This window comes from Triticum aestivum, chromosome 5B, assembly GCF_018294505.1.
Source record: "Triticum aestivum cultivar Chinese Spring chromosome 5B, IWGSC CS RefSeq v2.1, whole genome shotgun sequence".
Taxonomy (NCBI): Eukaryota; Viridiplantae; Streptophyta; class Magnoliopsida; order Poales; family Poaceae; genus Triticum; species Triticum aestivum.
Genome location: NC_057807.1, coordinates 589,231,171 through 589,375,349, shown reverse-complemented (window position 1 = coordinate 589,375,349; position 144,179 = coordinate 589,231,171). Strand labels below are relative to the sequence as shown.

Here is a 144,179-nt window from a genome sequence, read left to right as displayed (position 1 = left end):
CCATTGAGAATATAGAAGACCAATGTCTTCATTGCACCTTCAAGCTTTGCTGAGGAGGAATGTCCTTTGATAGGCCATAGAGTTCGCCTAATGATGTGATAGATGGTGCGGGCCAGATACTATAGGTATTCAATGAAGAATTCTTTGGTATATTCGGCATCCCGAGGTAGTGGCTTCATCATGCTCAGCATTTGGCTCATGTTGGGCTCTGGCTTCTGAAAGATGCCCTCCAATGCATCGCGGTGAAGCTGACAACCAGGTTCATAGAGTTCACCTGGAGTGGACAGACCGGTAAGCTCAATGTCGGTGTCAAAACCGGCGGATCTCGGATAGGGGGTCCCGAACTGTGTGTCTAGGCGGATGGTAACAAGAGACAAGGGACACAATGTTTTTACCCAGGTTCGGGCCCTCTCGATGGAGGTAAAACCCTACTCCTGCTTGATTAATATTGATGATATGGGTAGTACAAGAGTAGATCTACCACGAGATTAGAGAGGCTAAACCCTAGAAGCTAGCCTATGGTATGATTTTTGTTCGTCCTATGGACTAAAACCCTCTGGTTTATATAGACACCGGAGAGGGCTAGGGTTACACAGAGTCGGTTACAATGGGAGGAGATCTACATATCCGTATCGCCAAGCTTGCCTTCCACGCCAAGGAAAGTCCCATCCGGGCACGGGACAAAGTCTTCAATCTTGTATCTTCATAGTCCAGGAGTCCGGCCAAAGGTTATAGTCCGGTCATCCAGACACCCCCTAATCCAAGACTCCCTCAGTAGCCCCCGAACCAGGCTTCAATGACGATGAGTCCGGCGCGCAGATTTTGTCTTCGGCATTGCAAGGCGGGTTCTTCTATGAATCCCACATACCTGTTGAATAGTGTCCGGCTTCTGGTGAATGTTGCGCTCCTTGGCTTCTGCGCCCAATAATGGCCATCTTCCACATGTCAAACGAATGTGAAAAGACAGGGTGTTTTTTCATTTACCCCCTAGCTGCGCAAATGGGCCGCCTATAAAAGAGATGGGGATTTATATCCGAATCACACCATCTTCCCTCCGCGAGCATTCATCAGAGCGCATTCGACAAAGATCCATTCCATCATGGCCGGTCGACGCAGCTCCTCCTCTCGCCCCCCCCCCCCCAGCCCTCAGCCTGTAGATTGGGAGAGGTGTACCGTCCTGCACAGCGAGCTAGTGGCGCTCCAAGCCAAGGGGCTTCTCCCCCCAGCTTACAAGGTCCCGGTTCGAGCCGGGCTTGCCACCTATAATGGCGGAGAGCAAGCGGAGAGCGTCCCCAATCCCTCCAAAGGAGAGCGGGTATGCCTTGTCCCATATTTGATAGGAGGGCTCGGATTTCCAATTCATCTGTTTCTCCGGGGGCTCCTGGAGTCCTATGGCCTCCAGTTGCACCACCTTACGCCTGCCTCCATATTGCATATTGCGGGCTTCGTAGCCCTTTGCGAGCTGTTTTTGGTCATCGAGGCCCATTTTGCGCTGTGGAAGAAGCTGTTCTGCCTCGTGCCCCGTTTTCAGGAGGGGTCGATATATCAAGTGGGCGGAGCCGAACTGTGGCGCATCACCGGGACCGGATATCTATTCGGAACCCCAAAGAAGGCGTCCGAAGACTGGCCTTCAGAATGGTTTTATATAAAAGACGTCCCCCTGCCGGACCCTGTACGGATCGGCCTCCCTGAGTTCGATAATGCTCCTTTGAAGAAGCGCCTAAGCTGGCATCCACGGAGCCCTCAGAAGGAAAATGACAGGGACGCCCTTTACCTGATGAGCCGGATAAGGTTGTTAGCTCATTCCGGACTGACCATGATCGAGGTCATGGCCACATGCATTATGCGGTGGGTCAGCCGCTTCAGTCTAGGGGCCACCCCATGTGGGATTTCAATGGGGAGGACGACGCCACCCGGTGCGGCCATAAGGCGCCGGAATCAGCTGCCGCTCTAATAAAGATCTTGTCTGCTTTGTACAAGGGAGAAGAGGTGGAATTCCTCTGCGTCAACCCACGGGGCGGATTTTCTATGTACAATCCTCCAAGCTGGTTAAGAGAATACCTTCACTTTCCCATCCGTTTCATATTCCTGCAGTTAAGTATTTAGTCTAGCAATTTCAACGCAGGAGCTACGCCAGGCTATAAAGGAGATAAACAACCCTCCTCCACAAACTGAGGACCCAGAATGGTCCTTCAATCCGGACTCCCAAGAGGACCCGAACTTATGTGTGGAGCTGATCGATGGGGTGTTTCATCAATTGAGCAAGGACAACACCTTAGTGGCCATTACGGATGACTATCCCGGACTACTTCCAGCCTCACAAGTAACCGAGACCGAAGTCCCAGTACTTTTACGATGATCCACCCGTGCTTATTTTTGATCACCGTATACCAATGGCGTTTTTGCAGGGGAAGTCCTTGAGGCAGAGGGCCGAGCCTGCGGCGGCTAGCCAACAAGGGGCATCAAGGCCCAGCAAGCTGAAAAGAAGTGCGGTCCGGATTGAGACACCAGTGCAGCGGTATGGCGTGCCATTTTATTCCCTGGGTTTGTTCCCTCAAGGCGTAATAATGCTCGCGCTCTCTTCGGGAAAAAGAGCGCTCGCCGGACTATATCCGGAGAGGTTGCCAATCGCGCCTCCACCGGCCAGGCTCCAAGGCCGGGTCCGGGAGTGGAGGGGGACACAAGGCGCGCATCGGACGCTCCTCCGACAGAGGATGCGGACGGGCTGTCTGCCACCAATTCTGAGGTGGAGAGTTCCATGAACCACAGGCATTGCCGGATGGTTCTTCGTGACGCTTGTTTCTCCCAAGAGGCATTGGATGCCTTCAATATGGGAGATGCGTATCTCCGTGCCGCTCAAAATGGTCTAGCCAGAGCCACAGAGCAGTATGTAAAAGACATACGGATGAGAAAATTTGATGGTTATATATGTCAGTAGCCCCCGAGACTTGAAACAGTTAGAATAACTCATTTAAGGATCATTTTTTATGCAGGATCTTACAGAAAAGAATACCCAACTGTCCCAGGAGCTGGAAGAGTGCAAAGCCCAACTTGAGGCCACACTAGCCGCGGAGGGGGGGCCAAGGAGACCCCATCTGGTAATATATGCTTCGAAAGATAAGTATGTTGAAAAGTGCGGCATGTGTGAAAATCTGACAATAACATTGCAGATGGCGCCGGAGTGTATCCGGAAAAGCAACAACTCTTGCACCGGTTAAAGGCCGGTGAGAGCGTGCTTACAAGGGTGAGGCAAGACAAAAATAAGCTCCAAGATGCCAACACCCAGCTGGACGAGGAACTAAAGGATGTTTGTGCTCAGCTGTCGGACTCCGTGAAGGATAATCGCCGGCTTCGACGCGGCATTTTTAGTAAGTGCTTGAACGAACTTCGAAAAAAGAGTTCGGTGAGGAAGTCGATTGACAGAGTTATGTCTGTAGGTATGCTGACAGGTCGACCTGCGGACGAAATGCCCGGATCTATAGGTGACCTTCTTCCCGAGCTCTCACAACTGCACGAACGAGTTCGGTAGGTGATGCAAGGTGTCGGTGTCAAAACCGGCGGATCTCGGGTAGGGGGTCCCGAACTGTGCGTCTAGGCGGATGGTAACAGGAGACAAGGGACACGATGTTTTTACCCAGGTTCGGGCCCTCTCGATGGAGGTAAAACCCTACTCCTGCTGGATTAATATTGATGATATGGGTAGTACAAGAGTTGATCTACCACAAGATCAGAGAGGCTAAACCCTAGAAGCTAGCCTATGGTATGATTGTTGTTCGTCCTACGGACTAAAACTCTCCGGTTTATATAGACACTGGAGAGGGCTAGGGTTACACAGAATGGTTACAATGGGAGGAGATCTTCATATCACATCGCCAAGCTTGCCTTCCATGCCAAGGAAAGTCCTATCCGGACACGGGACGAAGTCTTCAATCATGTATCTTCATAGTCCGGGAGTCCGGCCAAAGGTCATAGTCCGGCCATCCGGACACACCCTAATCCAGGACTCCCTCAGTAGCCCCTGAACTAGGCTTCAATGTACCTATCCGGTGCGCAAGTTTGTCTTCGGCATTGCAAGGCGGGTTCTTCTCCAAATTCCATGTACCTATCGGATAGTGTCCGGCTTCTAGTGCGTGTTGCTCTCCTCAGCTTCTGTGCCCAATAATGACCATCTTCCACATGTCAAACGAATGCGAAAAGCCAGGTTTTTTTTATTTACCCCCCCCCCCAGCTGCGTAAATGAGCCGCCCATAAAAGAGACAGGGATTTAGATCCAATTCACACCACCTTCCCTCCGCGAGTATTCATCAGAGCACTTTCGACAGATATCCATTCCACCATGGTCAGTCGAAGCAGCTCGTCCTCTCGCGTCTCCAGCCCTTGGCCTGGAGATTGGGAGCGGTGTTCCGTCCCGCATAGCAAGCTAGTAGTGCTTCAATCCAAGGGGCTCCTCCCCCCGGCATATATGGTCCCAGTTCGAGCCGGGATCACCACCTATAGCGGCGGAGAGCAGACGGAGAGCGTCCCCAATCCCTCTCAAGGAGAGCAGGTATGCCTCGTCCCTTATTTAATAAGAGGACTTAGATTTCCAATTCATCCGTTTCTCCAAGGGCTACTGGAGTTCTACGACCTCTAGCTACACAACCTCACGCCTGCCTCCATTCTGCATGTTGCGGGCTTCATGGCCCTCTGCGATCTGTTTTTGGGCATCGAGGCCCATTTCGCGCTGTGGAAGAGGTTGTTCTGCCTTGTGTCCCGCTCTCAGGAGGGGTCAATTTATCAAGTGGGCGGAGCCGAACTATGGCGCATCGCCGGGACCGGATATCTGTCCGGTACCCCAAAGAAGGTGTCCGAGGAATGGCCTTCGGAATTGTTTTATATGGATGACGTCCCCCTTCCGGACCCTGTACGGATCGGCCTCCGTGAGTTAACAATGCTCCGTTGAAGAAACGCCTGAGTTGGCACCCACGAAACCCTCAGAGGGAAACTGACAGGGACATCCTTTACCTGATGAGCCGGATAAGATTGTTGGCTCATTCCGGATTGACCATGATCGAGGTCATGGACACATGCATTACGCGGGGGGTGCAACCGCTTCAGTACAGAGGCCACCCCATGTGGGATTTCAATAGGGAGGACGACGCCACCCGGTGCAGTCGCAAGGGGCCGGATTCGGCCGCCACTCTAACGAAGATCTTACCCGCTTTGTACAAGGGAGAAGAAGAGGAATTCCTCCGTGTCAACCCACAGGGCGGATTCTCCATGTACAGTCCTCCAAGATGGGTGAGCAAACACTTTCAGTTGTCTACCATCTTTCGAAATTCCCAAAATTGAGTACTTAGTCTAGCGACGTTAACGCAGGAGCTGCGCCAGACTGTGAAGGAGATAAACAGCCCTCCTCCGCAACCCGAGGACCCAGAACGGTCCCTTGATACGGACTCCCAAGAGGACCCGGACTTATGTGTGGAGTTAATTGATGTGGTGTTTCATCAATTGAGTAAGGACAACACCTTAGTGGCCATTACGGCCGACTATCCCGGACTACTTCCGGCCTCAAAGGCAACCGAGACCGAAGTCCCAGTACTTTCAAGAGGATTCATCCATGCTTTATTTTGATTGCCGTAAACCAATAGTGTTTTGCTTTGCAAGGGAAATTCTTGAGGCGGAGGGCCGAGCCCGCGGTAGGTAGCCAACAAGGGCCATTGAAGCCAGGCGGGCTAAAAAGAAGTGCGGAACGGATCGAGATTCCGGTGCAACGGTACGGTGTGCAATTTTAACGCCTAGGTTTATGCCCTCAAGTCACGCTAACGCCCATGCTCTCCTTAGGAGGAAGAGCGCCCGCCGGACTATATTCACCGGCCAGGCTTCAAGGCCGGGTCCGGAAGCGGAGGCGAACACGGGGGGCGCACCGGACTCTCCTCCGACAGAGGACGCGGACGGGCTATCTGCCACCAATTCAGAGGTGGAGAGTGCCATGAACCATAGGCGTCGCCGGGCTGTTCTTCGTGACGCATGTTTTTCCCAAGAGGCGTTGGACGACTTTAATACGGGAGATGCGTATCTCCGTGCCGCTCAAAATTGTCTAGCCAGAGCCACAGAGCAGTATGTGAAAGACATATGGGTGAGAAAATCTGATGGTTATATATGTCAGTAGCCCCCGATACTTGAAACAGTTAAGATAACTGATTTAAGGATCATATGTTATGCAGGATCTTTCAAAGAAGAACACGCAACTGTCCCAGGAGCTGCAAGAGTGCAAGGCCCAACGTGAGGCCGCCCTGGCCGCTTCAGAGAATGCCAAGGGGACCCCCTCAGGTAATATATGCTTCGAAAGATAGTTCTGCTGTGGAGTGCGGCATATGTGCAATTCTGACAATAACAGTGCAGATGGGGCCGGAGTGAATCCGGACAAGCAGCAACTCCTGCGCCAGTTAAAGGCCGGCGAGAGCGTGCTGACGAGGGTGAGGCAAGAAAAGAACAAGCTTAAAGACGCCAATACCCAACTGGGCGAGGAACTAAAGGATGTTCGTGCTCAGCTGTCTGATTCCGTAAAGGAGAATCGGCGACTTCGACGCGACATTTTTAGTAAGTGCTTAAACGAATCTTCGAAAAAAGAGTTCGGCGAGGAAGTTGATTGACAGAACTATGTCTACAGGTGTGCTGACAGGTCGTCCTGCGGAGGAGATGCCCGGTTCAGCGGGGGACCTTCTTCCCGAGCTATTGCAACTGCATGAACGAGTTCGGTAGGCGATGCAAGGCGTCGTCCAGGCTATGTGGCCATCCCTCTCCGTGCCCGAAGGCCTTCGAGAGCTTTCAGGGAAGCTGGAGGGAGTGCGGCAGCGCTTCTGGTTGTGGAAGATATCGGTCTGCCATCAAGGTGCCAGGGAGGCCTGGGCCATGGTGAAGACTCGGTACACGAAGGCTGACCCGAACCACATGGCCGAGGTCGGCCTTGTGGGGCCTGGCGGAAAGGAGATCCCTGTCAGTTTAGTGTATGGCCAGGTAGAGCTGGACGCCAAGTATTCTCAATAGGACTATAAATTAGACAGCCTGTTGGATGGTATTGAAGAAGAATATACCGATTCAAATTGACTATGTAATTTAAAATGACATGTAAAATGCCTTCTAGCTGGATTGTAGATCGTTTGTCATTGCGGACCTTTTAGCTTCGACCTCTAGACCCGATAGTCCGGAGTGTGTCTGAATACCCTCTCGGTTATGTAAGAATCGGGGCATGCATGGAGACCAGGCGTAGGGGTCATAAGTGCTTTAGCAGACAAGTGCCCAACTAGTTATGTTATATTACATGGTTAGTAAGAAACATCTTCCAGGGAGAATAGTTCCGTTAGGGGTTCCTTTCCCTGGGAGGCATGCCCTAAAGTGCATGTCCGGACTGCGAGAAAAAAGCAGAAGAGCATCTGGGGGCAGATAAATAAACAAGAAAAATCATCTTTTAGTTCACCGACCGAATATTCCCTTAAGAACACTAGCTTTTGGCTTCACCAGTCTGAGGTACACATCCGGCTGACCCGGCAGTAAGAATCGCAGAGGTGCTCCCTTTACCACCTAGCGGAACAAACGGGAACTTAGGGGTAAGCACAGGAGCCAGGCAACCCAGCTTGGCCAAAACTTAAGTCACATCGATGCATATAATGGTGTATAAAAGGTTCATGCGGAAGTGTCACACATGTTTTGGGCATGAGGCCCGTTTATATAAACTTCTGATAAAGAAGCCCCCAGGTATAATGAGCGCGGGTGGCGCATCAAGTATGTGCGAGCAACGCGCAGGCAAGCCCCTAAGAGCTTGGGAGAAAAAGGTAGAGAGAAGGAGAGAAATACCAGGTAGCTAATTTGAAAATAAAAATAAAAAAAGGGATAGAGGAAGGAGACGAACACGGAGTCCGGCGCTAGGCGTAGAATCTTCGTAGGCGTGCTGCGTTCCATGGGTTCAGCTCGAGTCGGTTGTCCGATGCGTTTCGCAGACGGTACACTCCGCCAGTAGGGACTTGGTCGATTATGAAGGGACCCTCCCATTTGGGATTTAGTTTGTCCTTTTTCTTGTCCGGCAGGCATAGAACTAGTTCGCCAACATTATAAGTTTTGGCCCGTACTTCTCTGCTTTGATATCTTCGAGCCTGCTGTTGATAGAATGTGGAACTGGCTTTTGCGACGTCGCGCTCCTCCTCCAATACGTCCAAGCTGTCTTGCCGAGTGAGCTCGACTTCTCGTTCTTCGTACATGCGCACGCGAGGTGAGTCATGAATTATGTCGCAGGGCAGGACTGCCTCCGCGCCATATACCATAAAAAATGGTGTGAATCCGGTAGTGCGATTCGGCGTGGTCTGCAGCCCCTAGACTACGGAGTCAAGCGCCTCTACCCAGTGCGTGTTAGATTCCTTGAGAGATTGCACTAGTCTGGGTTTGATGCCGCTCATGATGAGACCATTGGCTCGCTCGACTTGACCGTTAGTTTGTGGGTGATAGACTGAAGCGTAGTCGAGCTTGATGCCCATGTTTTTCCACCAGACTTTAACTTCGTCGGCCGTGAAGTTTGTGCTGTTGTCAGTGATGATGCTATGGGGGACGCCGTAACGGTGTACAACCCTGGATATGAAGTCTATCACCAGTCCGGATTCGGCCGTCTTTACAGGCTTGGCCTCTATCCATTTGGTGAATTTGTCCACCATGACCTGTAGATATTTTTGCTTGTGGGCTCCTCCTTTAAGGGGTCCAACCATGTCAAGCCCCTAGACCGCAAAAGGCCAGGTAATGGGTATGGTTTGTAGGGCGGTAGGCGGCATGTGGCTTTGGTTAGCGAATAATTGGCAACCGACGCATCGCAGCACTAAGTCCTGAGCGTCTGCCCAGGCTGTCGGCCAATAAAATCCGGTACGGAAGGCCTTGCTTACAAGGGCCCAGGCTGCGGCATGGTTCCCGCCGAGTCCGGCATGAATTTCAGCCAGAAGATTTCGCCCTTCCTCTTTGGAGATACACCTTTGAAGGACTCCGGTTGTGCTTTTCTTATAAAGCTCTCCCTCGTGGACTTTATAGGCTTTAGATCGCCGCACTATGCAGCAGCCCTCATTTTGGTCCTTGGGAAGTTCCTGCCTAGTTAGGTAGGCTAGGAATGGTTCTGTCCACGGGGCAATGACTGCCATTATTGTGTGGGCTGACGGTGTTGTTTCGTTGGTGGAGCCACCAACTGTGTCAGAATGTTCGGTGAGGGGTAGTGTGGTTGTGTCCGGGCTGTTGTTTCCGGACTCTCCCTCCCATGATACGGATGGCTTGAAAAGCCTCTCTAGGAAGATGTTGGGAGGGACGGCATCGCGCTTTGCGCCAATGCGTGCCAACACGTCTGTTGCCTGGTTGTTCTCCCGGGCTATGTGGTGAAATTCGAGCCCCTCAAACCGAGCTGACATCTTTAAGACGGCGTTGTGATAAGCTGTCATTTTCGGATCCTTGGCATCAAAGTCTCCATTTATTTGGGATATCGCGAGGTTTGAATCCCCGCGGACCTCTAGGCGCTGAATGCCCTTGGAGACTGCCATCCGGAGACCGTGTAGAAGGGCCTCATATTCGACCGCGTTGTTGGAGTCTGTGTACATTATCTGAAGTACGTATTGGACTGTATCTCCGGTTGGGTACGTCAGAACGACGCCAGCCCCCAGGCCAGCCAACATTTTGGAGTCGTCGAAGTGCATGATCCAGTTGGAATATGCGCCGTACTCTTTAGGGAGCTCGGCTTTAGTCCATTCGGCGATGAAGTCGGCCAAAACCTGCTACTTAATAGCTCACCGTGGCTTGTAAGTTTATAATGTCATTAAGAGGTACTTCGAAGGCTACTGTTATTGAACACTCTTGGAAATAGTGTGGCAACTTCCGGGATGCCATGAACACCGTGTATGCTATATTTTGATAATGCGGGTACCGTGACTTGCATGGAGTTAGGACAGTGGACACGTAGTAAACTGGTTTCTGGAGAGGGAACTTGTGTCCGTCCGTTTCTCGTTCGACAACGAGCACCGCACTTACAACTTGATGGGTTGCCGTGATGTATAATAGCATTGGTTCGCCCGGGTTGGGCGCGGCCAGGACCGGATTTGTTGCCAATATGGCTTTGATTTTGTCGAGTCCGGCCGTGGCGGCATCCGTCCACTCGAAGTGTCTGGTGCGTCGCAGGAGGCGATAAAGGGGTAATGCCTTTTCTCCTAAGCGGGAGATAAAGCGGCTTAGAGCCGCCATGCATCCAGTCAATTTTTGTATTTGCTTGAGGTCTTTTGGGATATCCAATTGTGACAGAGTTCAGATCTTGGCTGGGTTTTGTCACATCCTAGCTAGTCCATGCATTAGAGTGTTGCATCATGCCTACTTTCCATCAGAAACTTGAATTGGGGAAGCCAGAACCCCCAGAACCCCTCTAAATTCAACTAAGGCTTACTAAAAATATTTTCAATGAACCTGCAATGCCCTTCTAAAAAGTTCACCCTCTTTGTCTTGGGTTAGAACCTCTGGCAAAATTGGTGCACATTTTTCTAGGTCAACAGAAGGTCATTGAATTAAATCATATGTAAATTGCATTTGGGCATTTAAATGCTAGTAAATATTTTGAATGCTCAAATAATTCTAAAAATAAGTATGTGCTGTTGGAGATATTCTAAACAGAGCCCCTGATTATTTTCAGGATTTTTAGAAGTGCCTAGCTATTTTTAATAAAGCCACAAACTTACAGAAAAATAGAAAAAGAAAAACAAAGCAAAGCAGAGGCTTACCTGGCGCCCACCTGGCACGCCCACCAGCCGGCCCAGCCCAGCCACCGCTCCAGCGAGCTGCTTGGCTTGGCCAGGCAGGCAGCCAGGTGCTCGATGTCGGCACCAGCGTGTGCCACGCAGCTGCCCGCTGCCCTGCTTCCTCCCCTCGCCGTTCTGCCGCCCTGGGTCGGTCACCCACTCCTTCCCCGAGCCCACAGACACGCCCTTTCCTCCCCAGCTCCTCTCCCTCGCTCTCCCGCACCATGGCCGACGCCACCGCAGCCGCACCATCGCCGTTGTCGCGCTCTCGTCGTCTTTGCACCGTGCCACCGTGTCCAGAAGCTCCGCCACCCTCCTCTCCTTCGAGCAAGCCGAGCCCCGAGCGCTCGCTTGCCCCGAAGCGTCTGCACCGACCTCGCCCGACTCCGTCACCACCGAAGATCCCCTTTGCCGTCACCGCCGCAACAGCTCGTCCCCGGCCACGCCGTCAGCTTCTATGTGACCTCCGTGAGCCCAGTTACCTCCTCCCCCTTCTCGTTCTTGCTCTCGAGCCCTGCATCGACTGCATGAAGCTTCACCGCACGCACCACCGCCGAGTTCGTCGCGGATGTGTCTTTGGGCAACCACCGGCCACACCACCGTGTCCAACACACTCACTGCATCCCTAGGAGCCCAACGCACCTCCCCACGTGCCTCGCCGTGTCCCGTAGCCTCGGGTTCATCTTCACCCGACTCCGGCGACCGTCAAGGTCGTCGCCGGCGACATTTCCGGCCACCCGAGCTCAACCACCACCACCAAGCATTGCGGCTTGCTCCCAGCTATGCGTAGATGCCCTCCGCCGCTCATTTGGTCGGCGGAACGCACTAATGCACTCTCACCGCTGCGTCTGATCTCGCCGGCGGCTGAACGCCGGTGGCTTTGACCTTTGACTTTGACTGGGTGGGCCCAGTTTGACTCCCCTGAGTCTATGACAAGTGGGGTCCCCCTCTGCTAATTAACTTAGATTAGAACTAACTAAATTTAGTTAGTTTAAATAACTACTGACATGCGGGACCCACTGGTCAGGTTGACCTGGACGTCCCCTTTGACCACTGACGTCACCCTGACGCACTGCTGACGCAATAACTCATTTTCTGGATTTATTCCTTTACAGGAAATTCCACAAAATAACCAAAACTTCTGAAAATCATAGAAAATCAACCGTAGCTCCAAATCAAACAAATTATATATGAAAAATGATCAGAAAAAATCCAATCTATCCGTCTGTACTGGTTTCATGCATGTTAGAACAATTTAACTTTGCTGTTTAGATGAAAATAGTTAATGCACTAATATAACCTCTTAAAATGGGTTTGCATTTGAATCTTTGGTTCAAGTGGACTCATCTCAATCCGTTCTAGCTTGCATTAGCCCAAAACACATTCATATTGCCATGTCATAGCATGCATCATATTGTGCATTGCATTGATCGTGTTTCTTCTTTGTTTCCCGGTGTTGTTCCCCCTCGGTAGATGTTATACCGACGTTGTGATCGTTGACACTAATGAAGACTCAATGCTATCTTCAGAAGTGCCAGGCAAGCAAAACCCCCTTGTTCATTTCGATACAATCCTACTCTCTCGCTCCTGCTCTCTTTTACTGCATTAGGACAACAACGATTCATCTATTACTTGCTGCGGTAGCTGAACCCCTTTATCATCTGCATGACCTTTCATTGCCACAGTAAATAGATGAAACCCACTAGCATGAGTAGGAGTTGTTTGAGCCCTGTTGTGCCTACTCATTCATGCTTGTTTGTCATGCCTGCTACTACTTAGAGTTGAGTCAGGTCTGATTCATCGGGGATGAATCAGAGATGTGTGAACATGTCCTACTGTGCGTGAGCTAAGTGTGTGAACACGATTTGGTAAAGGTAGCGGTGAGAGGCCATGTAGGAGTACATGGTGGGTTGTCTCACTAAAGCCGTCCTCAGGAACTGAGTTCTGTGTTTGTGATCCATGAAACAGCTACTACTACGCATTGGGCCCGAAACCAATGGACCCTCTCGGCTTCTTAATCACCCTTGTCCTCTGTCCAGGAGTTGCAAGTAGTTTCTGGTGTTTGTAGTATGCTGGAGGCCGTGGGCAGCACTGACCCGAGGGGTGGGCTGTGATGCGGTAGGCACGTGGCACGGTGTACCGGTCGCCCATTTGGTGTCTCCGGAACCCTGCACACATCGTTCGGGGCCGTATGTGGAAACCTCGGCTGGACTCCTTGCGTATGGAACCTGAATAGGCGATAAACCTGGATAGAGACTTGAGTGTTTAGGTAGGTCGTGGCCGACACCCTCGCTGGGCTTCCGCTTGAAGGTTGCCGAGTACATGTCGTGTAAACGGTGGTAAGTGGTGAGAGCGTGTGTGAAGAAGTACACCCCTGCAGGGTTAACATCATCTATTCGAATAGCCGTGTCCGCGGTAAAGAACTTCTGGGTTGCCTATAATAGTTCATAGACAAGTGAAAGTGGATACTTTAAAATGCGCAAGATAAGCGTGAGTGCTATGGATGGCGTTCTCGTAGGGAGACGGGAGCGGATCCATAGTGGTGTATTGGTTGGTGAATATGTGGACTCGTGTGCGCCACCTCAAAAGAGTTACTTGCAGTCGTAGTTCAGGATAGCCACCGAGTCAAAGATGGCTTGCTGCAGTTAAACCCCACCATCCCCTTTGTTGATAATGATGCATATGTAGTTAGTTCTGATGTAAGTCCTGTTGGGTACATTTGTACTCACGTTTGCCTATTTTATGTTTTTGCAGAGAGACTTCAGTCTCACTAGTAGTTCCACGTGGACTTCGACGTTTAGCTTGTTCCCTCATCTACGATCTTGTGCCCTCGGCAGGATCTGGTAGATAGTCAGGCTTCTCAGCCTTTTTCATTTATAGATGTCTGTACCTAGACATGTTAAGCTTCCGCTTGTGCTTTGTCTTGTATGCTCTGAATGTTGGGTCGTGAGACCCATGTTTGTAATATCTCGCTCCTTGGAGCCTATTGAATAAATACTTGAGTTGTAGAGTCATGTTGTGATGCCATGTTGTATTTGCACATATTGGGCATATTGTGTGTATGTTATTGAAATGCTTGGTATGTGTGGGATCTGACTATCTAGTTGTTTACCCTTAGTAGCCTCTCCTACCTGGAAATGTCTCCTAGTGCTTCCACTAAGCCATGGTAGCTTGCTACTGCTCCGGAACACTTAGGCTGGCCGGCATGTGTCCTTCTTTGTTCCTGTGTCTGTCCCCTCGGGGGAATGTCACGCGATGAATACCGGAGTCCTGTTAGCCTGCTACAGCCCGGTTCACCGGAGTCCTCCTAGCCCAGTGCTACAGCCTGGATTCACTCGCTGATGACCGACACGTTCGATGTTGGGTCATGGATGCCTGTCCCTGTAAGTTTGTGCCACTTTGGGTTTACGACTAGCCATGTCAGCCCGGGCTCCTTATTATATGGATGCTAGCGACACTATCATATACGTGTGCCAAAAGGCGCAAACGGTCCCGGGCAAAGGTAAGGCGACACCCGTGGGAATACCGTGTGTGAGGCCGCAAAGTGATATGAGGTGTTACATGCTAGGTCAATGTGGCATTGAGTCGGGGTCCTGACAGCTTTGGTATCAGAGCCTGACTGCCTGTAGGATTACCAAGCCAAACTGGTCGAAGTTGAGTCTAGAAATTCTTTAGTTATATAAGGGAATTGATTGTGGGATGGAATGTAAGGCCCTTTTTACTCCTTATACCTTGTTCCCTTCTGATCTGAGTCATCTTATCTTTCCTACGGGGTTAAGAAACTAGGCTTTCTCTTCTTCTATCAGGATCACGTGTTACTAATTCGTAGACTTATAAGATTGTTGGATTTAAGCCTCAGTTCAGTTTCTACTACTTCTGTATGTTAACTGTTGATCTCGAAACCTTGATATTATGATGATCGAGTGGTTATGCCACCATTTTTGTAGCATGTCCCAAATCTTTTCGAGCATTTACAGCCGTTATGCTGTCCGAGTCTACCCAGGTTTCTAAAATAGTCTGAAGCATTTGCAAAATCCCTTCCTCCCGTTTCGATATTCCTTTGGTCCAGATTAACCACACTAACCGGTGAGTTGAGGTACTTTGTTGCCTTGGCATTTATGTTGGAGCTATTATTATGACCCTAGGTGTCTAGAGTATCACCTAGTACCCTAGCCATACATGTGTTCCCAGTGTGATGATTCTGTCCTTTATTCTCGAAAGCATCCCGTGATGCTACTTAGTAGTAGGTATTCTACTCCTTGGGTTTTGAACCCGAGATTCACCCCACCTACTTCATGTTGATGGTGTTTGCTCGTTCCTTTAGGTTATTAGTAACCTTTGCGATAGTCCTTGAGATTCGTGGTGTATCCTTCTTCCAAATACCATGAACTGCTTATGGCAGAAGATCTTGACCAAAAGATCACAATAAGAGTGCTCTTGACGAGTTCTCGATTCCATGCTGTGACTCTGCCAATCCTACCTCTCCGCATGGATTATCCGGAAGAAATTTGTTGAGCTTGGTTCGACATACTAATCTATGCATCCACAACTCAGAAAATCATAAGTTTCTTTGAGTTGTCCCCCTTTAGTTGTATTCTGACCTTTGTCTATCAGTTGATAGTCAAGAGTATGCGTGCATTCATTCATCGATGCCTATTACTCTTGTGGTCTGTCAAGCCATTCTATCCTGGAATGACTAGGAGAAACAAAATCCAGTACCTCGTCCACATCCAGGATTGGGTCAAAGTAGTTGTACCTCGCAGATCAAAATGCAATCAAGCTTTTGATTCTGTTCTAACCTGGAGTACTACCCACTTTATGTCAGGAATGTCATGGGAATTGCACACCATTCTATGAACTCTTGATGCAGTGATACTTCTCGCCATCATTATTCATTCCTCGGTCCCCATGTTATTGTAACCGGAATGCCGACAAGTGACTCGTGGTGTGTGAAATCAATACTCCTAGCAACTCCGTTGCTTGGTAGTTAAATGGACAATAACCTCATCCTTAGCGAGTGGATTATTGAATCGTCACCCTAAGGTTGTTCGTGCTACCTAGTCCACATTCCCGATGCACTTTTCGATCAATGAGTTAGGATAGTGTCAATCCTTGCTTATTTGATCATATCGTCTTGCCCTGAAAAGCAAGATTGTTCTCGAGCTTAGTAACATATAGGTGGTTCGTGATTTTCCGAATATCTTCTCGGAAGTGTTACCAGGTTGTCACCTGACCGCTATGTTGAGTTCGTGATCAAGTTGGTTTCTTGTAAACCACCCCTTCTCCAAGAGTCTGTGTTGTATACCCCCGAGCTAGTTGGTTAAGCTGAACATCAACTTGGAGAGCTGGAAGATAAAAGCTTGTCCGGCTTAGTTCATTTTAAGGGATATCTTTTTGTGTGTGTGAGTTGAAGAAAGATGATATCTTCATCGATTGATCCTCGACACCAGTTGTTGGAGCTATTGTCTTGCCAAAACTTTGATTTGAGTATGGGCTATCCTCAAATCAAATCAAAACCAACGATGTTCATAATGTTGTCTTACTCATGGATTTTCCTCGAGCATACACCATTATGTCTTTTGGGTCTGACCAATACTATCACCTTGTTCACATAGTTATGGAATTCCACCTCCATGGGAATCTGGATGAATTGTTGTTGAGCCCATCGACAATATCCTTATCTCCTCCATGATTTTGTTGAATATTAAGGTAGTATTGGAAACTTTTATAAGCATTCTTCATGACCCACTCATGAAGCATATGCTCGGATGTAAGAAGTGACTTCCTCCAGTTCAAGTGCATTTGATGCAAGTTGCCGCCGTGGATTCGAGAAAGACAATGTTGCTTCCTTTGGAATCATCCCAAATCGGTCATGCATACATGCGAAGTATTCTGTGGTTCAGAGACTTGCAACCTTCATTCTATATGTATCCCTAGCACACCAAGCCACTGATTGATTTGTTCAAGGAGAAGAAATTCCTTCTTAAGAGTATACCTTATGCAAGGTCTTTGATATCCTCGATGATGGTTCCCCTCCTGAACTCGGTAGTGTTTTATTATAAGACTACTATGTGGTCATGCTTGTCTCAGACAACGTGTTCACATGTTTGTAGCAAGACTAGCTCATATTTTGGAGCTTACTACCATAGTTCATTTCCCGAGAATCTCGCAACGTCGCCTCGTCGATTTGTGTTGCAAACTATCATTTTTATTTCTAGATTCAATGAGTCTGGAATATCCTGACACCAACCAGATCTGAATCTCAGGCAGATATGATGGTTGGAGCATTTTCCAAGAACTATAATATTGGTCCCTCGATAACCGGTAAAGTGGATGTCGTGGCCAACACACCCAGCCGGAAGACCCATTATTGTAGTATCTTGATGGAGGAAGTTGGCCACCTCCCCATAAGGATTTCATAGGATTTACTCCCTAGTTGTCCTTTATGGATTTTTGGTGTTCCCGAAGTCCGACCTTTTACCTGATGTTCTAGATGTCAAACCATATCTATGAATGGATTATGTTATCACATCAAGGAGAACATTAGAAGCGGAGTGCTAAAGGCCTCTCGGTTAATCATCCAGATTTTGTTCCCTTGGCCCCGCCAAGGTGAAATCTGAGAAGGTGTTATCTTCCTTTGCATCTGCATCTTCCACCGGTATTCATCATGGTAGTACGTTGTGTTGCCAGGATCCTTGACACGGATATTGGTAAAACCTTGATGAATATGGAAATGCTCAAGTTCTTGAGAGCACGCATAAGCAAAATCATCCCATGCGTTGTCTTCAACAAGGTAATCCACATCATCCATTCTAGTCTGGGTATGCCATTCCTTCGCACTCCGCCAAACGATCGTTTGAAATTGCCATAGCCTGGTATGGAGAGATTCAATGGTCCTTTCCGATAGAGTTTCCTTCTGACTTCATTGAGTTGGATGAAGATCTCAAAAGCAAAGACGTCAAGATCAATATGAAGCAATGAATCAACATCTTTGAGAAGGACAGTTGGATCGTGAATAACTTGTTAGCTTTATGTCCCCTTTGTCTTCTTACCTCACGTCTTGAATCTCGGGATGAGACTCTTGCTTAGTGGGGGTGAGTTGTCACATCCTAGCTAGTCCATGAACTAGAGTGTTGCATCATGCCTACTTTCCATCAGAAACTTGAATTGGGGAAGCCAGAACCCCCAGAACCCCTCTGAATTCAACTAAGGCTTACTAAAAATATTTTCAATGAACCTGGAATGCCCTTCTAAAAAGTTCACCCTCTTTGTCTTGGGTTAGAACCTCTGGCAAAATTGGTGCACATTTTTCTAGGTCAACAGAAGGTCATTGAATTAAATCATATGTAAATTGCATTTGGGCATTTAAATGCTAGTAAATATTTTGAATGCCCAAATAATTCTGAAAATAAGTATGTGCTGTTGGAGATATTCTAAACAGAGCCCCTGATTATTTTCAGGATTTTTAGAAGTGCCTAGCTATTTTTAATAAAGCCACAAACTTACAGAAAAACAGAAAAAGAAAAACAAAGCAAAGCAGAGGCTTACCTGGCGCCCACCTGGCAAGCCCACCTGCCGGCCCAGCCCAGCCACCGCTCCAGCGAGCTGCTTGGCTTGGCCAGGCAGGCAGCCAGGTGCTCGACGTCGGCACCAGCGCGTGCCACGCAGCTGCCCGCCGCCCTGCTTCCTCCCCTCGCTGTTCTGCCGCCTTGGGTCGGTCACCCACTCCTTCCTCGAGCCCACAGACATACCCTTTCCTCCCCAGCTCCTCTCCCTCGCTCTCCCGCACCATGGTCGACCCCACTGCAGCCGCACCATCGCCGTAGTCGCGCTCTCCGTCGTCCCTGCGCCGTGCCACCATGTCCAGAAGCTCCGCCGCCCTCCTCTCCTTCGAGCAAGCCGAGCCCCGAGCGCTCGCTTGCCCCGAAGCGTCTGCACCGACCTCGCCCGACTCCGTCACCGCCGAAGATCCCCTTTGTCGTCACCGCCGCAACAGCTCATCCCCGGTCGCGCCGTTAGCTTCTACGTGACCGCCGTGAGCCCAGCTACCTCCTCCCCCTTCTCGTTCTCGCTCTCAAGCCCTGCATCGACTGCATGAAGCTTCACCGCACGCGCCACTGCCGAGCTCGTCGCCGACGTGTCTCCGGCTAACCACCGGCCACACCACCGTGTCCAACACACTCACTGCATCCCCAGGAGCCCAACGCACCTCACCACGTGCCTCACCGTGTCCCGTAGCCTCGGGTTCGTCTTCACCCGACTCCGGCGACCGCCAAGGTCGTCGCCGGCGATGTTTCCGGCCACCCCAAGCTCAACCACCACCACCAAGCACTGCAGCTTGCTCCCAGCTATGCGTAGATGCCCTCCGCCGCTCATTTGGTCGCCGAAACGCACTAATGCACTCTCACTGCCGCGTCTGGTCTCGCCGGCGGCTGAACGCTGAAGGGTTTGACCTTTGACTTTGACTGGGTGGGCCCAGTTTGACTCCCCTGAGTCTATGACAAGTGGGGCACCCCCTCTGCTAATTAACTTAGATTAGAACTAACTAAATTTAGTTAATTTAAATAACTGCTGACACGAGGGACCCACTGGTCAGGTTGACCTGGACGTCCCCTTTGACCACTAACGTCACCCTGACGCACTGCTGACGCAATAACTCATTTTCTGGATTTATTCTTTTACAGGAAATTCCAGAAAATAACCAAAACTTCTGAAAATCATAGAAAATCAACCGTAGCTCCAAATCAAACAAATTATATATGAAAAATGATCAGAAAAATCCAATCTATCCATCTGTACTGGTTTAGTGCATGTTTGGACAATTTAACCTTGCTGTTTAGATGAAAATAGTTAATGCACTAATATAACCTCTTAAAATGGGTTTGCATTTGAATCTTTGGTTCAAGTGGACTCATCTCAATCTGTTCTAGCTTGCATTAGCCCAAAACACATTCATATTGCCATGTCATAGCATGCATCATATTGTGCATTGCATTGATCGTGTTTCTTCTCTGTTTGCCGGTGTTGTTCCCCCTCGGTAGATGTTATACCGATGTTGTGATCGTTGACACTGATGAAAACTCAATGCTATCTTCAGAAGTGCCAGGCAAGCAAAACCCCCTTGTTCATTTCGATACAATCCTACTCTCCCGCTCCTGCTCTCTTTTACTGCATTAGGACAACAATGATTCATCTGTTACTTGCTGCGGTAGCTGAACCCCTTTATCCTCTGCATGACCTGTCATTGCCACAGTAAATAGATGAAACCCACTAGCATGAGTAGGAGTTGTTTGTGCCCTGTTGTGCCTACTCATTCATGCTTGTTTGTCATGCCTGCTACTGCTTAGAGTTGAGTCAGGTCTGATTCATCGCGGATGAATCAGAGATGTGTGAACATGTCCTACTGTGTGTGAGCTAAGTGTGTGAACACGATTTGGTAAAGGTTGCGGTGAAAGGCCATGCGGTGAAAGGCTAAGTTTCTGCTGTTTGTAGTATGCTGGAGGCCGTGGGCAGCGCTGACCCGAGGGGTGGGCTGTGATGCGGTAGGCATGTGGCACAGTGTACAGGTCGCCCATTTGGTGTCTCGGGAACCCTGCACACATCGTTCGGGGCCGTATGTGGAAACCTCGGCCGGACTCCCTGCGGATGGAACCTGAATAGGCGATAAACCTGGATAGAGACTTGAGTGTTTAGGTAGGTCGTGGCTGACACCCTCGCTGGGCTTCCGCTTGAAGGTTGCCGAGTACATGTCGTGTAAACGGCGGTAAGTGGTGAGAGCGTGTGTGAAGAAGTACACCCCTGCAGGGTTAACATCATCTATTCGAATAGCCGTGTCCGTGGTAAAGGACTTCTGGGTTGCCTATAACAGTTCATAGACAAGTGAAAGTGGATACTTTAAAATGCGCAAGATAAGCGTGAGTGCTATGGATGGCGTTCTCGTAGGGAGATGGGAGCGGATCCATAGTGGTGTATTGGTTGGTGAATATGTGGACTCGTGTGCGCCACCTCAAAAGAGTTACTTGCAGTCGTAGTTCAGGATAGCCACCGAGTCAAAGCTGGCTTGCTGCAGTTAAACCCCACCATCCCCTTTGTTGATAATGATGCATATGTAGTTAGTTCTGATGTAAGTCTTGCTGGGTACATTTGTACTCACGTTTGGCTATTTTATGTTTTTGTAGAGAGACTTCAGTCTCACTAGTAGTTCCACGTGGACTTTGATGTTTAGCTTGTTCCCTCATCTACGATCTTGTGCCCTCGGCAGGATATGGTAGATAGTCAGGCTTCTCAGCCTTTTTCATTTATAGATGTCTGCACCCAGACATGTTAAGCTTTCGCTTGTGCTTTGACTTGTATGCTCTGAATGTTGGGTCGTGAGACCCATGTTTGTAATATCTCGCTCCTTGGATCCTATTGAATAAATACTTGAGTTGTAGAGTCATGTTGTGATGCCATGTTGTATTTGCACATATTGGGCATATTGTGTGTATGTTATTGAAATTCTTGGTATGTGTGGGATCTGACTGTCTAGTTGTTTACCCTTAGTAGCCTCTCTTACCGGGAAATGTCTCCTAGTGCTTCCACTGAGCCATGGTAGCTTGCTACTACTCCGGAACACTTAGGCTGGCCGGCATGTGTCCTTCTTCGTTCTTGTGTCTGTCCCCTCGGGGAAATGTCACGCGATGAATACCGGAGTCCTGTTAGCCCGCTACAGCCCGGTTCACCGGAGTCCTGCTAGCCCAGTGCTACAGTCTGGATTCACTCATTGATGACCGACACGTTCGATGTTGGGTCATGGATGCCTATCCCTGTAAGTTTGTGCCACTTTGGGTTTACGACTAGCCATGTCAGCCCGGGCTCCTTATCATATGGATGCTAGCAACACTATCATATACGTGTGCCAAAAGGCGCAAACGGTCCCGGGCAAAGGTAAGGCGACACCCATGGGAATACCGTGCGTGAGGACGCAAAGTGATATGAGGTGTTACATGCTAGGTCGATGTGGCATTGAGTCGGGGTCCTGACAGGTTTGCTTCAATTCCTCTAACGGATAGGATGAAGCCCAAGAGCTTTCCTGTTGGTACGCCGAAAACGCATTTTTCCGGGTTGAGCTTAATGTCATATGCTCGGAGATTGTCGAATGTGAGCCTCAAGTCATCTACTAGAGTTTCGACATGCTTGGATTTGATGACCACATCATCTACGTATGCCTCCACTGTTTTGCCGATCTGGTTTGCCAGACATGTCTGAATCATGCGCTGATATGTTGCACCGGCATTTTTGAGCCCGAAGGGCATTGTGTTGAAGCAGAATGGGCTGTATGGAGTAATGAATGCCGTTGCGGCTTGGTCTGGCTCTACCATCTTAATTTGGTAGTAGCCGGAGTATGCGTCGAGGAAGCACAATGAATCGTTTCCTGCGGTGGCGTCGATAATTTGATCGATGCGGGGGAGGGGGAAGGGATCCTTTGGGCAAGCCTTGTTAAGGTCCTTGAAATCGACACATAGGCGCCATGATTTGTCCTTCTTTGGTACCATTACCAGGTTTGCTAGCCACTCCGGATGTTTTATATCTCTGATGAATCCGGCCTCCAATAGTTTGGCTAGTTCCTCTCCCATGGCCTGTCTCTTGGGTTCGGAGAAGCGCTGAAGAGTTTGTTTGACTGGCTTCAATCCTTTTAGGATATTTAGGCTGTGCTCGACCAGCCGGCGTGGGATTCCTGGCATGTCTGAAGGGTGCCAGGCAAAGATGTCCCAATTTTCCCGTAGGAATTCTCGTAGTGCGGCGTCTACATCGGGGTTTAATTGTGCCCCGATGGAGGCCGTTTTTGTAGGGTCCGTTGGATGGACTTGGAATTTGACTATTTCGTCCGCTGGTTTAAAAGAGGTGGACTTGGATCTCTTACCTAGTATCACATCGTCCCTGTCCACCATGGAGCGCAATGCAGTTAGTTCCTCAGCCGCTAGGGCTTCGGATAATGCCTCGAGGGCCAGTGCAGCTGTCTTGTTTTCGGCGCGGAGCGCTGTGTCCGGATCACTAGCAAGAGTGATGATTCCGTTGGGTCCGGGCATTTTGAGCTTCATATACCCGTAATGGGGTATAGCTTGAAAAATTGTGAATGCTTCTCGCCCTAACAGAGCATGGTATCCGCTGCTGAACGAGGCCACTTGACATGTGACCTCCTCGGATCTGTAATTAGCCGGCGTGCCGAACACCACATCCAGTGTGATTTTCCCTGAACAGCACGCTTCCCGGCTTGGTATTATTCCTCTAAAGGTTGTGTTGCTTCGTTCAATGCGGCTCCAGTCTATTTCCATTTTTCGCAGGGTTTCCTTGTAGATGAGGTTCAGTCTGCTGCCACCGTCCATGAGTACCTTTGTAAGCCAGAAGTCGTCCACTATCGGACTGAGGACCAATGCGGCTGGTGCTCGGGCTGTCCGGAATTTAGGTTCGTCACTGGCATTAAAGGTAATAGCCGTGTCAGTCCATGGGTTTATTGTTGCTACTTGGTAGACTTCGGTAAGGCTGCGGAGCGTTAGTTTCCTCGCATTGTTTGATGCGAAAGTCTCGAAGACTGTTGACACTGTACTGGCGTTTATGGGGTGCTGTTCTGTGGATTCTGGAGTTAGAAGCTCCTCGCCACTTCTGGCCACCTGCCGGAGTATCCAACATGCTCTAAGGCTATGACTTGGTGTGTGAGGGAGTCCTGGATTAGGGGGTGTCCGGATGGCCAGACTATGACCTTTGGCTGGACTCCCGGACTATGAAGATACAAGATTGAAGACTTCGTCCCGTGTCCAGATAAGACTTTCCTTGGCGTGGAAGGCAAGCTTGGCGATATGATATGAAGATCTCCTCCCATTGTAACCGACTCTGTGTAACCCTAGCCCTCTCCGGTGTCTATATAAACCGGAGAGTTTTAGTCCGTAGGACGAACAACAATCATACCATAGGCTAGCTTCTAGGGTTTGGCCTCTCTAATCTCGTGGTAGATCAACTCTTGTACTACCCATATCATCAATATTAATCAAGCAGGAGTAGGGTTTTACCTGCATCGAGAGGGCCCGAACCTGGGTAAAAACATCGTGTCCCTTGTCTCCTGTTACCATCCGCCTAGACGCACAGTTTGGGACCCCCTACCTGAGATCCGCCGATTTTGACACCGACATTGGTGCTTTCATTGAGAGTTCCTCTGTGTCGTCACCCTTAGGCCCGATGGCTTCTTTGATCGTCAACCACAACGCGGTCCAGGGTGAGACTTTTCTCCCTGGACAGATCTTCGCATTCGGCGCCTTCGCACTGCGGGCCAATTTGCTTGGCCATTTCGAGCAGATTGAAAGCTACGCCCCTGGCCATCAGGTCAGATTTGGAAGCTTAAACTACAGAGCCGACATCCGCGGGGACTTGATCTTCGACGGATTCGAGCCACAGCCGAGCGCGCCACACTATCACGATGGGCATGATCTAGCTCTGCCGCCGGACAGCGCCTAGAGCGCCGCTCAGGTGTCCGCTCCGACCATTAGCTCGGAGCCGACTGCTCCAATCGGGGACGGTCGGTTGGACGCCGCCCCAGGAGCTGCAATCTCTACGGCGATAGAGCCGAATACCAGTCTAATCCTTCGCGAGGCCTGTGACTCCAAGGTGCTGGACTCCTTTCCGGACTCCGAATCTTCCGCACCCCTTCCGATCGAACCCAATTGGGATCCGATCATGAATTTCACCGCCGCAGACGTCTTTCAGCACTCGCCCTTCGGCGATATCCTGAATTCACTAAAGTCTCTCTTTTTGTCGGGAGAGCCCTGGCCGGACTATGGTCAGCAGGGTTGGGATGCGTACGACGAAGAAATTCGAAACCCACCCACCACCCCCTTTGTAGCCACTGTCAACGATCTAACCGACATGCTCGACTTTGACTCCGAAGACATCGACGGTATGGACGCCAATGAATGAGACGACCAAGAACCCGCACCTATAGGGCACTGGAAAGCCACCACATCATACAATGTATACATGGTGGACACACCTAAAAGAAACGACGACGAGGATCAAAAGGGCGCAACCAGGGATCGCTCCCTCGAAAAACAATCAAAGCGGCGGCGTAAGCGCCGCGCCAAGCCCCACCTCGACAAAGACCCAGCCATAGAGCAAGGCGAATCAACGTAAGACAAACATACCATCGAGCAACCGTCCAAACAGGGCGGACAAACCGATCAAGCCGTCCCCGGGAAAGATAATAGTCCGAACGACCTCACGCCGGACAAGTTGCTGGAACATCAGAACCTCCACCGAAGGCTCGTTGCCACTGCACGTAGCCTGAAAAAGCAGAAGCGGAATCTCAAAACAGCGGAAGATGCACTCAGAATCAGATGGGGCAAAGTACTCAATACTGCACACAAGTACGGCAATAGTCATCACACAAAGAGCTATCCGAAGCGGAAATTACTACCGGAATTTGATGAAGATGCCTTAGAGCCCCCACAGTCAAAAAACAAGGAAGCCACCAGGTCGGATAGACGACCCCACGATTGACCTCAAGCGACAAAGGGCGCCACACTCAATACGGCACGCGATCCGCCCAAGGATTCGCATCAAACAACCGGTCCAACCAGATCCATCTATGGGCCAAGAAAGCAAGCTCCAGTGAGCAATGCAACGCAAAAAATATCCGAACATCGCTGCACACCTACATACAGGGGCGCCGCACATCCCCTATGTTTTACCGATGAGGTACTGGATCATGAATTTCCATTGGGATTCAAGCCCGTAAACATAGAAGCATACCACAGAACAACAGACCCTGGAGTCTGGATCGAGGATTATATCCTCCACATACACATGGCCAGAGGAGATGACCTTCACGCCATAAAATACTTACCCCTTAAGCTCAAAGGGCCAGCCCGACATTGGCTTAAAAGCCTTCCCGAAAACACCATGGGAAGTTGGGAAGCGCTCCAGGATGCTTTCCGGGCAAATTTTCAAGGAACCTATGTCCGCCCTCCGGATGCAAATGATCTGAGTCATATAACTCAGCAGCCCGGTGAGTTAGCCCGGAAACTCTGGAACAGATTTCTAATCAGATAGTCGATTGTCCGGACGCCGAGGCCCTAGCAGCTTTCAAACATAGCGTCCGAGATGAATGGCTCACCAGACACCTCAGCCAAGAAAAGCCAAGAACGATGGCTGCATTAACAAGCCTCATGACCTGCTTTTGCGCAGGAGAGGATAGCTGGTTGGCAAGAAGTAGCACCAGCGACCCGAGTACATCCGAACTCATAGATGGAAATGGGAAATCATGCCGTAACAAAGAACAGCGCCGGACCAAGGATAATAGCCCGATGAGCACGACAGTCAACGCCGGATTCAAAAGCTCTCGGCAAAATCAGAAAAAGCTGCCCCCCAAAGATGACAGGGACGAGCTATCTAACCTCAACAAAATCCTGGACAAAATATGTCAAATCCACAGTACCCCCGGGAGACCTGCAAACCACACCCACAGAGATTGTTGGGTCTTCAAGCAGTCCGGTAAACTCAACGCCGAACACAAGGGGCTCGACACACTAAGCGAGGATGACGACGCGCCCTACAAGCAGAACTCCGGAGAACAAAAGAAGTTCCCACAAGAAGTCAAAACAATAAATTCACTTCAGATAACAAAAGGGAAAAACAGAACGGAGGTTACAAAGATACGCACCATATCGGCCGCCCCAGAGGAGCACCGCCACTGGTTGTTACAACCAATCACCTTCGATCATCAGGATTACTCCAGAGGGGTCCGAAACGCAGGCTGGACTGCCTTGGTCTAGGATCCGATTATTGACGGACTCCAATTTACACAAGTCCTTATGGACGGCGCCAGTGACCTAAACCTGTTATATCAGGACACAATCCACAAACTGGGGGTCAACCTAGCAATAATTTGCCATGGCAACACTTCCTTTCAAGGAGTCACACCGGGCCCAGATACCCAGAGTATGGGTTCCCTTTCATTAGAAGTCACGTTCGGCTCACCCGACAACTTCCGAAGCAAAAAAGCTAACCTTCCACATCACCCCATTCATAAGTCGCTATCAAGTGCTACTGGGACGTGAAGCTTTCGCCCGCTTTAACGCAATACCGCATTATGCATCCCTTACACTCAAAATGCCCGGTCCACGAGGCATCATCTCATTAAAGGGAAATATCAATTGATCCCCAAAGTACGGGTAATGATGCGGCCGCCTAGACAGCCACACACTAATCTAGCCCTACTATCCCGGAGACGGCTCGACGAGTCTGGCGTAAACATACAACGGCTTAATAGCCGCATAACCCTGTACAAGGGGCTCCGCGTGTTTACACCAGGAGACAATATGGCTCAATTTTTCTCATATCTCTGTACTATATTTTGTTTATTTTAATAATAGATTTCTCGCACGATTATTTTTTACTAAGTTCCTCTCTTTCGCAGACAAACACCGTGCTACGCCCGTCCAGGATACGGCACAATGGAGACACAGGCGCCGACATGCAGTAGGGACCCGTTTTAAGGATTCTTTTCAGATTAAGACCCTGCGTAAACCTTTCTTACTGTCTCTTGTTGATAAACATCCCCCTGTTTTCGCCATAACCAAGGAGGAGGTCGGCGTCTTGGCATGTGGCCACGCCAGAATCTTTCGCATACCTGGACACCAGGGGCTTTTTTACTAAGGGCTTTGGTTCGGCCCGTCTTCATAAAGACCGAATACCTTAGGGAGTGTTCGGCGTCGCGAGTTTGGCCTTATATGCATTAGCTCCGAATCATGTCTTTGGTCAAATGTTGGGTTTGTCCGGCTCCGGTGTTTTGATGCCTTACGTTCCGCTATATCGGCTAAGGCGGCACCAGGAGAACTACTGCGATTGTGCCTTGGTTCGGCCAGGCTAGCACCTCAGTAGAGAAAGCCGAAAATTGACTGTCATGATATAGCGAGAGACTGGTCAACCATTCGATGACTCTTGGAATCTTTTGGATTCTTCCGCATTAATGAAGGGCCGCTTCCCGGTCAGGCACACACGCGCCCCGAATTCGGGCGAGCGCGGTGCCCTTAGGGGCTATTAAGTAGCCCCACTATCAAACTCCTATGGCTAAGTGAAAGTGATAAAGCATTATAGTCCGGTTGCCTAGTTCACTGCGCTATCACCTCCTTTGTAGGACCAAGACGCTGGATTAAGTGTGAAAAGGCGCCTTTTTTTGCGAACACCCCCGCATTTTATGCGTGGGGGCTGAAGCCAACGACTGCAATCTTTCAGGTTATATACACATATACATTAATGGCTGCACAGGAAGTATTATAATTCTTGCAAGCACAAGTATAAAAAGCTTTTCTATTCTATCAAAATATTCCTTTTATGATAGCACATGCTATTCGAACACAACATCCTTCGAGCACTGCGCCGCTATTAAACGAGCGCCCGGAAGAACTTCCTCAAAGTAGTGCTTGGCAGGTACTCGGCTTTCGTCCGAATCCCGGGATGCAACAACACTGGCCTTCATATCCGCCTAGTATGTTTTGACACGGGCAGAGCCATTTGGGCACCCTCTATGCACGCCGACCTCTTCACTGCATCAACATGCGCCACCGAACCAAGGAACTACTGCACCAAGCTAAAATAACTCTTCTGCTCTGGCCCTTCCGGCCACAAATGACTCGCAACATACCTCATGGCGAGTCCGGATAACCTGTTCAGCTCCTCCCAGGCGGCCAAACGATCGGATACCGAAAGTGGGCGTTCTGGATTGTGGAACTGCGACCAAAAAAGTTCTTCCAATTCATGGTCACCTCGACCTCGGAAGTGTTCGGTTGCGTCTGCCGCACTCGCCGCCAAATCCAGATAAGTGTTTTCCGCACTCCACTGCCGGTCTAACGGAGCATACTTAGGATCCCCGAACTTCATCCGCAGCATATAGGGCTTTCCAGCCGTGATATCTCCGGCCTGACGTAGCTCCTCCTTCGTAGCTCTCATCGCAGAGCGAGTATCCTTGGCCTCGGCAGTGATCTTCTCAAGGTCCTTCTGAGCCGCCCTGTCTTCTTGTTCGAGAAATTTACAGCAGTCGGCAGCATCCTTCTATTTTATAGCCATCTCGGCTACTACTTTCTTGCTCTGGTAGTGAGCAACTTGTTCAGCTTTTAGCTCTTCAGCCACCTTAACGGCAGCCGCATCACTTTTCCTTGCTTGCTCCTTGGCTCGGGCAAGTTCCGCCCGAAGGTTCTCCACGGCAGCAGCACCATCTACATTAAGCACATATCTTATAAGGCACGAGCATCGAACTCCTCTTATCAGATATCTGTAGAGCATACCTTGTGCCTCGTCTAGTCGCTTATTTACAAGCGCGATGTCGGCATCCGCCATGTCAAGTTGCTGCTTTAGCTCGGCAGATTCTTCAGTCCGGCTAGCCACCGAACGCCTCGCCACCTTCATAAAGAGGTGACTTATTACACCTGGGGTTATGATCCTTTGTGCGCCATCACTTTTGACGACACACAGATTCTCAGGGGCTACTATTTATACATGGCGCATTTTATATATGCGGCTCTACCAAAAGGTACACCTTTTCATGTACCTCAAAGCCTGCCAGTAAACTCCTGGCGGCCTCGTACAATCCGCTTTCCGTGGATGAAATCCTTCCTATCACCGTGTTCATCAACATGCGGTGTTCTTCTGAGATGGATGCTCACCCGAGCAGATCCCTCAGCCCCTCCGATCGCGCACCAGAGGGTGCCGGACTAGCCTGACGACCTTTTTCAAGGTTCGGACTTGGAAAAGCCCTCCGGGACGACACCTTAGGGTCGCCTGCCTCGTAAGACGGTGCAGCTAGGGGAGGCATTTCGCTCTCCATCATCTCCGGACGAAGATCCCCTGAAGATGAGCTCTGCTGAGAAGGGTTGAGATACGAACTGCAAGGTAATATTTCGGTTATCTTCCTCAGAAATAAAACAGGGATGCCACTCATTTTGGAACCCCTCTCTTTACTTACGGCTCGGAGGAAAGCTGATCCGCTTGAGGGTGCAATGCGGCCGGAGCATTCTCCGGCGCCGGATCCTCTGGCAAAGATTTCTTCCCCCGTTTCGAGGCCATCCCCTCCGGGTCTTCAGAGGCAGTCCTTTTCTTTCCCAGGTTGGGGGAACCCTCGATTCCGCCCTTCCTGACAGCCTCCTTCGCGGAGGCAGTAGCTCCTTGGTTCCCCTCTTCGCCCTCTGCCGGAAGCATCTCCAGCATCCTGGTTAACACGGGATCCGGCACGGTCTCGGGCAGGGGGGCTGGACACCTGATAAGCTTTGCCTTCGCTATCCACTCCTGTTCAAAGGATAGCTCTATTAAAGGGCAATTCTATGATGAAAATACGGATGGCGTGTCCACATACGGGGCTACTTACTTGAGCATCCGGGCGATTGCAGCTCAGACCTGCGTCCTCGGACAAGTCCGGACACCTTGCTTGTGATTCAAAGAACAATTTGTACATCTCCACGGGCGTCACGCCCATAAAATGTTGGAGGACTCGCGGTCCCTCCGGATTAAATTCCCATAGACGAAGAGGGCGACATTTGCAGGGTAGCATGCGGCGAATCAGCATAACTTGCGCCACTACGGTCAAGTTAATATCTCTTTCCAGGAGATCTCGAATGCGGTCCTGCAGTAGGGGCACGTCTTTGGACGGCCCCCAGATAAGCCCTTCATTAACCCATGATGCTAGCCGTGGTGGGGCATCCGAGCGAAAAGCAGGTGGTGCCACCCATGTGGTGCCCCTGGGGGTGGTGATGTAAAACCAGTCTCGTTGCCATAAGCCGAACTCCTCTTGGAAAGAGCCCTCGGGCCATGGAGCATCGGCCATCTTGCTTCTGATAGCTCCTCCGCACTCAGCATGCTGCCCCTCGATCATCTTCGATTCCACCTTGAAGGTTCTAAGCCATAATCCAAAGTGAGGAGTAATATGGAGGAAGGCCTCACACACGACAATGAATGACGAGATTTGGAGGATGGACTCCGGAGCTAAGTCGTGAAATTCCATCCTATAATAAAACATAAGCCCCCTCATGAAGGGATCAATCGGGAAGCCTAGCCCCCGAAGGAAGTGAGATGTGAACACCACGCTCTCACCGGGCTAGGGAGTGGGAATGGCCTGCCCTTGAGCAGGAAGCCTATGCGAGATTTCGCCGGTTAGATACCTGGCATCTCTCAGCTTTCGCACGTCTTCTTCCGTAACAGAGGAGGGCATCCACCGGCCTTGAAGGTCGGAGCCGGACATCGTCGAAGGTCTGAAGCGCCTAAAACTAGAGCTTTGGGTGTTGGCACTCGAGGCGAGGGGCGGATTTGATTGGATTGAAAAGAAAGGAGTCGAGCCTTGGTATCTTTATAAAGGGGTTGAATACCAAGAGCCCTCCCTTTAACCGTTTGGGACTCGCTTTTAATTAGGGTGTCATACCAAAGGCGCGGTTGGGTTACCCACGCCCGTATTGATGAGAATCCCGGAATAAGGGGACACGAGCTCTGCTTTGACAAGACGTGCCAAGGAAACCACCTCACTAAACGCGCTGAGGTGGAATAGTAAAATGATTCGAATAAAGGCTTGGCCGTGGCGTGATGTCACGCTGCGGAATACGTCAGCAGATTAGATTTGTGCAAATATTATTCTCTCTACGGTGGTATGTGGAACTTATTTTGTAGAGCCGGACACTATCCTTCTGTTTAACATCTTCTATGAAGTATTCGGAGGAGGAACCCTCCTTGCAATGTCGAAGACAATTTGCGCGCCCGACTCATCGTCATTGAAGCCTGGTTCACGGGCTACTGAGGGAGTCCTAGAATAGGGGGTGTCCGGATGGCCGGACTATGACCTTTGGCTGGACTACCGGATTATGAAGATACAAGATTGAAGACTTCGTCCCGTGTCTGGATAGGACTTTGCTTGGCGTGGAAGGCAAGCTTGGCGATATGATATGAAGATCTCCTCCCATTGTAACTGACTTTGTGTAACCCTAGCCCTCTCCGGTGTCTATATAAACTGGAGAGTTTTAGTCTGTAGGACGAACAACAATGATACCATAGGCTAGCTTCTAGGGTTTAGCCTCTGTGATCTCGTGGTAGATCAACTCTTGTACTACCCATATCATCAATATTAATCAAGCAGGAGTAGGGTTTTACCTCCATCGAGAGGGCCTGAACCTGGGTAAAAACATCGTGTCCCTTGTCTCCTGTTACCATCCGCCTAGACGCACAGTTCGGGACCCCCTACCCGAGATCCGCCGATTTTGACACTGACAGTCGGTGTCGTCGATGGTGTGTGCACCGAGTCGGCTGGCGACCGGGCCACGAGGGGCCGGGTTGGTTGGGGCCGGACGACTTATGGCATTGAGGATTCCAAAACCGGCGGATCTCGGGTAGGGGGTCCCGAACTGTGCGTCTAGGCGGATGGTAACAGGAGACAAGGGACACGATGTTTTTACCCAGGTTCGGGCCCTCTCGATGGAGGTAAAACCCTACTCCTACTTGATTAATATTAATGATATGGGTAGAACAAGAGTTGATCTACCACGAGATCAGAGAGGCTAAACCCTAGAAGCTAGCCTATGGTATGATTGTTGTTCGTCCTACGGACTAAAACATTCCGGTTTATATAGACTCCGGAGAGGGCTAGGGTTACACAGAGTCGGTTACAATGGGAGGAGATCTTCATATCATATCGCCAAGCTTGCCTTCCACGCTAAGGAAAGTCCTATCCGGACACGGGACGAAGTCTTCAATCTTGTATCTTCATAGTCCGGGAGTCCGGCCAAAGGTCATAGTCCGGCCATCTGGACACCCCCTAATCCAGGACTCCCTCACAAGGCGTCGCCCAGGCCTTGTGGCCATCCGTCTCCATGCCCGAAGGCCTTGGAGAGCTTGCAGAGAAGCTGAAGGGAGCACGGTGGCGCTTCCGATTATGGAAGATATCGGCCTGCCGTCAAGGCGCCAGGGAGGCCTGGGCCATGGTGAAGACACGGTACACGAAGGCTGACCCAAACCACATGGTGGAGGTCGGACCGGTAGGGCCCGATGGGAAGGAGATCCATGTGAGCTTAGTGTACAACCGGGTAGAGCTGGCCGCCAAATATTCCCAACAGGACTATAAACTAGCAGCCTGTTGGATGGTATTGAAGAGGAATATACCCAGTCAAATTGACTATGTAATTTAAGATGACATGTAAAATGCCTTCTAGCCAGATTGTAGATCGTTTGTCATGGCGGACCTTTTCGCTTCAACCTCGGGACCCGATAGTCCGGAGTGTGTCCGAATACCCTCTCAGTTATGTAAGAACCGGGGCATGCATGGAGACCAGGCTTAGGCGTCATTAGTGCTTGAACAGACAAGTGCCCAACTAGTTATGTTATATTACATGGTTAGTAAGAAACATCTTCCAGGGAGAATAGTTCCGTTAGGGGTTCCTTTCCCTAGGAGGCATGCCCTAAAGTGCATGTCCGGACTGCGAAAAAGCAGAGAAACATCTGGGGGCGGATAAATAGACGAGTGAGAAATCATCTTTTAGTTCACCGACCGAATATTCCCTTAGGAACGCTAGCTTTCGGCTTCACCCAGTCTGAGGTACACATCCGGCTGACCCGGCAGTAACAATCGCAGAGGTGCTCCCTTTACCGCCTAGCCGAACAATCGGGAACATAGGGGTAAGCACAGGACCAGGCAACCCAGCTTGGCCAAAACTTAAGTCATATCGATGCATATAATGGTGAATAAAAGGTACATGCGAAAGTGTGACACATGTCTTGGGCATGAGACCCGTATAAACAGGCTTCTGTTAAAGAAGCCCCCAGGTATAATGAGCGCGGGTAGCGCGTCAATTGTTTGTGAACAAGGCGCAAACGAGCCCTCAAAGGCTGTAAAAGAAAAGGAGGGAGAAGGAGAGAAATATAAGACAGCTAATATGTAAAAAATAGATAGAGGAAGCAGATGAACACAAAGTCTGGCGCTAGGCGTAGAATCTTCGTAGACGGGCTGCGTTCCATGGATTCGGCTCTAGTCGGTTATCCGACGCATCTCGCAGCCAGTACGCTCCACCAGTCAGGACTTGGTCAATTATGAAGGGATCTTCCCATTTGGGCTTGATTTTTCCTTTTTCTTGTCGGCAGGCGTAGAACTAATTTGCCAACATTGTAAGTTTTGGCCCGCACTTCTCTGCTTTGATATCTTCGAGCCTGCTGTTGATAGAATGCGGAACGGGCTTTTGCAACGTCGCGCTCCTCCTCCAAGGTGTCCAAACTGTCCTGCCGGCCGAGTTCGGCTTCTCTTTCTTCATACATGCGCACGCGAGGTGAGTCATGAATTATGTCGCGGGGTGGAACTGCCTCAGCGCCGTATACCATAAAGAATGGGGTGAATCCGGTAGTGCGATTCGGCGTGGTCTGCAGCCCCCAGAGTACGGAGTCGAGCTCCTCTACCTAGTGCGTATTAGATTCCTTGAGGGATCGCACTAACCTGGGTTTGATGCCGCTCATGATCAGACCATTTGCTTGCTCGACTTGACCGTTAGTTTGTCGGTGATAGACTGAAGCGTAGTCGAGCTTGATGCCTATGTTTTTGCACCAGAGTTTGACCTTGTCGGCCGTAAAGTTCGTGCCGTTATCAGTGATGATGCTGTGGGGGACGCTGTAACAGTGTACAACCCCTGATATGAAGTCTATCACTGGTCCGGATTCGGCCGTCTTAACAGGCTTGGGCTCTATCCATTTGGTGAATTTGTCCACCATGACCAGTAAGTATTTTTTGCTTGTGGGTTCCTCCTTTAAGGGGTCCAACCATGTCAAGCCCCCAGACCGCGAAGGGCCAGGTGATGGGTATAGTTTGGAGGGCGGTGGGTGGCATATGACTTTGGTTAGCAAAGAGTTGGCAACCGACGTGTCGTTGGACTAAGTCCTGAGCATCTGCCCGGGCCGTCGGCCAATAAAATCATGTACGGTAGGCCTTGCTTACAAGGGCCTGGGCTGCGGCATGGTGCCCGCCGAGTCTGGCATGAATTTCAGCCAGGGGATTTCGCCCTTCCTCTTTGGAGATACACCTTTGAAGGACTCCGGTGATGCTTTTCTTATAAAGCTCTCCCTCGTGGACTTTATAGGCTTTAGATTGCCGCACTATGCAGCGTGCCTCGTTTTGGTCCTCTAGAAGTTCCTGCCTGGTCAGGTAGGCTAGGAATGGTTTTGTCCACGAGGCAATGACTGCCATTATTTCATGGGCTGAGGATGTTACTTCGTTGGCCGAGCCTCCCGCTGTGTCAGAATGTTCGGTGTCGGGCAGTGCGGTTGGATCCGGGCTGTTATTTCCGGATTCCCCTTCCCATGATATGGATGGCTTGAATAGCCTTTCCAAGAAAATGTTGGGGGGACTGCATCACGCTTTGCACCGATGCGTGCCAAGACGTCTGCTGCCTGATTGTTTTCCCGGGCTATATGGTGAAATTCGAGCCCTTCGAACCGAGCTGAGATTTTTAGGACAGCGTTGCGATAAGCTGCCATTTTTGGATCCTTGGCATCAAAGTCTCCATTTATTTGGGATATCGCGAGGTTCGAATCCCCACGCACCTCTAGGCATTGAATGCCCATGGAGACTGCCATCCGGAGACCGTGTATAAGGGCCTCGTATTCGGCTTCGTTATTGGAGTGTGTATACATTATCTGGAGTATGTATTGAATTGTATCTCCTATTGGGGACGTCAAAATGACGCCAGCCCCCAGACCAGCTAACATTTTGGAGCCGTTGAAGTGCATGACCCAATTGGAATATGTGCCGTACTCTTTAGGGAGTTCGGCTTCAGTCCATTCGGCGATGAAGTCGGCCAAAACTTGCGAATTGATGGCTCATCGCGGCTTGTAGATTATGTCGAACGGCAGGAGCTCAATGGCCCATTTGGCAATCCGGCCCATCGTGTCGCGGTTGTTTATAATGTCGTTAAGAGGTACTTTGGAGGCTACTGTTATTGAACACTCTTGAAAGTAGTGTCGCAGCTTCCGGGATGCCATAAACACTGCGTACGCTTTCTTTTGATAATGCGGGTACCGTGACTTGCATGGAGTGAGGACAGTGGTCACGTAGTAAACTGGTTTTTGAAGGGGGAATTTGTGTCCATCCGTTTCTTGTTCGACGACGAGCACTGCACTTACAACTTGATGAGTTGCCGCAATGTATAATAGCATTGGTTCGCCGATGTTAGGCGCGGCCAGGACCGGGTTTGTTGCCAATATGGCTTTTATTTCTTCAAGTCTGGCCGTGGCGGCATCCATCCGCTCGAAGTGTTCGGTGCGCCGGAGGAGGCGATAAAGGGGTAATGCCTTTTCTCCCAAGCGGGAGATAAAGCGGCTTAGAGCCGCCACGCATCCCGTCAATTTTTGTATTTGTTTGAGGTCTTTTGGAATATCCAATTGTGACAGAGCTCAGATCTTGGCTGGGTTTGCTTCAATTCCTCTACCGGATACAATGAAGCTCAAGAGCTTTCCGGCTGGTACGCCGAAAACGCATTTTTCCGGGTTAAGCTTGATGTCATATGCACGGAGGTTATCAAATGTGAGCCTCAAGTCATCTACTAGAGTTTCGACAAGCTTGGTTTTGACGACAACGTCAACCACGTATGCTTCAACTGTTTTGTTGATCTGGTTTGCCAGACATGTCTGAATCATGCGTTGATATGTTGCGCCGGTGTTTTTGAGCCCGAAGGGCATTGTGTTGAAGCAGAATGAGCCGTATGGGGTGATGAATGCCGTTGCGGCTTGGTCTGGCTCTGCCATCTTAATTTGATGGTAGCCAAAGTATGCATCGAGGAAACACAATGAATCGTGTCCTGCGGTAGCGTCGATAATTTGACCGTTGCAGGGGAGGGGGAAGGGATCCTTTTGGCAAGCCTTGTTGAGGTCCTTGAAATCGACGCATAGGCGCCATGATTTGTCCTTCTTTGGTACCATCACCAGGTTTGCTAGCCAGTCTGGATGTTTTATATCTCTGATGAATCCGGCCTCTAGTAGTTTGGCTAGCTCCTCTCCCATGGCTTGTCTCTTAGGTTCAGAGAAACGCCGAAGAGCCTTCTTGACAGGCTTGAATCCTTTTAGGATGTTTAGGCTGTGCTCGGCCAGCCTGCGTGGGATTCCTGGCATGTCTGAAGGGTGCCAGGCAAAAATGTCCCAATTTTCGCGTAGGAATTCTCGTAGTGCGGCGTCTACATTAGGGTTTAATTGTGCCCCGATGGAGGCCGCTTTTGTAGGGTACGTTGGATGGACTTGGAATTTGACTATTTCATCCGCAGGTTTAAAGGAGTTGGACTTGGATCTTTTATCGAGTATCACGCCGTTCCTGTTCACCATGGAGCGCAGCGTAGTCAGTTCTTCGGCCGCTAGGGCTTCGGATAGTGCCTCAAGGGCCAGTGCGACTGTCTTGTTTTTGGCGCGGAGGGCTATGTCCGGGTCACTAGCAAGAGTGATGATTCCGTTGGGTCCGGGCATTTTGAGCTTCATGTACCCGTAATGGGGTATAGCTTGAAAAATTGTGAATGCCTCTCGCCCTAATAGAGCGTGGTATCCACTGCTGAACGGGGCCACTTGAAACGTGACCTCCTCGGATCTGTAATTATCCGGCGTGCCGAACACCACGTCCAGTGTGATTTTTCCTGTACAGCACGCTTCCCGACTGGGGATTATTCCTCTAAAGGTTGTGTTGCTTCGCTCCATGCGGCTCCAGTCTATTTCCATTTTTCGAAGGGTTTCCTCATAAATGAGGTTCAATCCGCTGCCACCGTCCATGAGTACCTTGGTAAGTCGAAAGCTGCCCACTATTGGACTGAGGACCAATGCGGCTGGTGCTCGGGCTGTTCGGAATTTAGGTTCATCACTAGCATTAAAGGTAATAGCCGTGTCACTCCATGGGTTTATTGTTTCTACTTCATAGACTTCGGTAAGGCTGCGGAGTGTTCGTTTCCGCATATTATTTGATGCGAAAGTCTCGAAGACTGTTGATACCGTACTGGTATCCCTGGGCTGGTGCTCTGCGGATTCTGGAGTTAGAAGCTCCTCGCCACTTCTGGCCACCTGCCGGAGTATCCAACATGCTTTAAGGCTATGAGTTGGTGTGGCGCCCTCTACACTATGAATTTTACAGGGTCCATTGAGCCATCCCTCCAGTACGGTTCCATACCCTATAGAGGGTTTTTGCTTTTTGTTGTTTAACCCAGGTGCCTGGCGATAATGCACCTTTTTATTTTGGACTGGGGTTGTATTCAGGGCCGGATCGTCCTAGAATTTTATTTCGGTTTTCCGGACGCTTTCCATCGCACAGTACTTTCGTACTATGGGTGCCAAGTCAGCGAAGCATGTAATTTCACGGCGACTTATGGTGTTGAGGATTCCCTTGTCCGTGCAATTATTGCAGAAGAATGAAATTGCATCCTCCTCGCGGCAGTCCTCTATCCTATTCATAACCAGGAGGAATCTGGCCCAGTAATGGTGTACTGTATCTGTGGGCTCTTGCCGAATTTGGGATAGATCCCTTATATTTGGGTGGGCGGGTGGAATTAAATCCGGAACCTCGCCCAATCTGAGACTCAGGGGCCAAGGATTTTCCGAACTCGGAAGCTTGGGTTCTTGGACGTCGTCCAATGAATCTAGCCCGCTCCCTGACTTTAGGTTCAGGGCTTGAGTGACGTCCTCCCCTCCACGGGTATCCGGCTCGGGGGGATCAGGAATCCAGACATAACTAGTCCTTAGGATAGATGAAGGTTGGTCGCATTGTTCCTCCACCACTGCAACATGGTGGGTGACCTGGGGAGAGTTAATCTCTCTCAGATCGGGTTTAAGCCCAATCTGATCGTAGTCTGAAGCGATTCCCAGGGCGGCGATGCGATCCAAGAGCTCGTTTAAGGAAGAGAGCTACATCGGATCTAGCTGCTCGGCGAGTTCCGAGTTGACGTGGAGATTGCTTTTGATGACCCGAGAAGTCATCGTCGGCGCGGCGGTCGAACAGGCGGTCATAAGAAAACCGCCTAGCCGGAGAGTTTGTCCGATAGCCAAAGCTCCTTTAGCAATAGTGTTGTATTTAAAGACGGGATGAGGCATCCATCCTGATGGCGACGGCACAGCGGAACTCTCAATGAAAGCACCAATGTCGATGTCAAAACCGGCGGATCTCGGGTAGGGGGTCCCGAACTGTGCGTCTAGGCGGATGGTAACAGGAGACAAGGGACACGATGTTTTTACCCAGGTTTGGGCCCTCTCGATGGAGGTAAAACCCTACTCCTTCTTGATTAATATTGATGATATGGGTAGTACAAGAGTAGATCTACCACGAGATTAGAGAGGTTAAACCCTAGAAGCTAGCCTATGGTATGATTGTTGTTCGTCCTACGGACTAAAACCCTCCGGTTTATATAGACACCGGAGAGGGCTAGGGTTACACAGAGTCGGTTACAATGGGAGGAGATCTACATATCCGTATCGCCAAGATTACCTTCCACGCCAAGGAAAGTCCCATCCGGACACGGGACGAAGTCTTAAATCTTGTATCTTCATAGTCCAGGAGTCCGGCCAAAGGTTATAGTCCGGTCATCCGGACACCCCCTAATCCGGGACTCCCTCACTCAATGAGGTCAAATGCTTTGGCTTCATGATGGACATTGCCTGTCATCCACTCGAGGACCCATGTATTCGGATCCCTGTTGTAGCCGCGAATGTGAAGGGTTGCATAAAATTGTAGCAGAAGCTCTTCGTTCCAATGCTCCTTATCAGTAACAAACTGGAGCAGGCCTGCATCTCGAAAACAGTCAAGTGCTTCTTCTAAGTAGGGCAGGCCAGCAATGGCTTCGGAATCCAGACGCATATGAGGAAATATGCGCTCTTGATTGTACAGGACACATGAGTAGTAGCTGCGCTGCTGATAGCTCCAGAACCGATCAGAAGATATTCTTGGCTTGGAGTATGGGTTCTTGGCGCTATCAAAGAAGGTGTTGTGTGCAGTGAATCCATTTACATTGAATGATCATGGTGCTGATGTAGTACCTGGAAACCGTGGCAACCTTTGCTTTGGCTTCTGAACCTGAGGCCTATGAGGGAGTCCTGGATAAGGGGGTATCCGGACAGCCGGACTATATCCATCGTCCGGACTATAGAAGCGTCAAGATACAAGACTCTAGACTTTGGATCGTGTCCGGATGAGACTCTCCTTTGCGTGGACGACAAGCTTGGCGATCCAAATATTATAGTTCCTTCCTTGTAACCAACTCCATGTAAACCCTAGCTCTCCGGTGTCTATATAAACCGGAGAGCATGGTCCTTAGAAGGCCGATCACAATTACAATCATACCATCATAGGCTAGCTCTTAGGGTTTAGCCTCCACAATCTTGTGGTAGATCTACTCTTGTATTCCACATATCTTCAATATTAATCAAGCAGGAAGTAGGGTTTTACCTCCATCGAGAGGGCCCGAACCTGGGTAAACATTGTGTCTCTTGCTTCCTGTTACCATCAACCTAAGACGCACAGATCGGGACCCCCTACTCGAGATCCGCCGGTTTTTACACCAACATTGGTGCTTTCATTGAGAGTTCCTCTGTGTCGTCGCTTCGAGGCTTGATGGCGTCTTCAATCGTCAACAACACGGTCCATGGTGAGACTTTTCTCCCCGGACAGATCTTTGTGTTTGGAGGCTTCGCACTGCGGGCCAATTCGCTTGGCCAGTTGGAGCAGATCGATAACCTCGCCCCTGGCCACTAGATCAGGTTCGGAAACTTGAACTACATGGCGGATATCCGCGGAGACTTGATCTTCGACGGATTCGAGCCTGCGCCAGGAGCGCCGCACAGCCAGGACGAGCACGGCCTAGACCTGCTGTCGGATAGTGCCCGGGACATCATCCCCGAAGCAACCTTGGATCTAAATCTAGGGAAGGTTGCGTAGCCTATGGACGAAGGGCTGGACCTCGCTCCGCAGGCCGCACACTTATCGGCGGTAGACCCGAACACCGGTCCCACTTCTGTGGAGGCCTGTAATCCCGGATCCCCGGACTCATATCCGGCTGGTGGTCCTGGTCCGCTCACTCTCGAGCCAGTCGAGCCAGGTTGGTCTCCGGTGATGGAGTTTACCGCTGCGGACATCTTTCAGCACTCACCCTTTGGCCACATGCTGAACTCATTGAGGTCTGTCTCTTTGTCAGGAGACTCTGGGCCGAACTATTTCCGGCAGGGGTGGGAAGCAGGCGACGAAGGAATTCCCTGCCCACCCACCACCCACTTTGTCGCCATGATCGATGATTTAACCAACATGCTCGACTTTGACTTCGAAGACATCGACGGTATGGACGACGATGCAGGAGACATACAGGAGCCACCGCTCGCAGCGCGGTGGACAGCCACCTCTTCATACAATATATACATGGTGGACACTCCGAAGGAAACCAACGGCGATGAGGCAACGGAGGATAACCCCTCCAAGTAGAAAGCAAAGCATTGGCGTCGTCAGCGCCGCTCTAAGCCCGCCAAGGCAATACCGGTACCGGAGACGATAATAATCCGAACGATGCCGACGATGAATATAACCCCGAACAACCCGCCTACGAGCATGCCGAATAGGAATACGGGCACGACAGCCCAGATGATCAGGCGATGGATGGGTATCCGGAGGAGCACAACTACATGCCCCTCTCCAAAGACGAGATTAGCCTCGGCGATGACGAGTTCGGCGTACCCGAAGACCCCGCAGAGCAGGAGCGCTTCAAGCGCAGGCTTATTGCCACTGCGAGAAGCCTGAAAAAGAAGCAGCAGCAGCTTCAAGCTGATCAAGATCTACTCATAGATAGATGGACAGAAGTCCTCGCAGCCGAGGAATACGGACTTGAGCGCCCCACGGCTGACCAACCGCCTCGAGGTCGGGACAAAACGGCATATCAGCCGAAATACCAGCCCGTACCCCCGCGCCGATTTACTATGGCCCGGGGCAATACTCAGGACCTACGCGATAAACTGGATAACATCGCAGGACAACCAAGATCGATCTATGGATCACGGGGGCGCGTCGAAGCACATGACGATGATCGTCATACTGGATACACTAACAGCAAATTCGGCCGGGCCGAATACAACCAGTCAGACGCAGCCGGACTGCCGCGACATAGCCCGGCATAGAGGCGCCGCACACCCCCTATGCTTCACTGATGAAGTGTTGGATCATGAATTCGCAGAATGGTTTAAACCCGTAAACATCGAATCATACGATGGCACCACAGACCCCGCGGTATGGATCGAGGATTTCCTTCTCCACATTCACATGGCCCGCGGAGATGATCTACATGCCATCAAATATCTTCCCCTTAAGCTCAAAGGACTTGCCCGGCACTGGCTAAACGGCCTGCCCGCAAATTCCATTGGCAGTTGGGAAAATCTGGAAGACGCATTCCTCGACAACTTCCAGGGCACATATGTGCGACCCCCGATGCCGATGACTTGAGCCACATTACTCAACAGCCCAGACAATCAGCCAAGAAATTCTGGACTCGGTTCCTAACTAGAAAGAACCAAGTAGTCGACTGTCCGGACGCCGAAGCACTGGCGGCTTTCAAGCATAATATCCGTGACGAGTGGCTCGCCAGACACCTCGGCCAGGAGAAACTCAAGTCCATGGCAGCTCTTATGACACTAATGACCTGCTTTTGTGCGGGTGAGGACAGCTGGTTGGCTCGCAGTAGCACTACGCCACATTCTGGAACTTCAGATGTCCGGGACAATAATGGCAAGCCAAGGCACAATAGACACAAGCGACAAAACAACGGCGACAACACCGAGGATACAGCGGTCAATGCTGGATTCAGCGGATCCAAATCCGATTAGTGGAAGAAGCCATTCAAGCGTAACAATCAAGGACCGTCCAGTCTGGACCGTATACTAGAGCGCTCGTGCCAAATTCATGGCACCCCGGACAAGCCAGCCAACCACACCAACAAAGACTGCTGGGTATTTAAACAAGCCGGCAAAATAAACGCTAAAAACAAGGACAAGGGGCTGCATAGCGACGATGATGATGAGCCCCGGCGTCCGAACACGGGGGGGGGGGCAGAAGAAATTTCCCCCAGGTGAAAACGGTCAACATGATCTACGCCACCCACATCCCCAAGCGGGAACGGAAGCGAGCACTACGGGACGTATATGCGATGGAGACAGTCGTCCCCAAATTCAACCCATGGTCTGCTTGTCCGATCACCTTTGATCGTAGGGATCATCCTACTAGCATCTGTCATGGCGGTTCAGCTGCATTGGTTTTAGACCCAATTATAGACGGATTTCACCTCACAAGAGTCCTTATGGACGGAGGCAGCAGCCTGAACCTGCTTTCTCAGGACACAGTGCGGAAGATGGGCATTGATCCTTCAAGGATAAAGCCCACCAAAACCACCTTTAAAGGTGTCATTCCTGGAGTAGAGGCCCGCTGCACGGGCTCTATAACATTGCAAGTGGTCTTCGGATCTCCGGATAACTTCCGAAGCGAAGAGCTAATCTTCGATATCGTCCCTTTCCGCAGTGGTTACCACACACTGCTCGAACGAACCACATTCACTAGATTCAATGCGGTACCACACTATGCATACCTCAAGCTCAAGATGCCAGACCCGCGTGGGGTCATAATAGCTAACGAGAATATGGACCGCTCTCTTTGTACGGCAGAACATACTGCGCCCCTTGCGACAGAAGTGCAATGCGTCCTCCTCCGACAAACCACCAATCCGGCGACCACATTTTCAAGCTCCGTCAAGCGAGGTCTGAACACCCCGCAGCAAGATCAGCATGCACGACAAGAGCAGGACTAGCAGTCCAGCCTCCGCTCAAATCCCAGCACAGCAGCATTCGTGCCACGCGTACAAAATTATGCACTCAAAATACCATGGGCACAGGCGGAGGCGTATCAGGGGCTCAGTCAACAGTACGGTATTTCTTTGTAACTTTTCCTTTTTACTCTTAAGAACATTGCTTTAGTGCAGCTTCTCCAGAATAGCCGGATTGTCGGACTTACATAGGAGACGAAACCCAGGAGGCAACAGGCTTTGGGCACAGCAAGAAACACCCAGGTGGAATCTATTCATGATCGTTGTTTCTGCTTTATCTATTTGTACGTAGCCTGCCCCTTGAGAGGATATGTCAAATAATCCTATTTGTCTCCGCCTAGTGCATACATTGTAAACATACGCTTAAACGTATTATTTATCAATGGGAGACCACGTATAGCGTCAGCTTACTTATTTTTATTTGCGCATTTTTTATAAAAAATGTCTATTTTTGCATCCGTACACTTTGGTACGTGTAGTTTGCCAGGGGCTTTTTTTATGTTACCCCATAATACGGCAAGTCAAGTCCGAACACTTTCAACAGTGCGGCACCCCGAACTTATAGCATTATATGCATCAGCTCCGAATCATGTCTTGGGTTACGGTTGGGTTAGCCCGGCTCCCTTGCTTTGGTGCCTTACATTCCGTTAATTCCGCTAAGGTACCGCAGGGAGAACTACTCCGATTGTGCCCTGGTTCTGCCGGACGAGCACCTCAGTAGAGAAAGCACAAAACTGTCTGACATGATGTGGCGAGAGACTAGTCGCTGTTCGAGAGGTCTTAAAATCCTTCAAGATTTTTCCGCTTTAGGCGTTAATTCGGCTTTGCCGATATAGGCGTGTATAGCGCCCCAATTCGGCCTTCCAGATTCTAGGGGCTTCGCCGAAATTTAAAATCATAGACTTCTATGGCTAAGTGAAGGTTATAAAGCTGTATAGTCTGATTGCCTAGTTCGCTGCGCTGGACACCTCCTTAAGGGACCAAACATTTGGATAAAGAGTGTCCAGGTTTTCCACGAACATCCCAGTACTAGTTACACAGGGGCGGAAGCCGACGACTGGCCTACTTTCAGAATTTGATAAACAGCCGCACAGAAGGTAATATTTTAAATTACAAAAGCACTACATAGCGCAAGTAACTTTGTCTTTATATTAGAATCATGACAGAAGTGAATTCATTCAAAAATTATGTCTTTGCTACATTCATCGGCCACGAGGCAAGCACCCTTCATAACGCCATCATAATACTTCTCGAGGATGCGATGCGGCTTGCCCTCCGGCGGCCCCTTCACCAGCTTCTCCGCATCCAGCTTGCCCCAATGCACCTTGGCGCGGGCAAGGGCCCGCGGGCACCCTCAATGCAAACGGATCGCTTGATGACTTCCAGTCGCGGACAGGAATCCACCATCCGCTTGATCAAGCTGGAGTAGCTGGTGGGCAGAAGCTCGCCAGGCCATATCCGGACTATGACATCTTTCATAGCCACTTCGGCCGCCTTGTGGAGTTCAACCAACTGCTTCAGTTGGTCACTCAGAGGCGTTGCATGTACGGTCCCAGCATACTGGGACCAGAACAACTTCTCCATTGAGCTCCCCTCCTGGGCATGGTAGAACTCTGTGGCCTCGGATACGCTGCGTGGCAGGTCTGCGAATGCCCCTGGAGAGCTCCGGATTCGAGTAAGTAAAAGAACGCCTCCTCCACATGTTTGCTTTGCATAAAAAATTTCTTACCCGCCGGTATTTTCTTGGCCTCCTGGATCTCTTGCTGAGCCCTCTCGGCTCCGGCCTTGGCGTCTTTTGGGTTTGTAAGGGCCTTCGCAAGCTCGGCCTCCTTTGCTTTAAGCTCCCGCTCTGCAGACTCGAGCTTCTTGCCGAGCTCCTGGTGCTCTTCTTGTACCTCACCCACTCGGGCCTCTTGCTTTTTGCGCTCCTTGAGTTCCAAAGCCGCTTTGTGTTCGGCCTCGGACATCGCCTTCTTGAGAGACGCCACTTTGGTGGCGGCCTCTGTTACCACATCGCGACATCTCGTCGTTAGCATAATCAAACTTTATTTCCTATTAATTATATGAGAGAGGGAAATCATTTACCTTTGTTCTCTCCGAGCTGCCTCCTCGCGAGGCCAAGCTCTCCCTGTGCCCGCACTAAATCCTGCGTCAGGTCGGCGATTTCGGCCGTGCGAGCAGCAGCGGCCAACAGCATAGCCTGTTTATTTACATTCAAAATTTATTGTTAGTTTCTTGCGGATTATAATTGACCCTCCGTTTGGTTTTTCTTTTCGAACACCAAATAGAGTATCAGGGGCTACTACCTATCGTGTGGTGATTTTACACATTCTTACTGCTTACCTCAAAGCCTGTTAGGAGGCTGGCGCAGGCTTCGGTCAATCCGCTCTTGGTGGACGAAACCTTCTGAATCACCGCACTCATGAGAGTACGGTGCTCTTCATCCAGGGAAGCGCCTCGAAGCGCTCCCAGCAGACAATCTGGCGCCTGGGGCGCAACGGAAGTCCTTGACATAGACGGCCCTCCCTCCATAATGAGGGGCTGCCCGCCTAAGTCTGGAACCATTGAAGGCTCCGGAACAGTGTTCGGCTGAGAGCCCGGCTTGCCGTCGCTCACATCGACACGATCCGCGGGGACCTTGAACCCTGCAAGTCCGACGCCTGGGACGCCGCCTTGAGGTGCCTCCAGGGCCACCTCCGCCATCGTCGGGAGCCTTTGGGACAACACCTCCGTGTCTTCCATGGGACGAGGAGACGTGGCCATCGGGAGCGAGTTCATTGCTGACTCACTCAAGGACCCATCCGAAGACGATACTCCCGGATGGGCCCTGGCCGGACTGTATAAAAGTTCGGCATTGTAAACAAAATTATGAAGTGAAAATTACGATTAAGTGTGGATACTTACGACCACACCAGGGGCTTCCTCCTGGGCAGCCACCCTTCCTCGCTATCAGCAGCGGTGGCGGAGTAGTCCGGAAGGGGTCCTTTTCCCTTCTTGGACGTCCCAGTCTCCCCCACCGGGGCGGCCTTCCTCTTCTTCCCTCCCCCTACACGGGGAGGTGGTGTTTCTCCTTGTTCCTCCTCGCCTCCATGGGAGGAATCCGCCTCGTCATCATCAGACGACAAGGGTATGACGGCCTTACGCCAGGGGCCTCTCCTGGCCCCCTGATTCACCATCTCAGGCTCCCCATCCTTTCCGGACGGGGCAACCTCTTCTTCTTCTTATTCACCTTCGGGGGAGGAGTGTGCCTCATCATCTTCGGACGAGGCTTGCGCGACCTTACTTCGGAGACCCTTTTGGGTCTTCGGGGCCTTCTTGTCGGCCTTCTTCTCCGGCCCCTCATAGGGCAACGGGACCAGCATCTTCGTCAGAAGATCAATGGCTGGGCTTTTCGGCAGCGGAGCCGGACTATCGATCCGCTCCGCCGTATCCACATACTCCTAAAACAAATATGAACAATTACTTGACGTTCCCCCGCAATTATACTGGGAAGGACTCGATTCGGTGATGGCCTTAGAACTCACCTGAGTAGGTTGCCATGCGGCGTGGAGCCCGCGGTCCTCGGTTATGGGAGGAGGTACCTCGGTGGCCTTGAACAACGCCTTCCACGCGTTCTTGTGCTTCATGCCATAGAGCCTCTGGAGCGTCCGGTGTTCGGCCGGGGCGAATTCCCATAGATTGAATGCCCGCTTTTGGCACGGCAGTATCAGGCGAATGAGCATGACTTGGATCACGTTGACGAGCTTGATGTTCTTTTCCTTCATGCCCTTGATGCAGTTGATGAGTCCGGTCAGCTCTGCAGATTCGCCCCCTAACAGGCCCTTCTGTTCCCAGGAGGTCAGCCGCATAGGGGTTCCAGATCGGAACTCGGGGGCCGGCGCCCAGTTGGGCTCGCGTGGCTCGGTGATGTAGAACGACCCCTATTGCCACCCCTTCACGGTCTCCGCAAAGGAGCCTTCAGGCCAGGTGACATTAGGCATTTTGCCCACCATGGCTCCTCCGCACTCCGCTTGCTGGCCGCTCACAATCTTCGGCTTGACGCAGAAGGTTTGAAGCCACAAGTCAAAATGAGGCTTGATGCAGAGGAAATCCTCGCACACGACGATGAACTCTAAGATGTTGAGGATGAAGTTCGGAGCTAGATCATGACAGTCTAGCCCATAGTAGAACATAAGCCCGCGGACGAAGGGGTGGAGTGGAAACCCCAGTCCATGGACGAAGTGGGCAAGTAACAAGACCCTCTCGTGGGATCCTGGAGTTGGAATGACCTGCCCCGCATTTGGTAACTGGTGTGGTATGTTTGCGGCCAAGTATCCGGCCTCCCGAAGATTCGCGATCTTCTTCTCCGTCATGGTGGAAGCCAATCACTTGCCTCCTGCTCCGGACATGACTAACTATGCGAAGAAGACCTGGACTAGGTGTAACACCCGCGATGCGGCTATATCTCCTACGTGTCGAAGCACGACTTAGAGGCATAACCGCATAGTGGTTTTGTCGCAAGAAGGGTCATCTTCACACAATCCCATGTAATGAACAAGAATGGGATAAAGAGAGTTGGCTTACAATCGCCACTTCACACAATACATAAATTAAGATCATACATCATTCAAAATACACTCATAGACCGGCTACGGTCAATTCAAATGAAAAGAAGACAACCCCAAATGCTAGATCCCCGATTGTCCCGACTAGGCTCCGCTACTGATCATCTAGAAACGATACATAGTAACGACCAAGGGCCTCATCAAATTCCCACTTCAGCTCAATTGCGCCATCTGCGCTGGTATCCTCGGCACCAACATCTGTTTTGGTAGAATCTGTGAGTCACGAGGACTCGGCAATCTCACACCCGCGAGATCAAGATTATTTAAGCTCATAGGTAGGAAAAGGGGTAATATGGTGGAGCTGCGGCAAGCACTAAGCATATATGGTGGCTACATACTCAAGTGAGAGTGAGAAGAGAAGCAACGCATCGGTCGAGAAGCTAGAAGCGATCAAGAAGTGATCGTGAAACTACCTATGGTCATACATAACTCAAACCGTGTTCACTTCCCGGACTCCGCCGAGAAGAGACCATCACGGCTACACACACGGTTGATGCATTTTAATGAAGTCAAGTGTCAAGTTATCTACAACCGGACATTAACAAATTCCCATCTGCCTCATAACTGCGGGCATGGCTTTCGAAAGATAATATACCCTGCAGGGGTGTCCCAACTTAGCCCATCATAAGCTCTCACGGTCAACGAAGGATAAACCTTCTCCCGGGAAGACCCGGTCAGTCTTGGAATCCCGGTTCGCAAGACATTTTGACAATGGTAAAACAATACCAGCAAAGCCACCCGACTGTGCCGACAAATCCCGATAGGAGCTGCACATATCTCGTTCTCAGGGCACACCAGATTGTCCAAACTTCCGGTAGGCCAACCCAGAGTTGCCCCTGGTGGCCACTGGCGGTTGACAGGTTGGACCAACACTCACGGCGAGCACTGGCCCGGGGGGGTAAATAAAGATGACCCTCGGGCTCACGAGAACCCAAGGGAAAAAGGCTTAGGTGGCAAATGGTAAAACCAAGTTTGGGCCTTGCTGGAGGAGTTTTGTTCAAAGCGAACTGTCAAGGGGGTCCCATAAATCACCCAACCATGTAAGGAACACAAAATCAAGGAACATAACACCGGTATGACGGAAACTAGGGCGGCAAGAGTGGAACAAGTCACCAGGCATAAGGCCGAGCCTTCCACCCTTTACCAAGTATATAAGGTGCATTAATTAAACAGGAGATAATGTGATATCCCAAAATATCCGTGTTCTGACCAGGAACAAACTTCATCTTCACCTGCAACTAGCAACGCTATAAGAGGGGCTGAGCAAAAGCGGAGACATAGCCAAACAACGGTTTGCTAGGACAGGATGGTTAGAGGTTTGACATGGCAATAGGGAGGCATGGTAAACAGTGGCATGTAGATCTAACATAGCGATAGAGCGAGTACTAGCAAGCAAAGATAGAAGTGATATCGAAGGTATGGTCATCTTGCCTGCAAGGTTCTCAGAGTTGTCGAAGGCTTGATCCTCGTTAGCGTACTCAACAGGTTCCTCGTGCATGTACTCGTCTCCTGGCTCTACCCAAAGCAAGAACACAAGCAAAGGAACCACAATAAATCACGGTACAATGCACAAGCAACATGATGCAATACATGGCATGATATGCGAGATGTGATATGCAATGCATATGCGTGCTTTGGGAGGAAAAAGGATAAACAAGGCATCAACTTGGCAAACCAAGTATGCCGCTGGAAAGATGAGATGATTTCGGTTGAAATTGATATAAGGATCACCGGAAACGGATGCACGGTTTGTAAATGGCAAGCAAAACAAGAATGGCACAAAGCTGCGATTAACAGCACGATGCTACTTAGCATGCAACAAGAAACTATGCTACAGCACCCCAACATAAAAACAAAACATATGGCAGTGATCTACAGGAGATGCTTAACAAAAGAGGAACACTAAGCTACGGCTAAAACACATCATAACAGGTTCAAACAAGCATGGTGAAAGTGCAAAAAATATCAGGTTGGACATGGCATAAACAGCATCACGAAGCAATGTTCAGAGCAAGTTGTCAACATGCTACAGGAACTTATAATAGAAAAACAAGGCATGACATGAATCTACTAAAAGCATAGATCAAAAGTCCTTTACTGACCATAAGCCAAAAAGGACCAGAGAATATGATGGCACCCATGTAAACATAGCAAGTTTCGTTAACAGATTCAGCAAACAGAGCATGGCATTGACAGAATTACGAAGGCACCTTCGCGAGCTCGATGCACTCACTACAGAGCATTTCATGATAAACTAAGCATACATACATCAAGAAGGCATGGCATAGAAGCTATACATGGCAAGAACAACATCATAGCATACACGGATCAACTACAACAACCTTGGCAAAATTGAATAACATGTAACCAATCTGCCAGGAAACATTTTGAAGCAAAAGTAGAGCACGAAAATGACATTCTAGACTACTCCATAATTGCAACCAGGACCATGGATGGGTAGAGCATAACAACATGTTCAAAACACCCTTACTGAAGTGACTCAAAATATGCATGGATCTCTCTATAGCATCATTTTTACATGGCAACAAAATATCAGCAGAACAGGGACTAAAATCAGCAATATCTCGAAGCCTAGTTTGCATGCTTGTGCTAGTCACCACATTGATCACAAAAATACATTGTAAGCATGTAACGCCCCGGATACAACTTTCCATATTCGTAACTCCGACTCTTGCCTTATCTGGAGATGCTATATGATATTTCCTTCGTGGTTGGGTTTTTGTCTGTTGTTTTGCATTTTGTTCTTGTTATGCTTCTCATCTCATGTCATCATGCGCATTGCATCTCCATGTTTTCATAAAACTCATAGTCATTCACAGTTGCCCTTTCTCTCTTTGCCTCTGTTGTCATTTTGTCAGGCCCTTGTCCTCGTTGACCTCTCTTGACCCCTCGTGTGCGTGTCCAAAACTGCTCCGAACCCGACCCGCTCTGTCATTACCGATGGATCCGGATTATCCCCAAACATCTATAAAACATCTCCGGTTCTTTGTTGGACTCCCCTAAGCCATTTATTCACAACCGCTCGATTTCGATCGAAGGATCCAGATTAGCCCCTAGCCAAACACCCACATGCTATATATATATATATGTCCAACCCTAGGATCTAGGATCTTGTCCCATCCTTCCCATTCCATCGCGCCGCCACCCCACCTTGTCCTCTCCACATCGGGATCCCCTCCCGATCCATCCGACCACCTACCTCCATCGTTTTCCCCAATGGCCCGACCAGCGCCCCGCCTGTTTGATCCGGAGGAGAGGAGCTCCTCCATGCCCAACCTCACCTCAATCCAGCAGCACGACAGCTCCCCAGCGCCCGCAACCCTCCTCCTCGCCCGATCCCGAGCGGGAGAGTACCCCGACGGCTCGTCCCCGCGCAGCCCGTGAGGCACCGGCCTCAGCTCCTCGGCCCTGCAACAACCTCGTCAGCCCTTCTGCAGTTCGTCGCCGCCGGCGCACTCAGCCACCTGGACTACGCCCCGTCTTCCCCGTCGACCAGGGCCAGCCTCGACCCTCTCCCTCCCTTCGTTCTCCTCCTCCTGTCATTTTTCTCTCTCGGTCTCTCAGCTCCCCCTCTGTCTCTTACAGGAATCCGGCGACATGGCATCGCGAAGCCCCAAGGCCCGAGCGCCCACGGGACCACATCGAGCAGATGGCCGCTGCCCCGCCTTGCAGATGCTTCGCCGCCTTGACTCCAGGTCCGGTCACCATCTTCGACCGACCCTCCCTCTCTTGCCTCTGGTCCTCTGTTTTTCTGAAGCTCACATCTCTCTCTGATCTCCCTGCCCTTCGAGCAGGACACCATGGCCGTCCTCTTCAGATCAAGCTCGCCGCCGCCGGATCCACGTTTCCATCTTGCCCATGCTCGTGCACGCTCGCCTCCACCGGCCGTCTGCAAGCAGTAGCGCCGTCGCGGACAAGGTGAGGCAGGCAGTTGCCTCGCGCGTCACTGCTTTTCCTCTCTGTTCTTCTCTCATCTCGCCATGTCTCTCTATGTTGCCGCAGACCAAAGCCGCTCGAGAGCCGCCATGGCTGCATCCCCTTCGACCCTGCGCGCGTATGCCTCGCTGCTGTTCGCGTTGACCCCGCATCGATCGAGCAGCCACGGTTACAGAGCAAGCTATAGCTGTGTCAGTTTTCAGTTTCGTCAGACTTGCACCAGGGTATGACTCATGTCGCGTATACAGGCTTTGTTTATCAACTTCCATCGTAGCCCACTGGTCACTCGTGAATGCATCCATCCAGGAGATCCTGGGTTCGAGTCCCAGGCATCCCTATTTTTGCTTCTTATTTACCTTTATTTTGCACACAACACAGCCAGCCGCTTGGGCTTGGCCCGATTCTGCTGCTGCTGTTGCCTTGCGCACAGAGCGCTCTTTATCTATCTACCGCTGGCCTGTGTAGCCCGTGCAGCTCCAGATTCAGCCCGTTTAGATTTTTTTTTCTGTTCTGTTTTTTTTCCCTAAATTTCCAGTGCATGCATATTTACAGTAAATGCCATCATTTTAAAATGCTCATAACTAAATGTCCATGCATCCAAATAAAACATGTTATATATGTAAAATGCTCAGAATTTTATCTACTTTCATAATATGCAACTTTCATGCATGTTTAAAATGTTTAAATTGTTGCTTGCATTATTTTTTGCATAATGTCATGTTAAAATGATTTATTTCATAATATAATAACCGTAGCTCGGAATTAAATGTTCTTTATATGTAAATGGGGTGGAAAAGTGCCTAGTTTAACATGGTCCACTTTATGTTGCTGGTTAACAACCTTAAAATATGGTTTAGGGCAGAACAGTACCGAATTCATAAATATGCATATGGGGGATTTCCGGAGTTGTTGTTTGTTGTTCCGGCCTCACTTAAACTTGCCTAGATAGGTAGTTTCATTTTGTTTCACCCCCTTGCCATGCTAATAACATTTAATATTGTTGGGTACATAACCAAGATCAAACTAAATAGTTTTTTTTGACTGGTGTTTCGTCAATATGCAACTCGTTGCATATTGATCTCCACTTAACTTGTAGTATTGTTTGTTGCACTTTGCCATGCCATGCCTCATTAAACCGGACATGCATCATGCTTGGTTGTGCATCATGCCATGTTTATGCTCGTGCATTTACCATGTTGTTTGTTTCTTTCCGGTGTTGCTTCTTAGTTCCGGTAATGTTGCGATTGTGAGGATTCGTTCAACTACTCCCGTTCGTCTACTTCATGGAATCGTTCTTCTTCCTTGCGGGATTTCAGGCAAGATGATCGCTACCCTGGATCTCACTACTATCATTGCTATGCTAGTTGCTTCGTTCTATCGCTATGCTGCGCTACCTATCACCTGTTTATCAAGCCATCCCAAATTGTCATGAACCTCTAACCTTTGACACCTTTCCTATGCAAACCGTTGCTTGGCTATGTTACCGCTTTGCTCAGCCCCTCTTATAGCGTTGCTAGTTGCAGGTGAAGTTGAAGATTTCTCCATGGTGGACAGGATTTTGGTTGGGATATCACAATATCTCTTATATTATTAATGCATCTATATACTTGGTAAAGGGTGGAAGGCTTGGCCCTTTGCCTAGTGTTTTGTTCCACTCTTGCCGCCCTAGTTTCCGTCATACCAGTGTTATGTTCCCGGATTTTGCGTTCCTTACACGGTCGGGTGATTTATGGGACCCCCTTGACAGGTCGCTTTGAATAAAACTCCTCCAGCAAGGCCCAACCTTGGTTTTACCATTTGCCTCACCACCACCTACCCCTTTCCCTTGGGTCGGCCAACCCGAGGGTCATCTTTATTTTAGCCCCCCCCCCCCGGGCCAGTGCTTGTCTAAGTGTTGGTCCAAACCGAGCGATGTCCGGCGCCCCCTGGGCAACCAGGGTCTATGCCAACCCGACGTCTTGCTCATCCGGTGTGCCCTGAGAACGAGATATGTGCAGCTCATATCGGGATTTGTCGATGCATCGGGCGGCTTTGCTGGTCTTGTTTTACCATTGTCGAAATGTCTTGTAAACCGGGATTCCGAGTCTGATCGGGTCTTCCTGGGAGAAGGTCTATTCCTTCGTTGATCGCGAGAGCTTGTCATGGGCTAAGTTGGGACACCCCTGCAGGGTATAATCTTTCGAAAGCCGTGCCTGCGGTTATAGGCAGATGGGAATTTGTTAATGTCCGGTTGTAGATAACTTGACACCAGATCCGAATTACAACGCATCAACCGCGTGTGTAGTCGTGATGGTCTCTTCTCGGTGGAGTCCGGGAAGTGAACACGGTTTCTGTGTTATGTTTGACGTAACTAGGAGTTCAGGATCACTTCTTGATCATTACTAGTTGATGACCGTTCTGCTTGCTCTCTTCTCACTCTTATTTGCGTATGATAGCCACCATATATGCTTAGTCGCTGCTGCAGCCTCACCACTTTACCCCTTCCTTTCCCTTTAAGCTTTGCTAGTCTTGATACCCATGGTAATGGGATTGCTGAGTCCTCGTGGCTCACAGATTACTACAACAACAGTTGCAGGTACAGGATATGCGATGATCATGACGCGAGAGCGATGCTTGCTTGCATTGAGTTCTTCTTCTGCTCCTTCGATCAGGGGATAGGTTCCAGGTTGGCAGCCTGGGCTAGCAGGGTGGATGTCGTTTGAGTTTCTGTTTGTGATTCATCCGTAGTCGGATGATGCTCTTATGTATTGTGATGTTGTATTCATGTGGCATTGTGTGCCTTATGTATGTATCCCCATCTATTATGTAATGTTGATGTAATGATATCCATCTTGCAAAAGCGTTTCAATATGCGGGTCTATCCTTGGTGGGACCTTCGAGTTCCTTTTGGATAGGGTCACATATTGGGCGTGACAAGTTGGTATCAGAGCCTCGACCGACCATAGGAGCCCCCTTGATTGTTGGCCGTTGTTGAGTCTAGAAGAAAACTATTTTGAGTCTTAGGATTATATATATCAGAGAGTAGGATTCTTTTTACTCCTCAGTCCCTTCGTCACTCTAGTGAGGTCTCCTGACGTAGATGTTTTGTCTTTCCTCTCCTCAAATTTCACTAAAAAAATTTAGGATCACGCGGGTATCTTGGAATCATTCCGATGGTTTTGTGACGAGAACATTGTTCTTGGTGCCTCCTGTCTATTTATGTGGCTTTGACCCGGGGAGTTGAGCTCCGAGGTGTTGTCGTCACAATTTTATCATTGCAGTTCTGGAATACCTGAGATTTGCCGACATAGAAAATCTCTTTTATGCAGTTGTTGGTGAGATAACCCCGATAACCCAGTACTAGGGCGAGCTCGGGAGTATTTCCATAACTCGTGTAACAGATGCTTTTCGAAGGTTGAGGTACACGATTTCCGAAGGTTTCTTGGTTATGTGTTGACGGATGGATACAGCTTGGATGTAGGTATTGTTAGTTTGGGTGAGATATATTGCTTCCCCTGTATCCCCAACACCAGATTGCATAACCAGAAAGTTTCGGGAGTTTTATAGGTGGGAATTCAAGTAGCTCCTAGAATATATTTTTGACAGATGCATGATATGAGATTGGGGTTCGACGTCTAGTGGTCCGCCTTTCCACGGTCGTTTTTACAGTGGTCTCGTTGTGTCTTAAAGAACCCTTGGCTATGCTGGTTCGGGGACACTTCGTATGTCATGTGCACTGCCTTGTACATGATGGTGATGTACACTCGAGCCCGTGTGGGCCCCACCACGAAAACTTCGGACGGAATCTCTATCATATGTTTGTTCCGGCTTATTTCTGCAAGCCAATCCTTTGTTTTGTTTTATTTGTGGTATTCGAGTTGCTGCGAGTCAAATGTTGAATCCATACCTTTCTAAAATGGTGTTCTCATATTTCTATGGGAGTACTAATCCTTTTGATCATTGAGGTTGTCATGTTAATTCTTTTCCAACCGACGTGCTTCTCTTCAAGTGGATCCAGTCATTTCAGTATTTACGAGATCAATTCTAAGTTTTCTCAACGGTGTTTGTTTCATCTGTCCCAAGTTGTCTTTATTTTCCCGCCCTCCCACCCTTTTCTTCAAGGACTCATTTATTTTAATCAAGTATCCATTTATTCATGTGAAGTTTGTCCATTCTTTTACTGTCAATGTTCTCATTCGGTGATTTCCCATGAAGATGCTCAACAGTTTTAAGTTCATCATCCTTCATTGTTGTTTCTTCTGCGGTGGATCCAATTCAAGCTTTCAATGTTGATCATATTCCTTTCCTCGTGTGAAATGCTATCCCATGCCGGTGCACCTCTCAATCACTCACCTCTTGCTATTCATTTGTTCCAGAGTGTTGAAGATATCTCAGAAGATTCGTGTTTCCATTCTTAATCCGTTCAAGCCATTTGGAGATTGTTATCTCATTCAAGCTATTTAATTCAACCGGTGCAACCTCTCTTTAAAATTGTTTCAACGGTGTTTCTCTTGAGTGGGCCCTAACCCACAGGTCTTTTCCCAGGATCTTACCTGACTCTTCTAATTATACCGGAGCTATTCCAAATTCTTTTCAGAGTTTGATGCAAGAATGAATTTCATCAGTCATATCTTTTCCAAGATCGCTTTCAAATCATTTTCATCTTTGGCTCAACCTTTCCTCTTTTAATCCTTCCAGAGTGCCTCAACAATTTGGTGGTGTTTTTCCTTGTCATTCTCGGATTTTGAAGACCGAAGAAGAGTTCCTTTTAAATCCTTACCCATTCTTCCAATGATGCATGGTTCTAGCTTGATGCCATCCTCTCATAATTGTTTTTGATTGTGAGAATTCTTTTCACCCATCCGGAGCATTCCATGAGTTGTTTCCATTTCTTTCCTCTGAAGGCCATCATGTCATAATTCTTCATTCTCAGCATGTAGCTATCGTTCTCCAAATGTTACCGGTGCATCGCTCAAGTATTCTCTAATCAGTTCATGATCTCTTCGTTCTCATGTATCTAAATCCCCTCGAGCATATTGGTTCTTCTAATTCTTCCCGGTGATTCATTCTCTTTAATCAGTCATTTCCGAATTCTTATGGTGGTTCGAACAAGATTTCTCCTCATTCGTCATCGTATCAATTCATTCATTCATTCGTTGTTTCCAAATCCCATTGGTGGTTCCATCTATACCTTCTCAAGTTTACGCTATATCCCTCTTAATCCTTTCCACGAGAATAAGTAGTATGCCAAATCCGTTGCTTGTCATCAATTAAATTTGATGAAGGATAAGCATACAATAAATCTTATTCTTATTTCCTCGAGGTGATTCAATTCTTTTCTTCTGGAGATTGGTCATGATGAAGTAATTCTCGTTTCTAGTGTTTCATCTTTTCTTTCCGGAGTTCCAAGTTCTCTCGGTTATATAATCGCGAAGCTCCATCTAAATCATTGCAAGGCTTCATCTTGTGTTTTCAACTTCTCTTTCTTTTCATCATCCTACTATTACCGGAGTTCTTCATGGAGGCTCTATATGATGGTTCGTCAAGGATTCTTTTCATTCTGCAATTGTTCTTCAAGATTTCTCTCGAAGTTATGATCCGCCAAGCTATACTCTAAAATAAACATGGTGTTCAACACATGTTTTGTTTTGAGGAGTTCAAGTATTCTTCTTCTTGCATTTCGAAGTGCAATTCATTCTACCTTATCATTTGAGGTGGTGTTATGTCATTCTTGACAATTTGAGTTCATGTTTCATGATTCATATTGTTGTCAAGAATGAGGTATTTTAAATCCATCAATCCCTTTGTTGGAGTTATCTTGGGTCATATTTCACCTAAAGCCTTCCCTAAGGAATGTTGCTATTTGTGGTGCGTATCTATGATCCAATTTTCTCCTTCTCATCTCGGTGAAGAAGTTTTTCAACTTTTGGTGCTCTCAATCAAATCAATGGTTTCCATTAGTGGCCGGTTGTCACCTCATAGTCTCGAGATGTTTTCCATAAGCCCACAACAAGCTTGTGCTTCTCGTTGTTGATTTTCCAACAACTCCGTTTGATTCTTCTTTGCAAGGATGCTTTCCAAGTTCACTTGTGGCAAAAGTTATCATTTTCTTCTCCGTCCCTTTATCCCAACGATCTAACTTCTATTCTTCCGTTACGAAGGCATTATGATGTTGTGCTCTTCACCCATCACCTCGTTTTTTTGAAGATCATGTTCTTTTATTGCTTATCCATGTAACCGGAGTGTTGTGTCTATCATTCCTCTTTTAACTGGAGTCTCATCCAAGTGCTTTCACTTTGCCAAGTCCATATTCTATCCCTTCCATTTACAACCGGAGTGTTGTCGTAATTGTTCTTAATCGTTCCTTGTACATCTTGTTTCAATCGGAGTGCTTGCATGTACTTCTTGTCCATCGTAACCATTTTTGTTTGTCTTTCAACCTACAAGGTTCTTGCAATGTTCCTTGTTCCTCTTTTCTATCGGAGTGTTCTCAACTTCGTTCAACTCCGTTGTGTTCTCTCTTTAAACTTTTCAACCTCTCAAGGTTCATGGTTTCACTCGTTTGTCGAAGAAGCAACTTAGTTTACCTCTTATCTTCCTCTTCCTTTTCCCTCCGGTGCCATCCTAGATCTCGGGACGAGATCCTCTCATAGTGGTGGAGTGTTGTAACGCCCCGGATACAACTGTCCATATTCGTAGCTCCGACTCTTGCCTTTTTCGGAGATGCTATATGATATTTCCTTCGTGGTTGGGTTTTTTTCTGTTGTTTTGCATTTTGTTCTTGTTATGCTTCTCATCTCATGTCATCATGCGCATTGCATCTCCATGTTTTCATAAAACTCATAGTCATTCGCAGTTGCCCTTTCTCTCTTTGCCTCTGTTGTCATTTTGTCAGGCCCTTGTCCTCGTTGACCTCTCTTGACCCCTCGTGTGCGTGTCCAAAACTGCTCCGAACCCGACCCGCTCTGTCGTTACCGATGGATCCGGATTATCCCCAAACATCTATAAAACATCTCCGGCTCTTTGTTGGACTCCCCTAAGCCATTTATTCACAACCGCTCGATTTCGATCGAAGGATCCAGATTAGCCCCTAGCCAAACACCCACATGCTATATATATATATATATATATATATATATATATATATATATATATATATATATATATATATATATATATATATATGTCCAACCCTAGGATCTAGGATCATGTCCCATCCTTCCCATTCCATCGCGCCGCCACCCCCCCCCCCCCTTGTCCTCTCCACATCGGGATCCCCTCCCGATCCATTCGACCACCTACCTCCATCGTTTTCCCCAATGGCCCAACCAGCACCCCGCCTGTTCGATCCGGAGGAGAGGAGCTCCTCCATGCCCAACCTCACCTCAATCCAGCAGCACAACAGCTCCCCAGCGCCCGCAACCCTCCTCCTCGCTCGATCCCGAGCGGGAGAGTACCCCGACGGCTCGTCCCCGCGCAGCCCGTGAGGCACCGGCCTCAGCTCCTCGACCCTGCAACAACCTCGCCGGCCCTTCTGCAGTTCGTCGCCGCCGGCGCACTCAGCCACCTGGACTATGCCCCGTCTTCCCCGTCGACCAGGGCCAGCCTCGACCCTCTCCCTCCCTTCGTTCTCCTCCTCCTGTCATTTTTCTCTCTCGGTCTCTCAGCTCCCCCTCTGTCTCTTACAGGAACCCGGCGACATGGCATCGCGAAGCCCCAAGGCCCGAGCGCCCACGGGACCACGTCGAGCAGATGGCCGCTGCCCCGCCTTGCAGATGCTTCGCCGCCTTGACTCCAGGTCCGGTCACCATCTTTGACCGACCCTCCCTCTCTTGCCTCTGGTCCTCTATTTTTCTGAAGCTCACATCTCTCTCTGATCTCCCTGCCCTTCGAGCAGGACACCATGGTCGTCCTCTTCAGATCAAGCTTGCCGCCGCCGGATCCACGTTTCCATCTTGCTCGTGTTCGTGCACGCTCGCCTCCACCGGCCGTCTGCAAGCAGCAGCGCCGTCGCGGACAAGGTGAGGCAGGCAGTTGCCTCGCGCGTCACTGCTTTTCCTCTCTGTTCTTCTCTCATCTCGCCATGTCTCTCTATGTTGCCGCAGACCGAAGCCGCTCGAGAGCCGCCATGGCTGCATCCCCTTCGACCCTGCGCGCGTATGCCTCGCTGCTGTTCGCGTTGACCCCGCATCGATCGAGCAGCCATGGTTACAGAGCAAGCTATAGCTGTGTCAGTTTTCAGTTTCGTCAGACTTGTACCAGGGTATGACTCATGTCGCGTATACAGGCTTTGTTTATCAACTTCCATCGTAGCCCACTGGTCACTCGTGAATGCATCCATCCAGGAGATCCTGGGTTCGAGTCCCAGGCATCCCTATTTTTGCTTCTTATTTACCTTTATTTTGCACACAACACAGCTAGCCGCTTGGGCTTGGCCCGATTCTGCTGCTGCTGTTGCCTTGCGCACAGAGCGCTCTTTATCTATCTACCGCTGGCCTGTGTAGCCCGTGCAGCTCCAGATTCAGCCCGTTTAGATTTTTTTTCCTCTTCTATTTTTTTTCCTAAATTTCCAGTGCATGCATATTTATAGTAAATGCCATCATATTAAAATGCTCATAACTAAATGTCCATGCATCCAAATAAAACATGTTATATATGTAAAATGCTCAGAGTTTTATCCACTTTCATAATATGCAACTTTCATGCATGTTTAAAATGTTTAAATTGTTGTTTGCATTATTTTTTGCATAATGCCATGTTAAAATGATTTATTTCATAACTAAATAACCGTAGCTCGGAATTAAATGTTCTTTATATGTAAATGGGGTGGAAAAATGCCTAGTTTAACATGGTCCACTTTATGTTGCTGGTTAACAACCTTAAAATATGATTTAGGGCAGAACAGTACCGAATTCATAAGTATGCATATGGGGGATTTCCGGAGTTGTTGTTTGTTGTTCCGGCCTCACTTAAACTTGCCTAGGAGGGTAGTTTCATTTTGTTTCACCCCCTTGCCATGCTAATAACATTTAATATTGTTGCGTACATAACCAAGATCAAACTAAATAGTTGATGTGGTGTTTCGTCAATATGCAACTCGTTGCATATTGATCTCCACTTAACTTGTAGTATTGTTAGTTGCACTTTGCCATGCCATGCCTCATTAAACCGGAGATGCATCATGCTTGGTTGTGCATCATGCCATGTTTATGCTCGTGCATTTACCATGTTGTTTGTTTCTTTCCGGTGTTGCTTCTTAGTTCTGGTAATGTTGCGATTGTGAGGATTCGTTCGACTACTCCCGTTCGTCTACTTCATGGAATCGTTCTTCTTCCTTGCGGGATTTCAGGCAAGATGACCGCTACCCTGGATCTCACTACTATCATTGCTATGCTAGTTGCTTCGTTCTATCGCTATGCTGCGCTACCTATCACCTGTTTATCAAGCCATCCCAAATTGCCATGAACCTCTAACCTTTGACACCTTTCCTATGCAAACCGTTGCTTGGCTATGTTACCGCTTTGCTCAGCCCCTCTTATAGCGTTTCTAGTTGCAGGTGAAGTTGAAGATTTCTCCATGGTGGACAGGATTTTGGTTGAGATATCACAATATCTCTTATATTATTAATGCATCTATATACTTGGTAAAGGGTGGAAGGCTTGGCCTTTTGCCTAGTGTTTTGTTCCACTCTTGCCGCCCTAGTTTCCGTCATACCGGTGTTATGTTCCCGGATTTTGCGTTCCTTACGCAGTCGGGTGATTTATGGGAACCCCTTGACAGTTCGCTTTGAATAAAACTCCTCTAGCAAGGCCCAACCTTGGTTTTACCATTTGCCTCACCACCACCTACCCCTTTCCCTTGGGTCGGCCAACCCGAGGGTCATCTTTATTTTAGCGACCCCCCCCCTGGGCCAGTGCTTGTCTAAGTGTTGGTCCGAACTGAGCGATGTCCGGCGCCCCCTGGGCAACCAGGGTCTATGCCAACCCGACGTCTTGCTCATCCGGTGTGCCCTGAGAACGAGATATGTGCAGCTCCTATCGGGATTTGTCGGCGCATCGGGCGGCTTTGCTGGTCTTGTTTTACCATTGTCGAAATGTCTTGTAAACCGGGATTCCGAGTCTGATCGGGTCTTCCTGGGAGAAGGTCTATTCCTTCGTTGATCGCGAGAGCTTGTCATGGGCTAAGTTGGGACACCCCTACAGGGTATAATCTTTCGAAAGCCGTGCCTGCGGTTATAGGCAGATGGGAATTTGTTAATGTCCGGTTGTAGATAACTTGACACCGGATCCGAATTAAAACGCATCAACCGCGTGTGTAGCCGTGATGGTCTCTTCTCGGCGGAGTCCGGGAAGTGAACACGGTTTCTGTGTTATGTTTGACGTAAGTAGGAGTTCAGGATCACTTCTTGATCATTACTAGTTGACGACCGTTCTGCTTGCTCTCTTCTCGCTCTTATTTGCGTATGATAGCCACCATATATGCTTAGTCGCTGCTGCAGCCTCACCACTTTACCCCTTCCTTTCCCTTTAAGCTTTGCTAGTCTTGATACCCATGGTAATGGGATTGCTGAGTCCTCGTGGCTCACAGATTACTACAACAACAGTTGCAGGTACAGGTTATGCGATGATCATGACGCGAGAGCGATGCTTGCTTGCGTTGAGTTCTTCTTCTGCTCCTTCGATCAGGGGATAGGTTCCAGGTCAGCAGCCTGGGCTAGCAGGGTGGATGTCATTTGAGTTTCTGTTTGTGATTCATCCGTAGTCGGATGATGCTCTTATGTATTGTGATGTTGTATTCATGTGGCATTGTATGCCTTATGTATGTATCCCCATCTATTATGTAATGTTGATGTAATGATATCCACCTTGCAAAAGCGTTTCAATATGCGGGTCTATCCTTGGTGGGACCTTCGAGTTCCTTTTGGATAGGGTCACATATTGGGCGTGACAAAGCACCTCTATAAAGAATACATGGCATGGTTCAAAACACATGTAGGGATCAAGTACATAGGATGCACACATCAATCATGGCAAAAATGACAAAAGTGCATGCTCTGATAAGAATCTGAAACTAACATTATGAAGCATTCTTCCAACAGCAGTTCGGACATCAAGATGAGCTCAAATGAAAATTATGCAATGAGATGGAATGATGTACTCTTCGAGGCGAACAATCCAGTATGCTATACGCCCAAAACGGAGCCACGGGTGCAAAGTTGTGGGGCGATGAACATGCAACGAAATTTATGACAGATAAGGACTTGGACGAAATTTGGGGGAGGAAGAAAGTCAACCCTAGGTGGATTTGGATCTGAGCGCGCGGGTCGAGGACGGCCAGAGCGGGTTCGTCGGAGGGCGCGGGCGTCGCCGGAGTAGGAAGGTCGGGGCGGCCGGATCTGGGCGAGGCCGGTCGGATCTGGGCGCGGCCGGGCAAGGCGGAGGCGGCGCGGGCGAGGAGGGCGGCGGCGGCTGGTTCCGGGCGGCGACGCGGCGGTCGGGCGACCGAGGACGGCGACCGGAGGCGGCCGCAGGCGGCGGCGCGGCGCGGGCGAGCCGCGGGGGCCCGGGTCCGCGGGGCGGTGGAGGCGGAGGCGGGCCGCGGGGGCCTGGTGCGGGCTCGGCGGGCCGGCGCGGAGAACGGCGGACGGGCGACACGTGGCAACTCCTGGATGGACGCGGGCGGCGGCGGGATTCGTCCGGCGGCGGCCGGACGTGTCCGGTGGCGACAGGGACGATTTCGTCTAGGGTTTGCCCGTGAATTTCGGGGAGACGCTATATTTATAGGTAGAGGGAGCTAGGAGTGTCCAAATGAGGTGTAGTTTTCGCCCACACGATCGTGATCCAACGACGGAGAGCATGGAAGTGACTTAGATGGGTCATTGGGCTGTTTTGGAGGGTTGTTGGGCTGCAACTCAAAAGAGGCCTTTGTGGTTGTGCGGTTAACCGTTGGAGTACCAAACGAGGTCCAAATGACCCGAAACTTGACAGGCGGTCTACCGGTGCTATACCAGGGACACTTGGCAAGGCTCGGTCCATTCCGAGAACATTCAACACCCGCACACGAAAAGATACAAGAGGGGTGCGCCGGTGCATGTGGGAGTATCGGATTGCAAAACGGACAACGGGGGAAATGCTCGGATGCATAAGACGAACACGTATGCAAATGAGATGCACATGATGACATGATATGATATGCATGACATGAATAAAATGCAAAATAAAAGACAAAACCCAACCACGGAGGGAATATCATATCACATAGCCGAAAATGGCAAGAGTTGGAGTTACAAAGATGGAAAGTTACAACCGGGGTGTTACACTAGGGCGCTCGAGCTCGAGGGGGCATGAGTATGTGAGGGGAGGAAGAAGGCGTGGGTAAAAATGAGGAACTCTTATCCCTTTATAGAGGCGACAAAAGCGGTGCGCCTCCCCACTAGCTTGTTGAGAATCGCTTACTTCCCAAGCGCCACGATTGATGGCACGGGGGGATTACCCATACCCGTATTGATGAGAATCCCGCGATAAGGGGACATGATCTCTGATTTGACAGGACGTGTCGAGGAAACCGCCTCGTAATACGCGCTGAGGCTGGTTGTGAAAAACGGTTCGAATAATGACCTGGCCCGAATGGCATGCCACGTTGTCTAAAAGTTGTCAGCTGGAGTATCGTTCTCTCTACGGTGGTATGTGAATATCATTTTGCAGATCCGGACACGGTCTATGTGTTCGATGGTAACCTTGGAGTATTCGGAGGAGGAACCAGCCTTGCAATGTCGAAGACAAGACTGCGCGCCAGACTCATTGTCATTGAAGCCTGGTTTAGGGGCTACTGAGGGAGTCCTGGATAAGGGGGTATCCGGACAGCCGGACTGTATTCATCGTTCGGACTACAGAAGCGTCAAGATACAAGACTCAAGACTTCGGCTCGTGTCCGGATGGGACTCTCCTTTGCGTGGAAGACAAGCTTGGCGATCCGAATATTATATTTCCTTCTTTGTAACCGACTCCATGTAAACCCTAGCTCTCCAGTGTCTATATAAACCGGAGAGCATGGTCCTTAGAAGGCCGATCACAATTACAATCATACCATCATAGGCTAGCTCTTAGGGTTTAGCCTCTACGATCTCGTGGTAGATCTACTCTTGTATTCCACATATCTTCAATATTAATCAAGCAGGAAGTAGGATTTTTACCTCCATCGAGAGGTCCCGAACCTGGGTAAACATTGTGTCCCTTGCTTCCTGTTACCATCAGCCTAAGACGCACAGATCGGTACCCCGTACCCGAGATCCGCAGGTTTTGACACCGACAGCCTATGCTCCACATGATAGTCAAACTGAGGTCCGGGAGGAGGCGGAGGAACCAGAATTGGCCATCTAACAGTGACAAGCTCGCCTTGGTAGAATGCTTGCTCAATGGTGTGTGGCCTTGGAGGCGGAACAGGAGCAGTGGCATTAGCAGAGGTGTCGGGCTGCACATTGGCTGCAGGTGCATCATTGGCTTCTTGCACAATGTTCATAGTAGGCGCCACATTATCTTCAGCCATGACAATGTCATTGGCGTCAGTAGTGTTGTTGGTGGCCGCCTCAGGATTTTCAACCTCCACTTGAGTAGCTGGAGGGTCGGGCACAGACACATTCTCCTTGAGAATAACTTCTTCTTGGTTGGTTGGGGGTGTAGCAACACGATCTTCTTCTTGTCTTTCATCGGCTGTTGCAGCCGGAATTTCTTCAGAAGCATTAGCTTCAGACACAGGAACCGTCACAGAAGAATTATCTTCAGGGAACACTTGACATGCCACTGAGATGGACTAGTTTGAGTCTTCTTCTGTGATGGTTGTCATGGAAACAGATGGCCTGATGCCTTTGCGAAGTCGTTGAAACACATGCGATGCTTTTGGTGAAGGTGTGGTCTCCGTGAAATTGTCATCATTGACAATTGGGCTAGCGATTTGCGTTGGTGTAGAACAGGGTGTACTTGCTGAGTCTTGAACTGGGATTGCTGGTTGGGGGCGATCAGACCATGAGTCATCTTGAGAGATTGGCGTCAAGGGATGACTAATATTGATGAGCTCGTTGTTCCTGAAAACAGGCGATGATACCGTTGGGCGCTCAATTTGAGGAAGGACTTCATCATCTTTTACATTGTCTTGAGTACCAATGTCTTCAGTCGCAATGGGTTCAACAACTAGAACTTCTTGAGCTTCAGGAGCCTCTCTGGAAGCAGACTCATGAACTATCAACTGACGCTCTTGATTCTCAGACGCAGGATGAGCAAAAGCAATGGGAAGAGATAGAACCAGTCACTTGTTGAAGACACAGGATTTGTTGGACCAGTTCCAGTTGCTGTGACAACTGTACGTCTGGTTAGGGAGGCTGAGATTCAACTCAGAAGACCGTGTCTTCACCTTATTCCCCTTGAGCTAAGGACACTTAGTCCTCGCCCAATCACTCTGGTAAGTCTTCAAGGTAGACTTCCAAACCTTCACAGACTTCGTTCACTCGGCAATCCACAATGACTCTTGGATGCTCAGAACGCGACGCCTAACCGGCTGGAGGATACACAATCCTCAAGTGTAATAAGTTTTCAGGTCACACAGACAGAAAGACTTCAGTGATGCCTAACACTCTTTGGCTCTAGGTGTTTGGGCTTTGTCCTCGCAAGGATTTCTCTCTCTCAAATGCTTCGAGGTGGGTTGCTCTCAAACGACAAAATCCGTATACTAACTCTGAGCAGCCACCAATTTATGGTGTAGGGGGTGGGCTATTTATAGACACTAGGCAACCCGACCTGATTTGTCCAAAATGACCCTGGGTCACTAAGAAACTGACACTTGTTCCAACGGTTAGATTTCAAACACACGCGGCAACTTTACTTGGGCTACAAGCAAAGCTGACTCATCCAGCTCTGGATAAGGTTTGCTCTCATTGTCTTCGCTCGAAGACATAGGCTTTGAGTTGAGCATCACTTCAGTCACTCTGACTTAGTTCACTTGGACCCCACTTAACAGTACGGTGGTTCCTATGACTCAACAAAGAAGAAAAGGAAGTATCGAATCCACACAGTCTTCACGCTCCATAGTCTTCACGCAATGTCTTCTCATGTCATAGTCTTCAATATGAATATCTTCTCATACCACCATTGTCTTCAATGTCTTCATACATTTTTAGGGGTCATCTCCGGTAGGTAAACCGAATCATGAGGGACACTACCTGCGTTATCCTGCAATTCTCACAAACGCATTAGTCCCTCAACCAACTTTGTCGTCAATACTCCAAAACCAACTAGGGGTGGCACTAGATGCACTTACAATCTCCCCCTTTTTGGTGATTGATGACAAACTGGTTGAAGTTTTCAACAGGGATAAATATGTGAAATTGTAAGGATAGGAAATAGTCTTCATAAGTTGCAAGGGCTCCCCCTGAAGATGTGCATGTAAATAATTTGCTTTTGGAATGCAAATGCACATGGTAGGTTGTACTTGTGGAGATCCACTTCAACTTATGAAGATAATTTATCATGCATGAACTGATATAGCAAGTAGAATGACATGCATAATGAAAAATGGACGTCTGCAGAATGATGTAAGTGCGGAAGTTACCATCGCACATGCGGAATTTATCATCGCATCACAGTGAAGCAAATAAGTAGCAGACGACCATCAAGTTTAGGTGTTACAACTCAGAGAACCAAATGTTTCAAAAAAAAGGCAAGAGTTGTAAGCACGCAGCAAAATATAATGCAACCGCCCATATGAACCCGCTTGAAGACTATCAACTCATACGCTTCTCCCCCTTTTGTCAGTAAGGACCAAAAAGGTTTGAAGACATAGAGCATCTACTCGTCAACATGAGTAGGTGAAGCAGCAGGGTCGTCGTCGTTGGGTGGCGGTGCAGATGAACTTGGTGCAGTGTCGATGCGCGCAGTTGTAGGAGGTGGTGAAGTAGCATCATCTTCATCATCGATCACTCTGGCATTTACCGTTGCTGCGGAGGAAGAATATTCAGAGTCTTCAAGAGATGGAGTACGACGTAGGACAGCAGTCCGGGGAGGAGTGGAGTCAAACTGGAATCTTTCATTGAAGCCATCGTCTTGAAGATCTACTTCAGCACTAAGCAGGGTCAAACTCTTCCATGATCGCCGGCAAGTCTCATGAGCAACAAAGGCATTCTTGGTGGCAAGGTTGCGAATGTGATTGACATCCACTAAGATGCTTTGCATCTGTCTCTTGAGCCAGAAATGATGCTTATCCTGTTTCTGATGAAGGGCCACAAGAAGTTCTCGGTCATTGAGAACGTGAGAATGCTTCCAAAGCCTTTGGGCAATGGTGCTTTCAGTGGCTTCAGTAGGTGCTCGATGAGGCAGGCGAGTATTTCCAGCCAAAGGATAGATTCGTGTCGCTGCTTGAACACCTTCAATAGGCTGAGTGAAGCTTTGGTGCTCGGCATTCTGAAGACAAAGAGGCTTCTTAGCAGGATCAGGGTATATAGCTTCAACTGACATATCAACTTCAGGTAGAAAAATCACATGATTGCGAGCAGAAGGTTGATAGTTGACAGATGAGTGTCGCTTGATGAGGCGCATGACCCATGGAGCATAAAACTTCAGACCAAATAGGTCGAAGCCGGAAGCAGCAAGTTGTCTGATGAAGAAATCTTGCGCATTGAAGCTGATGCCATTGAGAATGTAGAAGACCAAAGTCTTCATAGCTCCTTCAAGCTTTGCCGTTGATGAATGTCCTTTGATAGGCCATAGAGTTCGCCTGATGATGTGATATATGGTGCGTGGCAGATACTCAAGGTCTTCAACAAAGAACTCTGTTGGATATTCAGCATCACGTGGCAAAGGCTTCATCATGCTCAGCATCTGACTCATATTGGGTTCAGGCTTATGAAAGATGCTTTCCAAAGCATTGCGGTGATTTTGACAACCAGGTTCATAGAGTTCTCCTGGAGTGGATAGGCCTGTAAGCTCGATGATATCCATAGCTTTGGCTTCATGATGGACATTTCTGGTCATCCACTCGAGAACCCATGTCTTCGTATCTCTGTTGTAGCCGCGAATGTGCAGAGTAGCATAGAATTGAAGCAATAGCTCTTCATTCCAGTGTTCTTTATCTGTGACAAAACTGAGCAGCCCAGCATCACGAAAGCAGTCAAGTGCTTCTTCTAAGCAGGGCAGTCCAGTAATGGCTTCAGTGTCGAGGCACATATGAGGGAAAATGCGCCCTTGATCATACAGAACACAGGAGTAATAGCTTCGCTGCTGATGACTCCAGAACCGATCTGATGATATTCGTGGCTTCGTGTAGGGGTTCTTCGAGCTGTCAAAGAATGTGTTGTGGCTCTTGAAGCCATTTGCATTGAAAGACCCGACAGCGGTGGCAGTACCAGGAAACCTTGGCAGTCTTGGCTTGGGCTTCTGGACCTGAGGCCTATGCTCAATGTGATAGTCAAATTGAGGACCAGAGACATTAGGCGGAGGGACCAGAACGATCCATCTTACTGTGATGAGCTCGCCATGGTTGTATGCTTGCTCAATTGTATAGGGCCTTGGGGGCGGAACAGGAGCAGTGGCAGCAGCTGAGGCTTCAGGCTACACAACAGGTGCTTCAGGAGCAGTAGCCTCATTAGCTTCAGGTGCAGTGGCCTCATTAGCTTGAGGCACACTGGTTGGTTCAAGCTCCACATTAGCGTCAGCCATGACAACGTCATTGGCTTCACTTGCGTTGGTTGTGGCAGCTTCAGGATTTTCAACCTCCACTTGACGAGCTGGAGGGTCAGGCACAGACACGTTCACTTCATGAACTGTTTCTTCAGGCATGGGGGGAGTAGAGACACGCTCTTCTTGACGTTCTTCATCGGCTGATGCAGCCGGATTGTCTTCAGTAGCTTGTGCTTCAGACACAGAGACATTCACAATTGGAGTGGCTTCAGAGAACACTTGACGTCCAATAGGTTGACGGCGCACTTCTCCTTCTGGAACGCTCTGAAGAGAGACTTGAGGCCTTGGTCCTTTGCGAAGCCTTTGTAGTACAGGCGACGCCTTTGGAGATGGAGTAGGAAGGTCCTCATCCTCTTCAACTTGGACGGATGGTGTGGTTTGTTGATGTTGTTGGGGAGTACTTGGGGTTTCTTGTTCTTGCGGGCGATCATCCCATGAAGCATCCTGAGCAATTGGCGTCAGAGGACGACCAATGCTGATTATTTCGCTATTCGTACGAATAGGCGATGATACCACATTATATTCAATCTGAGGAAGAACTTCATCATCTTCAACATTGTCATGATGACCAATGTCTTCAGCAGCGGTGGGTTCAGCTGCTGGTATATCTTCAGCTTTAGGAGCCTCTATGGAAGCAGGCTCATGGATAGTTATGCGAAGTTCTTGGGATGCAGATGTAGGACGAACCACTGAGATGGGTTCAACAACAAGGGGCTCTGTGGGAGCAGCCCGACCCTTCTTGGTCTTGCGCTTCTTCATGGAGGGAGCGGCATCAGAGGCTTCAGTATTCTTCCTCTTTCTGGCTTCAGCCTTGGCAGCCCTCGTCTTCTTCTGTTCTGAAGCGGTTGTGGTGGCCTTTGGCTTCGAGCCAATCATGCTACTTGGGAAGATAATGCGAGGAGCTTCTTGGCTTGAAGGTGCAGGCTGATCAGCAGGAAGCTTCTTCTTTTTCTTTGCAACCATCCTGGGGTCAATGCCAGGACGGCCAAGTGACTTGCGCTTCTCAGCCTCATTGTAGGCAAGCACACACTTATCAGCCAAATTTTCATACGCTCGCGAGAGCCTTGAGCTTCTTGGCGCTTCTTCAGAAAAGCTTCTTTAAGCTCATGTAGCATGACTTTGAAGTTTCGGACACCTTGAACACTTAGCTTGGCCACATGCTTCTTGAATTGAGCCTTCTCATAATCAATCTTGTTCTTGAGCTCAACAATTCGCTGAGCGAGAGCCAGCTCAGAAGCAATGGCGCCATTGAAGGCGACACTGAGGCCAATGGGAAGCTGTAAATCTTCAAAGCTAACATTGGGGGTGTCGAACCACTCATCAATGAAATTCTGGATGATGGCCACATCAAAGAGAGGCAAGTTGTTGAAGATTTCTGCTTCTTCCTTGCTCTTTATCAGCTGCTCAAGAGCATCATCAGCAAGATCTTCATCACTTGATAGATCAATGGGTTCTTCACGCAGAATGGCGGCAGGAGTCAAGGTTTGATCCGTATGCCTGACAAGTTGCTTTTTCTTCTCCGTCTTCTTGGAGATGCAGGATTGATCTTCAGACTGCACACTGGCTTCAGGAGGTGCAGTGGCCAGAGGCTTCGCGTGTAAAGCTTTTGGAGGTGCTGATTTAGAAGCCTTTAGCTTCTTTTGCTTCTGTGGCTTCGAAGGAGGAGCTGGGGCTTCATCAGTGTCAGCATCATTATCAGAATGATCTACCTTGGCACCTTGGACCAAGATGTAAGTGATGAGGCCATCAAGGTTTGCAAAGGGGCCAATTCTGTTTTCTTCGGCTTCACGTGTGCCATCATCACGGGGAGCAGAGGGACCAGGATTGAAGTCTAATCCCCGTGACTTCTTATTTTCCTTTGCCGAAGCCTTAGCAAACTGGAAGTTGCGCTTGAAGAGATTGTCATCATGACACCAGAGCAATGATGTTGGGTCGGCTTCTTCAGGCTGTGGCCCACGGACCATGCAAGGATAGAATTCTTGCGCAATGGCTTCAGCTTTGTTCTTGGGGGGGAGGCCTCGATAGAGAATATCACCCCAAGGGCTCTTGATAGCATTTTTCTCTGTGTACTCCTGGGTGACGAACTTGTACTTGTACCACTGTTCAGCCCAATAGCGTCGAATCCATTGGATTCGAGTCTTGCGCTGATTGTAATCTTCTTCAGGATCTGTTTTATACATTTCTGCCAGATCCTCAGGCAGATCCTTTGAAGTTCCCCCACGACGCTGTCTGCCACCCTTCCTTGCTGATTTTTCTGCAGCCATGAACTTCAAGCTGAATGGCTTCGGTATGGTCAGAGGCTTTAGAGATTTACGCTTGCTGGTCAAGCAGGAACTGGCTTCAGGAGAATTGATATGATGCTGTAAGTATTCTGCAAACGAATGCAGACTATGAGAACCAAGGGATTCTCCCACGGACATGTACCTGTGACAGCATTAGAGATGCGAGGGAAGGGGAAGAGGTCATATGCATTCTCAGAAGATTTTGAAGATAAATCAGTTTGAAGACATTGACCTCATGATGCGAAGACATTCACTTATATGTGGTGAGTTGGTTCCAGATTTGTACCAATCCGTGAATAAGTACAAGTGAGGAATCAAACTAGATAGGAAATCTAAGTGAATAGACTAGGCATTATGAGATGCAGACAGAATAGATCTAACATTGAGTAGGTAGAAACCACTTTCGGTAAGTAGGATGAATCTATGAAGATCAAAAAGGTGGTAAAAATAGAGTTATAATTACCGCATGACAAACTGCTAGATGGGAAGAATGAGAGACCGAGCAGTTCAGCCCACCATGCCCTAACTTGGCGACGGAGGACACCTACAGCGACGGCGGAGAGGACGATGTCCGCGGCCGGCGTGAGGATGGCGTCGGAGAAGTCGCGGCAGCTAAGCGCTTCGTCGCCGGCATCGTCGTGTGCTAGCGGTGGAGCTAGGGTTTTGACGGAGGTGGAGAGGTGGAAGAAGGATTTCTGTACAGCAGGGGACAAGTATTTATAAGTAGGTGAGAGACACAGTGCAATTACGCTGGTGCCCCTGGCGGTTCACATATGAGGGGTACGTGGCAAGCATGCAACATACTTAGAATTGTCCCACGTTCCCACGCCCACCAGGCATGTCGGAGAGTTGTTCCGGCTTCTCCGGATTTCAACAATAAAGATAAGTCATTTAAAACAGATTTAATGTTTGTCTCTTTGTCTTCTGCTGACTAGGACACAGAGAAGACATTCGACAGTTTCAATAAAATGCATATGATTTGGACAGATAGAGTTTGAGATAGGAAGCATAGAGAGGTTAGGGTCCAATCACATTCACTTAGTTCAAAAGATTCAGCTTGAAGACATAGCTATAAGTGAATGCTGTAGAGGACAGAGCGCTAGTGTGTATACATATATGCAATCAAATCATCATAGCGCAAAAAATCATGAAGATAAATTGAAACTGAAGACAAACCAAATGCGAAGTCTTTGCAAAAGTAACGCCATGAGTGAAACACTTCAAACAGAGAAATTTGGTGGTGGCGTTACCCACCGTATAGGAAGTATTAGACCCAGACACGGCGCACAATTATCGTGGCGCTCCGAAGTCAAATTCCATGTTAATGTATTCACACTCAGAGTGTAAATCTTCATTGATTGAAGATATACATTTCTTTGTGTGTTGCACATCTAAGTCATCAACATGCATAAGTGTTAGGATGTGTGCCTGATCACAGGACATTCGAGGATTCCAAGATATTTAGCTCACACCGTAACTTGCAAAACCTTTTCTCATCCAAGGGCTTTGTGAAGATATCTGCCAGTTGCTCTTCAGTGTTGACATGCATGATATCTATATCTTTCTTCATAACATGATCTCTGAGAAAGTGATGACGAATTTCAATGTGCTTTGTCTTCGAGTGCTGGACTGGATTGTTGGCAATCTTGATGGCACTTTCGTTGTCGCAGAAGAGAGGTACTTGTTTCAGGTTGATGCCATAATCCTTGAGAGTTTGCTTCATCCATAGAAGCTGAGCACAACAGGATCCAGCAGCAATGTATTCAGATTCAGCAGTTGAGAGTGATACACAGTTCTGCTTCTTTGAAGACCAACAGACAAGTGATCGACCAAGAAAATGACATGTGCCTGATGTTGACTTGCGATCCACCTTGTCACCAGCATAATCAGCATCTGAGAATCCAACTAGGTCAAACCTTGAGCCCTTGGATACCATAATCCGAGTGTTGGGGTGTAAGCCAAATATCGAAGAATTCGCTTCACAGCTAAGTGATGCGATTCCTTTGGTGCCGCTTGGAATCGAGCACACATGCAAACACTAAGCATAATATCTGGCCTAGATGCACATAAATAAAGCAAAGAACCAATCATGGAGCGGTATACCTTTTGATCGAACTCTTTACCATTGTCGTCGGGACCAAGGTGGTGTTTGGCTGGCATTGGCGTCGTGTAGCCTTTGCAGTCTTCCATTCCAAACTTCTTCAGACAATCTTTGAGGTACTTTTCTTGAGATATGAAGATGCCATTTCGTTGCTGACGAATTTGAAGACCGAGGAAGAACTTCAGCTCACCCATCATGGACATTTGATATTGCTCTTGCATCATGTACCCAAACTCATCACTGTACTTCTGGTTGGTGCAGCCGAAGATTATGTCATCCACATATATTTGGCACACAAACAGTTCACCATCATATGTCTTCGTGAAGAGTGTGGGATCGAGGGATCCAGGTTTGAAGCCTTTGCTCTTCAGGAAGTCTTTGATTGTATCATACCAGGCACGAGGAGCTTGTTTGAGACCATACAGTGCTTTGTTTAGCTTGTACACCATATCAGGATGTTTTGGATCTTCAAAGCCAGGTGGTTGTGCGACATATACTTCTTCTTCAATCTTGCCATTGAGAAATGCACTCTTTACATCCATTTGATATAGCAAGATGTTGTGATGATTAGCATAGGCTAGCAGTATGCGAATAGCTTCAAGCCTAGCAACAGGAGCAAATGTTTCATCGAAGTCAATTCCTTCAACTTGAGTATATCCTTGAGCCACAAGACGTGCTTTGTTTCTGACGACTTGACCATGCTCATCTTGCTTGTTTCGATATATCCACTTTGTTCCAATAATGTTATGCTTGCGAGGGTCAGGGCGCTTGACCAGTTCCCAAACATTGTTCAGCTTGAACTGTTGAAGTTCTTCTTGCATGGCTTGAATCCATTCAGGTTCCATAAAGGCTTCAGCAACTTTCTTGGGTTCTGATATTGACACAAATGAAAAGTGCCCACAGAAGTTTGCTAACTGTGTTGCTCTTGAGCGAGTGAGCGGACCAGGCGCATTGATGCTGTCAATTATCTTCTCAATTTGTACTTCATTTGCAACACGAGGATGAACTGGACGAAGACCTTGCTCATGCTGATCATTGTCATCATTGGAAGTATTGTCTTCGGTCTGAGCATTGTCTTCAGGTTGGTTTGGTGCAGAAATGATAAGTTCCTCTTCAGGCTGTGCTTCAGAAGGCATGATTTCACCAGTTCCCATCAGCTTGATAGATTCACTGGAAGGAGCTTCATCAAGTGTACTTGGCAGAATTTCTCTTTGTGAACCATTGGTTTCATCAAATCGCACATCCACTGTTTCAACGATTTTGTAGTGGAAGAGGTTGAAGACTCTGTAAGAGTGCGAATCCTTTCCATAGCCAAGCATGAAGCCTTCGTGAGCTTTGGGTTCAAATTTTGACTTGTGATGGGGATCCTTGATCCAGCACCTAGCACCAAAGACTCTGAAGTAACTGACATTTGGCTTCTTGCCAGTAAGGAGCTCATAGGATGTTTTGCCCAGAAGCTTATGGATGTAGACACGGTTGATGATATGACAAGCTGTATCAATGGCTTCAGGCCAGAACTTTCTTGGTGTCTTGTACTCGTCGAGCATTGTTCGAGCCATCTCGATGAGGGTTCTGTTCTTGCGCTCAACAATGCCGTTTTGCTGAGGTGTGTATGGAGCAGAAAATTCATGAGTGATTCCCATTGTATCCAGATAAAGATCAAGCCCGGTGTTCTTGAATTCAGTGCCGTTATCACTTCTGATATGCTTGATCTTGACGCCATAATTGTTCATTGCTCGATTGGCGAATCGTCTGAAGACATCTTGTACTTCAGTCTTGTAGAGAATTATGTGCACCCATGTATATCTTGAGTAGTCATCAACAATGACGAAGCCATAGAGACACGCCGTTGTTGTGAGGGTGGAGTAGTGAGTAGGTCCAAATAAGTCCATGTGTAGCAGCTCGAAGGGTTGAGACGTTGTCATGATTGTCTTCGAGGGGTGCTTTGCCCTTGTCATCTTTCCGGCTTCACAAGCACCACACAAATGATCTTTCTTGAACTTGACACCTTCGATGCCTATGACATGCTTCTTCTTGACGAGAGTGTGCAAGTTCCTCATGCCAGCGTGCCCCAGCCTTCGATGCCAGAGCCAGCATTCTGAAGCTTTTGCAAGAAGACATACGGCAAGCTGTGGACCTGCTGAGAAATCTACCATGTATAGATCACCTTTCCTATACCCTTCAAAGACTAGAGATTTGTCAGATTCCATTAGTACAAGGCAACGATATTTTCCAAATATCACAATCATGTTTAAGTCACAAAGCATTGAGACAGACATTAAGTTGAATCCAAGGGATTCAACAAGCATCACTTTATCCATGTGTTGATCCTTTGAGATTGCAACTCTACCTAGACCCAATACCTTGCCTTTACCAGTGTCAGCAAATGTGATTTGACTCTTCTCGGATGGACGTAAGGTTGAGTCCATGAGAAGACTTTGATCACCAGTCATATGATTAGTGCATCCGCTGTCAATAATCCATTCTGAAGCTTTTGGTGACATGCCCTACAGTGCAGTTAGGAGGATAGGCTTCACAAGGTATGTTGTGAAGCATAAGCAGTAGATGCACACTTGGATTATCACAGCATAGATGAAAGTTAGCACACAGTATGACAGGTAAGCGATTCATATTTGGAATACATAGTAAGTCATTTTATCATGCGTCCCTTTATGTGTTAGGTCCCCAGCAATTATATTGGACGCCATTGATTGCTGGCTGGAGACCACATTCTGCAAAAGAGAGTTAATTCTTCTTCACCACCCACATTTTCAGGGGTGGTTTAGAAGCAATGAGTCTAAGTGCAGCATCTGAGAATTTCGGCTTTGAAGCCCTAGCAAATAGCCTTGCAGGAGATGAATGATACTCATGTGAATAAGCAGAAAAGTTCTTAGTTCTATGAACATAGCGGTTTGAAGACACACGCTCATATTCATGAGTCTGAGTATGATTTCCCTGCAAAACATTGGCGTTAGGGTGACTCAAGTTGAGTCCTGTGTTCGTAAGTAGCCGTTGGACCATATGATGCCTTTGGTCTGGAGTTTGTCTTCTTCCCTGGTGGTGTCATGATGACATTCACTGGAAGATTCTCAAGACAGCGTTTAGGAACCCAGATCTTCTTCATTGGCGGTCCATTCCTGCAGTTAGTACCAATATACCTGGCAAACACTTCACCATTCTGATTTTTGAACAGTTTATAGTTTGCATCAAAGGATTCATCAATGATAATAGGATTAGCACAGGTAAAGCCAGATAAAGTGGATGGATCCACTGAAGGTTCCTTTGCAGCAACCCATGTGGTTTTGGGATACTGCTCAGGCTTCCAGTAGGAACCATCAGCATTCATTTTCCTCTCGAACCCAACACCCTCTTTCCTAGGGTTTCGGTTCAGAATCTGCTTTTTGAGGACATCACAAAGTGTCTGACGCCCTTTCAGACTTTTATACATCCCTGTTTCAAGCAATGTCTTTAACCTAGCATTTTCATCAGCAATAGTAGTGGTATCCTCAGAAGAGGGGTTAGTTACCACATCAGTAGTTGAAGACAGAGCAACAGTAGCAGCAGTGGAACATTCAGCAACAGAGGCAGCATTATCACGCTCAATGCATTTTAAGCATGGTGGTTCAAATTCATCCTGAGCGGGACTGATCTGTTGAGCAAGTAATGAATCGTGCTTCTTCAGAAGAACTTCATAATCCACTCTTATCTTTTCAAGATCTTGCTCTCTTTGAAGACATTCAGAAGAAAGTTTCTCATGATCAGATAAGAGAGCATTATGTTGATCTTGAAGGGCGTCAAACTTGGAATGAAGTCTCTGAAGACTCTCAGCCAAAGCTTTTGACTGATCCATTTCTTCGCCCAACATATCATCGCTCTTACTAAGCATGTTTTGAATCTTTTCCAAAGCTCTTTGTTGTTTAGTGGCAAGGGAAGCAAGTTTGACATAGCTGGGGCCAAATTCATCACCTGATTCATCATCACTAGTTTCAGAAAGATAGCATTCAGTTACCTTAGCACCCCCTGCCATGAGGCATGGTGAAGATGAAGACGGTTCAGGTGGAAAGGTCATCTCTTTAAGAGACTCCTTGTAGTCATCAAGCCATGGATCATGACGATTAAGATGACTATCATAGACCTCAGAAAGTCGGTCCCAGATTAGCTTCGCGTGATTGAGGTGCATGACGTTCCTGAACTGATTTCGGGATAGGCAGGAGCAGATGACATCCTTCGCTGTGAGGTTCAGTTGAGTGTACTTGCGAATGTCATCAGCCTCCACCATCTTGCATAGATCGGTAAGACCAATCTCGGTGACGGTCCACAGTTTGCTATCCATAGCCATGAGTCGCTTCTTCATCATGGCTTTCCACCGGGGATACTCATGACCATCAAAGGTGGGGCAAGATACATTCCTCAATACTGCCGTCGAAATAGCTAAACTCCAGGTGGTTAAACCGAATCACACAGAACAAGGGAGTACCTTGCTCTAATACCAATTGAAAGTGCTAGTTATTGACTAGAGGGGGGTGAATAGGCAATTTTTATCAAAGTCTTCAAAACATGGAAGTTTCGAAGACAAACAATAGAAATGACCTAATTGATATGCAGCGGAAGGTAAACTACAACAAGTAAGCCATAGTCAAGTATGCAATAGCGTTAACGTACGAAGACTAATAGCAGCTAGGTAGTAGGATCAGGATGGAAGATAGTACGAAGCCAATCAACAATAGTAGTCAAGCAATGAAGTCAATCAGATAAGACAGATAAGCAATGACTTCACGAAGACAAACTCAAATAAAGGAGGGAAGAGATAGAACCAGTCACTTGTTGAAGACACAGGATTTGTTGGACCAGTTCCAGTTGCTGTGACAACTGTACGTCTGGTTAGGGAGGCTGAGATTCAACTCAGAAGACCGTGTCTTCACCTTATTCCCCTTGAGCTAAGGACACTTAGTCCTCGCCCAATCACTCTGGTAAGTCTTCAAGGTAGACTTCCAAACCTTCACAGACTTCGTTCACTCGGCAATCCACAGTGACTCTTGGATGCTCAGAACGCGACGCCTAACCGGCTGGAGGATACACAGTCCTCAAGTGTAATAAGTCTTCAGGTCACACAGACAGAAAGACTTCAGTGATGCCTAACACTCTTTGGCTCTGGGTGTTTGGGCTTTGTCCTCGCAAGGATTTCTCTCTCTCAAATGCTTCGAGGTGGGTTGCTCTCAAACGACAAAAGACGTATACTAACTTGAGCAGCCACCAATTTATGGTGTAGGGGGTGGGCTATTTATAGCCACTAGGCAACCCGACCTGATTTGTCCAAAATGACCCTGGGTCACTAAGGAACTGACACGTGTTCCAACGGTCAGATTTCAAACACACGCGGCAACTTTACTTGGGCTACAAGCAAAGCTGACTCATCCAGCTCTGGATAAGGTTTGCTCTCATTGTCTTCGCTCGAAGACATAGGCTTTGAGTTGAGCATCACTTCAGTCACTCTGACTTAGTTTACTTGGACCCCACTTAACAGTATGGTGGTTCCTATGACTCAACAAAGAAGAAAAGGAAGTAACGAATCCACATAGTCTTCGCGCTCCATAGTCTTCACGCAATGTCTTCTCATGTCATAGTCTTCAATATGAATATCTTCTCATACCACCATTGTCTTCAATGTCTTCATACATTTTTAGGGGTCATCTCCGGTAGGTAAACCGAATCAATGAGGGACACTACCTGCGTTATCCTGCAATTCTCACAAATGCATTAGTCCCTCAACCAACTTTGTCGTCAATACTCCAAAACCAACTAGGGGTGACACTAGATGCACTTACACAAACCTCCTCCGAAGGTTTTACAGTTGAAAGCAGTATGTATCACGCTACCTTTTGTACTATGTATAAAGACTTTGGGTCTCCCAAGAAGAGCTCGGGGACTGCCCTCTTTTATCTATATGATAAGTATCATGCCTATGAGAATGTATAGTCTTTTTCTTCCGCCTGGCACCGGGTTCGACCAGTCGGCCCGGAGCCTCGCCGCCTTCTACAATATGCCGCCTCCTGCAGCCGGACAAGTAGTGTGCCGGCACCAAAAGCTTCCTCTGTCAGAAGCCACAGCTCGCAGAGTGACTGCATGGCGGGTAAAGGGTGCAAAAAGGTGCCCCACACGAAAAAACGACTAAGGAAGAAAGCACATATAGTAGTAGGCGGCATCGCACCTAGCCATCTGGCTGCTTGGCAGCAGACGGACGGCCTCCACCTTACCACCCAAAGCTCCGAATGGTTAAAACCTAGCCCCCCTCACAAACGGCTGGAGTGCTCAAACCAGCCACGGTCCGCAGAGCGGCCGCCTGGCCGGTGAAAGCAAAACCAAAGGGTCGGTGGCAAAGGAAAAAACCAAGGAGAAAAAGGAAAGAAGAGTGGAGGTCAGCACAGCAAGCATAAGCAATGATAAAATATTTTTGCATGGATAAAGGCCTCTGGCCAGCATTCAAACAGAGTTTGATATACACCCCAAGGGTGGAATTGTGCGAATTTAACCAAAGAGTTCAGAGTAGCAAGCAAAAAACGGATAAAATCCTAAGGCGTAGCAGAGGACTCCGGCTGGGCGGTGCCGGTTGGCACGGTAGAAAGATCCGGCTGGCCGGTGCCGGATGGCATGGCCAAGGGCTCCGGTTGAACATTGGAGTCGGCCGCACCACCTGGCGCGGCAGCCGGCTCTGTCTGAGCAGAGGGATCGCCGGCAGCAGGTGGAGCGTTGGAGTGTTGGAGGACGGAGTCGGTAGAATCCGTCGGAGGAACGGGCGGCGGGTCCGCCCCCACTTGAACGCCTCCAGTAGCAGGCGGCACCTCAGTGCGTGGCTCATTGCTTGAGGCCGGCCAGGTTGGGGCTGACCGTCCGCCCCGACCTCCGGCGTGTCGACGTCGCTCTCGTCTTCCTCCTCCTCCTCCTCCTCCTCCTCCTCTTCCTCCTCCCCGTCCTCCCCCTCGTCGCTGGAGTCGATGACTTCAGCGGAGTCTTTGCTGTCTTCTGGGTTTAGCACAAGCCATTCGTGCGGAGCTTCACCGCCTTCCTCGACCACCTCCGGGACGAAGACACTGGTGTCGGTGAAGTCGGCGATCGCTGCTGCCCTACTGACAAGCTCAGCTTCCACCGCCGCCAGCTCCTCCTGCGCCTCCAGTCGGAACGTGGCTAACTGGGCTAGATCTAGCCTAGGGTACCACGCCTTGACGAATTCCAAGGCCCGGTGCCCTCCTGCCCGGGCTTCTGAGCCCTTCCAGGCCTCCAGGCGGCCGGCCGCCACCTCCAGCCACTCGGTAGTCCGACTTGGGGTGCGTGGGGCCGGCAAGCCTGGCCAGAGGGCGGAGACCGCCTGGGCTCTGATGCGCTGCAGGCGGCGCAGCAAGCGGTGAGCAGGCCGAAGTCAGGCCTGAATGCTGAGGACTTGTTCACCAAGGGTCCGGGGGCATCAGTGGCGATTTGCGCACCCTCTGCCCTTCGCTCCTCGCGCTGGGCCTCGATCATCTGGGTAGCGGCTACAGAATGGCCCGGGAAGAAGTCTGTCTAGGCAGAAGAAGAAAAAGGCCAAGGCTATAAGCAAGGGCTGATAACTCAAAGCAAGAAACTAAGAGAATAGGGCTTACCATCGACCAAGTCTTCAAAGCTGCTAAAGCAGGCCGTCACCTGGGCCTCCTTGTCGGCCCAGGCAGAGCGCTCGAGCTCAAACTCAGCAAGGAGGCTGGTCTCCGCCGTCTCCGCCTTCAGCTGGTCCGCCTTGAGGTTTTCCGCCTGTTCGGCAAGTTGGGCGGCCAGGCGGTCCCGCTCCTCCGCCAGCTTGCTGCACTCCACCTCCTTGCCACGCAGGGCGGTCTTGGCTTCGCCCAGCTGCTGCTGCAGGTCGGCATTGGCCTCTGAAGAAAGAAAGAAAATAAGAAGGCACCAGTCAAGCGGACAAGATAAAGGAAAGAAATAACCGGCAAGATTCGGCCCGACTGATTAGCAGTCGGCCCGAACCTCGGGGCTACAGCCCGCGGGCGCGCCAGCGTGTCCCCACGGAAAATAAGTAGCCAACAAGGAAAAAAGAACAACTGAGGAGATTCGGCCCAACTGCTCAGCAGTCGGCCCGAACCTCGGGGACTACAGCCCGCGGGTGCGCCAGCGCGCCCCCGCGAAGAAAGAAGAAAGAGACTTACGTCGGCTTTCGGCGAGATGGGCCGTCTGCGCCTCCAGCTCCTGAACCTTGGAGTTGTAGGCGGTCGCGCGGAGGTTATGATAATCCTGTAGAAGAAACAACAAAACAAAAATCAGCAATCAGCAACTACAAGTTAAAGTTCCGACCCGCCTCCTCAGCAGCCGGCCCGGAACTTGGGGACTACACCCAGTGGATGCGCTTGCGCGCCCCCACGAAAGAAGCAAAGAAGAACAATCGGAGAGAAAACCAAAAGATGACTTACCCGGATGGCGGTGCGCGACTCCAAGTAGGCCTCGTTGAAGCGCTTGAGTGCCACTGCCTCTGCCCGGAGCTTGGCCTGGACGTCAAGGGACACCTCGTTCAGGGTGCCGGTTCCGCCCCCGCGTACCCAGCCCACGGGCGCGGCACTGGTCGCCTCGGTGTCAAGGACCGACGAGCTCGAGGCGCCGATCTCCTGCGGCCGCGGCGTCAAGACCGCCTTCTCTAGATAGTGGCGCGTGGGAATGCGGACCGCGGGAACCAGGACCGTTGCCACCAAAGTCCCGACCGGTGGCACTGGCGGTGCCACTGGCTATTCATCCCGCGGCTCACTGGCTGGCGGAGGCAACGGAGGCGGCGGCGGGGGCGGCGGCACGAATACGTCCGGCATGGCTACGTCACCGCCCCTTGCTCTTGGATCGAGTAGTCGCCGCCGGCTCCTCAGACTGTCGCCTCGAAATCAGGCGGAGGCGGCACAGTGTTCACGGGGGCCACAAGTGGTGGCTCTTGGCGGCGGGCGGCCTCCGCGAGCCGCTCCTTCTCCGCGGCCTGAGCTTCCGCCTGCGCCTGCGCCCTCGCGGCAGACGCGGCAAACAGGTCCGCCTGCTCCTTGGCCAGGCGGTCGGCCTCTGCCTCATCGTGTGCCTCCTGTGCATTCCGCTCTGTCGCCTCCCGGAGGTCGGCGGCCGGGTCGATGCGCCGGTTGGTCGAGGAGGTCGCTGTCGACCTGAGGACCGAGCTGGCTCCTGACTTCTCAAGGGTCAGCGGGGCCCTGAAATAAGAAGACAAGTCAGAGGATTTTCACGACAGATTGATGAAAAAAACAAGGAGTAAGGAAATGATGCTTACGCCGACACCATAACTGGCACCTTCGGCTGCCTTTGATATTGGGTCGCCCTGGCCGCGGTCTCTTTCCGCCTGGTCGCCGCGGCTGGATTCTTGGGCTTCTTTGGGGCGCTGCCGAACAGGGTCGAGCCCTGTTTCCTCTTGCGCTTGCCGCCTGGAGCGGGCGGCCCAGAAGAGGGGCCGGCGCCAGTGGTGGCGGAGCTCCGGGCAGGGCGCGGCTCATCTTCGTCATCGTCGTCATCGGGCCAGGCCTCCACGCCACCGCCTCCCTCGGAGCCACCTTCTCAGCCACCGCCGTCCGCTCTGCCACCGCCGCCTGTCGCGTCGTCGACCAGGGCGGCCGCCCCCAAGTCGGGGTCGTCCAAGTCACTCTCCGCCCTATCCGCCTGGAGGTTATCACCCAGCCCCAGGAGGACGGCCGTTGCCTCGGACATATAAATCTGCAACCAAGAAGGAATCAAGTCTTGAAGAGTGGCGTCATAAAGAGAAACAAAGCAGAAGAAAGCAGTTCAAAGGATAAAAAGAAGAAACTTACAGCAGGAGGCGGGTTGTGGCGAGAGTACGGCCGCTTCCCGTACCGCCACTCCTTCTCCGACATCTTGAGGTCGGAGATTTCATTTACCATCCGCGAGACTTCAGCAGGCGGCATTCCCTTCATGCACAGCCGGCACGGGTCGCGGTGTCTGCCCATCCAGAAGATCGGATGAGGGCGGCTCTGGAGCAGGAGGACCCAGCGCTCCACGAAGGCAACAAGAAGGATGGAGGCCACGAGGCCCTCCGACTCATGGAGCACTCGGAGTCGGCCGATGGCGGCCGCCGCGTCCGCCGACACCGGCTTTGGCTTGTACTTCCAGGAGACGCGAGCTTCGAAGGGGGGCCGGCCTCGTAGGCTGGCAGGTTGAGGAAGTCGGCAGCAGGGTCCATGTTCTCGATATAGAAATAGGACTGCTGCCACATCTTCACTGACTGCACCAGCTTGATGACGGGGAAGGCGTTCCGTTTCGCCGGCCGGCGCACGGTGACGAAGCCCCCGCACTCGGCCACCGTCTCCTTGGCGGAGGTGCCGAGCTTTCCATAGAAGAATGCTCCCCATAGCTCGATTGTGGGGAGGATGCCGAGGTAGCCCTCGCACGCCGTGACGAAGGAAGAGAGCAAGGTCATGGTGTTGGGCGTGAGGTGATGGGGCTGAAGGTTGTAAAAGTTGAGGAAGGCGCGGAAGAAGTTGCTCGCAGGGAGGTCGAAGCCCCGCAAGAAATGCGAGTGGAAGACGACCCGCTCGCCTTCCTGCGGCGCCGACGAGATCTTTGTCTCTGGCGGCACCTGTGCCTTGATGAAGGCCGCGCTAGGCATCCGGCGCGTGTCGTGGAGGAAAGCGATGTGATCCTTGATCACGGTCGATCCATCCCAGTCGCCCATGTCTCCGGCTGGCGGCGCAGAGAGGAGAGACGCGTCGGCGTCAAGCAACGGCAGCGGCGCTATGGCAGCAGCAGCAGCGGAGGCTGAGAGAAGAAGAAGAAGAGTGGGAGGGGATGCAGGAGCTTCGCCGCACCTTTCCCCCCTCCCTACTTATAGCGTCCAGGCTATGTAGTCGAGGGGGCGCGACGTGGGGTCTTGGGATTAATTTTGCCACGTCCCCACGATCCCCCGTCTCTCGCGTGCATTTACCCCGTCGTGAATGGCTGTGGGAATGGCAACCGCCCCCTCCGGCGCAGTGAATCCGCCCGGTTGCCGAGGCGTGGTAAGTGGTGGGCCCGACCCGGTGTCATGTCCCGTCCACAACATGGGGTGGCAGGCTTGCCAGGCTGACGTGCGCCGCGTGGCGCATCCGCGGCGGGCGGCTGCCTGGGAAGCTTAACAGGCACGCCACCTGTTTTGAAGTTCAAAATCAACTATATAGCTCTGCCTGGGCGAGGTCGGCTTGAGCAGTCGGCTAGCCGCAAGACGGATCGACATTCTCCCAGAGCTCGATGAGGGGGGAAGCCGCTGAGACCTCGTGGACCCTCGACCATGACGCATCACCGGCTTCGGGGACTACTGTCGGGGTCATGGGCCACGGGTAGGCTCACCCGAGTCCCTAGATTTATCAAGACTTTGGGCCAGCTCCGCCTAGCTGAGCCCCAAGCCGAAACTCCGCCCTCTGGGGCCGGCTGGCTCAGCGGCTGGCTGCCAGAGGGCGGGTGACCCAAGACTACGGCGCTTCGAGTGGCCGGCTCCTGACGGCCGCCTTCTAGAGAGGGCGGCAACGGGCAGGCGGCCACCTCACGACTACGGGGTGGCCGAGCTCCCATCGAGAGTACAAGTCAAAGCATGGCTACAGTAAGTAACGACGCCTCGCACATTCGAGGCAGGCGTGGCTACAGTGCTCCGTACAGACGGAGATCCCCGCACGACGGAGCACTGTACCATATCTACCCTGACGTTGCTCCGGGCAGGCGAAGTCCTGTTCCCCATGATGGCCTGTCGGTACGGCCTGCCGAAGGCGGGCCCTATCTAGCAGCGACCCCAAGAAAGACGGCGGAGGCTCTACCAAGCGGATTCAAGAGGAGCCGGCCTCCAGCAGGCGGCTGTCTCTTATCCCGAGACATGCATACCATTAAGCTGATGAGACCAGGTGTGGCTACAGTGATCTCCCGCCAGGCGGTGGGACTGTAGCCACCCAAAGGTGACCAAGCTCTCGTCACTAACGACACGGCTACAGTAAGCAGCCGCCAACCAGTCGGCGGGGCCCGCTAGGCGGCGGGCCCCAGCGGTCGGTGGAGAAGCCGGAGGCTGGAGACACTGACAGCCAGGCCCAGCAACCGGCCAGATTACCATTGTACCCCTGGGGGGTAGGCCTATATAAACCCCCCAGGCCACCCATGCAAAGGGTTCGGCCCCATTAGAACTAGCCACCGATCAGAGCAGGAAGAGGGCTAAGCCTTGCCTCCTACTGCCTCTAGCATACAGCTCAAGGAGCGTCATTGTATCACTTGTGCCTTAGTGATCATGCGGAGACCCCGCAGAGCAGGACTAGAGGTGGTATCTCCTAGGAGAGCCCCAGACCTGGGTAAAGTATGCCGGCGTTCGTGTCTACGCCTTATCCCGCTTCCAGGCACCGGCGACGTTCTACTCGCTCCCACCATGATAATCCATCCATTGGCATATGTCGCACCCAACCCCCGACAGGGGCCGAGAGGGATGAGGGGCATGAACAATCCTACCATTCTTTCACTGACATGTGGGACCCATAAGCGTGGGTCCCACCTGTCAGCGAAGGAAAGGCAGGGCAAGGCAGTGCTAGCCACGTCAGAGGATCCATGTCCACGTCGGGGGACGTCGTGCCGTGGGTTGGAGCGGCGTCGTGGGAATCACGTGTGGGTGTGGCAGTGGTAGAAACAAGAAACGTGATGGTCGCCGTGGTTCAACTTCCATGGACAAGCTGTCGTGTCTGCTGACACATGTATATCAAAACTAGAGTGTTTATATTCAAGCACGTGAACAAGTATTATTCTACTAGTTTGGATCCATTGCAACGCATGGGCCAGCACATTGGTAGTAGTAGTGTCCATCTCTATCTCTAGAGGCCTTCCCTTGTTCATCCTTTTCTCTCACAAGATAAACTACTCATACAAATGCATCTTGATGTTCCGTGGAACGCACGAGGATGTTCCCTTGGGGGTCTCTCCAGCGCGGCGTGGCCGTAGTTGCAAGTTGACGCCCCTTGAGATGTCGACGTTGAGGGGCACTCGTATTTCCTCCGATGAGCAGGTAAGATGAGTTTGATCACGTAGTAAATGCATTCTAAAGACTACTTCTGTGTCCATTTCCTAATTCTCTCCCTGCCCACTATTTCACAGGCTAGGCTCGATGCGAGTGGAGATTGGCTTGCATATGTACGGTAGGGTACCAACATCCATTTGCACAACATTTACAACGGTGACACCGTTCCCGTAGAACCTTTTTCCAACATTGGGATCAGCCATGCAACGGGCCACCACATGAATTGGTACGATGGAACCACGGTGAGATTGAATAAAAGATAGCACGAACCTTGCACATGGCGGTCAAAGGCGGACCATGCTGTCTCCGGTCGATTTGTTGCCGTACGAGTAGGAAGACGTTGTGCTCCTTTCTAACCGCATCTTCGCGGTGACAAACCAGGGGACTTATTTTGTATGGGACACATCCTACAATATACTCCCTCTCTCCCAGTTTATTTGTTTTGAATCTTTTCATTTTATAAGTTTCAAATTCAAATTTAGAGCTCCCCATCACATGTTGAGATTACAATGTCCATTAAATCGTTGTGTGCATGTATAGTAAAGAAACAAATCTCGAGTTTGGCACGAGTTCGTGCTGCGGGAGCACCACAAGCCCTGGCGCAGGAGTTACATTTCCCTCTCATAGCTGTCGGGACTGAGCTTCAGCGCCTTACTACACATACCTTTGAGTCAATAACATGTGGACCCGATAGGTGACTGGTCCACATGTAATGCTCCCGAAGGCAAAGGGGCAGTGGGGCCAAGAGGGGTGAGCCGCAGGTCAGGGGACGTGTGGTTTCATGGGTTCAAGCGGCGTCGTGGGAATCGCGGGTGGCTGTGGTAGAAACTTGATGCTCGCCGCATTTTAGGTGGCCCACATGTCATGCACACAAAGGCAGAGGGGCGGTGCGGCCGAGAGGGGTGAGGCGCACGTCGGGGGGCGTGGTGTCATGGGTTGGAGAGGCATTGTGGGAATCGCGAGATGAAACGTGATGGTCGCCGTAGTTGAACTTCCATGGACAAGTTGTCATGTCTACGGACACATGCACTGCATACCGATCACTAGAAGGAGTAGCAGAGAAAGCTATATATGCGGATAAATAGTTCCTTATAGTCAAGCGGACCCACGCTACTACTCTGTTCCAAAGACATGCACACCATTGAAATAGTCCATCTATATCAATATACACCGAGAGGGAATAATTTTTTTTACAAAGAGGAAATAGTTCATCCATCCATAATGCCCTACTGATGGTGCAGTGTTTTCTTCTTCTTGTTGTTGTTGTTCTCATTCTCTATGGGAGACGGCTTCGCAACAAGCTCTTTGGACCTTGCAGCTATCTCGAAACTCACACGGGCATCGAGGGCAGCATATTTTATTTGCTCGTACGTCAAGGGATAATTCTCCCATCCAGACGACCTTAATGCCACTGTCTCATCACCCTTCTGAAGATTTGTACCAAGCACAAAATTTGCTACGTCGAATAGGGATGGTGTCTGTTTAGCACAATCTTCTACAGGAATTTTGATTCTGGTTTGTAGGTCAGCGATGCTTTTCAAATCAAGGTTGTACGGCTCCAGCTTCTGTTTGTCCCCTTCGATGGCTGCCCCACAGAAGTATACGTCCTCCCGAGACAAGAAATCGTGAAGCTCACCTGGTATGGAGGGCGAGTGTATGATGTGGTACACCAAAACATCATCTTCGAGGCATAGCTGAAGGACGGCGGTGCGCTGGATCTTCCCAGGGGCACACTCCGTGTACTCTGCGTCGAGACCGATGACACTCGTCTCTACCTTTTCGAGGGAGTTGGATACATTGTTGATCCACTGCCAAACAACCCTTGGGTTGACGATGACGGTGGCAACTATGCGCATCGAGCCTTCAACGAGGACATGTTGGACGCTAAAAACCTGCATCTCGATCTCTTTCGCCATTTGGAACCACTAGAACGGAGGGCTATGGTTTGGAGAATTAGGATTAGATGACTAGTCTAACTGAAGTAGTAGATGATTATTTAAAGAGGTTAAAACAATGTGAATGCAGTGGGGTTTGGATGCAAATGAAGACGAAGGGGAGGTGAAGAAGCCGAGGTGAATCGGTTCCCGATGGAGAAGTAAATGGGAGAAGTGGCGTGCAGGCAGTTGATTAGACGGCTAGGTAGACTAAACGAAAAGGCTATGCGGGTAGACTGAGGAGTCGTACTTGTTCGTGTACGTGCCCATCCTTCCTGATAGGTGGCACCTATGCAAACAGATAAAAAAATGTGTGGTAGCTTTTTTTTGAGCGCGTGAGTGGGAGACGCAACATTCTCTGGTTAAGGAATACTCCCTCCATTTAGGTGAGTATAAGTCACCTTATGAAAATCAGGTTTTCCCAAAACCTTTAGGCGTGGAGCATTAACTTCCTGCTCGATCCCCTCCCAGCCTCGTTAGCCAGCGTTCTCTTCCTCTGCTGTCGCGTTCTACCTTTCCATTTTTCCTCTTCTCAAGTGTGGAACGATTTGCATGTCGTCCTTGATGCACCAGAACGACCACTGCATGCATCGCGGCAGGGCGTTGATTGGGCATGCACGAGAATTTGGTTCTGCTCGCAATATGGATGATACCTGAATGATGAAGTGAACAGGTATGCTAGCACGGGAGACCTATTTCCGCTATACAATACTGGAGTACTCATGTTCCTAGTAGTAGAACAACTGTGGTACACTTGATGGTCAAAATACTATTCATCCGGTCCTCACAGTGAAGTGACAACACCCTGCGCCTGACACTAGTCCAGGCGAGGCGGCGTGTTCGGGTTACCAAAGTCAGCCTCACCCTATGCACTGTGCAGTCTGTCACCGCTGTTGTACAGCACATTGGCGCCTCGCCTCGTCTCCCTCTCCGCTCCCATTGCACCACTCCATCTCCATCTCCTTCTCCGTCTCCGTCTCCGTATCCATCTCACTGTGCCCCCGTGTACCGTCGCCTCACTCGCCTCCCCCAGTACCACTATTCCCTCGCTAGCCACTCCAGCACCGACATCCTTCTCCCCCGTAAATCAAGCCCCCTTCCAAACTGTTGGGGAACGTAGTAATTTCAAAATTTCCTACACACACGCAAGATCATGGTGATGCATAGCAACGAGAGGGGAGAGTGTAATCTACATACCCTTGTAGACCGAAAGCGAAAGCGTTAGAACAACGCGGTTGATGTAGTCGTACGTCTTCACGGCCCGACCGATCAAGCACCGAAACTATGGCACCTCCGAGTTCTAGCACACGTTCAGCTCGATGACGTCCCTCAAACTCCGATCCAGCCGAGTGTCGAGGGAGAGTTCCGTCAGCACGACGGCGTGGTGACGATTTGATGTTCTACCGTCGCAGGGCTTCGCCTAAGCACCGCTACAATATTATCGAGGAGGACTATGGTGGAGGGGGGCACCGCACACGGCTAATAGATCTCAAGGATCAATTGTTGTTGTCTTTGGGGTGCCCCCCTGCCCCCATATATATAGGGGCAAGGGGGGAGGCGGCCGGCCTATGGAGGAGGCGCACCAAGGGGGGAGTCCTACTCCCACCGGGAGTAGGACTCCTCCTTTCCTTGTTGGAGAAGAAAAGAGGAGGAGAGGGAGAAGGAAAAGGGGGCTGCCCCCCTTGTCCAATTCAGACCAAAGGGGGCGCATGCCTCCTTCCTTTTGGCCTCTCTCCTCTATTCCCGTATGGCCCAATAAGGCCCATATACTTCCCGGCGAATTCCCGTAACTCTCCGGTACTCCGAAAAATACCCGAATCACTCGGAACCTTTACGAACTCCGAATATAGTCGTCCAATATATCGATCTTTACATCCCGACCATTTTGAGACTCCTCGTCATGTCCCCGATCTCATCCGGGACTCCGAACTCCTTCGGTACATCAAAACTCATAAACTCATAATATAACTGTCATTGAAACCTTAAGCGTGCGGACCCTACGGGTTCGAGAACAATGTAGACATGACCTAGAACTATTCTCGGTCAATAACCAATAGCGGAACCTGGATGCTCATATTGGCTCCCACATATTCTACAAAGATCTTTATCGGCCAAACCGCATAACAACATATGTTGTTCCCTTTGTCATCAGTATGTTACTTGCCCGAGATTCGATCGTCGGTATCCAATACCTAGTTCAATCTCGTTACTGGCAAGTCTCTTTACTCGTTACGTAATGCATCATTCCGTAACTAACTCATTAGTTACATTGCTTGCAAGGCTTATAGTGATGTGCATTACCGAGAGGGCCCAGAGATACCTCTCCGACAATCGGAGTGACAAAACCTAATCTCAAAATACGCCAACCCAACATGTACCTTTGGAGACACCTGTAGTACTCCTTTATAATCACCCAGTTACGTTGTGATGTTTGGTAGCACCCAAAGTGTTCCTCCGGTAAATGGGAGTTGCATAATCTCATAGTTACAGGAACATGTATAAGTCATGAAGAAAGCAATAGCAATATACTAAACGATCAAGTGCTAGGCTAACGGAATGGTCATGTCAATCACATCATTCTCCTAATGATGTGATCCCATTAATCAAATGACAACACATGTCTATGGTTAGGAAACATAACCATCTTTGATTAATGAGCTAGTCAAGTAGAGGCATACTAGTGACTATATGTTTGTCTATGTATTCACACATGTATCATGTTTCCGGTTAATACAATTCTAGCATGAATAATAAACATTTATCATGATATGAGGAAATAAATAATAACTTTATTATTGCCTCTAGGGCATATTTCCTTCACAAACTCCACCATGGCCGAACGCGAACCACACAGCATCCATATGAGCCGCGATTGGAGCAATCTCCCCAGTGACATCCTCGACCTCTGTTGTTCGTGTATGGATATGTTGACCGCCCTGCGGCTGGCTGCATGCTCGAGGGACATGCACACGGCCATCATCGAAGCGAGGCCTAAGCTTTTCAATAGACCCTGCTTGCTGCTATCTGGTCTTGCGAGATCGGCTCACCATGATACGGAGGCGTGCATGATGCCCCTCGACTTCAATCCGATCTCCATTAGCCGAAACTTCTTTGCAAGTATGTAGTGTGTCGCCGTACATCATTTCCCTCCACATCGATCCGATCACCATCGCCCGAAACTTCTTGGCAGGTATGTACTGGGTCGGCATGAACTCCCACTGGATGGCTGCCTTCAAAGAAGACAGTAAAAACTTGGTGCTCCTGAACTTCCAGACCTCCCATGAGATTATCCTTCCTCCGTTGGATTATATAGAGTATTACCATCATGGTCCAAGTCATCTAGATTACTACGTTAGTTGGACAGACCTTGTTTTGCAGAAGATTGTAATCTGCCAAGTACCCACACGACATGCGAATTATGCAGACTTCAAGTTAATTGCCTTGTTCGACCGCGGACTCGCCTATCTTTATGCCGGTGCCTTTTTTAGCTGGAGACAACTCGGCTCGCAGTGGATCATCGTCAAAGCTGATACACACTTTTGTGATGCTATTGAACACAATGGCATCATCTACGCGATTGACAAAGAAGATGGCACCACGTATTGCTGGGACAGCGCGTGTAAGTTGTTTCCATCTCATGTTAATGATGACGCCATGACACTGTTTGAACTTTTTGTGATGATTGGCATATCCCTGTTTGAGCAGAATTTGAGTAGAACTATGGCAATATATTAGAGACATCGTAAATCAGCTATATTTGGAATGAGTTAATTCATGCGATTGTGACCATGTCATTACAGCCAATTTGTACCTTGAATAATCAAACGGTTAGGAATATATGGATATTATCCTTATTTTACAGTAATATATATACTACTACTAAATATGAGTGTGTAGCAATGGCCATGTTAGTTTCCTCATTTTCATGATGTAGAAACATGCACCACACTGTTGGTTTCATCTAACCATATATTAGGGAAGTAAATATGCATATGGAGAACTCTATATTTGGAAGTAGTGAAATCCTGCAATGCTTACCATGTGTACATACCTATATTTGCCCTTCAGCAATCAATGGCTAGAATAATATCCTCACAAAAAATTTGCCCACAGAACACGAGTATATAACAATGCATGTTCTGTTAGTTACCTTGAAGAATTTGTTTCTGAGGACAGAACATGATTACATAACATGCATGACATGGTAGTTTCCTGTGAAGAATCGATGCGAGATAACATGAGTATAACCATGCATGGCACTTCTATATTTTCGAACCCAGTATACATTTCCATGTATTTTCCTCCCAGTTCCAACAGGGACATATCAATGTTGTTTCTTGCATTATCCTACTCATACTCTAAACAATGATGATCTTACATTAACAACGCATGTCCTTTTTGATATGATGCAGTGTCCCTACAGTTACTGCCCTTTGTAACTACACCACCTTTGCCAAAAACAGGGAAGCACAACTGGTTCCTCGCTCGATCAGACGACGGTAAAAGACTGATGATCATTCGGACACATGAGCCGAAAAAGTTATATTGCAAAAACCCCACTGTATACAAGCACCGTGTAATACGTGAGTATCCGGACAGTGGCTGTTACGTCTATGAGCAGGATACCAGCTTGTTGGGGCCTTTAGGATTTTTTTAGTTGGAGGCTGGTAAATAGCCTTGGTTCACACTCTCTGTTTCTCGGACTCGATTATCCGATTAACCAGGAGATCACCATTGGCAAGGACCTTGATGGCAGAGAGGCTCTGTTTGCTATGGAAAACTATGTCTACACGGCGAGCCCTAGGAGTTCGGGAGAAAACTCCCCTGATTGTCAAAGATACAGCCTACAGCCAAAAGAAGGTGAGAATGACAAAGGCATCCGGATTAACTTTGATCCTTGGATGTCTCAATTACGACAGGCAGTGATGTGGTTCAAGCCTTCAGCTTGATAGGTAACTGGGTTGTTGCATCGAAAAGGTGGAGTACTGGTGTCTCTGGATCACTGGTCGCTGAAGCGGGACTGCAAATTATGATGGTGTTGGATCATCTCTTCGAATGACTTTGTTGTCTTTGTTGCTGGTTCTGGATGGGTAGTTCTTTCTTTTGTTATGCATATTCCTTGTCATTTGGTCATCCTCGTCTATGTCACTCTTTCTATGTAATAGTTGCTTCTGTTTAGAAAGTCATTCTCGTCTGGATCACGAGAGTCTGAGCGCTGCAGATGGATACGTTTTGGTGGTGTAGCAACACTTCTTATGAACTATCATGTCTTGTTGTTTATATCAGTAGTAATCACTAGTCGGTGTTTGAATGTTGTATATATCGTTGTTTCGAACTGTTTATTGTCTCGAACTACTGGTGGGCTAAATGAGGGCATCACCATTCTCCAGTGTTCAGAGTATATCTCCTTTTTTCAAGTTATATAATTTGAGCTCACTGCCTTTTCGATGATGTACACTTTCTTGGGCCAGTGAGGTGTCGTTGAATATGGGCCGAGTAGTAACGCAATGCCAAACAGGTCAATTATGACTCTCGGGCCGGGCTCTCAAAAGATCCTGAAAAAAAAGGTCGGGCTCTCCAAAATAGAAAGAATAAGGACTCTTAGGCCGACATGTGGGCGCCACCGGTGTTTTCGTGCGCTTGCGCGCCGAGAGCATATTGGCGCGTGCTCGAAATTCATGCTACCTTTTCATCCCCTGTCTCCCACCCCTACCCCACCTCTGGGATCTCGATTCCTACTCCAGTTCCCCCAAATCCCCCTCTTGTACTCCCTGTACTCAAGCGCACTATCATGTCGCCGGTCAACGCGGATTTCTGAGTCGGAGATCCTGAGGTCCGTCCTGCCTTCGGTCGCTGCGTGCTGTCGCTCAACAGTGGTATGGCGGCGCTTGACGACCAGTTTGCCAGCAAAGTGCTGATGGTAACCATCAATGGTGACCGGCCTCCCGTCTCACCGGACGACCTTGTCAAAGCTCTTGGCATTGCGCATGGCATCCAAATAAGTGACTTGCTCGTCGAAGTCTGTCCGCCATCGGCTGATTTCTTCATCAGGTTCTGGACAACTTTCGACTGCAGCCGTGTGTTCGAATCTTCCTGGCGTTTGTTCTGCGATGGCACGCTGGTGAGCTTTGATCGGTGGCACCTAGGATGGGGCTCGGTGCCCTCTGAGCTTGAGTTTTTAACAAAGCTTACCTTCCACGCCATGCCTCGACGTGCTTGGAACAGCGAGTCCATGAATGAGCTTATCAACGACCTTGGAGGCGAGCTCGTAAGTATGTTTGTTCCTCCAGACAGCTGGGCTCTGACTGTTATGGCATGGATGAAGAAGTCGTCCACCATACCGAAGGTGATTGGTGTTGAGATACCGGTGCAGGAACCGGGTTTGTACTATTCGTCGCCACTAAGGCCGTCGCAGACCACGTTAGGGATGTACCTGTATCGAGTGTTCGTGCATGTCGAAGAAGTGGTCAATCCATCAATCGAAGTCATGCCGCCGCCGCTGGTGCCAGGGTCCATTGATGACGTCCATTACAGGAGTCAACGTCAGATTTTCCCCGTGTTGCTCGGAACGATGGATGGCACAGGGCCTACTCCATTGTGCGGCGGAGGCCACTGCTTCTTTGGAAGAAGAGGCAAGTCTGGCTTCCTGGATGTGCTCTAATTTGAGGTAACAACTGAATCTTGCCAGGTAGTACTAGTTAAATCCGAGCTATGGGTCTGAAGCACTGATATGCCAGTACATTTGATTGTGACCTGTTCTAATTTTGTACCTGAACTTTTTTTAGAAAGGGTTGTACGTCAACTTAATGTGCTAGCAGAACTTATTTGTTGTATGTCTATTTTCTTTGCACAAGATTCAAGATATTTCCCCGCCATTTATAAAGACGATGAACCATTATGTATGACTTGGTTGGTTTCAACATAGCCCTTCCCATAGCGATCCACTGCTTCCATCCGGATTGTGCCGCCTGCGTGAAATTTTTGTATGCAAGTTCAGTGTGCTATGATGTTCTATATGATTGTGTCAACTATATAAGTTTTTACTGAGCATCAGCAATGCATATGGTTGAAAGATGTATTTACGAGCATCGACTGATGGGTCTCTCTCTTTATCTCTCTCTCTTTCTCTCTTTCTCTCTCTCTCTCTCTCTCTCTCTCACACACACACACACACACACACACGCACAAGTGGGACCCATTGAATTATTTATTTGCTCGTGATAGCTTTTAATTAGGTTCCACTGTAATCTAATTTTTCTTAAGTTATTAATTAAGCTCAGTGACTTCAAAAAGTTGTACAGAAGCCTTGTTTGGGCCTTTCCGGCGTCGCTAAATATGGGCTGAGTAATCATGTTAGGTTGTACTGTACTACACAGGCCTTTTTTCAACATCAGCAATGGAACTGGGCCGACAGTTGTACACAATATCCGGGTCAACTTGTTATCCGCCCCGCTGGGCTGCAAAGTTTCCTAGGAGGTATGCATTAGGCTTAACAAGAAAATGGACTTTAAGAAATAATAAATGGGATGTAATTATAATAACTGGGCAATTACTATGCACCAAACACGTAATTAGTTTGGAAAATATATTATTTTTGGAATTTGGAAATTTTAATTTCATTACTTGTTGCGCGCGCAATATTTCGTTGGATTTTAACGTGATACAACTTTATTTTGAAATTATATTTAACCTGACTAGAAATTTTGGATAAAAATATTTCGGATCCCATCAAAATGTGGGAATTTTTTTTGAATTCTGTTTTGAGCGGTTGTTTGAAATTATTAATCGTTGTCCTAGCTAGAAGTTGGGTTGTACTTTTAACAAACTGTGAATGGGTTGTTGTAAATTCCATTAGAATTGAAAAATGGGATGTACATTCTTACACATCGCAAATGGGCTATATGTTCTCTGCCAAATCCGAGCAGTGGACTTACTAAGTTGATGCGTACCAAGGGCTTTGTCAACTTAGTCAATATAAACGATTCTAGCTGTAGTGATCGTACGATGTCCATCCAATGGCCGTAGTGCTTCTTCAACCTCTGGACTTCTTGCTCCAGCCTCCCAAAGTAGCGCCGGTCGTGTCGCGTGCTCCTGCCTGCCGTGGCCGGCTGTGAGTTGCCGCGGAGGCCTCACTGCCCCGTACTACTCCCACCGCTGGCCAGGCCATCCCTCTACTCACCCACATCCCCTGTTATTCTGCAGCGACGGCGGCCTCACACCGCAGCCAAACCAGTGAACCCTCGTACTCCTCTCCGCGCGGGCTACCACTGCTGCGTCTTCCCCGGCTCCGCGTCATCCCCTTCCTAGGCCTCGCCATCGTCCAGACCACCGCCCTGGTGCTCTCGGCGCGACGTGGTCAACATGGTCAATGACCGACTTCCATCGGAAGAGTACTGTATGTGGAGAGGCTGACAGCTGGGTCCAGGCGGCCGTAAGGAAGTGCCTCCTTATTACGCGCAAAATAATTATTCCTCCACCTGACAGCAGGGACCCACTAGACGGGCCACCTTATTTCGCGAAAAAAAATGTTTCCCCCCTGACTGCTAGGACCCACCAGACGGGCCAGCGTATTTCACGAAAAAAACGTTCCCCGCGCTGTCAGCTCGGACCCACCGGAAGTGCCTCCTTATTACGCACAAAAAAATGAATACTCCCCCTGCTAGCTGGGACCCACCATGGTGGGAGGCTGACTTGTTGGCCTACTAAGTTGACGGGGACGGGGGCCTTTGTCAACTTTAGTCCATATGAACGATTCTAGCTCCAGTGACCATATGATGTCCATCCAACGGCCGTAGTGCTTCTTCAACCTCTGGTCTTGTTGCTCCAGCCGCCCAAAGCAGCGTCGGTTGTGCCGCCTGCTCCTGCCTCCCGTAGCCGGTTGTGCTGCCGCGGAGGCCTCACCGCCCCCTACTATTCCCACCGCTGGCCAGGCCCTGCAGCGATGGCGGCCTCACACCACAGCCGAACCAGTGAACCCTCGTACACCTCTTCGTGCTGGCTTCCACTGTCGCGTCTTCCCCGGCTCCCCGTCGTCAACTTGGTCAAGGAACGACTTCCATTGGACGTGGACTGTACATGGAGAGGCTGACGGCTGGGTCCACGGCCGCAGCAAGGAAGTGCCTCCTTATTACGCGGAAAATAATTATTCCTCCACTTGACAGCTGGGACCCACAGGACGGGCCATTGTATTTCGCGAAAAAATGTTTCCCCTGACTGCTAGGACCCACCAGCTACATCTTCGCACACAAGGAAGTGCGTACGGGCAAAAAAACAAAACGATTCGCCCCCCTGACCGCTGGGACCCACCAGCGACACCTTCGCACGCAAGGAAGTGTGTCCGGGCAAAAAAACGATTCGCCCCCTGACTGCTGGGACCCACCAGCTACATCTTCGCACGCAAGGAAGTGCATCCGGGCAAAAAAAAAACAATTCGCCCCCTGACTGCTGGGACCCACCAGTTACATCTTCGCAGGCAAGGAAGTGCCTGACAGTCGGGACCCACCTGGTCGAAGCGTACGTAGCATTGTCATTCTGGTCGCGAACGTGTACGTACATACTGGTCGATGTAGAGGCGCGCACGTGTCGTAGTAGAGGCGCGCACGTGTCGTAGTAGAGGCGCGCACGTAGCATGTACACGTACGTACAACGGCGAGGGTGCAAGAAAGAAAATACGGCCACGTACGTACATACGGGCAGGGTCTCGAACGCCTACTTGCGCATACGTACATGGCTGGGTCGGAACGGAGAAACAGTGTTGTCGTCGTGTTCATGGGGAGCCAACCGGCTGGTTCGGAATGGAATGTGTGGTCATGTTCATCGGGAGGGCTTGGACGGAACAGGCGATGGAAACGAGGCCTGGCATACCGCACAATGGAGGAAACGGCCCGGTGTTCGACCGGCCACATTTGAAACGGGATCCTGTTGATCGGGAGGGGCCTGGCGTACCGCAAAACGGAGGAAACGGACCTCCTACAGTTGAAATGGGGGTCATGTTGATCGGGAGGGGTGTGGCATACCGCAAAACGGAGGAAACGGACCTCCTACGGTTGAAACGGGGGTCCTGTTGATTGGGAGGGGTGTGGCGTACCGCAAAACGGAGGAAACGGACCACCTACGGTCGAAACGGGGGTCCTGTTCATCGGGGGGGTGTGGCGTACCGCAAAACGGGACTCCACGGGATACTATTCATCTCCACCGTCGACCTCCTCTAGCCTCCACGGGCAAGCGTCGACCTCCTCCAGCCTCCACGGGCTCCTGTTCATCCAGCCTCCACCGTGCGCTACTCCATCGGCTACTGTTCAACCACCCCTCCACCGTCTACTGTTCATCCAGCCCTCCATACCACGGGGTCCTGTTCAACCACCCCTCCACGGCCACCCCTCCACCGTCTACAGTTCATCCAGCCCTCCACACCATGGGGTCATGTTCATCCAGAGGCAACGCCACCGCTCACTGTTCATCCAACCCCCCCCCCCCCTACAACGCTCACTGTTCATCCAATCGATCAGCTTCGGTTAGCAGCAGTAGCGAAGGAATCGCTCCATCGGGTTCAGTTAACAGCCATCGATCGATCGCTCGGGTTCAGTAACGCGTAGCCTACAGTGAAATCGCTCAGGTTCAGTTAGAGCCCAATGCCTCGCTCGGGTTCAGTTAGAGCCAACGCCTCACACACACGCGCGTACGTGTATGAGAGAAACGCGCATCGCTCGGCCCCCGACCTCCCACCGTAACTGGCAACTCCTCGAAATTTTCCTCCCCCTTGCTTCTACCATGGTTTTTCTGTCATGGACGGTCCAAAGAATGTCATGCAGCTGCTTCTCCGGCCCGCCCAGGACGAAAAGCCCATTTTCTGTCATGATTTTTTGTCATAGAAGTAGGAGCCTGTAACGCCCCGGATTCGATACGCTAGGTGTCTGCCAGTTATTCGCCGTCATTGCCATGTCATTTTCTTGCGTGTTGCATATTGCCATGTTATCATGTGCATTTCATTTTGCATACGTGTTCGTCTCATGCATGCGAGCATTTTCCCCGTTGTCCGTTTTGCAATCCGGCACTCCTATGCCCTCCGGCGTCCCCCTTTTGCCTCTTGTTGTGAGCGGGTGTTAAACTTTCTCGGAATGGCCCGAGGTTTGCCAAGTGGCCTTGGTATAGCACCGATAGACCGCCTGTCAAGTTTCGTGCCATTTGGAGGTCGTTTGGTACTCCAACGGTTAACCGGGTAACCGTAAAAGCCCCTTTTGTCTTGCAGCCCAACACCCCTCCAAAGTGTCTCAAAACCCATCCAAACCCCCTCCATGCTCTCGGTCGTTCGATCACGATCGTGTGGGTGAAAATCGTGCTCCATTTGGACTCTCCTAGCTCCCAGAAACTATAAATATGCCCTCCCCGTCCAAATTCGCGGATGAATCCCCCCGAAACCCTAGCCTCCTCTTCCTTCCACCGATGGACATGTCCAATCCGGCCGGACATGTCCACCGCCACCTCACTCCGGCCAATCGCCTCCTGCCACATCACCCGCGCCGCCGCCCCGGCCTCTCACGCGCCGCCACGTCAGCCCCGCTGGCCTCTCTCTCTCTCCATCCCGCCACCAGGCCCGCTAGGGCCCATCGCGAGCCCGCCTCGGGCCCGAGCACCGCCGCCGCGGCCCGTGCCTCGCCTCCGCCCGTGCCCCGCACCACCGTCCGGCCGTCGCCCGCTCCGGTCGGACCAGCCCGGCCCCATCGCTTCCCGGTGCGCCGCCTCGTCGCCGCGCCCCTCCGGCTGGCACGCTCCGCCCCGACCCCGCGCCCGGCTCCGCCGACCTCCACCGCCGGTGCCGCGCCGCCGCGGGCGCCTCCCCGCGCCCCGCCGGCTCCCTCGCCCCACCGCCGATCTGCCTCCTCACCGGCCGAATCCGGCCCGATCCGGTCCGGGCTCGCCTCTCCTTCGACCCCCCGGCCTCCTCCGGCGACCTCTCCTGCCTCTCCGACGAACTCCGGCCGCCGTCGCCTCAGATCCGGTGAGATCCGTCGCCGCATCAATTTCCGTGCAAGGTTGACCCCGTTTATTTCCCCAAGTCCCCGAAATATTTTGCATAATGTTGCCCTGTTCATCGCATCATAACTCCATGCATACTGCTCCGTTTCGTGCGTGTAATATGTCAAATTGTTCGTCTCAACGAGTACTTCATTTCATTCCATTGCATCATGTTCATTTGAGCTCATCTTGATGCCTGAATCATCGTTTCAAGAGTGATATATGATGTTGTCTGTTGTCTGTTAACAAAACTTGCTCTTTTGTCATTTTTGCCATATTTGATGTGTGCATCCTATGAGGTTGATGTCTACATGTGTTTTGAACTATGCCATGCCATCTTTACAGTGGTGCTTGCAATGTAATTTTTTGATCAATGTGGTGACTAGCACAAGCATGCAAACTAGGCTTCGTGATGTTGCTGATATTAGTCCATGTTCTGCTGTTATTTTTATGCCATGTTTAGTTGATGCTACAGAGAGATCCAAGCATATTTTAAAATACTTCAGTAAGGATGTTTTGAACATATGGTTTTTCCCTAACCATTCATGCCCCTGTTTGAAATTATAGAGTAGTCTAGCATGTCATTTACTTGCTATACTTTTGCTACAAAATGTTTCCTGGCAGATTATTTACATGTTATTCAACTTTGCCAAAGTTGTTGTAGTTGATCCTTGAATGCTATGAACTTGTTCTTGCCTTGTTTTGTTTCATAAACATGTCTTCTTGCTGATGCTATGCTTATCTTGTCATGCAATGACTTGTGGTCAGTGAATCAAGCTTGTTAAGTAGTGTACTTGTTGTTACTGTTTTGCTAGGCTGAATCTGTTATTTGGTGATGCTATGTAAACCTGCTGCTACAAGTCATTCTATGCATAATCTGGAGATGTTCACTAAGGGTGTTTTGTTATACATGTTATGCTCTATCCATCCATGCCCCTGGTTGCAATTATAGCCTGCTGTAGCTTGTTCATATCTTGCTCCAAATTTGCTAAATAATGTTGTTGTCAGCCTGTTAACATTAAGTTCAGTTGTTGCCATGATTGTTGTTAGTGATCCATGAACTCTATGAACTTGCTATTGCCATTCTTAGCTTCATAAACATGTCTTCTTACTGTTGGGTGCCTTGCCATGCCATTTATTGCTCTATGGTGAGTGGTACAAGCTCACCAACATGCCTACTTATTGTTGTTCCTGCCATGTACGAATATGTATTATAACTTGCCATGTTTACATGGGTGCCATCATATTTTCTGTTCCTTTTTGGCTCATGGTCAATAAGGGACTTTTGTTCTATGCATTTAGTAGTATCATGCCATTCCTTTGTTTGCCATGATAAGTTCGTGTAGCATGTTGTTTGATAGCTCTAAACATTGCAACCTGATGTTAATTTCTGCAAAGTCTGAAACTGATATTATTTGCCATCTTGCCATGTGTGTGTGAGCATGTTCTAGTGATTTCTGGAGATAGCTCAGTGTTCATGTTTTGTTATGCTTTACATGTACATCATGTCCATGCCTTTTGTTTTCTTGTTGAGGTCCTGTAGTATGTTGTTTTGATGCTTGCAATATGCCTAGTTGCTGTGTTGGACAGATTGTTGCTATAACTTGTTTAGTGTGTGTGTGTTGAACCATTGCTCCATTTTGAGTGTGCTCTATATGAAACTTGCTTAGAATTGCATGTAGTTTCATATTATCATGTTGCATCCATGTTTTGAGGTGTTTGCTTGATGTTTGTATGCATTTTGCATCAATGCCATGTTTAACTTGTTTTGCTCACATCTTCTAGGCCGTAGCTCCAAATCTAATGAACTTTATATGTAACTTGACTAGAATCTTGTGTAGATCATCTTTGTGCATATTAACTTGCTGTTTAACAACTTGAACATAAGGTTTATTCAGATCTGGACCAATTTCGAAATATGCATATGAGGACTTACCGGAATTGTTATATGTTGTTCCCGGCCTCATTTAAACTTGCCTTGTTGTGTTGCTCCGGTTTGCATCATCTCTTGCCATGAGTAGCTTCATGTAGCTTTGTCATGCATCATGCTTGTTGTGCATCATGCCTTGTTCTTGTGTGGTGTGTTTACCATGTTGTGTGTTTCTTCTCGATAGTTCCTGTTTCCTTGCGATCGTGAGGATTCATTCGTCTACGCTTGGTTCGGCTTCATCCGTTCGTCTTCTTCATGGACTCATTCTTCTTCCTTGCGGGATTTCAGGCGAGATGATCGCTACCCTGGATCTCACTACTATCATTGCTATGCTAGTTGCTTCGTTCTATCGCTATGCTGCGTCACCTATCTTTTGCTCATCAAGCCATCCCAAATTGCCATGAACCTCTAACCTTTGACACCCTTCCTAGCAAACCGTTGCTTGGCTATGTTACCGCTTTTGCTCAGCCCCTCTTATAGCGTTGTTAGTTGCAGGTGAAGTTGAAGATTGCTCCATGGTGGACAGGATTATGTTGGGATATCACAATATCTCTTATTTTTTGATGCATCTATATACTTGGTAAAGGGTGGAAGACTCGGCCTTATGCCTGGTGCTTTGTTCCACTCTTGCTGCTCTAGTTTCCGTCATACCGGTGTTATGTTCCCGGATTTTGCGTTCCTTACGCGGTTGGGTGATTTATGGGACCCCCTTGATAGTTCGCTTTGAATAAAACTCCTCCAGCAAGGCCCAACCTTGGTTTTACCATTTGCCTCACCACCACCTACTTTTCCCTTGGGAGTCGCTCTCTCAAGGGTCATCTTTATTTTATCCCCCCCAGGCCAGTGCTTGTCTAAGTGTTGGTCCGAACCGAGCAGCCTGCGGGGCCACCTCGGGGCAACTCGAGGGCTGGTTTTACTTGTAGCTTGACTTATCCGGTGTTGCCCTGAGAACGAGATATGTGCAGCTCCTACCAGATCCGAATTAAAACGCATCAACCGTGTGTGTAGCCGTGATGGTCTCTTTTCGGCGGAGTCCGGGAAGTGAACATGGTCTTTGGGTTATGTTTGACGTAAGTAGGAGTTCGGGATCACTTCTTGATCATTGCTAGCTTCACGACCGTTGCTTTTGCTCTCTTCTCGCTCTTATTTGCGTATGTTAGCCACCATATATGCTTAGTTATTGCTGCAGCCTCACCACTTTACCCCTTCCTTTCCCTTTAAGCTTTGCTAGTCTTGATACCCATGGTAATGGGATTGCTGAGTCCTCGTGGCTCACAGATTACTACAACAACAGTTGCAGGTACAGGTTATGCGATGATCATGACGCGAGAGCGATGTTTGCTTATTTTGGAGTTCTTCTTCTCCTTCTTCTTTGATCAGGGGATAGGTTCCAGGTCGGCAGCCTGGGCTAGCAAGGTGGATGTCATTTGAGTTTCTGTTTGTGTTTCATCCGTAGTCGGATGATGCTCTTATGTATTGTGATGTTGTACTCGTGTGGCATTGTATGCCTCCTGTATGTATCCCCATCTATTATGTAATGTTGATGTAATGATATCTACCTTGCAAAAGCGTTTCAATATGCGGTTCTATCCTTGGTGAGACCTTCGTGTCTCTTTGGGATAGTATCGCATATTGGGCGTGACAGAGCCCACCACATCTATGATGATACCGGGTTTTGTCACAGTTATCGTCATAGAAGTGTCATATGTATGACAGTAAAAAAATTCGCTCGGCCCAAAATGTCACGGATGTGTCTTTTTTTGTAGTGTGAAGTCTCCAACAAGTTCTACAGCTGCAAAATTGAGGAGAATAGTTCTGTCAGTGAACACATACTCAAAATGTCTGGGTATCATTATCACTTGACTCAGCTGGGAGTTGATCTTCCAGTTGATTGTGTCATTGACAGAGTTCTGCAATCACTGCCACCAAGCTATAAAGGCTTCATGATGAACTATAATATGCAAGGGATGAACAAGACTATTCTCGAGCTCTTCGCGATGCTAAAGGCCGCGGAGGTAGAAATAAAAAAGGAGCATCAAGTATTTATGGTCAATAAGACCACTAGTTTCAAGAAAAAGGGCAAAGGGAAGAAAGGGAACTTCAAGAAGAATGGAAAAAAGGTTGCTGCTCAAAGGAAGAAACCCAAGTCTGGACCTAAGCCTGAAACTGAGTGCTTCTACTGCAAAGGGACTAGTCACTAGAAGCGGAACTGCCCCAAGTATTTGGCGGACAAGAAGGATGGCAAAGTGAAAGGTATATTTGATATACATGTTATTGATGTGTACTTAACTAATGCTCGCAGTAGTGCCTGGGTATTTGATACTCGTTCTGTTGCTCATATTTGCAAATCGAAATAGGGGCTATAGATTAAACGAAGATTGGCTAAGGATGAGGTGATGATGCGCGTGGGAAATGGTTCCAGAGTCGATGTGATCGCGGTCGGTACGCTACCTCTACATCTACCTTCGGGATTAATTTTAGACCTGAATAATTGTTATTTGGTGCCAGCGTTGAGCATGAACATTATATCTGGATCTTGTTTGATGCGAGACGGTTATTCATTTAAATCATAGAATAATTGTTGTTCTATTTATATGAGTACTATCTTTTATGGTCATGCACCCCTGCTGAGTGGTCTATTTTTGTTGAATCTCGATAGTAGTGATACACATATTCATAGTGTTGAAGCCAAAAGATTGAAGTTTAATAATGATAGTGCAACTTACTTGTGGCACTGCCGTTTGGGTCATATCATTATAAAGCGCATGAAGAAGCTCCATGCTGATGGACTTTTGGAATCACTTGATTATGAATCACTTGGTGCTTGCGAACCGTGCCTTATGGGCAAGATGACTAAAACTCTGTTCTCCGGAACAATGGAACGAGCTACTGACTTATTGGAAATAATACATACTGATGTAGGCAGTCCAATGAGTATTGATGCTCGTGGTGGGTATCGTTATTTTCTTACCTTCGCAGATGATTTGAGCAGATATGGTTATATCTACTTAATGAAGCATAAGTCTGAAACATTTGAGAAGTTCAAAGATTTTCAGAGTGAAGTGGAAAATCATCGTAACAAGAAAATAAAGTTTCTTCGATCTGATCATGGAGAAGAATATTTGAGTTACGAGTTTGGTCTTCATTTGAAACAACATGGGATAGTTTCACAATTAACGCCACCTGGAACACCACGACGAAATGGTGTGTCCGAACGTCGTAACTGTACTTTATTAGATATGGTGCAATCTATGATGTCCCTTACTGATTTACCGCTATCATTTTGGGGTTATGCTTTAGAGACTGCTTCATTCACTTTAAATAGGGCACCATCAAAATCCGTTGAGACGACGCCTTATGAACTGTGGTTTAGCAAGAAACCAAAGTTGTTGTTTCTTAAAGTACACCATATATCACAGATCCGAAGGCAAAATCTTTATTGCTAAGAATGGATCCTTTATAGAGAAGGAGTTTCTCTCGAAGAAGTGAGTGGGAGGAAAGTAGAACTTGATGAGGTAACCGTACATGCTCCCTTATTGAAAAGTAGTCATGTGATTCCTACACAAATTAGTGAGGAAGCTAATGATGATGATCATGAAGATTCAGATCAAGTTACTACCAAACCTCGTAGGTCTTCCAGAGTAAGATCCGCACCAGAGTGGTACGGTAATCCTATTCTGGAAGTCATGTTACTAGACCATGATAAACCTACGAACTATGAGGAAGCGATGATGAGCCCAGATTCCGCAAAATGGCTTGAGGCCATGAAATCTGAGATGGGATCCATGTATGAGAACAAAGTGTGGACTTTGGTGGACTTGCCCGATGATCGGCAAGCCATAGCAAATAAATGGATCTTTAAGAAGAAGACCGACGCAGACGGTAATGTTACTGTTTACAAAGCTTGACTTGTTGCGAAAGGTTTTCGACAAGTTCAAGGGGTTGACTACGATGAGACTTTCTCACCCGTAGCGATGCTTAAGTCTGTCCGAATCATGTTAGCAATTGTTGCATTTTATGATTATGAAATTTGGCAAATGGATGTCAAAATTGCATTCCTGAATGGATTTCTGGAAGAAGAGTTGTATATGATGCAACCGGAAGGTTTTGTTGATCCAAAGGGTGCTAGCAAAGTGTGCAAGCTCCAGCGATGGACTGGTGCAAGCCTCTCGGAGTTGTAATAAACGCTTTGATAGTGTGATCAAATCATATGGTTTTATATAGACTTTTGGAGAAGCCTGTATTTACAAGAAAGTGAGTGGGAGCTCTGTAGCATTTCTGATCTTATATGTAGATGACATATTCTTGATTGGAAATGATATGGAATTTCTGGATAACATAAAGGGATACCTGAATAAGAGTTTTTCTATTAAAGACCTTGGAGAAGCTGCTTACATATTGGGCATCAAGATCTATAGAGGTAGATCAAGACGCTTAATTGTACTTTCACAAAGCACATACCTTGATAAAGTTTTGAAGAAGATCGAAATGGATCAGTCAAAGAAAGAGTTCTTGCCTATGTTACAAGGTGTGAAGTTGAGTCAGACTCAAAGCCCGACCACCGCAGAAGATAGAGAAAAAATGAAAGTCATTCCCTATGCTTCAGCCATAGGTTCTATCATGTATGCGATGTTGTGTACCAGACCTGATGTATGTCTTGCTACAAGCATAGCTGGGAGGTACCAAAGTAATCCTGGAGTGGAACACTGGACAGCGGTCAAGAACATCCTGAAATACCTGAAAAGGACTAAGGATATGTTTCACGTTTACGGAGGTGAAATCATGTAGCATTTCTGATACTATATGTGGATGACATATTGTTAATTGGAAATGATATAGAATTTCTGGAGAACATAAAAGGATATTTGAATAAGAATTTTTCAATGGAAGACCTTAGTGAAGTTGCATACATATTGGGCATCAAGATCTATAGGGTTAGATCGAGATGCTTAATAGGACTTTCACAAAGCACATACCTTGACAAAGTTCTGAAAAGGTTCAAAATGGACCAGTCAAAGAAAGGGTTCTTGCCTGTGTTGCAAGGTGTGAAATTGAGTCAGACTCAAAGTCCAACCATGGGAGAAGATAGAGAGAGAATGAAAGTCATTCCCTATGCCTCATCCATAGGTTCTATAATGTATGGCATGTTGTGTACCAGACCTGATGTGTGTCTTGCCATAAGTTTGGCGGGGAGGTACCAAAGTAATCCATGAGTGGATCACTGGACAACGGTCAAGAATATCCTGAAGTACCTGAAAAGGATCAAGGATATGTTTCTCGTTTATGAAGGTGACAAAGAGCTCGTCGTAAAGGGTTTGAAGGAAATATGCCCTGAGGCAATAATATAGTTATTATTTATTTCCTTAATTCCTGATAAATGTTTATTATTCATGCTAGAATTGTATTAACCGGAAGATTAGTACATGTGTGGATACATAGACAGTGTATATAGTCCCTAGTATGCCTCTACTAGACTAGCCCATAAATCAAAGATGGTTAAGTTTCCTAACCATAGACATGTGTTGTCATTTGATGAACGGGATCACATCATTAGGAGAATGATGTGATGGACATGACCCATCCGTTAGCTTAGCACTATGATCGTGTTAGTTTCATTGCTACTGCTTTCTTCATGACTTATACAAGTTCCTCAGACTATGAGATTATGCAACTCCCAAATATCGGAGGAACACTTTGCGTGCTACCAAACATCACAACGTAAAAGGGTGATTATAAAGGTGCTCTACAGGTGTCTCCAAAGGTGTTTGTTGGGTTGGCATAGATCGAGCTTAGGATTGTCACTCCGTGTTTCGGAGAGGTATCTCTAGGCCCTCTCGGTAATACTCATCACTATAAAGCCTTGCAAGCATTGTAACTAATGAGTTAGTTGCGGGATTAAGTATTACAGAACGAGTAAAGAGAGTTGCCAGTAACAAGATTGAACTAGGTATTGAGATATCGACGATCGAATCTCGGGCAAGTAATATACCAATGACAAAGGGAACAACGTATGTTGTTATGCGGTTTGAGCAATAAAGATCTTCATAGAATATGTAGGAACCAATATGAGCATCCAGGTTCCGCTATTGGTTATTGACCGAAGATGAGTCTCGGTCATGTCTACATAGTTCTCGAACCCGTAGGGTCCGCACGCTTAACGTTTGATGATGATTGTTATTATGAGTTTATGTGTTTTGATGTATCAAAGATATTTTGGAGTCCCGGATGTGATACAAGGAGTCTCGAAATGGTCAAGACATAAAGATTGATATATTGGACGGCTATATTCGGACACTGGAAGTGTTCCAGGTGATTTCGGAGAAAACCGGAGTGCCAGAGGGGTTACTGGAACCCCCCGGGAAAGTATTGGGCCTTAGTGGGCCTTAGGGGAGAGAGAGGGCAGCAGCCCAGGAGGTGGCGTGCCCCCCCCCCAAGGGGAGTCCGAATTGGACTAGGGGGGTGCGGCCCCTCTTTCCCTCTCCCTCTCCTTCCTTCCCCCTTCCCCCTCCTAGTTGGACTAGGAAAGGAGGAGGACTCCTCCCCTCCTTGGCGCGCCCCAAGGGCTGGCCGGCCTCCCCCTTGCTCCTTTATATACGGGGGCAGGGGCACCCTAGAACACACAAGTTGACATTGTTTAGCCGTGTGCGGTGCCCCCCTCCACAGTTACACACCTCGGTCATGTCATCGTAGTGCTTAGGCGAAGCCCTGCGCCCGTAACTTCATCATCATCGTCACCACGCCGTCGTGCTGACGAAACTCTCCCTCGGCCTCAACTGGATCAAGAGTACGAGGGACGTCCCCGAGCTGAACGTGTGCTGATCGCGGAGGTGTCGTACGTTCGGTGCTAAGATCGGTCGGATCGTGAAGACGTACAACTACATCAACAGTGTTGTCATAACGCTTCCGCTTTCGGTCTACGAGGGTATGTGTACACACTCTCCCCTCTTGTTGCTATGCATCACCATGATCTTGTGTATGCGTAGGAAATTTTTTGAAATTACTAGGTTCCCCAACAGGGTTACGTCGATGCTAGCTTTGACACAGATCTAGATGACTCTAAGTCGCAAACCGAATATGTATTTATATTGAATGGTGGAGCTATCAGTTGGTGCAGTTCTAAGTAGAGCGTCTGGCGGGGTCTACATGTGAAGCGGGATACATGGTTGCTTTGGAAGCAGCACATAAAGGAGTCTAGTTGAAGGAGTTCATATTCGATCTGGGTGTAATATCTAGTGCATCGGGTCCAATAACAATCTTTTGTGACAACGCTGGAGCAATTACCTTAGCCAAGGAGTCGAGGTTTCACAAGAGAACCAAACACATCAAGTGACGCTTCAACTCCATTCGTGAAAAAGTCAAGGATGGAGACATAGAAATTTGTAAAGTACATACGGATCTGAATTTGGAAGACTCGTTGACTAAACCTCTTCCATGGGCAAAATATGATTAGCACCAAGACTCCATGGATGTTAGATTCATTATTATCTAATCAAGATTATTGACTAAGTGCAAGTGGGATACTGTTGGAAATATGCCCTAGAGGCAATAATAAAGTGGTTATTATTATATTTCCTTAATCATGATAAATATTTATTATTCATGCTATAATTGTATTGATCGGAAACGTAAATACATGTGTGAATACATAAACAAATACCAAGTCCCTAGTAAGCCTCTACTAGAGTAGCTCGTTGATCAAAAGATGGTTAAGGTTTCCTGACCAAAGACATGTGTTGTCATTTGATAACGAGATCACATCATTAGGAGAATGATGTGATGGACAAGACCCATCCGTTAGCATAGCATATGATCGTTTAGTTTATTTCTACTGCTTTCTTAATGTCAAATACACGTTCCTTCGACCATGAGATCATGCAATTCTCGGATACTAGAGGAATACCTTGTGTGCTATCAAACGTCACTTCGTAACTGGGTGGTCATAAAGGTGCTCTACAGGTATCTTCGAAGGTGTCTGTTGAGTTGGCGTGAATTGAGATTGGGATTTGTCACTCCATATGACGGAGAGGTATCTCTGGGCCCTCGCGGTAATACAGCATCACAAGAAGCTTGCAAGCAAAGTGACTAAAGAGTTAGTCACAAGATGATGTATTACAGAACGAGTAAAGAGACTTGCAGGTAACAAGATTGAACTAGGTATGGAGATACCGACGTTCGAATCTTGGGCAAGTAACATACCGACAGACAAAGGGAACTACATATGTTGTCATAAAGGTTCGACCGATAGAGATCTTTGTAGAATATGTAATATGGGCATCCAGGTTCCACTATTGGTTATTGACCGGAGAAGCATCTCAGTCATGTCTACATCATTCTCGAACCCATAGGGTCCGCATGCTTAACGTTCATTAACGATATTAAGGACAGTATAACCGCACCTAATCCCTGCCCTCACATCGATTTGTGTTTTCGGCCGTCCGTTTTTATGTACTAAACAATCTTGGCCGTTAGATCTTGTGCCAGCATGATTTTTTTCGCGAGATGGGCTGGCTGTCCCTAAGGGCAGCTATTCCTGTAGCTTTTTTGGCCCACTGTGGTTAATTGGGACGGTATTTGGTTTTCTGGCCCATTTCCCGTGCTGACTCGCCGTTGCAAATCTCCACCTCGACGACTCCTCCTCGATCTCTCTCTTTCTAGCTTGCGCCGGAGCTGCGACGGGTTCTCACACTGGGTAGGAGACCGCACGCACTTGACCGCCGACGGGGCTTGCGCCCGGGCCGGGATAGTTGACGCGGAGGGTGAAGGAATCCTTCCTCCTCCTGATCTCCCCTCCTCCATCATCTTTGAATTGGGGATCTCATGTTCCAACCAAGCCCCACGGAAAAGCCCGGACACAGCCCGTTCCAACCATCGGGTTTCGTCGATCCGTCGTCTCGCAGACCGCTCACCGGCGTCTCCACCACCACCATGTACAGCGCATCCGGCTCCAGAGCAGGGCTACATCGACCGAGGGCGAGATCGAGGAGCGCGTGAGGAGGCCGAGTTGCAGGCTGCTGTCGTGGCAGCGGAGGCGAGTGGTCGCGGCCGTGGCGGGGGGGCCATCATCGTGTCTGGCGAAGGGTATGGATCTAAGAATTGTTCATATCCTTCTTTTTGTGTATATCTGCATGTGTCAGTTACTACTTTTTCTATGTGGAACTGTTGGAGAGGAGGCCCGTGATAGGTATTTGATAATACAATTCATGTGCAACTTTCTAATCTGATCTCTCCATTTAGTGTTTGAGAATAGTTCACACTTCACATTGAAACATAATTGGTTTGGCGGCTCCTCGCATTGGTTGAGGATCTGGACGGCCTCCATCGCAGTCAGCTACCTGGGCTTCTCCTTGGTCAGGGAATGTTGCTTGCGTGCAGGCTTTGCTGGTGGGGCCAAAAGCAGGTGGCTGCCGCCTGCTTTGGCACCAGTGCCGCTAACAAAGCTGGCTTGGGGGACGACGACGCTAACAGAGATGGCTTTTGCCATTGTACGATGCAGAAATGGCAGCCGCGACTACCTTGGGCAGAGGCGAGGAGGGCTTGGGGTTGTGCCGGCGACCTGGCTTGTCTCGAGGGAATACGGCTAACGCGTCGAAATTCATGTTGTTGTCGAGCGCGTGGTGGGATCTGAGCACCACCGTCACCATACACTAGATCAACTGGGAGAAATACCATTCATACTTATTGCTGAATTTGTGTTTTGATGATTACTAAAGCCTACTGATTTCTTATGTACCACATTGCAATCTGCAACTCCTTTTTGTGTGTTTGTGTGTCCGCAGCAGCAGCAGGAGCAGCACATTACAAGTTTTTTTTACGTTTCTCTCCATTTTGTATTGTAGGTGTGATTTGGTTGTGGTAGTAAGGTTTTTTATACGTTTCTCCCCATTTTGTATTGTAGGTGTGATTTGGTTGTGGTAGCGAATGGGGGGAGGAGAAGACTGCCTCCGGCCTGTTGAACCCCTTCGTGCTGACCTCAAGGCAAGCCAGGAGCGGATTGCCAAGGGAGGCTAAACCATCCTGCTCCAGCCGGATCTGAAGGTCAGCGCCCCATGGTTCACCTAGGGCACCGTCGTCAGGTCCGTCATCTACTTGCCGGCCGTCTCATGCATGTTTGCCAGTTGTCCACGACGACGATGGTGTTGGCTCATTTTGGTGGTTGCTTATTGTTGGCAGGTTCGTCCAGCACACCAGAGGTCTTGGAGTGGGTGATGACCATCGACTCCGATATACTGCAGCTTGAGGACACTATCGCCATCCATAGAAATGAAATCTTGGATTGAAATTTGTAAGTGGAGGGTATATTCTAACCTGTAAAATAATGTGTACCTGATGAGAGAGTAATAATAGCATAATGTTGATGTCTTTGTGTTTGGGGTTTGTTAGGCAGAAGGCCACAATGGGAAACTGGTGGACTCCTTGAAAGGTACAATACTACCGATTTTATTTCTGAATGTTGTGTTGCACAGTCACAATATCTATGAAAAAAATCTTCGGCAATGCTTATTCATAGTTGAAAATCCTCTTCTGATTATGCAATACATCATGTAACTCCTCTGGACATTGATGTCAAATCCCCTTCTCCAAGGTAACTAGACAATCCTCTACATTCAAATTTGCAAGCTTTGTTTCTCTCAAGTCATCCACTCACCCCCTATGTGAATTTGCTCCTGAACTGATAGAGCCAGTTGCAGTAGTATTATCTTTATCTGATATGAGTGAAAGGAAATATTTATGGAGGAAAATAATTTTACACATCCTATAGATTAGCTTTATCTAAATCATGTGGTCCTTTTTCAGTTATGAGTTGCAGTAGTATTACATGAAGATTATAAATTAGGTACGGTTTTTTTGCTCTCTAATTCATGAGTATCTGGGTACAGAGTTAGTATCTAATTTTACCATGTGATGGCACTGACACCATTTGGTGAATATGGTTGAACCTTACAAGCTGGCCTCAAGAACACAAAGATCTGTTCCATTTTATTTTCCTGGAGGTCATAAATACTTATTTTTCTTATTACAGTTCTGACTTCCGAGGTATGCAAACAAAAAAGAGCAGAAAGCAATGTTTGCTACAGATTCCTGTAATTGTCTTTCTGTAGAACGTTTAACCTTAGTATATAATTCCTAGAGATGAAAAAAGGGATAATTAATTTGGTGCCCTTAGTTGTGTCCCACTCAGCAGGTTTACCCCTAGTTTCCGAAAACACTTGTTCTTGCCCAAACCATTTTGCTCCTCTTATGCTTTTGCCCTTTGACCGTTTGACCACCACTTTGAAAACTTCATAAAAAATCATACTAACTCAGAAAAATTCAAATAAGATATCAATATGTTCAGAAAAGCATCACCTATATGTGCATGTCATTTGCATTCATGAAAAAAGTGTTGGTGAGTCCCCATCTCAGTTTTAGCTCATATGATCTTAGCATGAATGGTAAAATCTAAAAGAATTCTAAAAATTCTGAAAAAAAATTGATAGCAAACTTTGACAAATGTTTTGAGTGCTTCCCAAGTTTCATAAGAGAATGACATTCGTGGAAATCGTGGCAAAAAAATGAAATTTTGAAGCATTTATTTTTGTTTTTTGCCACGACTTCCACGAATGTCATACCCTTATGAAACTTGGCAAACACTCAAAACATTGGTCAAAGTTTGCCAGCAATTTTTTTTTAGATTTTTTAGATTTTTTTTTAGATTTTACAGTTCATGCTAAGATCATATGAGCTAAAACTGAGATGGGGATTGGCCAACACTTTTTTCATGAATGCAAATGACATGCACATATAGGTGATGCTTTTTTGAACATTTTGATATCTTATTTGAATTTTTCTGAGTTAGTATGAATTTTTTATGAAGTTTTTAAAGTGATGGTCAAACGGTTAAAGGGCAAAAGCATAAGAGAAGCAAAGTGGTTTGGGCAGGAACAAGTGTTTTCGGAAATTAGGGGTAAACCTGCCGAGTGTGACCCAACTAGGGGCATAAAATCAATTATCCCTAAAAAACTAATCGCCCTGGCTGGGTTTAAATTTACGACATCATTTTTTGGGTTGTCGAACAAGGTTTCACAATAGTGGTAGTGATAGTTCAAACTTGAAATAACTTGATTGTTGCCAGATGAACGGATGTTATGTTTTCACATATGAACAATTTTTATGTATATAGATACTCATGCAATAAAATTTGATTGAATCTTTGTTGGAATTTATTTCAGTACTAATGCATAACTAAGTAATGATATCTAGCTTGAGCAGCTCAATTAGGACGCAATGGATACATGCTAGGTGTACTGCATATTACGCATATCTTGCATTTATTTCAGTAGTCACTTTTGTTGTAATACTCTCTGTCTTCATCTTATACATGATGTTACTTGATGTATCAATTAGCTTGTCCTGACTTGGAAATTTTCTTTTCTGTATGCGATGCAGGTGGTTGCTGATTGGTTGACATTTCAATTTGGGCATTATTTAATTTGTACAAGTGTAGCGACACCATTTTCCATGCTGGTTTGTTTTGATAAGCCTTTTCATGTATAAAATGAAATTGCTGGTCTGCCACTTCCTTGTATATAGGTTTCAGCATTGTTGCTCTTTAACAATACAAGTAAACAAAAAAAGAGAAATATGATTAGCACATATCCCGCTCGCATGGTAGTATTTAGCATATCTTTATTTGATATTGCAGCTAATTTAATTCTTGTTAGGACTCTTGTCCTATGAATATGACGCCCTTCACAAGAAATGCACAGGTTATATTTACCATCTAAATTGTTGTGTATGTTGTTATACAAAGCCAATTTGTATATGTTACCTTGCTTTTACTGAGTATATGTGAGATTTCCTTGGATTACCTACTAATGTATTATTATGTGTAGGTAAATTCAATATATTTCATGTAGTCATATATTTATCAAAATTCATATCATTTCATTGTACAAATAGACGGGCGCAGCAACGCGCGCCATAAATTATCTAGTAGTATTATATAAGTTATGTATGTTGGTGATCGAATGTTGTCCGGAGTTCCGAATGAGATCACGAACATGACGAGGAGCTTCTGAACGGTCCGGAGGTAAAGATTGATATATAGGATGATAGTGTTTGGTCTCCAGAAGGGTTCCAGAATTCACCGGAAGGGTTTCGGATGTTTGCAGAAATGTTCTGGTGCGAGAACATTTTGATTGGGCCAAGGAGTAAGGCCCATGGGGCTTTAGGTCAATGCAAAAGGAAGTTTTGCGGAGGTCAGGGACCAGATGCCAGGAACCCTTAGAGTGAGGGGCATTTTGAGAGGAATGATTCTTGCAAAGTGAACATGTGCGCCTCCAGGAGAAGCAAATATGTGCCTCTCACGGAAGAAGAAGAAAACACATTTTTTGTTTCCGAGAAGCAAATCTATGCCTCTCACGTAAGGAAAAAAATATGGTTTTCCCTTTTCGGAGAGGCACAACAAACTCGTGCCTCCACGAGAAGCAAATCTGTGCCTCACACAGAAGACAGAAAAGCATTTTTCTCATGCAAATTTTTCCAGTTCTTTTTGTCTAATACCTAGGGGAGACCGGGAAAAAACCAAAAAACCCATCTAAAATCGAAAAACCGTACAAAAAACAAAATATCAAGAGAGCGCGTAGAACGCGACATGTGGTGCTCTCTAAGCCCATCCAAAGATGATGGTACCTCTTAATTAGTTACTCTCTCTCGCTACCCGAACGTTTCCTCCTACTCCCCTAATGGGCTAACCTGCCAAGAGTGCCCTAGTGGGCAAGCTCTATGATAAATGTTGCTATGAGCGATACATATCATTAGGGTGGTTTAGCGCGGCAGCAGCAGAGCAAGGACCTCCATGGGCTGGCCGGTAAGGAAATGTTGTGGCCAACTCATGGCCCATATTAGCATAGTGGGCATTTCGAAGAAGAAAAACAATGGGCAATACCAGCCCAAAACCTTTGGCATCCAATCTCCGCGGCGTCTATTTATCCCATTCAATGAGGTGGAAGGGATCTCTCGCTGAGTGCGGCACAACATTTAGGCCGGCACACTTCACGCTCCGTTAAAGAGAAAAAGGGAAGGGAGAAGGAGAGAAGAAGCAAGCGCACATAGCCACCACGCCGCGATACTGTTCGCGTTAGGTAAAGGGGGCGTGTCGTACTTGAAGTGGGTCAAGCAGGTTTTTCTCCCTTTTTTTGTTTTTTTCCTTTCCTTTTTTTTCTTCTCCGGGTTTTTTCATTTGTTTCTTCAGTTGTTTTTCATTTTCATTTTCCTTTGGTTTATTTTCTTACTCAGTTTTTAGTTTTTAGTTTTTTCTTTGTTTCTTTTTGTTTTTCATTCTATATTCTTATATACATGATCAACATTTCTCCAAATATTCCTCACAAAAAAAATTCTTCAAATACTTGTTCAACATTTTAATATACATGATCAACACTTTTCAAATACTTGTTCGACATTTTTATATACATGATCAACATTTTTTTAAATACTTGTTCTCATTTTTCAAATACTTGTTCAACATTTTTTAAATGTTTTTTGAAGAGTGTTTTTGTAATATATATATTTAGAATAATTTCAAGTATAAACAAAGTACACAAATAAAAGTAAAAAAAAACATAAAACGGGAAAAGGAGGCTGTGGCCTCCCGCACTCGTGGGCCAGCCCAGCTCGCACGCCCTTCTGCAAGTCCGAAGCCAGACTTGCTTAAGGCGAGATATAGGTGCACCCTCTAATCTCAACCATAAGCGCCACATCTATAACTCAAAGAAAAATGTACCTCAGCCCTGTCGCAGCGACGCAGTCTTCTCGCGGCACCATGATTTGCTATCTCTTCATCTCTTTTAGAAAGGCAAAAGATGAGCAGTTTCTCGTGTGAAATAGGGACAGCCAGCTAACTGACAAACTTTGTCTGATCACACCCACCATTTGAAGTTACTTTCAGAGTTCCCATTCCAAGTTACTTTCACAGAGATCCTTCAGAATTCTACTGACGGCTAATATAATCATAGTTTTCCTGCAATTTCTGCAACGTCGTTTTCTCGTGTCCAGACTTGCTTCAGTCAGACCTCTTCAGCCTTCACATGAATGACACCGTGACACCCGTTGGAAATTAGGAATCAGAAACCGAGTCTTTAAAAAAAAGCCAAAAGATATAGAATTTTCAACCCTAAAGTGGGCAGAAGCTCAGTTTGTCCGGCTACAATTTCAGCGAACATCCCACTTCTTTCCATTCAATAACCATTTAAAAAGCTGAAAACTTCAAATGGAGAACAGATGTGCATATACTACGTCAAACATCAAAACTATCCTGCCTGTATGACCGAAGATGTGCAGTAAAAGGCAAGATTAAGTACTATTCTCTCGTATTGTCATTTTCAAATCAATACAGTAATCAATTCAGTTATTTACCAGTCCCAATATTCTTTTTACAAAAAAAATGCCATTACATGAACACAGCTCAAAATGTGAAACATAAATATCGTCACAGATTTGTTAAGTAGAATGGACAGATAAAAGATACCACCAAATAAAATCTACCCTGGCCTGATGCAAGCCAGCCTACATCAGCATGCATACCAGTGACACCATAGTACTCTACCATTGATTGTGACTGAAGAGATCAATGGGGAAGGGGTCAATAAGTGACAAATGACAATGGTATATTTCAAACTACTTGAAATCAAGCAAATTATTTGACTTTAAAGTTCTCCGCAAAGTGAGCATAATGGAGACACATTAAAAATGAAGGTGATATTTTTTGCAGTGATATGAGAGGGTACTTACAGGGTTGCCCCTGGGTATCCCTGAAAGGCACTCACACATCAAATGCCTCCAAGAGTATAGCTTAAAGTTTTTACAAGGAGCCAGTATGAACAGGACAGCTGCCAGCAAGAATCAGAGAAGATGCAATCTAAAGATCAGATCATGCTAATAAATTATGGCATGATGTAATACTATATTAGGACATCCCACAGTCATAGACGGAACTGCGAGATAAAACAGCATCCGATATAGTATAGGTATATCAGTAAGATGGTGTGGTTGTTGCTCGTGTATGCTAATGCCAACTTATTATACTTTTACCAAATGTTATGTCAAAACAAAAAAAGGATGGGTGCCACCAACCGTCCAGAGGAGGAAAATATTTACCAGTATCTATTGCGTCCACATTTAGAGACTTCTGATGTACAATTAGCGTGCCATTTCTTGGAATATCAATTCAGTGTGTGTGTGTGTGTGTGTGTGTGTGTGTGAAAACTTGTTACTACTTCTCTTCTACTAATAAAAAAAACTAACTCCATCCCATAACACATGACTTCTTAAAACAAATGAGATTGGTCAATTGAAAATAATGCCTCTACATTTTTTTCATGAAAAACTACTTCACAATTTTTAAATTATTTAACTTTTAAACCAACATGTTCACATAAAAATAATAGTAAAATTTGCACCCAGACCATGTGTATAACTTCATGTATACTTTTGGACGGGTCACAAGGAACGGTGGGAGTATTTTCCAAACAAAAAATAGCACGAAGATCAAATAACAGAATATGCAAGTGAAGTATAGCCAAATGGCAAATAACGCATGAACCAATGGGACCAGATTAGATAAGAAGATCTCACTAAAGTCCCTACGGTGCACCAAGACCAGGTTCATGAATAGGCCGGCAACTAGTGCTGATGGACGCATGATGGAGATTCTAATCCAAGGGAAACAACAATTAGAAAGAAAGCAACCCAGGTCAGACCACCGCAAATTAAACCGTATTTTATTACCACCACACGCAGCCACCTTTTCCCATGCCAATAATACACCTCGTCTCTCCTGCCTGCCTTTTGAGCACATAAACCCACCGCCCACACCATCATCATGCCTAACCAAGTTTAGGCCCTAACCAAAGCATCCTCCCGTCCCCTCTCACACGAGAGCCCCAAAGCTAGAAGAGGAGGAAGGATACCGCCATGGGGAGAGCTCCGTGCTGCGACAAGGCGAGCGTGAAGAAGGGCCCGTGGTCGCCGGAGGAGGACGCCACGCTCAAGTCCTACATCGAGCAGAACGGCACCGGCGGCAACTGGATCGCGCTGCCACAGAAGATTGGTATGTGCTCATCAGAATTGCTGAGTACCATGTAGTGATGCTACCAGTAAGCGGTAGTGATGATATAGGGAGAAGCTAATTAGGTGTGCGTTCTTGTGTCTCTGGGGCATCTGCAGGTCTGAGGAGGTGTGGAAAGAGCTGCCGCCTCCGGTGGCTCAATTACCTCCGGCCGAACATAAGGCACGGTGGATTCTCAGACGAGGAGGACAGGATCATCCTCAGCCTCTACATCAGCATAGGCAGCAGGTACTGGCACAGTTGGTCTCACCCATCTTGTCAATTCTATGATCAACTCAACTGTAGGATTAGCTGCAAACTGGTAGGCAGGCACATGGGTGTAGTACAATCTATTACCTGCTATCTATGATCTAAGTTCTAAACATATCATGCATGCCTTGGGTTGGGCGTAGGTGGTCAATAATAGCGGCACAGCTGCCGGGGAGGACGGACAATGACATCAAGAACTACTGGAACACAAGGCTCAAGAAGAAGCTCTTTGGCAAACAGTCGCGCAAGGACCAGAGGCAGCACCAGTTCGCACGCCAGGCAGCGAACGGCGGGCATAAGGAAGAAGCCAGCGAGGGCGTAGCCGGGAACAATGGCTTTGCTGCTGGTGCTTACAATTGGCACCAGCATGGAATGGCCATGCCGCCCCGTCCGATGCCTGGTTCAATGGTGGAAGGCAACCGTATCGGAGAAGGGGTGGATGAGTCCATCCGGAAGCTTCTGTTTAAGCTAGGAGGAAGCTCTTTTGCGGCCCTGCCAGCCCCGCCGTGCCTTCCTCCGTCAATGTACGGGGAAGCTCCAAACTTTGTGGCGCCATCGGTGCACACGGCCCCGCTAAACGAAGGTGGCATCCACTGTTCCGGCGTGCTGCCTGCACTGGAGCTGGACGAGAGCTTCCAGTTCAATCAGGTCAAGCTGGACGGGCTGGAATGCTTCTTCGGCATGGGGGACCAGAGCATGAGGTGGAATGAAGTGAGCCCCTTGGTTTGCCCTAACACTACTGTCGCGTCCAGCTCCCAAGCGATGCAGCAGTACTGCCTCGTAGAAGAGCCGGTCGACCTTGGGATGCAGTAGCCAACTAGCTATTGGTGTTTGTTCTCATGTACATGCATGATTGTGGATTTTGTGGTGTAAATTTGTAGCATTCATGGGGAATGGTGAAAGATGATGAGAGCTCTGAATTAAGAACAATAATGCCTCTCACCACTCCTAGATGAGAGATGCCTTGTTTTCAGGTATCTCTATGTGAGTCTTGTATTGAAATGTTTTTTTCCCACTACCAGAGTTACTGCCTTACAGAAACATTTACAGTTTTAGATTGTACTTGTTGCTATATTAGTTTCTCAGGTCTATGTGTGATATTTATACCGAGTACCAACCCTAGTGGCTAAATATTTCTTTGTGTGTTCTCTAACAGCATAGACAAAGTTTACTTGCAGCATGTGCAAGGTTTGCCTAATTTTGGTCAAAAAGACATGGTCTATAATGCATGAGACATTCGTGGACTTAATAAGGCATGTCTGTAAAGCATGAAAATCGTCGTTATGAAGTTAGAGAAGCTAAGTATAAAGTGTTAACATAACGTAATTTTACACGTCTTTTTGGAGCATGGCAGACATAGATAGAAAATGACTTTCCAATTTTTTGACAGAAATTTATCTACTTTGAAATTCAAATTAATGTTCCAGCGATTTTGGCAAAAATGGATTTTACATAAGTTACTAAAAGGACTTCCTTGATGACATTAATACTTAGTTTATGTAAGTTGCTCACATTGTGTCAATCTAACCATATAGACAAAATAAATTCGAAGTGCAGTACTGTGGAATGATGAAATGGAGACTTCATTTATCCGGTCATCATATGTAATTATCAAAAGTTCGCTTCTACTTCACCTGTTTGATTCCATATGCTGCATTTCCAGCGTTCATACTTGAAAGGGCATACTAGGTACTATTTCTCACTAGCCAATGGGACACAGCACTAAACTCCTTCCACAGAAAAACTATAGTCATTGCTGACTTGTTCAAAAAATGATTAGTTGTCAGCATGTCACAACAGATAATAGACCATATATCCAGGAGTACTAGCTAAACCATAAACCAGTATTCTCTACAACTAAATAAAATGTCACAGTTCAAAGAACTAGTGTCTGAAGGTAAAAAACGAAATGACTTCACGATCATTGACACCAGATATTGTTCTAGAGAGAATGGTTTTGCATGTTTGCATTGCTTTCCCAAGCAAATTGATGCCGGCATACATGAAGTAATCAACATGGTATTTAAAGAGTTAATAACATGTAAAGGAAAGACTCAAGATACATCATACTACAAGTTTTGTGCACCTAGATTACTCTGATGGTTGGAATGATTGAAATGATAATGCTGATTAAGTTTGTGAAACAAAGTTCAAAATTATAATTCTAAAGAAGACGTGAAATGAGTGATATAAAACTGCCACAAATGTATGTTTGATTTGCAACGGAGTCGCCAATTTCTAAAAGTAGTTTCTGCTAGTCATATGTGAATATCAAAATCCTCAATACAGTACAATTTTTGGACGCTAAATAATCCAGCAGGCAGCAGCTCCCCAAATTTGGTTCTCTCTGATAATTAAAGTAGTTACACACACCAGTTCAATAAATTTATTTTCATTGGAATTAATCAGGAAGTTCAAGGTTTATTGACTATTATAAATGGCTAGGTATATTGCTTGTTTGGAAATATAAGTTCAAAGTTCAAGCACACAACAAGACTGAGTGTGCATAATGATTAGGACGTCAGAGACGACCAAGTCCATTATTAGTTAGAAAAAGAAAACTACAGTAGAGGTTAAAGAGCCTGTCTGAGAAGAGTCAAAGAGGTTAACTCGCAGTCCAAAGCCATAGGGAGCTTGAGAATATAGCTAACCTCTACCAAGAAGTCAATGTTGCTTTGGTAACCTAACCTCTACATAGGTGAGGTATAGGCACGTTTTAAAGTGGTGACTTGATGGGACAAAGGTCGTCTCAGCTGTTAGTACTAGTTGGTGGTGTGACAAGAAACTACTTTGAATTGAGTTTATGATTCCGATCAATCAAATAAAAAAAAACAGGTTACTTCTTGTAATTTTTTATTGTCTGATTCAATCGTTTAATTCATATATCATCACCTATACATCTTGTACTGGATATTCATTTTCCACCATATTCCATACAGAAACGATCTTAAGAGGCAATATCTAATTTGAGTACACTCACCTCGAGGCCAGCTTCTCAACGGTGACCAATGATTAGTAACTGTTTAACTTGATGTTTAGTACGGCCACAACACATCGTTAGATATGTCTTGAAGCGCAGTTGTTGTAACAGCTCAGTCTCAATCGATGATACCCAGAACCTAAGGCCTTAACCCCTGCACAGATGGAGAATTGATTTGCCTTTCATTTTGAAAAATAACCAATTGATACCAGATTATGTAACAAGAAACTAAAAAAACTATATTCTTATCAACAGTAAGTAGTTTTACTTCGTTCCATGGCCTTCTTAGACATCATAAATTGCAGTAGAATTTTCAACCAGGCTACTTACAACATTTACTTTGTCAGAAAAGAACAGATCAATGTATCCTATAAGATATGCAACTGAAGCTGGACAAGAAATCCTATGTGTGCTACGTAAGCAGTGACATTGAAGGAAGACCACGGACACATTGACTTGACTGATCATCTTCAGTAGAGTTGGAAATTATAAGGTAGAGAATCTCTACCTTTCAGTTTCAAGAAGAGAGACCGAAAGTAAGAACTGACACAGGACATGAACATAAATGTTTGTTCATCTTTGCTAGACAAGTTTACTGAGGAAACATAAAGATAAAAGGTGCCTAGTGAACACAAAATGTCATCTTGTCTAACAGAAAACGTTTAGATAAAAGAGGTGGTTAGGTTAATGAAATTATAGTGGCATTTCTTGAACAAACAGTGACAATATGGTTAAATGTGAGCCTCTGAGGGCATGCTTCTTGATGCAATATAACAAAAAATAACTTGCATGTTTTGCTAGTATTTAACCAAAGAGCAACTTTCCCATAATAAAACTAAGGGAATTAGTTTCTAAATGCCATTGATAAATGAAAATACGCTGATCAGTGATCACTGCAGATTCTAACATAAATATGACATTTGCTGTTTGAGTCGTTACCTTTTTCCGTTTCAGCCATTACAGCCAATTGTCAAACCTTTTTACAGAGGAAGGAAACAGATGCTTCCTACCTAGTCAGGCAATACATGTTGCTTACAGGGAAACTTACCTTGAACTGTTATGCACAAACAATTATAAAGCAGTGGTGGCCTGGCTACTTGTCACAACTAGTTTCACATACCAACATGATAACAGGGAGATGGCAACCAGTTCAATGAACATTGTAATAAGGATGGTACTAGTTTGAAGAACATTGCAAATAAGAATTGAACTAGTCTGAAGAACACCATAAATGAACACGCCACTAAACCAATTTGGGAAAGCAGTGCCAAGCTGCAATTGCTTTGTGCAGAACACGAAACCATCCTTTAACAAATCACGAGCCCTGAAATATATGACAAGAACCTCCCACAAGCAGGAACGTACAACAAGATAAGGTGCACTCATAAAAAAAGGAACACGCGAGGGAGCTACCAAAATTCCAGTATAAAAACCATGGCTGCGTCTGTAAAGTGGTGAGAATATCCCTGCCCGACTAGGTTTCTGCTAGAAAGAGCGCCATGCAAAACGTCAAACATTCACAGCTTGATGGCACATGCTGTCAACACAGCTTGAGTTAATTTATTTGTAGCCAAGTATTGCCTGCACCTGGGACAAGAGCTAAGCTACCAACACTGTGATGTTAAAGAACTAAGGAAATCTGAGAAAGGCTCATTGTTTATTGCATGACAGAGACAGTCACTAAGATGGATTGTGATCATGCTTAACTTTTCTGAAGCTAGCGCAAAATGGAAAAATTATCTAACCCCCCCCCCCCCCCCCCGCGCGCATGGTGTACCGTGTACATGTAGGTCGTAATTAATTACTGACTGACAAAGGGCAGGCACTTTATTATCTTGTTGATTATTCCATTACAAGAAGAAGATGTCGGGATAGCTCTGATTATGTTGTCCAACGAAGAACAAAGGAATAATCATACTAGCCTCACTGGCTATCTTCTTCCTTGTGACTCTGTCTTCAATAATTAATAGTGCATCTGCTTCTATTTTATTTAGATGATAGCAAGTTTATTACTCCTTCCGTTCCTAAATACAAGTTTTTATAGGGATTTCACTATGGACTACATATGGAGCAAAATGAGTGAATCTACACTCCAAAATGCATATATATACATCCGTATGTGGTTCATAGTGGCATCTCTACAAAGACTTATATTTAGGATTGGAAGGAGTACATTACAAAACTAATAATAAATTACCTCCTGAAAGGAATGAAAAGTATGGTAGGCTTGTTGGTGAACCATCACATCACATAAAGATAAACGAAAGTAAGAAAAAGGTGAGAACTAATATTGTGCTGCGTATGAAAGAAATAGGAACAACGCAGTAAAGTTCCAGTAATATGATCTTGTCTACGTAATAAGAGATATCCATCATCTTTACAGCCCTCACAAGTTCCACGAGGGTCAAGGCGGATCTGTTTCAAATGGGAATTGCCTGTGTGAACAGAGGGGTTTTATCCTCCATTCCTACAATTGTGAGACATACCTGAGTAAAGAGCTGGAGCCTGGAGTTTACCTTTGTGAGATTTGCATAAATATTAATGGTAGAGTTAAAAAATCCTATAGTTCAAAGTTGTAGTACATGATCTTAAGGCAATCTATCTGTTTCGGTTTTGAAGAACACAGGAATGAGTCAGTACCATGTGTCCCCGGTCGTTATACACTAACCAACCAACTCAACCTATAGTGCTCAATCAGATTAAGTTATAGAAAACTATGTAAACATACAAATTTCAATGATAGTCCCTGAAATCAAGAACCAAATAAGACAAGCAACTAGTGCTACAAAAAAATTGAAGTGCAAATTTGAACACTTGTATTTTTTTTGTTACTGGTAACATGATGATTTTGACATTAGAAATAATTGTCACGTTTACATAACTTTATGAGTAATATATCCCTGGATTTTGTTAGTACTTTTAGAACAATACATAATGTGTTTTCCACTATTTGGAATCCAGGTTCCCCTGGGCACAACAATATCTCCGTATATATATTTAGAGACAATTTTTTCTTCCAAATGAATAAAATGTTGATCCAGTGCACATTTCTTGTGGTTCCATGCACACTCCGTAAAATTTCAACCAGGTGGGAGATCAGAAAGTATGGCACTGAATGGAACAAACAATGCATCACAGAAAAATATTACTGTTTGATTAAAAGTGAATATATAATTACATATATCTTACTTCTAACAAAGATCTGACTCTAAATTGTTCAAGATGAATGTAATGTCCTTTTGCAAACTCAAGACATGATTAACCATATTGACTGTGTGTTGAGATTGAGCATCCTCGGTTTGACAGAGGCGAGCGTCCTCGCCCAGCCCACCCTAGTTCGAGGCTTGGCCAGCTCACGGCAGTTTCTTCAAAATAAAAATGTCGCAAGTACTAGGCATGTGACTTTGTTCTTCTAATACAAACGAGAGGATTAATCTTCGCAGCCCAGAGAATGTATTTTCTTTATCTGGACAAATTGACTCTATATAACTCTCCCACAAGTCCAACTCTTTCAAAAAATAAATTAGAATAACAATATATTTAAAAATATATGTTTGATATTTGAAACTGCATACATAATTTATGCTGATAAGTAGTTTGATAAAACATTTTTTTATAGATACTTGTAACATATATAGTAAATGACAATAATTGCACACAATGACAATAATTTGATGGGGTCAATCGATAACTAATTGAGGACTTCCCTATAATTGAAAACTGGTTGGAGACATTTCAAAATAGTTGTGATGTGATGTGCAGAATCATTGGAGCAACGTGAACCTTTTAATTTAGCCGGTTTGATGGCTAGGATCCTCCAAATCCACCTCAACTCGTCCTTTTAATAGTAGTGGAGATGACACACCTTTCAGCATGTGTTCAAGACGAAAAAACCCACCTGTTGGTCGAGTTGTGCCATGTTGACTTCATGGCTACTAAGATGGATGAATATAACGAGCAGTTGGCTCCCCTGTTCTAACATATGGTCAAAGTTTTTGTGGCAATCAAGCTATGTACGCAAAGAAAAGGAACCCATATATAGTCCTCAGTCGATGCCAACAATTTCCTCTTTGTAACACACGTTGTACAATTGCTGAGATGCTAGAATAGGAGTAGGGTCATGTAAAAAATGATTAGACCTAGGATCTACAGGTAGCTCTTTCGGCACAAGATGTGAAACCTTTTTCATGATCAAAGATAAACAGATGGCCCCTACCTGTGAAAAGATAAAAGGGGGAACAATGACCCCTTAACTCAATAAAGGTGTTCCCGCAACATGTATCAATTGTTGAATCCCAATTTCAGTCTCTTTTTTTACTGATTCGGAATCTTTTTGTTTTCGAGCATTTATAATATTTAAGCATGTAAACCTGCAAATATGGATCCATATCCTGGTACACCGTACGAATGCATGAGAAGATGTATAATGTATTGTGGTTGCCACACTGATTAGATCAGGATTCAGTAAGGTAGTTTGGCTCAACTGAAACTTCTTTTAAGCCGAATGGCAGATGTTGTACTTATATGGTGAAACTTGAATCTGGCCAATTAAGCTAAAGAGCTAAAACAGTCTTAAAGGAAGGGCACGCTTTAGTTCACTGCACTACAATACTTAGTACAGTTCAGTCATAAGTAGAACACCACCGGCACAATTTGGCTGACTAGCTTAAGTATAGCGTCACTGTAATGATTGAATGAGCAGCATCCTAGTTTAGATTGCAACGTCCTTGTCCATCACTTGAAGGTAGCTAAGTCACACAAGTAAAATGAGATATTACTAAACAAATAAGATGACACTATTTATGTGGCAACCAAATCTGACTGGACAAATGGTATGACTTCAATACAAGCACTGTTGCAGCCATAAAACTGAAGTCATTATATGCAAGTGGGCAGCAGCCCAGCAGCCGACGCTCTCGGTCGCACCTTGTAGGCCTGATTCTATACCTGCGGTGCCTAACAGCTAGGTTGACTTACTCTAAACTTTCAAAAAACCTGATTCTCAGGCTCCCAATTTGGTCAGGACATGTAACTTGTAGCTGCTGATGTATCCTGGAACGAATATTTGGTTGAGATGAAACTGAAAATCGAAATGCCAAACATGTACTCCTAATTCCTCCACCCCCAAATCATTCCACGCCACCATGTCGTCATAAGCGTGTTAGGCCCTAACCCCACCCCACGGCCACCCCCCAAATTGCACCCCCATCTCCTGAAATCTGAAAGCCCAAATGGACAGCCGGCGACCGCCATTACCACCTAGACGACGTGATTTGCGGCTTAAACTAGGATTAAGGGGACTATATGAACCGACATTGCTTCCAACCCAACATCCATCGAAATCAAACAGAGCATCACTCTCCGCGCGTTCATGGAAGTAGAAATTTCGAGAAATCGCTCGGATCGTGCGACCTAGGTGGAGGAGTAAGGTAAATTATCGGTACCTCTGTGCGCAGGAGGGGAATTAGGGCAGAACAACCCCGCGGGTCGGTCTGATCGGACAGGATCGAGGAACCCTAGAGTTTGGGTTGGGGCTGGTCCGCCTCCGCCTCGTGGGTCGTGGCGTCGCGTCGCCTCGATCCCCACGCTTGCTCGAGGCGGAGGGGAAATTTTGGCGGCAGGACGAGGACGCAGGCGAGGTTGTGTGCGAAGCCGATGGGGAATGGTGGCATGGGCTTGATTTTTCTTTTCGGGTAATAGCATGGGCTTGATAATTGGGTTTTCGCCCATGAGGCTCCATGGTAGTAAATGGGCTTGTTGATCTCGTCTGTTGTTTTGCTATGAAATCACTAGTAGTATTGTTTTTTTCTCAAAAAAAACTAGTAGTATTATTTAAGGAGAGTTTTTGTTCCAATAGACGTTCAAGTTATACTCCAAATACCACTATGCACGAAGAGGATTGACGACTTTTGGTCTTGGGAGAGGATCGTCGGGGCATGTTCGCTGTAAGTTCGTCTTATAAGCCGCTCTTCAACTTGAAAAGCCGGCGTGCTAACGGCACTGGTGGGCTGTCAACTTTAGACCAGGGAAAACAAGCATGGACGTCTTTGTGGAATATCAAGGTCCCTTCGAAGCTGAAAATTTTCATATGGAGACTGTGCACCGAGTCAATCCCGACGACGGACGTACTGCACCATCGTCACATGTCAACAAACTCTGTTTGTCCGTTTTGTTCTTCAAAGGATGGACGGAAACACACACTCATTAACTGTGTGATGGCACGATGCATCTGGTCGCTGTCCTCGGAGGAGCTAGTAGAGACAATGTGCGGCAGTCTGAACTAATTAAGCGCTAAAAGTTGGATATTCATGATGCATGAAACACTACCCCACGACGAGTTTACGCGTGTGGTGGTGACACTATGGATGATTTGGAGGTCAAGAAGGAGAGCTGTTCACGAGGATATTTTTGATAGCCCGCTGCAGACCCACAACTTCATAACTGCCTGTGTGCGGGACATCCAGATCCTAGCAAAAATGAACTATGTGACCAGTAGAAGTTCTACCGTCAGACCTTCACATTGGTTACCCCCACAGCCGAACCATGTGAAAATTAATGCAAATGCAGCGGTTTTGAATGGGAGTATGGGTGTGTGTTGCAATGGTGTGTTGGGATTTTAATGGAGTTTTTCTAGGTGCTTCTTCAATCATGTTTAACCACATATACAATTTTACTCTGGAGGCTCTAGCGGTAAGAGAAGCAATGGCAATTGCAGAGGATTTATATGTTCAAAAAATTCAAGTAGTATCCGACTGCAAAGGGGGGGTGGATGATATCAAGATGGGATCGGCGGCAGAGCATGCATCTATTATACCTAAAATCATAGATTGAACACATGCTTTTTCTTCTTGTAACATTATTGTCGGTGTCAAAACCGGCGGATCTCGGATAAGGGGTCCCGAACTGTGCGTCTAGGTGGATGGTAACAGGATACAAGGGACACGATGTTTTATCCAGGTTCGGGCCCTCTTGATGGAGGTAAAACCCTACGTCCTGCTTGATTAATATTGATGATGTGTGTTACAAGAGTGGATCTACCACGAGATCAAGGAGGCTAAACCCTAGAAGCTAGCCTATGGTATGATTGTTGTTTGTCCTATGGACTAAAGCCATCCGGTTTATATAGACACCGGAGAGGGCTAGGGTTACACAAAGTCGGTTACAATGGTAGGAGATCTACATATCCGTATCGCCAAGCTTGCCTTCCACGCCAAGGAAAGTCCCATCCGGACACGGGACGAAGTCTTCAATCTTCTATCTTCATAGTCTTGGAGTCCGGCCGATGATGATAGTTCGGCTATCCGAACACCCCCTAGTCCGGAACTCCCTCAGTAGCCCCCGAACCGGGCTTCAGCGACGACGAGTCCGGCGCGTATATTGTCTTCGGCGTTGCAAGGCGGGTTCTCCTTCAAACTTCATGTTCCTATCAAATAGTGTCCGGCTTCCTTATAAATGTTGCGCTCCTTGGCTTCTACGCCCAATAATGGCCTTCTTCCACGTGTCGTATGAATGCGAAAAGCTAGGGCATTTTTATATTTTACCCCCTAGCCGCGCGAACGAGCCGCCTATAAAAGAGGCGAGGATCTAGATCCAGCTCACACCATCCTCCATTCGCAAGTTCTCATCGAAGCGCTTCTGACAAAAATCCATTCCATCATGGATAGTCGATGCGGCTCCTCCTCTCGCGCTCCCAGCCCTAAGCCAGGGGATTGGGGAAGATGCTCAGTTCCACATAGCGAGCTAGTGGCGCTCCAAACCGAGGGATATCTTCCCCCAGCTTTCATGGTTCCGGTTCGAGCCGGACTAGCCACCTTCAAGGGTGGCAAGCAGGCGGAGAGCGTCCCCAACCCTTCCAAAGGAGAGCGGGTATGCTTCGTCCCTTATCTAATAAGGGGGCTCGGATTCCCCATACATCCGTTTCTCCGGGGGCTCCTGGAGTTCTACGGACTCCAGCTTCACCACCTCACACCTGCCTCTATTTTGCACATCGCGGGCTTTGTAGCTCTTTGCGAGCTGTTCCTGGGCATCGAGCCCCATTTCGCGCTGTGGAAGAGATTATTTTGCCTTGTACCCCGTTCTTATGAGGGGTCGATATATCAAGTGGGCGGAGCCAAAATATGGCGCATCGCCGGGACCGGATATCTATCCGGCACCCCGAAGAAGGCGTCCGAAGGCTGGCCTTCGGAATGGTTCTACATGGAGGACGCCCCTCTGCCGGATCCAGTTCGGATCGGCCTCCCGGAGTTCAGCAATGCTCCCTTGAAGAAACGCCTGAGTTGGCGCCCGCGGAGCCCTCAACGGGAGGAGGATGGGAGCGTCCATTATCTGATGGGTCGGATTAGGTTACTGGCCCACTCCAGATTGACCATGATTGGAATCATGGCCACGTGCATTATGTGAGGGGTGCAACCACTCCAATATAGGGGCCACCCTATGTGGGATTTCAACGGGGAAGACGACGCCACCCGTCACGGCCGCAGAGGGCCGAGCTCGGCAGCCGATCTGGCAAAGATCCTGTCCGGCTTGTACAAGGAGGAGGAGGAGGACTTTCTCCGCACGAATCCATTGAACGGATTCTCCATGAATAACCCTCGGAGCTGGGTAAGCGGACATTTATCTACCCGATCCATACTTCCAAAGTCAAGTATTTTACTTTGTGATTTCGACGCAGGAGCTGCGCCGGGATGTGGAGGGCATACGAAGCCTAACTCCACAGCCCGAGGATCTGGAACGATCCCTTGATCCGACCTCCGAAGAGGATCCGGACATAAAGGTGGAGCTGATTGACAGGGTGTTCCACCAACTTAGCATGGACAATGCTCTAGTCGCCATTACGGCTGACTACCCCGGCTTGATTCCGGCCTCCCAGGTGACTACGACCGAGGTCTTGACACCATCATTTGATCCGTGCTCAATTCTGACCATCCTATACTTATGGTGCATCGCAGGAGGTGCCTTTAAGGCGGGAAGCCGAACCTGCGGCGGCTGACCAGCAAGGGTCAGTTCGACCCAGCAGGCGGAAGAGGAGTGCGACACAAATCGAAACATCGCCGCAACGGTATGGCGCACCGTTGTTTTTAAGGGAAGGATCCCTATGAGGTATATTAACGCTCATAACTCTTTCCAGGAGGAAGAGCGCTCGCCGGACAGTGTCCGGAGAGGTTGCCAATCAAGCCTCCGCCAGCCATGCTCCATCGCGTGGTCCGAAAGTGGAGACGAACACAAGGCAAGAGCCGGATGCTCCTCCGATAGAGGATGCCGACAGTCTGTCCGCCACCCGGTCTGAGGTGGAGAGCGTCATGAATCACAGGCGTCGCCGGACAGTTCTTCGTGACGCGTGTTTCTTCCCGGAGGCGTTGAATGCCTTTGATGCGGGAAACGCGCACCTCCGTGCTGCTCAAGATGGTTTAACCAGAGCCACGGAGCAGTATGTGAAGGACATACGGGTAAGTAATTTTAATAGTTATATATGCTAGTAGCCCCCGAGACTTAAAATAGTTAAAACAACTGATTTAAGGATCATTTATTATGCAGGATCTTACGGAGAAGAATACCCACATGTCCCAGGAGCTCCAAGAGTGCAAGGCCCAACTTGAGGCCGCACTAGCCACCACCGGGGGAGCCACCGAGACCCCCGCCGGTAATACGTGCTTCGAAAATAGAAGTAGTTAACAAAGTGCGGCGTGTGCGTAAATCTGACAATAATATTGCAGAGGGCGCCGGACTAGATCCGGACAAGCAACAGCTACTGCGTCAGCTAAAGGCCGGCGAGAGGGTGCTTCTGAAGGTGCAGCAGGAGCGAAACAAGCTCCAAGATGCCCACACCCAGCTAGGAGAAGAGTTGAAAGGTGTTCGGGCCCAGCTGTCGGGCTCCGTGAAGGAGAATCAGCGGCTTCGTCGCGGCGTTTATAGTAAGTGCTTGAGCAAATTCCTTTGAAAAGAAGAATTCGGCGAGGAAGTCGATTGACAGAAATGTGTCTTTTAGGTGTGCTCACAGGTAGCCCTGCGGAGGAAATGCCTAGTTCAACGGGTGACCAACTTCCCGAGCTGGTTCAACTGCTCGAACGTGTTTGGCAGGCGATGAGTGGCGTCGTTCAGGCTTTATGGCCTTCCGTCTCCCAACCCGAGGGCCTTGGAGGGCTTGCTGAGAAGCTTCAGGGAGCACGGCGACGCCTCCGTCTGTGGAAAATATCGGCCTGCCGTCAAGGCGCCAGGGAGGCCTGGGCCATGGTGAAGACGCAGTACCCGAAGGCTGACCCAAACCACATGGCCGAGGTCAGACCTGCAGGGCCTGATGGGAAGGAGATCCCTGTGAGCTTAATGTACGGCCAAGTAGAACTGGCCGTGAAATATTCCCAACAGGACTGTAAATTAGACAGCCTGTTAGATGGAATTGAAGAGGAGTACAATCAGTCAGTTTGACGATGTAATTTGAAATGACATGTAAAATGCCTTCTAGCCGGATTGTAGATCATTTGTCTTTGCGGACCTTTTCGCTTCAACCTCTGGACCCAACAGTCCGGAGTGTGTCCGAATACCCTTACGGTTATAGAAGAACCAGGGCATGCGTGGAGACAAGGCGTCGGGGTCATAATTGCTTTATCAGACAAGTGCCCAACTAGCTATGTTATATTAAATGGTTAGTAAGAAACATCTTCCAGGGAGAATAGTTCCGTTAAGGATTCCTTTCCCTGGGAGGCATGCCCTAAAGTGCATGTCCGGACTACGAAAATAGCAGAAAAAGCATCTGGGGGCAAATAAATAAGTAAGTAATAAATCATCTTTCAAGTCACCGACCGAATATTCTCTTAAGAACGCTAGCTTTCGGCTTCACCCAGTCTGAGGTACACATCCGGCTGAACCGGCAGTAACAATCGCAGAGGTGCTCCCTTTACCTCCTAGCCGAACAATCGGGAACGTAGGGGTAAGCACAGGAGCCAGGCAACCCAGCTTGGCCAAAACTTAAGTCATATTGATGCATATAATGGTGAATAAAAGGTACATGCGGAAGTATGACACATGTGTTGGGCATGAAGCCCGTATAAATAAGCTTCTGTTAAAGAAGCCCCCAGGTATAACGAGTGCTAGGAGTACATCGAGTGTGTGCGAACAATGCGCAAATCAGCCTATCAAAGGTATTGAGAAAAAAAGTGGGAAGAAGGAGGAGGACAAGAGATAGTGAAAATGTAAAAAGGTGGACGGGGGAGTGAGACGAACTCTGAGTCCGGCGTTAGGCGTAGAATCTTCGAAGACGGGCTGCATTCCATGGGTTCGGCTCGAGTCGGTTGTCAGATGCGTTACGTAGACGGTATGCTCCGCCGGTCAGGACTTGGTCGATGATGAAGGGACCTTCCCACCTGGGCTTAAGTTTGTCCTTTTTCTTGTCCGGCAGGCATAGAACAAGTTCGCCAACATTGTAAGCTTTGGCCCGTACTTCTCTGCTTTGATATCTTCGAGCCTGCTGTTGATAAAATGCGGAACGAGCTTTTGCCACGTCCTGCTCCTCCTCTAAGGCGTCCAAACTGTCCTGCCGATCCAGCTCGGCTTCTTTTTCTTCGTACATGCGCACGCGAGGTGAGTCATGAATTATATCGCAGGGCAGAACTGCCTCTGCGCCGTACACCATAAAAATGGTGTGAATCTCGTAGTTTGATTTGGCGTGGTCCGCAGCCCCCAGAGTATGGAGTCGAGCTCCTCTACCCAGTGCGTGTTAGATTCCTTGAGGGACTGCACTAGTCTGGGTTTGATGCCGCTCATGATTAGACCATTTGCTCGCTCGACTTGACCGTTAGTTTGAGGGTGATAGACTGAAGCGTAGTCGAGCTTGATGCCCATGTTTTTGCACCAGATTTTAACCTCGTCGGCCGTGAAATTCGTGTCGTTATCAGTGATGATGCTGTGGGGGACGCTGAAATGGTGTACTACCCCGGATATGAAGTCTATCACAGGTCCGGATTCTGCCGTTTTAACCGGCTTGGCTTCAATCCATTTGGTGAATTTGTCCACCATGACCAATAAGTATTTGCGCTTGTGTTTTCCCCCTTTAAGGGGGGCAACCATGTCAAGCCCCAAGACCGCGAACGGCCAGGTGATGGGTATAGTTTTGAGGGCAGTGGGTGGCATGTGGCTCTGATTAGCAAAGAGCTGGCAACCGACGCATCGTCGGACTAAATCCTGAGCATCTGCCCGGGCTGTTGGCCAATAAAATCCTGTACGGAAGGCCTTGCCTATAAGGGCCCGGGCTGCGGCGTGGTGCCCGTCGAGTCCGGCGTGAATTTCAGCCAGGAGATTTCGCCCCTCCTCTTCGGAGATACACCTTTGAAGGACTCCGGTTATGCTTTTCTTATAAAGTTCTCCCTCATGGACCTTGTAGGCTTTAGATCGCCGAACTATGCAGCGGGCCTCGTTTTGGTCTTCGGGAAGGTCCTGCCTAATTAAGTAGGCTAGGAATGGTTCCGTCCACGGGGCAATTACTGCCATTATTTCGTGGGCTGAAGGTGTTATTTCATTGGCTGAGCCGCCGATCGTGTCAGAATTGTCTGTGTTAGGTGATGCAGCTGGCTCCAGATTGTTATTTCCGGACTCCTCTTCCCATAATACGGATGGCTTAAAGAGCCGTTCCAGGAAGATGTTTGGAGGGACGGCGTCACGTTTTGCGCCAATGCGTGCTAACACATCTGCTGCCTGGTTATTATCCCGGGCTACATGATGGAATTCCAGTCCTTCGAACCGAGCTGACATTTTTAGGACGGCGTTGCGGTAAGCTGCCATTTTCGGATCTTTGGCGTCAAAGTCTCCATTTACTTGGGATATTGCGAGGTTTGAATCCCCGCGCACCTCTAGGCGTTGAATGCCCATGGAGATTGCCATCCGGAGGCCGTGTAGAAGGGTCTCGTATTCGGCTGCGTTGTTGGAGTCCATGTACATTATTTGAAGTACGTATTGGACTATGTCTCCAGTTGGGGACGTCAAGACGACGCCAGCCCCCAAGCCAGCCAACATTTTGGATCCGTCGAAATGCATGATCCAATTGGAGTACGTGCCGTACTCTTTAGGGAGTTCGGCTTCGGTCCATTCGGCGACGAAGTCAGCCAGGACTTGCGACTTTATAGCTCGCCGAGGTTTTTAGGTTATGTCAAATGGTAAGAGCTCAATGGCCCATTTTGCAATCCTGCCCGTTGCATCGCAATTGTTTATAATATCGTTGAGAGGTACTTCGGAGGCCACCGTTATGGAACACTCTTGAAAGTAGTGTCGCAGCTTCCGGGATGCCATGAACACCGCATACGCTATCTTTTGATAATGTGGGTACCAGGACTTGCATGGAGTTAAGACAGTGGATACGTAGTACACTGGTTTTTGAAGAGGGAATCTGTGCCCTTCAGTTTCTCGTTCGACGACGAGTACCGCGCTGACAACTTGATGTGTTGCTGCGATATATAATAACATAGGTTCGCCCAGGTTGGGCGCGGCCAGGACCGGATTTGTTGCCAGTATGGCCTTGATTTCTTTGAGTCTGGCCGTGGCGGCATCCGTCCATTCGAAGTGTTCGGTGCGCCGGAGGAGCCGATAGAGGGGCAGAGCCTTTTCTCCCAAACGGGAGATGAAGCGGCTTAGAGCCGCTACGCACCCAGTTAGTTTTTGTATTTGCTTGAGGTCTTTTGGGATATCCAATTGTGACAGAGCTCGGATCTTGGCTGGGTTTGCTTCAATTCCTCTACCGGATACAATGAAGCCCAAAAGCTTTCCGGCTGGTACTCTGAAGACACACTTTTCCGGGTTGAGCTTAATGTCATATGCTCGGAGGTTGTCAAATGTCACCCTCAAGTCGTCTACTAGAGTTTCGACGTGTTTGGTCTTGATGACCACATCGTCTACGTATGCCTCTACTGTTTTGCCTATCTGGATAGCCAGACATGTCTGAATCATGCGCTGATATGTTGCGCCGGCGTTTTTTAGTCCGAAGGGCATTGTGTTGAAGCAGAATGGCCCATATGGAGTGATGAATGCCGTTGCGGCCTGGTCTTTTTCTGCCATCTTGATTTGATGGTATCCGGAGTATGCATCGAGGAAGCACAATGAATCGTGCCCTGCGGTAGCATCGATGATTTGGTCGATGCGAGGGAGAGGGAAAGGGTCCTTTGGACAGGCCTTGTTAAGATCTTTGAAATCGACGCAGAGGCGCCAGGATTTGTCCTTTTTGGGTACCATTACCAGGTTGGCTAGCCAGTCCGGATGTTTGATATCTCTGATGAATCCGGCTTCTAAGAGTTTGGCTAGCTCCTCTCCCATCGCCTGTCTTTTGGGTTCGGAAAATCGCCGAAGAGCTTGTTTGACTGGCTTGAATTCTTTTAGGATATTTAGGCTGTGCTCTGCCAGCCTGCGTGGGATTCCTGGCATGTCTGAAGGGTGCCATGCAAAAATGTCCCAATTTTCCCGAAGGAATTCTCGTAGTGCGGCTTCTACATCAGGATTTAATTGTGCTCCTATGGATGCTGTCTTTGTGGGGTCCGTTGGATGGACCTGAAATTTGACTATTTCGTCTGCTGGTTTAAAAGAGGTGGACTTGGACCTCTTATCGAGTATCACATCGTCCCTATCCACCGTGGAGCGCAACGCGGTTAATTCCTCTGCCGCTAGGGCTTCGGATAATGCCTCTAGGGCCAGTGCGGCTGTCTTATTTTCAGCGCGGAGTGCTGTATCTGGATCACTGGCGAGAGTGATTATTCCATTGGGTCCGGGCATTTTGAGCTTCATGTACCCGTAATGGGGTATAGCTTGGAAGATTGTGAATGCCTCTCGCCCTAACAAAGCGTGATATCCGCTGTCGAATGGGGCCACCTGGAACGTGACCTCTTCGGACCTATAATTGTCTGGTGAGCCGAACACTACATCTAGTGTGATTTTTCCTGTGCAGCGTACTTCTCGACTAGGGATTATTCCCCTGAAGGTTGTGCTGCTTCGCTCAATGCGGCTCCAGTCAATTTCCATTTTTGAAGGGTTTCCTCGTAGATGAGGTTTAATCTGCTGCCGCCATCCATGAGTACCTTGGTAAGACGAAAGCCGTCCACTATCGGACTGAGGATCAATGCGGCTGGTGTCTAGCTGTTCGGAATTTAGATTCGTCGCTGGCATTGAAGGTGATAGCCGTGTCGCTCCATTGATTTGTTGTTGCTACTTGGTAGACTTCGGCAAGACTGCGGATTGTTCGTTTCCGCATGTTATTTGATGCGAAAGTCTCGAAGACTGTTAATACCGTACTGGTGCTGTTGGGCTGGTTGCTCGGGGCTAAAAAGCCTTCGCCACTTTTGGCCACCTGCCGTAATATCCAACATGCTCGAAGGCTATGTGTTGGAGTGGCGCCCTCCGTACTGTGGATTTTGCAGGGTCCGTTGAGCCATCCCTCCAGTACGGTTCCGTACCCTTTATGGGGTTTTTGCTTTTTGGTTTTTAACCCAGGTGCTTGAGTATGACGCACCCTTTTATTTCGGACTGGGGTTGTATTCAGGGCCGGATTGTCCCAAAACCTAGTTTCGGTTTTCCAGGCACTTTCCATCGCGCAGTATTTTTGTACAATGGTCGCTAGGTCGGCGAAGCATGTAACTTCGCGACGACTGATGGCGTTTATGATTCCCTTGTCCGTGCAATTGTTGCAGAAGATTGAAATCGTGCTTTCTTCACGGCAGTCCTTTATCCTGTCCATAACCAGGAGGAATCTGGCCCAGTAATGATGTACTGTTTCATCGGGCTCTTGCCGTATTTGAGATAGATCGCTTATGTTTGGGTGGGCGGGCGGAATCAAGTTCGGAACCCCGTCCAATCTGAGGCTCAAAGGCCACGAAGCTTCCGGATTCGGAAGCTTGATTTGCTGGACGCTTTCCCACAAATCTGGTCCGATGCTTGACTTTAGGTTCAATATTTGATTAGCGTCCGTCCCTCCGCGGGAATCCGGCATGGAGGGATCGGGAATCCGGACATAGTTGGTTTTTATCATAGAAGAAGAGTCGCCGCATTGTTTCTCTACCACGACAACGTGGTGGGTAACCTGGGGAGAGTTGATTTCTCTCAATCGGTTTTAAGCCCAATCTGATCGTAGTCGCTAGCGACTCCCAGGGCGGCGATGCGATCCAAGAGCTCGTTTACGGAGGAGAGCTCAATCGGATCTAGCTGCTCGGCGAATTCCGAGCTGACGTGAAGATTGCTTTTAATGACTTGAGAGGTCATTGTCGGAGCGGTGGCCGAACAGGCGGTCATAAGAAAACCGCCTAGCCGGATAGTCTGGCCAGCGGCCAAAGCTCCCTTGACGACGGTGCCGTCTTTAAAGACGGGAAAAGGCATCCTTCCTGATGGTGACGGCACAGAGGAACTCTCAATGAAAGCACCAATGTCGGTGTCAAAACCGGCGGATCTCGGGTAGGGGGTCCCGAACTGTGCGTCTAGGCGGATCGTAACAGGAGACAAGGGACACGATGTTTTACCCAGGTTCGGGCCCTCTTGATGGAGGTAAAACCCTACGTCCTGCTTGATTAATATTGATGATGTGTGTTACAAGAGTGGATCTACCACGAGATCAAGGAGGCTAAACCCTAGAAGCTAGCCTATGGTATGATTGTTGTTCGTCCTATGGACTAAAGCCATCCGGTTTATATAGACACCGGAGAGGGCTAGGGTTACACAAAGTCGGTTACAATGGTAGGAGATCTACATATCCGTATCGCCAAGCTTGCCTTCCACGCCAAGGAAAGTCCCATCCGGACACGGAACGAAGTCTTCAATCTTCTATCTTCATAGTCTTGGAGTCCGACCGATGATGATAGTTCGGCTATCCGGACACCCCCTAGTCCGGAACTCCCTCAATTATCCACGAGTTTAAGACTTGAATTTCGAGGCTCACAATTTCGCTAGGCATGCTCTTACACTTGGGTTCGGCCGTCGTGTCTGGTTAGGCCAACCTGGGGATCTCAATTTCGTTTCTGTAAAGGCTATTATATTTGAATAAAGCCTAGCGAGAATGCCTAAAAAATGCTAGTATTATTTAAGGTTTACCCGATTCTCAAAAAAAAAGTTAAGGTGTATCCCTTGCAAAGGCGCGGGAGCTATATCTCCCCAGCGATAGTATATGCTACAGTACCTTCGCCTGAAAGCTTTTCCCCACACGTAATCATTGCACTGGTCCAATTTCACCTGTTTTTCTTCGTTCGATCGAGAGGCCCGGTCGATGTTGGCTGCCTTCGCTTCGGTTTCTTCATTATTATCTTTTTTTTTGCTTTTATTGTTTTCACTCCAACTTTCTTTAACAAATTTTCTTTGGTTTTTTCGTTTTTCAATAAGATTTGTTTCTTCCTTCCTTGGTTTTCGTATTTCTTTTATTTCTTCAGTTCTTTGTTTCTTTTCAAGGTTTTTTGTGGATTATTTATTTTTCCTTGTTTCGTTTTCTTTTTTGCATCAGCCTTTCTTCATTTTTTTCTTTTACTTTTTCCTTCGGTTGTCTTTTTTCGTCCCTAGTTTTTCTTGTTTCTTCATTATAAATATTTTTTTCTTTTTTTAATTTCTTTAGTTTTTCTTTGTTTTTCTTATCTCCTCTCTTGTTTTCAATGTTTTTTTCCTCATTATACTTTGGTTTTTTATTTTATTTTTCTTTCACTTTTCAGCGTTTCTCTTTTTTTTCCTGCTTTTTTGGTGCTTTATCTTTTCTTTCTCATTTTTTTTCTTTGGTTTTTTGTTTCTTTCTTGGTTTCCAAAGGTCTTTTTGTTTTTCTTTGTTTTTTACCGGTGTTCATTGTTTTCCATTCTTTTAGCACTTGTTTCTTCAGTTTATTTATTTTTGTGGTCTTTTATTAAATTTTCTGGTTTCCATAGTTATTTCATTTTTCTTTGTTTCTTTTCGATTTTGTTCTACATGTCGTATGCGCCAAGAACATTTTTCTAATACACATTGAATATTTTCCAAATACAAGTTTAACATCTTTTAATACATGATCAACTTTTTTTCTATATATATGCTTACGCTGCGTTTGGATGTCCGTATTAAGCCCTCTGTATCGGATTTGGTATTCGCTAGCCTCAATTCAGCTGTTTGGGTGCGCACCGAAACATCCGGGCTGTAATGGGCACAATACAGGAGCGAAATCGCTCTCACTCGCGTAGCCTACCCGCGATACAGACCTCCTGGCTCCGATTTCGGTCGAATTGGCCATCTCCCGCAAAAGAAAACGTTTCGCTCGCGCGAGACCTGACTGGCTGGCTCCTTCCTCCGCGCGACCAAAAGCTTCAGGAGGCGGGCGGCGGCGGCGGCGACGCAGGTATCCATCCCAACTCCTCGATCTCCTCCTCTCTCCGGCGGCAGCGGCGCCTTCAAGCCCCCTCGGCCGCGGCCCCTTACCTTCTTCCTGCAGCTCACTCCTCTCCATCTCTGCACCGCACGACTGCCGCCGGTTCTCTCTGACCAACTCAGGCCTTCCATTCCGCCCATCTCCAGCGGCATCAGGCCATCTCCTCCCATGCCTACAACAGCCTTCATGTCCCTCCCATCTATTCTGGACGCTGAAACCCATGTCATTTGCCATCTTCTTGTCCCTTTCTCTGGATGTCGTTCTTCCCCTTCCCTGGATCCCCTTCTTCAGCTATAAATTCGAAGTGGTGTTTATTTGGTTTTGCAAGCAGTGGAAGAGGTATCAAGCTGCCACGTGCGCCATGGTGATGGAGTACCCCCATGTACTTGCTCCTCCAATGTTTATGTTTCATTGCAGAGATAAATGATTGGTGGCATTTAGAACTTCAACAGGACAAATCAACAACTCCTTCTGCACAGCACAGTTAGGTGGCTTCAGACCCAAAACATTACAAAGAAAAGTTCAGTTGGGCAAGAGAAACTTATATTGATAATGCATTTCTAGAATATTTGTTAATTTTTATTGTGGCTTCAGACCCAAAACATTACAAAGAAAAGTTCAGTTGGGCAAGAGAAACTTATATTGTTATATAATGCATTTTTAGAATATTTGTTAATTTTTATTGCTATATAACCATTCAATTATAGTCACATATTGTACAAATTTATATTTGATGCATATAGAAGAAAGCACTATCCAATTCCATAGTTTGATATCCAAACATAATTTTGTATTGAAACATACTAAGATTCCATAAGCCAATTCAATGGGCATCCAAACAACCGAATCCGTATTCGTGTCCATTACAGTTTCCTGACTGAATTGGAATTGAAACCAATTCAATACAGAGGCCTTCAATACAGACATCCAAACGCAGCGTTAACATTTTTCAAATGCTTGATTAAGAATTTCCAAATACAAGATAAAAATTTAATTAATACATGGTCAACATTTTTTATATTCACATTTTAAGATTTTCAAATGCTTGATTAACATTTTATAAATACAAGATTAATATTTTTTAATACATGGTCAACATTTCCCGTACACATTTAACATTTTTCAAATGCTTGATTAACATTTGTAACATTTTTCAAATGCTTTATTAACATTTTCTAAATACATGATCAACTTTTTTCAGACACATTGTATATACATATGTGTACGGGAAAAATTCAGATTTATATATGAGAAATATTTGCTTTATACACCTATGAAAAATTCAAATGTTGATTAACATTTTATGAATACATGTTTAACATTTTTATACATATTTTTTACATTTTGCAAATGCTTGATTAACATTTTTCAAATACAGAATTGAGATTTTTTTAATACATGGTCAACATTTTCCCATACACATTTTTCAAATGCTTGATTAATATTTTTTAAATACAAGATTACCATTTTTAATACATGGATAACTTTTTTACTATACACATTTTAACACGTTTCAAATACAAGTTTGACACTTTTTGAACCCATGGTCAACATTTTTGCTATACACATTTAACATTTTTCAATTGCTTGATTAACATTTCTCAAATACATGTTTAATTTTTTTTAAATGTTTGATTAACATTTTTAAAATACATGATCAACTTTTTATTACACATTGTTATTTTTTAATAATTTTTTGGGATACATGAAAAACATTTTTTAGACACATTTAACATTTTTCAAATGATTGGTTAGCATTTTTTCAAATATTTTATGTAGATTCGTTCTTTCAAAAGATTTTATCCCTAAAACTGTGCATGCAAAGCACAAACCGTTTTCACTATTGCATTTCTCACGTTGAGATCTTTGAAATTAGATCTCATGTTAATAGGTTTGAACAAACTTTCCCAAAAATAGTTTGAAACCTAAAAAAGAAAAAATCAAAGCCAAAAAAAGAAGAAGAAAACTAAAAGCACAATTGTACTTCACGCCACTTTTTCGGAGAAGGAATCTATGTGCTTCACATGGTAGCACAAGTATGCTTCATGCAGTAGTAGCCCAATTCTACTTCACTTTCATAGAAAAGCACAATATGCTCCCTTCGAAGTACAACTGTGACTTTTACTTTTATTGGGGAAGCATATAAGTATAGTTTGTTCTTCACACCTGCTTCGCCGTAAGAACAAGTGTGTTTGTTGTGCTTCATGCGAAAACCACGCCGAAAAGTAACCAATCTGAAATAATAATAAAAGTGTCAAAAAAAGGAAAAACTAGAGAAAAGGAAAAATTGAAAAACTAAAAAAAAAGGGAAACCCCA

At 47.8% G+C, this 144,179-nt stretch overlaps 1 protein-coding gene across 1 annotated transcript; it reads left to right on the top strand.

The window, feature by feature from the left end:
• Window positions 1–119,839: 119,839 nt before the first annotated feature.
• On the top strand, window positions 119,840–121,725 carry LOC123117043 (transcription factor MYB4). Its single transcript, XM_044537895.1, has 3 exons — window positions 119,840–120,283; window positions 120,400–120,529; window positions 120,694–121,725. The coding sequence occupies exons 1-3, from the start codon at window positions 120,148–120,150 to the stop codon at window positions 121,361–121,363; spliced, it is 936 nt and encodes a 311-aa protein (XP_044393830.1). The 5' UTR covers window positions 119,840–120,147; the 3' UTR covers window positions 121,364–121,725.
• The last annotated feature ends 22,454 nt before the right edge of the window (window positions 121,726–144,179 follow it).

Excerpts from the sequence above, each read along its gene's own strand:
- LOC123117043 (XM_044537895.1), top strand. The coding sequence starts at position 120,148 with ATGGGGAGAGCTCCGTGCTGCGACAAGGCGAGCGTGAAGAAGGGCCCG. Across the intron at positions 120,284-120,399 it reads CGCGCTGCCACAGAAGATTG|GTCTGAGGAGGTGTGGAAAG; the intron begins GTATGTGCTCAT and ends GGGCATCTGCAG. Across the intron at positions 120,530-120,693 it reads TACATCAGCATAGGCAGCAG|GTGGTCAATAATAGCGGCAC; the intron begins GTACTGGCACAG and ends GGTTGGGCGTAG.